The sequence below is a fragment of the Cottoperca gobio genome, chromosome 14 (assembly GCF_900634415.1).
Source record: "Cottoperca gobio chromosome 14, fCotGob3.1, whole genome shotgun sequence".
In the NCBI taxonomy this organism is placed as follows: domain Eukaryota; kingdom Metazoa; phylum Chordata; class Actinopteri; order Perciformes; family Bovichtidae; genus Cottoperca; species Cottoperca gobio.
The window spans coordinates 16,574,472-16,716,595 of NC_041368.1; the positions used below are offsets into that span (position 1 = coordinate 16,574,472).

Sequence of the window (142,124 nt, forward strand, 5' to 3'; positions counted from 1 at the left end):
TTCCAGTTTGATTGATTTAGTTCCAACAACATTCCCAGTATGACATTTCATGGTTAAGTAAATACCATCTGGGAGCACTAAGCCATGGTTTACTGCTTTATTTTAAAGGCCAATATCCAAAGAAATTTCTATAGGAACCACATATTTTATTACAGGGAATATGGATAGAATAGTTAAAGAGAAAAATCTAAACTTGTTTGAAATTGAGGGACTTTTGCAAAGGCTGTGCTACTCAACAGTGCATCTATGAAGTCACTGTTTTTTTAGTATGACTTACAGAAGGAGATATTGCACTTTAGGACTACAGCTAATGATTCTTATTATTATTTTGCCATCCTGTGTGTACAATTTGTATGTTCGAAATGTTTCTACTAAATATTTAGCAGATAATAGATAATAGCAATAATAATAATAATAATAATAATAATAATAATAATAGCAATAATAATAATAATAATAATAATAATAATAATAATAATAATAATAGCAATAATAATAATAATAATACATATTAGTCTATTAATTGTTTGGTCTATAAAATGTCACAAAATACAGAATAATTCCCATTACAATTTCCTAAAGCCCAAAGTTACATACTCAAATGTCTGGTTTCATCTGAACAACAGTTCTAAAGCTAGTCCCAGTTTGTACCTCGTGTATTAGCATACATTCAGGTCACAAAGGTAAGCGTCGGTGTCTCTAAGAGATAATTAACCAGATAAAAACCCTCTGCGTGACACTGACACTTAGTATTTTCTGAAGCCTCAAAGACTCTTCTAGCCAGTTAATTATCTTTGACTCGGGACTCCAGTGTACGCTATTCAAATCCCAAAGATATTCAGTGTACAATTATATAAAACAGAGAGAGAATCTGTGTCTCTTTTACTAGAAAAAATGACTCAAACGATTGGTTAATTATAAAAATAGCTGTCGATGAATCAGTTCATTATTTCAGCCCTATTTGCTCTCTTTGTGAATCAAGTCAATGTCAAGGCTGATTTCTAAATGCTGTGGTGAAGCGTGTTGCCTTGAGTTGAAAGGATGTGACAGAAAGATCCTAAACGAACGATGCTACTGAAAACATACTGCATGGTATACGGCACCACAAATACATTTTTTATTGCATGTAGTCTGGTCCATAGAGAATGTCACAAATGTGTTGCATTACAAGGACAGGCTATTACACATCAAAGGGAGTAACATTTCAAGCTGATGCCTAATTTGAAAACATGGAATTTCAAATAACACTCGAGGCAGATGTAACAAAGGCGGCTGTTCAGTCGTGAGCAGCACATGCCATGTTTTTGACTGGCAAGAAATCAATTTTAGGGTTGAAGAAAAAGCCTCATACCAACAATAGAGCCAATAGTTTGACAGTGAGTAAGGTTTGCTATCAAAGTTATTTATATGTAGAGTGAAATATGCACTTTTTAAAGATGAATACTTACAGACTGAAGGAACACACATAAACATGATGAAATGGAAATTAGTGCTTAACTAGATGGAGATGTCACTGTATATCACGAAAAGACAGAGTAGTACCACAGACGCTGTAAAGTGGGTCACACTTTACTACTGCTTTTCCTAATTAAAGAACTTCTTAATCCACTAATAGCATTTAGGTTCACTTCAATAGTCCATTTAATGGACATATCTGCTCAACTGACTCTCCTCAATTACCTCCACAACATTAATGTTTATTTCTGACTGCAGAGGATCCTTGCGTGTTTTTCTCAGTAGCGTGAGAGCTGAGATTTTCCAGCCCATCAGTTCATGATCTAGTGTGAAAGAAGATGTCTTTACATAGCCGGCCAATTATGAATACACGGGATGCATCCTCTGTATTAATGTTGCATAAAGGGATTAGATTTACATCAGATTAGCAAAGAAATAAGGCTGTGATCTTCAGCAGATGGATAGTACTGCCTTTGTAAAGACAAATAACTGTCTGTCACAACTGTCCAGTAAGTTTCACTCTAAGTCAAGTCGTTAGACAGTATACATTTGTTTATTTCTTGCTCAGTTTAAACCAAGTAGAGTAGAGTCCAATGTCTTCTTTCTTTCTATATCTTATGTTTGCCTTGTGTTAATAAAGCTAAATGTTTTCTAATCAGTCTGTACTGTCGTGCTTTATTCTTACAGAACCACACACAAACCGATGGACCTTTGCATTTGACACTTACATTTTTATTCATTCATAAACAGGTGAATTTACATTTAAACTCTCCAGTTTTTAATATGCATTTTACAAACAAGATATAACACGTTAGTTTTTTTAGATTTAAAAGTGCTGGTATGTTTTTGTATGGACAGAGCCAGGCTTTTAGTCTTTTCGCTAAGCGAAGCTAACTGGCTGCTACCCGTTTACCAAGAGATCAAGCTTCTCATCTAACTCTCCGCCACAAAGCTTATGAGCATATTTCCCAAAATGCAGAACTTTTAGTACTGATTTAAAAGTCAGAAATGAATGTTCGTGCTCAGTCTGTGTTAACATATTAGATATATGTGAGTCTGAATGCATTTATGCAGTTAAAGCTTGTAAACACTGGGTGGATGGAGACGCTGTCTGCTTTGTAACCACAAGGTTTAGCTTGAAGTTCTAGTTCACGTCATTAAAAATGCATCTCAGGCCTTTGTGGTACAGTCAGCTCATATTAAGTCCACAATATGCATGACAAATAGGACATTTTCAGCATTTGCAGTTGTAGCTGTTCTCATATCTCTTAAAGACTTCATTTTGCTCGGTCGTTTCCACCGACCGAGTAGCAGACTGCATGATGATGAGCGAAAGAGAAAGAAGCTTTCTAGTTTTTATGTCTGAGTTTAGTGCCAAAGTTTTAGGAGCTGCAGTTGAGCCAAATGTCAAAGGCACAATGTTAAATACGTTCAAAGCAAGCAAGAGAAGCAAAGGTACAAAAGTGTAGATATTGATAATAGATATGAAATGGTGTACTTTTCATGTGCAAATGTAACTAATGTAAATGCAGTGATAATAATCATTTGAATACCTCTTAGAGAAAAACATAATACTGTACAATTTCTTTGGCAAAAAAGGATGAACAATCTAAAACATTCTTTAACAAAACAGACAAAAAAACTAAATAAATTAAAATACTTTTTAAAGGATCGGCAGGAATCATGTCAAACATTTTAGCAAAACCAAATATCATTGGCAACATTGGTACAAAGATCTTCATTAATCACTATGGCTTAGGGCAAAACAGTCCCTGGACCAAACTTAACTCTGCGGCCTCACAGCTGACTTCCTGGTTGCCTGTGATTGGTCAGGAGTCACCATTTCACACATGACGAACAGTTGAGATGATCCTTCGTGGTGCTCGTGTATCCAGACAGGATGAGGGAGCCGGGGTCGCGCTCTACCACCGGGCTCTCCTCGTTGTTAAGGATGTTCCCCACCAAGCAGCGCGCTGCCTCCTCGATGTTTGCGTTTTCCTGAGGGAGAATTAAAAAAAGACACCTGTGAAGAAATCAGTAGTAGTGGCGTTGCTCATGTGCGCTGGTCGGTCCACCACTTTGGTGCAGACAGGAAATATCTCAAGAACAATTAGTTGGATTGTTTCAGATTTCTGTACTGGCATTCATGTTTCCCACAAGATGAACTCACTCGACTTTGTAGATCCTTTAACTTTTCATTTAGCGCCATCAGCATGTCAAATCTCAATTTATCCAATACCAAATCTACTGGCAAACATAATGACATATCCACGAGCGCTGTGTTTTGAGTCTAGTGCTGTCACACAGCCGCCAGCATGAGTGTATGTTCTTGATATAAACTAAGATGTGAAACATTGGTAAGAGCTATCTTCGCAGTTCAAACGAATGAAAGTAGTTTCAAAGGAAGTTTACTAAGTAAAAAAAGATTTAGTTACAGTGGAGAGGTCGAAGGTAAAGAAAAAGAAAACCTTCTTGCTTGCACATTTGATGGCACAGTTTTCAAGTAGTAATACATCAGTAGGCTATTAGCTGTAGGTGGGTGATTTCAACATTTGACTGAGAGAACCATCTACATAAAACACTTTGAAAGGTCTCGCTACTGTGTCATATTAGGAGGATATTAAGCTGGGGAACATAGGACGGTGGGAACATAGATACGCTCTCGCAGATTCTTAGTATACCGTATACTTAGTAGTATACACTATTTGACCAAGACTTTTTACTTTTGTGATAAAACCACTGAAATGTTTATCTGTCATGTTAAAACAAAGTGTAACAGGAGCAACACAACAATATCTAAGCTAGTTAACACGAGCTAACATTAGCCACCATAAGCTAACGGTCATATCGGACCAAGTGAAGCTGAAGCGCCAAAACCTCTAAATGTGTAAGGGTGTGATTAATTACCAGCTGGTATTGTTTACAGCTTGTGAGTCTGTGTGTGCGTCATAATTGCAAAATGTGGCCCTGGAGACACACAACTACCACAGAGGAGGTTTTGAGGTTTTGAGTTCTGTGTGTCTTTTGTGTCTGTCAGATTCAGTCACAGCAATTGGATCAATAGATGAGGTCATCCCACACACACACACACACACACTTTACACTCCTGGCCTGATTTTGGCGTTGCGGCTGGTGTGTTCCTATCGCAAGATGATCTCTAGTTTATTCTTTTCTAAGAGGAATAATGTGTTATTCTTTTCTCCCATTAGTGGCCACATCTGTCCACAGATGTGTAATACTGTCCTTGTCACAGTCAGAATGGAAAATACAGCATGTTCTTTTTTGCCTTTACATTCTGACATTGCACACTGAACTAAAGCCGAGGATGTCGCACACTGTTTGAAACACTACGGTAACTGTCTTGTCTGCTGAGCCTTCATGTTCACTAACTACACTTCTGTCTCTGACTTGCACCCTGGTGTGTAACTCATTAGATAGGCTCTGAACGGGAAGAAAATAGAGAAGGTTAATTCACACCAGACTGCAGACATTCCTCTATTTCTCTCTTGAGAGCATGGTAAATAATGTTTTCTGACTTTCAGTGTTTGCACTAACCTACAGTCATTTTCAGAATCATTTATTTGTATTGTAGTATTGTTAAATATGTAGTTAACCTCACTGTGTAAATTATGTATAGAGACGATGAATGTAATTTGGCCCAAAATTAAGTCTTTAGTCTTTGCCTCGAGTCAAGTCCCTTTACAACTCCTTCCATTTGGGAGTTCATCAAAAAAGGCCTCTAACCTTTTATATTTGCATAGAAATCACTAGTGTATTAAATGGTTAGTGTAAAATGTTACTACCCCCTCAATCTAACTCTAAATGTCACATAAAAAGTCACATATCCAGTGTCGTACCTTTGCAGAGGTCTCGAACCAGCCAACAAAGCCGTTGTCCCTGCAGAAGGAGTCCAGTTTGGGCTGCTGTGAAGCCAGCTGGTCTGACTTATTGGCCAAGAGTACAGCTGGAACTGGCCTCCCATGGTTCAGGGTCACCTTAGGAGAGAGAGAAAGAAAGACAGGTTAGATCACGGTTTTACAGACTGTAATTAAGGCTATTTAAAAGTTTCACTGTAGGAGAATTTGTACCTTGTCTCATCTATCTTTAGGTATGTATATAACAACTCTAACGATACCTTTTACATGGTCACTTTTCTTTTACGTATGATAAATTGTTCTATGAACATATTGATTATAGCCACTTTAAGGTGTCATAATGCTTCAGCTCACAATTACTTTATCTTTCTCAAGCTTTCTTTTTCTCCCTTTTCACACTATTCTGCAACACCATGTCTTCCAGGACAGATTGTCTTAAAGTGTGGGCCATTTTTTCCCATTTGAGTAATTATCGCCCCTCTGTAAGATCGCAGGCTTCTCACTCCGTCTTCGGGTAAACACTTTTGCCTTTGTACGCGGTTGGACGACACGAAATACACAAACTTGTTATATTTGAGCATATTGATATCTTTGCAGACTTTGTCGGAGACAGCTTCCCAATGTTGACGTCTGAAAGGTGTCATGCTCTTCAATTGAAGCTGACATCTTAAGCATTTCCAACATAGTATATTCTGCCTCTACTTTGTGCAAGCGATAGATGTCACTTAACACACATTTTGGGCTTTGCAGCTGCAATTTTGCAAACTACTTTTATAGAGTCCTGGACTGTGGAGCTGTCAATAAACACACACTTGTGCTTCAGACAGCTGTTAAATCCTCTCTTGGCATAATGTCACTTAAATTTGTTCCCACAGTACGTGAAACCCAGGTGACTACAACAAGCAGTAGATATTGAAATACTGCAATGAAGATTTAGGATATATAGACCGAAATGTGGATGACATACATGCCTTAACCTAACTGTAACTTAAGCATACATTGCTGTTTTGTGTGGTTGTGGCCGGCCATGTGCAGGTATAATATGAATTTTCACACGTCTGAAAGTGACAAAATGACAGGTGAGAAAGGCCTCAGTTTGTGCCGACCTTGGAGTCCAGGTCGTCCTTCCACTTCAGCACGGCGTCGAACGTGGAGGCCCTCGTCACGTCAAACACCACCAGCGCTCCCACCGCCTCCCGGTAATAGACACGAGTCATATTCCCATACCGCTCCTGTCCTGGGACGTATGGGACAGCCAATCAGACACACACATATTTATGTAAAGAATCAACTCACAGCACGGTTTATTAGTGATGAATAAAGACGTTTCTGTGTGTATATGTGTGTGTTTATTCTGCAGTAGCCACTATCATGTGACTTTTATTATCAGCATGGGATCACTTGAGTCACAGCCATGCACAAGATCTGCATTCCTCGACCAGGCTTCAAATGACAGGGAGGGACGTGGCATCCAGTGGGCAGACACACACTCTCACTGCGAGTTCACATCACTCAATGCATAAATCTCCATCTTATCAACTTATGTTTGTATATCATTGAGTCATAAACGTAAATTGCTGAATATGCTAAATTGGAAATGTTTTTTGCAGTACTGTGTCCAACTACCTTTTTTTTTAATGTTCAGATTGATTTCAAAAGCTTATTTCCAGAATAAGTTTTAAGAGTCTACATATTTTCACAGGTGCTGAAGGTGAAACAAAAGGTTTTTGTTTCCAAAGATCCTAAAACACATTATTTCCTTCAAAAAACAAATCCTGCAGGGCTATATAGTTTAACAATCACCTGATGCAACAATAAACCTGTAAGCCAGTGTGCACAGTTTGACAGACCTGCTATGTCCCACAGCTGTAGCCGGATCACAGTGTCATTGTCCCACTGCAGCACCTTCAGAGCGAAGTCCACCCCAATGGTGGCTCGGTAGTGCTGGGAGAAGATCTGATGCACGTACCGCTTGATGATGGACGTTTTTCCGACTCCCAAGTCTCCGATGACTAGGACTTTGAACAAAAGCTCCTGCTGCATGGCTGCAGCTCTGCAGGCAGCAACAACAACAAAAAACTCCTTGGAGAATAATAGTAACTTTATGAAGGTGCACAGGTATCGCAACACAAATGTAAAATTGCTATAAAGTCATGTTATCAGACTAGAACATTTCTTTCAGTCCAATACACTAACAAAATATGTTATTATGATCCAATATCATCGAGATGTGCGAAAGAAGTGGTCAAGCTCGCCTGTAACAACTGCAGTCCACCCGTTTAATCACACATGACAGTCTGTATTCCGTTTACTTCGGTCCTGTGAGCAACTCCACCACAGATGTTATTAACTGGTGGTGCGTTCAAGCTATCCTCGTAAAAAATCGGCTTCGTAATTTGTAACGCAGCCGAGTTCAATTTTCTTAGATAGGTCAGCACGTTAACGTAAGTAAAAGTATCAATACAACAGTATACATGTGACTTGGCTGATCATACTGAAGGTATGTGTTGTATGTTAAATGTTCATTTGCAACGTAAGTAAAACATTCCCCTGCTGTAGAAGAATAAAGTTGCATAAAATAGGAAAGTTTGATATTCTTGGGAGGAAAACATCGTAACCATTCAAATGGGCACAATAGTTTCTTATAATGTTTTATAATTGTATGTATGTTTATGTATATAGACGTTAATGTTAGATGTTGTTGTGACTGGGTTAGGGGGTTAGAGTTAGATAAATGATTATGTTCATGTTCGCTCACTTCGTATTTACAGTATTTTTGCTCCTACAGCGTTTGAACGCAGCAGCAGGACCCAGAGTGTTGTTGCTGCGCTGCTCTGCGTGCAGTTACGGTGATGGTGCTGATGAGGGCGAGGAGGAGACGTGTGATGCTGCTGTTGTGTCCTGCTGCCATTTCATCCGCGGATCCTCACGGAAATATCAACCGTCAAATAAAGCAGCAGCTCGGATTATTTATCGGTTTAAACTCTCAACAGGCTGGTTTCATCTTTTTTTTTTTTTTAAAGCTGGTCACATGTTAATGGTGGACAAGAGGCCTGGTAAATATGATACATGTTATTAGTGGGTTATTTCTGTAAAAACAACCACTGCTGCTCTGGAGGATCATTTTTGGAAGACATAATCATCGACATGGGGTTTGCTTTTTGCCGCAACTGAGCTCTTAACTTCAAGGTAAGTCATTCTTTACATATTAGATTAGATTGTTGATCCTGAATGTTAATCATTAATGTAAATAATACTCATACTGGCATTGAGCTCTGTGGGTTGGGCCTCATGATTCAAATAATTTACTCGTATTTTTTTACAAACTTTGCAGGATATGTTATTATGAGCGACACAGAAGGTCTTCTAGGACGCAGTGGCAAATATCTATTAGCAACACGCAGTCCTGTTTATTAGCTATCTCTTCAATAGGCTTATGTTTGGCCATCTTCAAGGCCTCATTGTGTGTTATTGCTGTATAACAACCAACCTGCTATCCACATGGGGGCTGACTACGCCAATGTTTATTGAGTTGAAGAGGAGTGGCCTCCCCCCTCTCCCTAAAATCAGATCACCCAACTGTAAATCACATGGACACCGCTGAGAAGGTTTGAGCCTATTACTCTCCCCTCATGGTGGCAGCCATAATCCAAGAATAATCCATGTGGTCGTCACAGTCTGTGGATGAAATGCAAAAGGAGGGTGTGATTCTGTTGTTGTTTTCACTGTTTGTAGAGGCTAAAAGGTGTGTTGAATTAAAAACTGTTGTTTCATTTACATTTTCTTCCCCATATGATCGCTACTGTTAAGCAGAACTGCAGCCAAAGCCATGTTTTAGATTTCATATATTGTGAAGATCATTTCTGCAGTGGTTTTGTGAGACAGAGCGCACACAATTTGTGTTCTTAGTCTTAAAATATGTTCCAATTTATCCACGTAATTAGTAAATATAGCTCATCAACTTCTGAACACGTTTTAATTTCCGTTCAGTTGTGTCAAAATAATCTTTTAGGTCGTAATATGGATTAGAGCAGAACATTTAAATGGAAATCATTTTGGTAAAAGATTGTTGAAAGAAAGATGTTCTTTGTCGTATGTGATCGTAAATTCAGAGTCTTTGGGTTTTTTGGTCGGACCAAACAGGACATTTGTATTTACGACTGATGAAGTGAATGGTTTTATTTCCCACAGACTTTATTGAGCTGAGACATGGAGACGATATGGCTTTATCAGTTTCGTCTGATCGTCATCGGAGACTCTACGGTGGGAAAGTCTTGTCTGATCCGAAGGTTCACTGAGGGTCGCTTCGCCCAGGTATCAGACCCCACGGTAGGGGTGGACTTCTTCTCCCGCCTGGTGGAGATCGAGCCGGGCAAAAGAATCAAACTACAGATCTGGGACACTGCGGGACAGGAGAGGTTCAGGTAAAGACAGAACTCTTTCTTTCCCAACCGACAACATCATGACATCATGACCTATAAACATCTCAGCTGCTTTTACATGCATTTCTTTAATGTGTGTCGACACCACACTAACATTACATAAAAGCCCTCCATCCTACCCCAACATTGTCCAAACCCTGTTAAATAAAATGAATTCAAACTCCACAGAACATACAGTATCTTAAAGTCTGGTGGTCTTGTATCATTTTCTATGAGCCGGGACAGTTTGTGTTGTTTTGAACTTAAGTCTGTGTGTGTGTCATAATGGTACAATATGTACCTACCTATGTACCTGTAGTGGGTGAAGTGAGTACTTTACCAGGTGTTTATATTTCTGTGTAATATGAGAAGTACAGAACTGTGCAAGAAGCAGCCACGAAACTTTACAGATGTGTTGTTGGGATGAAGATGAGCCTGGTCTACTATGACTTTTTGTATAACATGTATTATCACATAATATACTATGACTTTGGCTTTGGTCGGCAAGCAAAGGATGCATATTTTAGCATTTATCAGAATCATAGATGTGGAGGAGGGTCTGTGCTATGACTTCTTCATGGCATTTTTATGACATACTATACAATGACTGCTTTAATTAAGTTTTCTATGACATACTGTACTAGGAATCTTGTGTTTTTATGACTTTGACATAAAAATATCATAGTATAGTATGCTCCAAATCTCAGTTCCAAACCCATCGGTCCCTACTAAAGACATACATCTTTAAAAACAGGTGCATTTGCTTTCATTCTCAGCACAAACAACAAAGTTAGTGTCACAATCTCTCTATCTATCTCTCCAGGTCCATCACCAGAGCGTACTACCGTAACTCAGTGGGTGGGCTCTTACTGTTCGACATCACAAACCGCCGTTCCTTCACCAACGTCCACAACTGGCTGGAGGAGGCCCAGAGCCACGTCCAGCCGCACAACATCGTCTTCCTGCTGGTCGGGCACAAGTGTGACCTGGAGGCCCAGCGTCAGGTGACTCAGCAGGAGGCAGAGAAGCTGGCGGGGGCCTACGGGATGCGCTATGTGGAAACATCAGCACGAGAATCTATCAATGTGGAGAAGGTGTGGATGAGATTTGACTTTTTTCTTTACAGATACAAATTCAGCTGTGATTATCCTCTAGTGTGTTTAGCTTCATCACCAAACATGCTGCCTTTGAAGCTTAAATTAGTTTATAATCCTTCACGATCTGGTTTTGATTTCTTGCTTCTGTTTCTTAAGGCGTTTGTGGATCTGACGAAGGACATCTTTGAGCTGGTACTGAGCGGAGACATCAAGATCCAGGATGGCTGGGAGGGCGTCAAGAGTGGAATTGTTCCCAACACCGTCCATTCCTCCGAAGAGGTCACCAAGGGCAGCCGGCAATGCTTCTGCTGATTTACCTGGCTGCAGCTTGTTGGGTGTGACAGGTAGTACTCCAGTGGACTCCATCTGCAGGACATCTCTCTCGCGCCTTGGCTGCACTCAGACCACTTTTTTGGGACTCGTAATATTTTCCCTGCTCAGTTACACACTTTACTTCTCTATATATAAGACTTTGATGTATCTTTCGGGTGCCTGTTTGTGGCTCTTCGTTGATGTTCCTAACAGGCATAGAAGCACAAGAAGCACCCTCTCCCTGTTCTGTGTGCATGTGACAGTAATAATCCTTGCAGCTCTCAACACTTCAGCTTTACTGCACTTTTGGCCTTTCCTGATGTGTACAGTTATTCTCCAGTAGCCAGTTATGTTGTCGGCATCTCTTAAAGACTGATACTGTCAGTGTAATGTGTTTATGATCTCATGTTTTATTTAAAACTGAATCAGTAATGCCGAGACTGAGCCACGCCTCTTCCTTTTCATGCTTAATACTCTGAATATTTCCAACCTTGTACAGACGATACTCAGTGAGAGAGACGAGACAGAAAGAGATCCTCGCCGATTGTACCGCACCTCAAATCCAAGTGGCTTAATACATAAAGAGAGCGGAGGGTAATGGAAGTGAACTCAAATCTAACCAAAGTTTGAGACTCAGCTGGACTCTTTGTCATGTTTGTTTGTCTGAAAGAGTTTGCACTGTGAAAATGTCCAATGGTACATTTGCAGTTTGCTGAAACGAAAAAGCTACTGTAGCTGCTCACTGATATAACTTGATCATAGCAAGGACCCAAGTTCATGTTTAGTACTCTGTGTTTACTGGTGAGAACCTTAAAGCCTTTTGTACGGAACCCCAAGGTGTTAAATATTTATTTTATAATGTTAAATATGTCAAATATATAGGTAATTTGTGAAATAACTGAGAAGTGAGGTAATTTAATCATTCTTATTCTCATTTGAACAGTTTTATGGGAGTTAATTCTTCTTTGATTATTGACAGTTTAACCTCAAAGGCCTCTTTTCAACTGGCAGTTTTTATTTCATAATGGCAGTTTATTTAATATCACATATTATTTGATAATTTCTCGTTACACTTTAACATCGTCTAACAGGAGCTAACTGGCTAAATTTGAGAGCAGCTGTTGCGCTTACCTTAAGAGAGGCAGGGGGGCTGTGATTGGTTGAAAGAGAGAACAGTGTCATGAAAAAATTACATTATAAAATTTGACAATTGATAAATATTTACTTTAAAAAATGTCTATTATTAAATAGAAATGAAATTATTCCAATTTTTCAAATTGCTTGATTTATAAATTGAACACAATGTATTAGTGCAATTCTTCATCATAGCTACTTATTTATTTATTAATTGCTTTTTTAAATTCATAATTGAACACTCTGGGGCTCCATACTCTTGGAAAGTGATTTCACGAGTTTGTTTGAATATTCAACATTAACATTAAACATTACAAGACACCTTCAGGTCATAATCTGCTCTCACACTTATACCCACAATCCATTTATAGATTCAATCATATTCATATTTAATCAATGCATGTCTCCATTTTAACTCAAATTTTCCAAAGAAAGAAAATCCTTTTTATTTTTGATATAATGTAAATAGCCAATTCATTCTGAACCTAGAATCTCAGACAGTTAAAGAAGATACAACAATGTATGTGAAACACTAAAAGCATTAGGATTATTTGAACCCCACTACAGTTGTTCAGACTTCAGATCGATGCATTAATATTCACTAATTCTAACAGTTTAGAAATAACGATGAGTGAGTTTATTTATTTTAACCGTGCAGTGGAAGCGTCTCTTTCGAGTGCCTTTTGGAGGAAAGAAGCCTAACTAGCACACACAGTCAACTTCCTATTCATAAATACAACTGTGAGTTTATCTTGTTCAAATCTAAACTGTAAGATGGCGGGAAACATTACATTTTACCAACCTGTAAATAATTTGTTTGAAACCAAACCCTGACAAAGTTGACTGTTCGATGTTGTTGTGACTCTGGGATTATTATAGCACAAGTGTCATCAATAATAAATGCCTGGAGACATTAATAAAGAGTTGCCTTGTGCACAAATTGGAGGTGAGCTGCCCTTTCTATCATAAAACCGACATACTGTTGTGTAACTAGAACAGGAAGTACTTGGTCATGGCCACAATGTTAACGGTGTAATGCTGTGTGCGACCACTAGAGGGCAGCCTCAGTGTGTGGAGAAGGGAATGAAGCTATGACACCATGTTGGGTTTATAAGTGTTAAAGATGTGGCCGACTCCTACTAAAAAAAAAACATTTGAAATGTTTTAATAAGAAACATCAATAGAGAAGAGCTCAAAATACTTCTATCTATCGAGAGAGAGAGAGAGAGAGCATTCCTTAGTCACATTTACACCCCAGAGGGCAGAAGTGATTTTCTTGTAGGTACCACAGTTGCTGAATGTGGACCGGGCAGAGAGGGAGGGAGGAAGGCATGTAAAGGTAGACTGTATGGCTATTTTGTCAAAGGGAGAGGTGGACAGAGGACGGTTGTACCATGCCAAAGGGTTTGTCTTCAACAGCCTGCAGCTCATTCAGAGGAAAAGTCTCAGGCTTTCTTTAAAAATTAAAAAACACAGACCATCTGTTAAGCATGAATTAATTTTATTAAAAAAAAACAAAAAAACATTGAAAATACAGCTCGTTTTTTTTTTTTACATGACAGCCATATGTACAAGATATAAAACAAATAGATCATTACTGTTAATGATAGCATTGAGGAGGGGAGAGGATTGTATTGATTGTTGAAAGGCACAAGGGCTGAGCTTGAAGCGCTCTGTGTGACACGAGTAACAGCCACGTAACCTTTTAATGATATCACCATCTCCGGCAGGACCGGGTTCAGGTCTCCAGTGAAAGTCATCAAATATTTGAATCGCCCCCGAGATGCAGCTGGACTCTTTGTTTTACCAGCCCCAGTGTCTTCCTCAGGCAGAAGGATCGTTATTTAGGCACCAGGTTATTTATTCCCGCTAGAAACACTTGACTGAATCCAAATTTACTGTACCTCTCTTCTTCACCACAAACTTTATGGATGACATGTCAAGTTCTGAACATTGTTTGCGACAGTATCTACAGAAATGCTTCAACATTGCATCTACCAGGACTTGGATTTGTATAATTTGGATTTTTAGCAGCAGTCAGTGTCAAATTAATGCATTAAAGTGTAATTTACAAAAGATATTACCAAATTATACTCACGGTCAAATATAAAGATACAGTTTTAAACATATACTGTACATTCTACAGTAAAGCAATTTACTAGACCAACAAAAAAATACTACAAACAATAAGTTATAGACTCCAGAGGGGTGGGGGTAACAAATAAAAATCATCTTTTAGAGGTCATTTGATTTGGAAAGCAGTTTCCAAAAACATTTTTAATTTGGTGAGAAAGGTGAAGCAAGACATTTGCAACAAAAACTTTTTTTTTTTAAAAAGGGAAATCAAAAAAGATCAGCACGCTAAAAACTGTACATTTAACAATTAAAATACATTAACATCTAAAAAGCAGATTTAATTGATTGAGCGATATGAAAAAAAAGGAACGCTATTCCAAACAAACAATACTATAAACATTTGAATATTAACAGTTCTATCAGTAGAAGTAAGTAAAGTAGCAAAAACAAAATACAGTTGAATACAAATATAAGTGATGGGAAATAAACAGACAAATCTGCAGAGAACAAGTTTCAATTGAAACTAAACAAAAACCTTTGAGTCTTTTCACAAGAAAGTAGAAACAAAAAGGTGAATAAGATATTTTAGTGGTGATGAAACCCCCTTGTTCAGAAACCCCAGCTCCCAGATCAGTCAGATTGTAGTCACGAAAAGAGATTGCTTAACGCAGGGGTGTCAAACGTGCAGGATGACTTTGCAAAGTGTAAAGATTAGTTTGTAGACACACGGATCTGTAAGTTGTAACACACATGTGTAAATGATAAACTGATAATATAATAATACAATATAATATACATTTTCAGAATGTACTTTTTTGCACTAAAACGAAGGGAACGATTTGGAGTCGTGGTTATTTAAAGGTTATTATGCTGTGATGTTACTGGTCCGGCCCACTTGAGATCAAATTGGGCTGCATGTGGCCCCTGAACCTAAATTGAGTTTGACACCCCTGGCTTAATGTGATTAATGACCTTGTTAAGTGCAAATGGTATCAACCTCCCCAGATCTGTGGAAATATCTGGGTACACCGCTGCAAAAACAATATGACAGGTGCAAGTATGTACATTAAATCTGGAATTAGCAAATTAACTCGATGAATCATTTAAAATTCATACAGATATTTACATGACCATGTTGTTTTGAAGACAAATATAATAATAATAAACCAAATATTGGCAAATAAGTGTATGAAAGTATGCTTTGTAATAACAGATGGATGGGGTTTACACTACAGTAAATACCAGAAAGCAGAGCAGAGATTAAATATTAGAACTTCTGCTACGTTCTGGATTTCAAGGTGCTTTAAAAAAATAAAAAAAAGGGTCGAAAATTAGTTTTTCAACTTTATGGCTGTTTAAAAACATTTTAGTTATCTGGTTTAGGTTGAAACAAAAGGCCACAAAAGGCCCGCAAATACCATTTCAACACAGTGTATACGCAAAACAAGCAGGGATACTTTACGATAAGCAACTCATTTCATAGGATTTTAAAAAGGGTGCAGTGTTCAGTTACGGGATGGCTGATCTCTGGGAGCAGGAAGGGGCAATCTGTAAAGTGTGTACTTCAGACTCAGACACTGAATCGTACAGTGTAGGTGACGTCAACGTCGTCTATGTGCTACTGACCTAACCGCACAGAGGCCCTGACTGACACTGTAAACCACACAGCCTCAGTGCTGCCTTGTTTACACACAAACAACAACAACGCTGGTGCAATAAACAAGGACCAATTAACTAGACACATTGACTCTAGTGAAGGCTCTGTGCCTTCGTGGTGGTCTAACTCACTGATCCAAGTGACTTCATGGTCTTAACTCATAGTATTTAGTGATAGCAGTTATTACTCTCCCCTAGTGGCCCGGTGGCTCCACACGCAGCCACAGCGCGCCACTAACGGCGAGGAAGCAAAGACGAAAAACAGTTAAAATGCAACATTCTTCCAGTTAAAGGCTTCGAATAACTGAAATTCACGAGGAGCGCCGCAGTACTCTTTGTTAGTTAGGTCCATTCAAAGCATGTGTTATAGGCGGGTAAATATCTCCCATAGGGCTAAGGCTAAGTACGAATAGACAGATTGAAACAGACACACGGGCCAGAAAGTGGCTCTGTCACAGTGTCACCATCAAATTGAATCAGCCTCCAGGTCAGAGGTAAGATGGTGTGTGTGTGTGTGTGTGGCGTTTCCTTGCCTCTTCCTTTAAACCCAGGGTTACGCTCCAGGCCCCCTACATTGCAGCATTCGGCTGCCAGTTCAACCAGACTGCCGAAATGTGTGTACTTGCTCTGGCAACACTCCCCAGGTCTACGTCGGTGAGCATCAGGGGCTTCCGCCTGCTTCCGCGTCGCTGTCGCCGGGAGCGGCCTTGTAAATCGGGCTCTTGGTCTGCAGCGAGGGCTCGTATTTGCGCGGGGACGCCCTTCTTTTGGCAGCTTCACTGCTGTTCTTAATGCCATAGAAGAAGTAGATGGCGAAACCTGGAGGGGAGGATGGAGGCAACGGGAAGTTACAAAACAGTCTCATCAATGTGCCGCAATAGAAATGATAAAAAAACAATATGTAGTGTTTAAATGTACCGATAAGCATCCAGACAGCGAAGCGACACCATGTACCCCAGTCCAGCTGCATCATGAGGTAGATGTTGACGAAAACACTGAACAGAGGCAACCAGGGAAGCAGAGGGACCTTGAGAGGACAGAGAAATGGAGGATGTGAGAAGTCAGCATGACTATTTTAAAATTGACCTGGTTCTGCTTTGTGCAACACAAAGAGTCTGTTCTCAGGGTTTGATCGTTACCTTGAACGTGAGAGCCTCTTTGCTCTCAGGCTGCCTCCAGATGATGACGACACAGACGCCACAGAGCAGAGTTAAGATGACACAGGCCAGCACGACGGCTGCATGCCCTGCCAGCAGCTCTTTGAGACAGTTTGCCAGGATAACGCACAGTATGACGATAAAACCCGCTGCGGAGAGACAAGTGGGAGACAACGTTGGCGTCAAGATACTAATTATCGTACATTTGTCTTGTTCGCTGTTAAAACAAAACGCATTTATCAGCAGTCGACAACAATCTCCAGATTTAGATTCCTCTCAGACACACTTACAAATAATAGCAGTGGTGGCGTAGACGATGTTCCCAGAGGTCTGCGTTGGAATCTTTCCACTTGGGCAGAAGAGCAGCTTGATGGTGAAAGCCTCGCGAATCGGCTTCTCCTCCGTCTCCATGCCATACTCGTCACCGCTGTCCCCTCCACTCACGGCCACTTTCTCCCCTTCCACCAGCTCCACCAGCTTCTCCGTCTGGCTGGATGAACTCAGTCTGCCTGGCTGGTACCTGAAGAGGGAGAGGAGATAGAAGCCTTCGTAAAATATATGTAAATTCTTCATCTTTCGATCGGTGTAGTCCAATGCCAGTATGAAATTACTTTATCTATACATAGATTGTGATGCAACTATTCTTTTAAACTGGCGTCATTGATACATGGGAATGTCTGGGAGAGAGTATTTAACACATGATAACAACTTAAGACTTTGAGTGTGCTTGTATAGAATATAAACTGTGCTCACCTGAGGATGAGGACACAGATGGCCACTAAAGAGTATGCCAGCAGCGTGCCTATGGACATTAGGTCAACCAGGGCTGCCAGGTCGAACAGGAAGGCCATCAGGGCTGGAAGGAGAAGGAAAAACTTAGAACTACAATAAACGCACGGATACATCGCAGCATCTGTTTCTGCAGACTTTTCTTAACAGTTATTGATCCCTAACAAACTGCCAGTCAGTCGTGCTGCTGGAGCTGAGGCAGCAGGTGACCCAGCGAAGACGGCCCCGCTGGCCCGAAGCAATGAACAAACACAGACACACACAGACACACACACACACAGAAAAAGAAGAAGACAAAAACATGAAAACTACACCAATAGAGGAAGTGAGCTTACCTGCAACAACGCCAGAAGCGATGGTCGCCAGCAGAGGGGTCTTTGTGCGAGTGTTGATCCTGGACAGAACACGGAACAGCAGCCCATCCTCTGCCATGGCGTAGATAACACGGGGCATGGGGAACATAGAGCCTAGGAGACTGAGGGAAGATCACAAGTTAGTATTAAACTTACATGTTAAAAAGCTTTACAGTGTTTTGTAAAAACCAAAGTGGCAAGAATACAATTTCCCTCCGTACCTGGTGGACAGAGCGCAGAGGGAGCCCACGGCCACGATGTATCTGGCAGGCCCCCAGCCGACGTAGCTGAAGGCCTCAGGCAGAGGACTCTGGGAGTCCAGCTGGTAGTACGGCATCATGAGGGTTAGAGCGGCAGACACGCCGAAGTAGGCGAAGAAACAGATCAGCAGCGAGGCGACGATGCCGACAGGTATGGAGCGCATGGGGTTCTTTGCTTCTTCGCCTGAGGACAACAGGGGGGTGAAACAAGAAGAGGATTAGTTGATGACAAGTGTTCACATGAAACCAGGAGGACAGAAGGTTCATGTGAGATGTTATGCTGGTTGATAGTTCCAACTTATTCAAGCTACATGGACATGACCTCGATGGTTTTTACAGTAGTGTTCAAAGATGATGCGGAAAACTCTCAGATGTAATTATGGATGTAATTATTGAATCTAAACTCATTATCCACAGCACGTCACATGTGTGACCATAAGAGTACCAAGTCAACAGGGTCCCATGTCACAGATTTAACACCACTCACTTGTTGTGGCGATGCAGTCAAAGCCCACAAAGGCGTAGAAGCAGGTGGCAGCACCAGACAGGACTCCGGTCAGGCCAAACGGAGCGAAGCCCCCCGCGCCAAAATCCTCCGCAATTCTGAGAGGCAGAAAAACAGAGACGCGTAGTTTAGCAATCAAAGAACAGGTGAAACAGTCAAACTATAAGATTTGCTGTCAAAACATTAAAATACTGACTTCAGAGTCTTAGTGTTGTTGGTGCTGTTGATGTAGCTGATGTAGTCTTCCTCCGTCAGGTTCCAGTTGGCAGAGTCCCCCTTAACGAAGCCAGAGATGATAATGAAGCCCAGAACCACCAGATTGATGCCTGTGAAGATCTTATTCACCAGCGCCGACTCGTTCACACCAAAGGCCAGAAGTCCTGAGGGCAAGAGTACAAAAGACGGATGTAACAGAGAGAAGGAAGATGTCCCACTTCAGAACCGTTAACAACATTTCCTGCCATGTGGGTGGATGTGTTGATGCTTCATAACGTCCAACATAAAGCCAACTATTTCTACTGGCATGGCACACAAGCTGAAATATTAGTGAGCCTGCTCTGCAATGTTTTAAATACAGACTTCAATAACATATATTTATTTTTTTAATGACATTCATCCTGCAATCTCTCCTGCTTATCCTGTGACCCCCCCCCCCCCCCCCCAGAGGAGATCCGGACCCCCTTGCTGGGAAGCCCTGAGAGTAATGACTGTTGATGAGCAGGGCTAACTCACCAGAGAGCAGCAGGACCAGGATGAGAGCGAACAGGTCCGGGTACTCTGCCAGCACATTCCCTGGCACCTTCATCGTCATGGAGGCTTTAAAGAAGCCAGAGATCTTTTGTTCAACCAAGCTGTCAAATGTTGAGCTCCAGGCCCTCGCCACACTGGCCGTACCTAACAGAGAAAACAAAGAAACGTTGATAGGTAAACAACGTACTAACTGAAAACGACTCATCCTTTTCACGGTGCTCTATATTCTTACTTGGTATTTTTAGCACACTGAAAAATTGCATCACTAAAAGGCGCTGCAACAACTGAAACTTTAGAAAGCTCACCTATCACATAGGAGAGGATGAGGTTCCACCCTGTGATGAAGGCCCAGATTTCTCCAACTGTCACGTAGCTGTAAAGGTATGCAGAGCCTGTTTTGGGGACACGGGCGCCAAATTCAGCGTAGCACAGGCCGGCCAACATGGAGGACAGAGCGGCGATGAGGAAGCAGAGGACAATGGCGGGTCCTGCCTTTTCTCGGGCAACCTCGCCAGCGAGGACGTAGACACCGGCACCGAGTGTGGCGCCCACCCCCAAGGCAATGAGGTCCAGGGTGGACAGGCAGCGGGCGAATCTGGTCTCTTCATCAGAGCAGTCTAATGCCCGACGACGCAGCAGCATTTTGCCGAAGGTGGCCAGCTTGTTGGCCATATTTGCTGTGACTGTGTGGGCGCTTAACCAGGCTGTGTGTTTTAAATCTTCCTAGTGTGGGTGTGTGTGTGTGTGTGTGTGATTGACAGAGCTTAAACAGAACACGTGTGACTGGTCTGTGGGTAGAAGTACTTTGAGCAGATGGGTAGGTTAATCAAGTCCTTGCTAATTATTGGTCCTTTAATGTAGCTATGCTATCACTCGAGGGCACAGAACAGAACGAGGAAGTGGCAGGTCAGTAGTTACGGTATTTTGCAGCAGCAGCACCTGTAAGAAAACACAAGAAAACAAGAGCTCAAACTAGGGAACTATTCAGTGACTGCCCAAGCTTACATTTCACACAGCTCTGTGTTTGCCACGGTGACTCAGGATTATAGTATAATATATTTCCAGGAAAGGTGTTCAAACTGCAGGGTAACCCTGAAAAAGAAACAAAGAAACACAGAAACAAAGAAAACACAGAACTGCTCAAAAAATGTCACCTTGACACGTTCTCTCCCCTCCTGGGCTATACAAGATAGCGTGGCAACTTTGTAGCATAAGTGGTCAAGTTTAATTGTGTAGTCTGATATCACACTCACACACACACACTGTGTCTGAGTCAGTGTAGATACATTTCAAGTGAACTCAGGTAGCACCAGTGCCGTTGGAAACTTTCCTGGAATATTCTTCTTCACTTTAGTAAAAAGGAGATAGTCCGTCAGCAGGTTTACAGAGACAATAACCATTATGCCGCAAGAGAACCTGTATAAACACCGGTGATGCAACTTTCAAGCATTCATACCTGCACCTCCTACAGCATACTGTAGTAATATGAGGCACCAATAGATCTCATGAAGACAAAAGTTAACCTAATGCAATCCAGGACTTAATTTTGTCTCAACAAATAAACCTGGCAGAGCATACACACCCATATATAAACACAAGAACACCTAGACTAATTCCTCACCACTCCCTTACTGCGAGAAAGGGCTCTCTACTACCTATGTTATGTTTTTTCAGCAGAGAGAGGCTGATAGGGAGAACCCTGGGAAAACCAGAGACTGTGAAGGATTGATATGTTAGAATTCTGCAAGCTAATATCAACAAGGGAGAGGAGGACAGCGTGAACCAGCTGCACTGGGACAAGGTTGATATAGAGATAAAATATACTGAACTGACCCGTATCCTCGAACAAACAAGAGAGGTTGAAATAATACCCTTATAATTAAATTAGTGCTGTAGTCCTTTAATGACTAAATGTCCTTTGAAATTGAAAAAAGTAAATGTAGGGCTGTCCTCGACAGACATTCTTTGTCCAACAACACTCTTATGATTAGTTGGTTTAATCGACAGATATGTAAAAATGAGATTCTCCTCAAATAAGCATGCAAGAAATACCACTTTAAATCTTTTTAGTTGATCACTTTAAAGATTTGCTCATACGTTTCTTGGATTCAGCATGAAAAAAGAAGAAGAAACTAAAAATCGACTAAAGAAATTTTAGAGTTTTATTTGAACCGTGCTGTATGTAACTATGGACTTTGGTTGAATAATCGTTATTGTCAATGGTTAAAAAAAAGAAATACGTAGACAAAACCATCCTCAACAACGACAACCCATTTTACATCAGGACACACGCACACAGTTCAGAACAGGCCAAGGGCACTGGGCAAAGCTCATCTGACCAGGACAGATGCACTGTTTTTCTGTTTGCCTTTGGAGGCGTCACAAAGACAGGTTTGACGTAAATCACCATTCGAGCGTAACACAAACACACCAACACCTTCCAGGTCAGTTCAAGCAAACAAAAAGTTATGAGGAAATGGGCTATAAAAAGAAAATTCTACTACATTGCTACGGGACATTTAAGAATTTTTGTTTTTATTTTCACTCCAGGCTGCGCGCAGAGAAATGGCGGTGTTAAACAGGTTCCACCTGTGCTACTCTACCTTAATGAAATGTTCCAACAAGATAAGGCGTGCAGCTGCTCCTGCTGAGTGACTCATTAAATGCAAGTGAAAATACAGTTGATAATATACTTCTCATTGTAATGTACGCCTAATTTTATAATGAAAACTTTTTTATAATGAGTGAATAATGTCTTCTGACAGAAAGCAGGACAGGAGCCAAGACTCATCGTGCTGCAGTTGACTTCAAAACTGTGAAGAGCCACAAGTTCAACGTTGAAGCTTTACACATCGAGTGTGTGTGAATGAGTAGGTGTGAATGTCCGTCATTAACAATCCAACATTTGTCTTGGCTCAGTGCTTCAAGCCTCATCTGACCAGCTTACATGTTTTCACATGTTTTTTTTATTGTGGTATGTGATGTCCGAGTTTGATTACTTCCTTCAGTATCACAGGGATACTGTGTCTTTTCCTTTTGGTAAAAGCTATACAGTAATTGCTTGAATTGAAATGTTAAGTGATGATCATCAGTGCTCGAGTGAAAATTAAACGTCAGATTGTTACATGTTATTTGTAGGTAATGCACATGTTGGGACACAAGTCTTTGCAAAGAAATGCTTCTTAAGTCAAGAGCGAGGCCACATTTATCTTATCTGCAAATACTACACCACCTTTACAACTGCTACAACTGACATGACTAACCAGTAACTATTTTTTGCATCATAAAGTAATTCCACTGGCTCCATTTTCATGCTTTATTACACTACGAGACAAAAAAGCAAGTCTAACACCAGTACCTTGAATATTGCTTGAAATGAATGGTATGAGGCAGAGCAGCGTCAAAAGCAACTCTGCACCAAGTCCGAAGCTATTAATGCAGTGATACCCGATTCCTTGGTGCGAGTGCTGAGAAGGCAGACGGACATTTCACTTCACCGGTTAGGCAGCAAAGCGGAGAAGTGAAATACTAGCCTTTTACCTAACCCTAACCCAATTGAGGAACATACCGCAACATGAAGCTGTAACCAGTTTGCTTTTGTCACACTTTAGGGGAGACATTTCAAGAATTCCATTACACACCTACTACTACTACATAGGATTAAAGCTCCCGGTACTTTCAGGCAGTGGTGAAAAGATGGAGCATGACTCAGGTGTAAGAAACGAGAAGGCGTATCAGATGATACTGCAGCTTTTAGGTAAGGCGTGGTTACACATCACAGCAAAAACAAGTGTGACTAGAAAAAAAAAAGAGCTAAGAATCCAAATACAACATGCGTACCTGAGCGTTATTCAAAAACAAACAAGAAGTGATCCGCCAATGTTTTTGGTGACTAGCCACATTGTATTTCTGAGAAATCCTTTGGTTTCCCCCATGTTTCAGATCACACGGTATGTTAGATCATATTAAAAAGGAAGGACAAAGTATTTCAGCTGTAGATGTATGTTATGGTCTAATGTTGGCCTGTTCTTTTTGATAGCACACAGGATACAAGCCCTCACAAAGTTTCAGTACAATGATAATATTCTATTAATACCATAAAAACAACATAACCTATTTATCAAAGCTCTTCTAGTTGTACCATTTCAAAAGAAAATATCCTGCCCAGTACAGTTAAGTGTTGGGAGAAATAAAGACAAACACTGTCAAACAATGAAATACAAACAGCACCGAGAGCACCCAACAATAAACAGTCCCTCTGAAGACTGATGGGAAACTGGTACATGGTGGACATTCTTCCACTCCCCACTTGGTGTGACATTCCAGTAGCATTTTCCCCTCACACACACACACACACACACACACACACCAGGAACTGAGATCTGACAGTGTCAATGTTGTGTCAATAAACATTTATTACTAAAACTACTGTGCCCAGCCGGCTGTGATCTCTTCAGGGGTTCAAACCAACACCGCACACACCTTCACTGAGCAGCAGGACAAAAGTGCAGAAACTGAAACTATGCAAACTGTAAAGCTCGGAGATTTTAAAGTTAATTACATTTGTTTGGAAATGTCTTTGTATTTTCCTTTCCTTTTTATGCCTGCAGACACCTTAAGGTTATAAAAAAAATGCAGACCTCAATTAAGGGTGGTCTCATTAAGCCTCCTCTACCCTCAGTCACGTCAGGTCAGCTAGTTGCTAATCTTTTCCTTGCGGTTTCCACGAGGGTGCCCGTTTGTGTAAGTCGGGCGGATTTACAGTATGCCAGGTTGCACAGAGGTGTGTCTCACGGATGTGCTGCATTTAAGCTCCACTATGTAACAAACCACATACGCCCATATGAAAAGACTAGTGTGCTACCTGCAGCCATTGCAGACTGTTCTTGTTCTTAAAACAAATATTAAGTGTTGACAAGTTGATTTATGTTTCGTTGTATCCTTGTTGACTTTCTTCTGCAACACCACAACCAGAAAATAATGCATTTCTTTAAATGTGACTTAATAAAGACTTGATGTTGGAGGACTACGACATCAACTCGGGCCAACAGTGCTTCGGTTACAACAGTTTCTGGGATAATAGTCCTGTTACTTGACTTAGTATTGCTGCAACTGCTGCCACCTACTCTAAGAGGATTATTTGGAGAAGAAACAAACCTGCTAACCTCATTAAAGCCTGTTGCTGCTCCTCATTCTATTGACACAAACAACGCATGGCTTTGTTTTGACTGCCATCTTTGACTACAACGACATCAACACGGCTTTATGGTTATATAACCAGATGAGTGATGCTATTTCTACTATATCTGAGTAGCGTTGTCAAAAATCTAATTATCCATTGCAAATAAAAAAAAATGATATATAATAATAAATAAATATATATTATTATTATTAATATATATATATATATATATATATATATATATATATATATATATATATATATATATATATATATATATATATATATATATATATATATATATATATATATATATGGTGTATATTCTTCCACTGCCCACTTGGTGTGACATTCCAGTAGTCTATTCCCTAATAATTATTATTATTATTATTATAATATTCCTGGTAACACCACAATTGTACTGTCATTTGTGGGGCCAGCAGCTTAACAAATGGAACAGCATGTTCAGTACCCTGCGGGACACTAACATCCGTTGAAAGGGGCGACTATGACCTTGCGTAACTTTGGAAGGTACACCGTATCATGACTGGCTCTACAGAGCCTGTGAACCATTCTTCGGGTATCACACACAGAAACAATGGCTTTCCAGGTGTTTGAAGTTATGAATAGTATATCTTTTGAGCCAGAAATGTATGTTTGTATGTATAAGATACACTTTAGTTTCATATAAAGGCTGCATGTGTGTGTGTGTGTATGTGTGGCCAGACCGACCACTGAGATTGAACTGAACGACCCTTTAAGTCACCTGGCTGAAAACCAGCACTCCTGCCAAAACCTACTCTGTGCTGTGAGATGGAATGTGACAAACTAAGGAGATGTTCACTTTCCCATGGTCAACGCCAACACCATTAACAAGAACGAAAGTACAAATCTACACCTAATAAGAACGAATAACCTGTCTGCTGGACACCTAAGCATGCCAAGATATGTTACTAAATTACAGTTAAGAAAGATGAAGCCAATTATGCAGAAAAACTTGACAGTGGTGCTCCAAGTAATTTTTTCCTCCAAGTATTTAATTATTATAACATTTCCCAGCTTGTACAAGAATTCTACTCAAAATAAAAAAAACACAAAAACAAATCTCAACACAATATACATGCATTTAACCAAATCTGCCAGTTTGTCAGTCAGAATCTTGACTTGTGGATGCCCAGATGTACCATGAACATATCGGACTCTCAGATCACTTTAAGAAGGTTGTGCACACTCTTCATGTTACACACAGCATTTCTGCTAAACTTCTCTCTGATCCTTTTACTAGACAAATAGTCAGCCATCCCACTCACTAATCCCAAGAGGTCATTATGGTTACAGAAGAATTAGGATTTGAAGATAGCTGATGCAATAGTGTAGCAACATATCACTTGCAGTATGTTCTTACAAATAGTAGGGCTACATATCTTCCTGCTATGTAATAGACGCACTGGTTAGTTGTATTTCAGCCCAGAGAGGTGTGTCTAATATTTAGTCTAATCCCGGTGGTGTAAATATACCTCTCAGTTTAATGCAATATAATTCAACAGCACTAAATGGACCGTGACGTTGGATTAACACCTCTAAAAATAACACACTATTTTAGGGTTTTTGTATTCAATACGATCATATTTTTTGTTTGTCGTGTGTACCTGTTGTACATTCCCATCAGGGTGGACCAATAAAAAAAACAATCTGACATGTTTCAACGTGTTCACGGGGAAATCTAGGGTTGTTACTTGTCAATAATACAGAAATTAACCTTCTATAGAAACAGCAGTGACAGGCTGTGAGAAAAAACCTGACCAATTTAGGAGTTTGTCTTCTGCTGTACTGATCTTGAAAGTACTAAAATGTTAATGAAGCCTAGATATTAAGAAAGTAACCTGGCATGTGGCTACCCGGTAAGTCAAACATCCTCTCACTCCATCAAACCACTACCACGCAGTTTTAGGATCACATTACAGATCCCGACTCTCTACTCATGCGTTCACCACCACACTACACTACTACAATGCATTTCTTAATACCGGAGTGACTATCAATCGGCTGATGCAACCCAAGCATGGCAACACCGTGGACCAACGTGCTAGTTAACATTTCCCGTAAATATGACTCCGTGTTGACGTCAACTCGCAGATGTTGGGCATGAATACATTAGTTTGTATTTAAAATAACCTTACTTACGGGTAGTGTCAACTATACTAGGCGTTGTTCAGCTGTCCTTCTGGCTGATAGTCCATCTGTCAAGGACTGAAACACCAGCTAGCTACGTGGCTTCTTTAGGTTCTCGTGTGGCGCAAATGTTGCCTTCAGAGATGACGGAAACATCGTAAATACCCTATGAATCTGTGTATAATTGTAAACAGTCTTAGTAATTACATTTAACGTTAATTAGTTAATGATGAGTCAGTATTCACAGTTGAATATTCCAACCGGGTCCGTTTTGGGTAAGGTTTGTTTTTATTTGATTGTTAGAAATTCGGCGATTTCGGGAAGTCTTTGAACGCAGCTATATTCATCCCCACGCCTTGGTCGCACGGGTGGGCTAGCCGGCTAGGACCACAACAATGAATGAAAACACCGAGTGATAACACGGAAACGTGTCGAGAATTGCGTTTAGTTTTTTTAAATACACAACGTTTAAACATTTCACCACAACGGCCACTTCGTATTAAATGCCGTGTTGTTACTATGTTGTGTTTTTTCTGACTACATCAGCTGATTCCCCGCTTAACTGACAAATACTGTGAATACTAATTGAACATTTGTGTACAACTTTCGACTACAAACAGTGTCTCAAACATAAAGCACCAAACAAATATGAAGTTAGTTGTGATCTGTAAACATTAGTGCGCCAATACAACTGACAACACACGAGGGAGGATTGCATCAGTCCACTTCTACAGGTAAATTAAACACGAGCGGATACAATATCGTTACAAGACGACTTGGATAACAACTTAAATGTTAAAACTTAAACTTAAATTGTATGATAAAATATGATGAAGGGCATTACCTTGAATATGTTCTGGTTGATAGTGTTGAAAGGCTGTTGCCGTGGTCGCTGATGAAATATCCCGCTCCGTTAAGCGGGTGTGCTTTTGATCAGTCGCGAGGGGCGGGGTGTACACACAAACTGACGCAATTAGGATGTAGGCGGGACTTTTCCCCTCGTGAATGGAAATATAATGATAAGAATATCTTTACATTTCTAATAACAGAGCTCTGGTCAATTTGTGGAGAGCTTGAACAACTTAGAAAAATAAAAGAAGTAGAAGAAGAAGAATAAGTGTTGATACAGACAATAAGCACAGCGAAAACGAGAGAGTGCGCGTGCGTCTCCGTAGTAGGAATGCCCATATATGGAAACCAAGCGTTGGTGCCCTTCCAAGAGCTGCTATGTATAGGCCCTGACTCCCCTCTCTACACACTATATCCGCTGTCGCTTTGTTCCACAGATTAAAAGAAAAGGAGGGAAAACCCAATCTATTTCTTTCATGTTCATTTGCACCCAGTGACCTGGGAATGCTACAATGTCATTTTAATATATTTTACTGAAACATCATCAGCATGCCTGCATATGATGACATTCTGTGACATCATGCATGCAAATTAGGGGGTCCCAGCAACTCGTTTCAAAACAGTCTGATGAAACAGAAACACAATGTGGCATAATTTAAAGGGGTACCTCACAATTCTCTTTTTTGAGTGTGGAGTTGGACATTTTACAGTTGCAAAATAAACTTAATATAAAATAAATCAAACTACAGTATGTAATGGCATCACTGTTTCTTAGCTACCTTAAACATTAGTTGACAAAACAATATCAAAACAAGGTCCATTTTATTCTCAGCATTTGATCGTGGAGTGTAAAGTTGCCAATGTTACAAATTAAAAGTTAAAACTAATAAAGTGTATGAAGTTAGTTTTGTGAACTCCTGTTTCCAAGGTCAATAATTGACTTTCAGTCTCTACTTTCAACACATTTGAGCAAGGGAGTTTATTCTTGACATTAAGAACAGTATAATCCCAACTCAAATGTCTACTTAGTAGCTTTTCTGAGCTTTCAAACGCATCATTGGGCTTCATCAGCAAATGGAGCTGGCTCAAGTTAGTCCACAATGGGGACAATATGGTGTTTATACTTTTTAAAACTCCCCTTAACATACATATTTTCCATTTCACTTCCTCTTAAAAAGCTTTAAGATTGTCAAACTGATTCATTCATAACTTTTAACTTAGAAGTAACTTTTGTTCACATTTTAAACCTGTTAAATACCAAAACCATATAGAGTTTAGGGTTGTGGTTGTGGATTAACTAGTGATGGTCATCGGAGTGTGTTACAAGTCAATGAAATGTCGTTGAAATGTTTGTTTTCAGGAATATGCACATTGTACATTGTGACCCGGCTCTATACTTAAGGAGAGAAACAAACAATAACAAAAAAGCAACGCAAACCAAGCTAACATAATTTAGGAAGATAAAAAGGTACAACAAGAAGCACAAAAAACTACCAATCAGGAGACAATGATCCAATAAAAACAAAGAAATACATGAAAAATAAGAAAATAAATAAACATCTCAAGAAATAATTAGACATCATGAAGTAAATGTGATGGCAATTCTTTAAATGAAATGTTCTAACGATGAACTTTCAGTCTCTATGTTGCCCGACAATGAAATGTGGAAATGAGTTATTGACTGAAATGTGATCACTGTTTTCTGAGAATCTCTTCTATAAAAAACATTGTTTTGGATTTATTGCAAAATCCAGTTAGGATGTGCCATGTTCGCAAAAACAGTTGACCCCGCCTAATTTGGTTGAACAATTTTTATTTTTTAAGAATATGCAGCATGTACATTTGGGCTCCTCTACAACGCAGATGGATGAGATGGGGAATAAAACAGGATTTAGCGTTAAGGTTCTAAATCAAAATGTTATTATGGTGCTTTAGTTTAGCATATTCCTAAATACATTTCCAATACATTAATACCACCAAAAGCTCCAGAAGAAATACGAAATGGACCCAATGGAGAAATTGTTTCTTTTATGTTTTATGCTTTATTTTATTTGCGCACACAAAAGACTGGATAAAATCCAGATAATGAAAGAAATAAAGCGTGTGAGAGGGGACGTCAAGAAGCCACAGGCTTATACAACGGACCCCCCTTATACTTAAGGAGAAAAACAAACAATAACAAAAAAGCAAAGCAAACTAAACTAACATCATTTAGGAAGACTAAAAAGGTACAACAAGAAGCACAAAAAACTACCAATCAGGAGACAATGATCCAATAAAAACAAAGAAATACATGAAAAATAAGAAAATAAATAAACATCTCAAGAAATAATTAGACATCATGAAGTAAATGTGATGGCAATTCTTTAAATGAAATGTTCTAACGATGAACTTTCAGTCTCTATGTTGCCCGACAATGAAATGTGGAAATGAGTTATTGACGGAAATGTGATCACTGTTTTCTGAGAATCTCTTCTATAAAAAACATTGTTTTTGATTTATTGCAAAATCCAGTTAGGATGTGCCATGTTCGCAAAAACAGTTGACCCCGCCTAATTTGGTTGAACAATTTTTATTTTTTAAGAATATGCAGCATGTACATTTGGGCTCCTCTACAACGCAGATGGATGAGATGGGGAATAAAACAGGATTTAGTGTTAAGGTTCTAAATCAAAAGTTATTATGGTGCTTTAGTTTAGCATATTCCTAAATACATTTCCAATACATTAATACCACCAAAAGCTCCAGAAGAAATACGAAATGGACCCAATGGAGAAATTGTTTCTTTTATGTTTTATGCTTTATTTTATTTGCGCACACAAAAGACTGGATAAAATCCAGATAATGAAAGAAATAAAGCGTGTGAGAGGGGACGTCAAGAAGCCACAGGCTTATACAACGGACCCCCCTTATACTTAAGGAGAAAAACAAACAATAACAAAAAAGCAAAGCAAACTAAACTAACATCATTTAGGAAGATAAAAAGGTACAACAAGAAGCACAAAAAACTACCAATCAGGAGACAATGATCCAATAAAAACAAAGAAATACATGAAAAATAAGAAAATAAATAAACATCTCAAGAAATAATTAGACATCATGAAATAAATGTGATGGCAATTCTTTAAATGAAATGTTCTAAGGATGAACTTTCAGTCTCTATTAGTTTTTTCCTGGTATCACCCCACAGTTCGTGCTTATGTTTTGTTATGTTATGTTGTGTTATGTTGTGTTATGTTGTGTTATGTTGTGTTATGTTGTGTTATGTTGTGTTATGTTGTGTTATGTTGGGTTATGTTGTGTTATGTTGTGTTATGTTGTGTTATGTTTTGTTATGTTGTGTTATGTTGTGTTATGTTGGGTTATGTTGTGTTATGTTTTGTTATGTTGTGTTATGTTGTGTTATGTTGTGTTATGTTGGGTTATGTTGTGTTATGTTGTGTTATGTTTTGTTATGTTGTGTTATGTTGTGTTATGTTGTGTTATGTTGGGTTATGTTGTGTTATGTTGTGTTATGTTGCCCGACAATGAAATGTCGAAATGAGTTATTCACGGAAATGTGATCACTGTTTTCTGAAGAATCTCTTCTATAAAAGAAATATATATATATATATATATATTTTTTATTTTTTTTTTTGATTGATTGCAAAATTCAGTGTTGGGGTGCCCTGGGGCAAGCATGTAATGTGGGCCCCTGTTGACCTGCTTGATTTGGTTGAACACTTTTTTGTTTTCAGGAATATGCACCTTGTACATTGTGACCCAGCTCTATACTTAAGGAGAAAAACAAACAATAACAAAAAAGCAAAGCAAGCTATCCATCCATCCATCCATCCATCCATCCATCCATCCATCCATCCATCCATCCATCCATCCATCGTCTACCACTTATCCGGGATCGGGTCGCGGGGGCAGCAGCTCCAGTAAGGAACCCCAATCTTCCCTTCTCCGGGCCACATCCTCCAGCTCCGACTGGGGGATCCTGAGGCGTTCCCAGTGAGGAGATATAATCTCTCCACCGAGTCCTGGGTCTTCCTCGGGGTCTCCTCCCAGCTGGATGTGCCTGGAACACCTCCCTAGGGAGGCGCCCAGGTGGCATCCTTACTAGATGCCCGAACCACCTCAACTGGCTCAACGTAAAGGAGCAGCAGCTCTACTCCGAGTCTCTCACGGATGGCTGAGCTTCTCACCCTATCTCTAAGGGAGACGCCAGCCACCCGTCTGAGAAAACACATTTCGGCCGCAAAGCAAACTAAGCTAACATAATTTAGGAAGACAAAAAGTTACAACAAGAAGCACAAAAAACTACCAATCAGGAGACAATGATCCAATAAAAACAAAGAAATACATGAAAAATAAGAAAATAAATAAACATCTCAAGAAATAATTAGACATCATGAAGTAAATGTGATGGCAATTCTTTAAATGAAATGTTCTAAGGATGAACTTTCAGTCTCTATTAGTTTTTTCCTGGTATCACCCCACAGTTCGTGCTTATGTTTTGTTATGTTGTGTTATGTTGTGTTATGTTGTGTTATGTTGCCCGACAATGAAATGTCGAAATGAGTTATTCACGGAAATGTGATCACTGTTTTCTGATAAATCTCTTTTATAAAAGAAATATATATATATATATACATTTTGATTGATTGCAAAATTCAGTGTTGGGGTGCCCTGGGGCAAGCATGTAATGTGGGCCCCTGTTGACCTGCTTGATTTGGTTGAACACTTTTTTGTTTTCAGGAATATGCACCTTGTACATTGTGACCCGGCTCTATACTTAAGGAGAAAAACAAACAATAACAAAAAAGCAAAGCAAGCTATCCATCCATCCATCCATCCATCCATCCATCCATCCATCCATCCATCCATCCATCCATCCATCGTCTACCGCTTATCCGGGGTCAGGTCGCGGGGGCAGCAGCTCCAGTAAGGAACCCCAATCTTCCCTTCTCCGGGCCACATCCTCCAGCTCCGACTGGGGGATCCTGAGGCGTTCCCAGTGAGGAGATATAATCTCTCCACCGAGTCCTGGGTCTTCCTCGGGGTCTCCTCCCAGCTGGACGTGCCTGGAACACCTCCCTAGGGAGGCGCCCAGGTGGCATCCTTACTAGATGCCCGAACCACCTCAACTGGCTCCTTTCAACGTAAAGGAGCAGCAGCTCTACTCCGAGTCTCTCACGGATGGCTGAGCTTCTCACCCTATCTCTAAGGGAGACGCCAGCCACCCGTCTGAGAAAACACATTTCGGCCGCAAAGCAAACTAAGCTAACATAATTTAGGAAGACAAAAAGTTACAACAAGAAGCACAAAAAACTACCAATCAGGAGACAATGATCCAATAAAAACAAAGAAATACATGAAAAATAAGAAAATAAATAAACATCTCAAGAAATAATTAGACATCATGAAGTAAATGTGATGGCAATTCTTTAAATGAAATGTTCTAACGATGAACTTTCAGTCTCTATGTTGCCCGACAATGAAATGTGGAAATGAGTTATTGACGGAAATGTGATCACTGTTTTCTGAGAATCTCTTCTATAAAAAACATTGTTTTGGATTTATTGCAAAATCCAGTTAGGATGTGGTTACAAAAACAGTTGACCCCGCCTAATTTGGTTGAACAATTTTTATTTTTTAAGAATATGCAGCATGTACATTTGGGCTCCTCTACAACGCAGATGGATGAGATGGGGAATAAAACAGGATTTAGCGTTAAGGTTCTAAATCAAAAGTTATTATGGTGCTTTAGTTTAGCATATTCCTAAATACATTTCCAATACATTAATACCACCAAAAGCTCCAGAAGAAATACGAAATGGACCCAATGGAGAAATTGTTTCTTTTATGTTTTATGCTTTATTTTATTTGCGCACACAAATGACTGGATAAAATCCAGATAATGAAAGAAATAAAGCGTGTGAGAGGGGACGTCAAGAAGCCACAGGCTTATACAACGGACCCCCCTTATACTTAAGGAGAAAAACAAACAATAACAAAAAAGCAAAGCAAACTAAACTAACATCATTTAGGAAGATAAAAAGGTACAACAAGAAGCACAAAAAACTACCAATCAGGAGACAATGATCCAATAAAAACAAAGAAATACATGAAAAATAAGAAAATAAATAAACATCTCAAGAAATAATTAGACATCATGAAGTAAATGTGATGGCAATTCTTTAAATGAAATGTTCTAAGGATGAACTTTCAGTCTCTATTAGTTTTTTCCTGGTATCACCCCACAGTTCGTGCTTATGTTTTGTTATGTTGTGTTAAGTTGTGTTATGTTGCCCGACAATGAAATGTGGAAATGAAATCACTGTTTTCTGAAGAATCTCTTCTATAAAAAACATTGTTTTGGATTTATTGCAAAATCCAGTTAGGATGTGCCATGGTTACAAAAATAGTTGACCCCGCCTAATTTGGTTGAACAATTTTTATTTTTTAAGAATATGCAGCATGTACATTTGGGCTCCTCTACAACGCAGATGGATGAGATGGGGAATAAAACAGGATTTAGCGTTAAGGTTCTAAATCATAAATTTGGTGTTGCATATTTCCAGTGTGTCCAGAATGCAACTGACACACAATAAAAAGGGCCTTTGGGGCCCCTGTACATCTGGAACCCCAGGGCAGTTGCTCACTTTGCCAGGTTTTTAATCCAGCCATGTGAAGCGAACACATCATTTCGACTGTCGCTGAGAGATTAATTTTACTTCACACGGCTGACCACTTGTTGATTTAAAGTCACAGTAGTAAATCTGTCTAGTAGATTTTGTGTTGACAAGACAAAACCCAGAAAGAGAAATGAAGGGCCGCACTGACTTTTGGAATGAAGGAATCTGTGTGTATAAATGTGTGTGCAAGCCGTCCACAGTCACATACACACCAAGCCATTGAAATGCGGTCTTTACTGTTCAGATGTTGTCGGCTATTATGAATTGTTTCCTTTTTATGTATAAAGGTTTGGACTTCTGTGTCTTTGTGGTTTCTTTTCCTGTGAAAGGCTGGATGTATTGTATTTCGTGCCTAGGACTGTAACTAGAGGTAACTTTAAATAAAAATGGAATTGTGAATTGCGTTTTCTCCCTCTCCACCCATCGCTCTCTGTCTGATGGTACCATAGTAGCCACTCGTCTCACCTTTTGTACTTGCCCAGTCACACTGCTTTGGGTTGCTCTTTCAATTTACTTCCACTTTATCAAGCTAACCCAACTGGATGTCTCTGCAAACACAACAAGTGTCATGGCTGCACACTGGGCTCCAGTGTTAGAACTGCTAACAAAACACCTCCTAATCTCTGCCTTGGCCTACTGTGCTCATCCTGTCTGCCACTTTCATTACTCAGGACAAGGCCAGCACTTCAAAGCTCACTAGTTTTGTAGGTCACAGCTCTCTCTGTTGAGAAAGGTCAGGGTCGGTGTGTGTATCCTAGAAAAATAAAAAAATGAATTTACTTCTGCTTGTGTCTGCTCATACGCACACACAAATGACAGGTTTGTGTCATCCGACAAGGATTTTGCAGGTTTCTCACTTTTTATTTCCTGAATCTAGGGGGGATTTTAAGGATGCATAAATAAACCGGACTATTCCCATTTCTTCTTACCGGGAATGTTGTGTAGTTCAGTGCAACACAGGTACTGAACTGTATGAACTGTATGAACTGTTCCTAGTTACTTTTTTTTTTTTTTATTCAACTGCCTCCAATTACAGTCATATCTACTTTGCATCACCTGCAGGTCAAGGTCTACATCATAACATCACTACTCTCGGACGATTTTAATCCACCTGTGTCCAGAATTCCTCTTCCCCTGTTAATCCTTGTATTTCCTGAAGGCGAACTACAACAAGAAAAAGATTAGAGGACTTTAAGATTAATATTATGTGAAACAAAAAGACCCAGTGTTGCTATTGAAGAGCCCCAATTTGTATTTTAATTCCTTCCTGCCACATAAACTGCATTTTTTATTTACTGCACCAGGACTGTGCTCAGGTTAAATCTTTTAGTTTGGAAGATAAGTGTCGATAGTGTCATGCATAAATCTAGTTTATGAACTCTGTAAAAGAGTAATGTTGCTTATGTGTTTCCATTTGTCAAAGACAAAGTTCAGTGAGATGAATAATTGTTGTCAGGTCCTTAAAACCAGGATAATCTGACTTTAATCTTTAATCTTCTCACCTCTAACGCATACTTTATTAGCCTTCCTTTGCCATATAGTGTTATTTTGATGTGTTGCTTATTTTCTTGAGTAGTTAAGGAACTAAGAAATGTTGTATTGAATGCCAGGAAGTAGAGAAAAAGTCATAAAGATTACCCAGACTTGAAGCTGCTGTCTTCACATCAATAATAACTTTATTTATAAAGCACCTTTTGAAACAAAGTGCTATATAAAAAACACAAATAAATAAAATATGTAACATAAGATATAAAATTGCCCGTTTTATCCGACCAACAGTCCAAAAACCCAAAGATATTCCATTTACAATTATATATGACAAAAAATATAAAATCCTCACATTTAAAAACGGCAGAAGTGAGAAATACTTAACTGAAACAAATAGTTCATTAATAATCAATATGCTTTCCAATTAATTGTCTGTTAACCAATCACTTGTTAAAGTTCACATAGAAACACTGCTTTCAGTTGTGTTTGGTTTATTAGGGTGTGCTTTACCATATGCAGAGAAAAACAGATGTGTCACTGTATTAAGGTTTTATTAATGAGAGCTTTGCTGCGGGACATTACAAGTTCCATTGATAAGGTTTAAAATACATGTACATGTTTTTTCAATTTAACACTTATATTATTTTGACATTTTGTAGAGAGGTTTTTTCTGCTGTAAGTCGAGGTGAGGGTTCAAAGAACATTAAAACAAATTAATTAATTAATAATGCTGGGAACGGCCTCACCACAACAGTAATGTTCACGCTCCCTTACTAAGTCCACACTTAAAACCTACGGTTTGGCTGTTTTAAACAGTGTTTAAAATGTAGTAAAATCTTTATGTACAAGTTATAAGATTCATGCAAAGAAAATCTTCCTCCAAAATTTACACTCGAGAGTTTCCAACCTCTTTGTTATATTAGGTCATCTGCCAATCTGCGGCCATTCATCCAGCTCCCGTGACTCTCTCTGATCCGTCTCACTGCTTCTCAGTGTGACGCACTAATCACATACTGAAAGGGTGAGTTTTGCTGATTTTATTTCTCCTCTTTAAAACTGAAAAGACACATGTAGACATGAAACAGCAGGCAGCAGGAAATTTAATTGGTGGACAGAATTAACAAGGAAGTTCCTCATCACCCATAGTGGAACTGCAATGATAACATGTATTAATACACCTCACAATAATATTGATAGAAAGAATAAACCGGCTGAAAATAAGCACATAAGCCTCATTTCAGATCAATAAACCAGATGCTGATTACGCCTTTAAACATGAAATATTGTTCATATAATGAACCTCTTGTCACAGTGCTTAGATATGGTTATTTGCCTAACTTAACATTCCCAATAGCTGATTTGACAACACACAGCCAAACTGTAGGCATGATGATGTAACTAAGACAGCAGAATTAAAACAATTAAACATGAAACAATCCTGTCTAAGAGCATGTTCCACAGATGTACTGACTGGAATGAAATGTCACCGTCTTTTTCATGATGCTACATGTTGCTCGACTTTGGGAGGTTATCATCAAAATCACATCTCCTCTAGCAAAATAAGACATTAATCAAAGCAGGAAATTACCCTTATTTTAAACTGGATCAAATCAATTCAAAAGACATTCAGAAAACATAATAATCAATTGTAAAAAAAAAGAAGAAGAAGAAAAATCTAGCTATGACAAAAGGACATATGGAACATGTTTTCTTTTTCACGGATTACTGAATCAAAAATAATAATAATAATGTACATACTGTATGTGGAATGACTTATTAAAGACACAACATCAAACGATTTATACATTGGATCTCTTAGTTTTGTCCAGGAGCGATAGTTGTGTTTTTCCTACACCGTTGATACTTATCAGTTCTGACATTTCCACCAGCTTTATAATGACGTGCTGTCGAAATAAATGTACATGGGGCAGGTGCAGCAGTCTGTATTGTCTTTGCAACAAGAGAAAGAAAGAGACAAACATGAGAAAAAAATACAGACACATGTTCAAGCTTTAAATGGATTTTGGTCAATGCTGTGAATCTCAGAATCTAGCGATGCACTGACTAATGCAATGGCACAGTATTATGACACTATTCACAGAAGATATCAGTCATCCATGTCTTTAGAAAGTGAATTTAGGGAAATAAAGATGTGAAGCAACAGACTGTGATCAGAGGCATGGAAAAAGACACATATCTTGTAAAGAAAGCGTGCAAGTTTGCCGTGCAGATAATGATTAGTGCGGTTGATAATGACAATGTACCAGGATTAGTTTGAGAGATGTTTCAAAAAGAGCTCCGGCCATGGCTGATGTACAGTACTTATTCCCAGTAAACAATAGTTCACATAACTGGGAAACATCTGCAAGCCAGTTTCGGAGAAACGGCTAATTAACTCTAGTAAACTCATTAACAATTAAAAAACATTCCACTGCAAATTAGATTTTACATCAATTGTTCTCTACATGGCAGATAAAGGGTAACTCAGAACTGGATTGCAGAATGTTCCTCCCTTTGCAACACATCAGGATCACTCCCAACATGTTTGGGGAATAACTGGACGTTTGACTATGTGTGGTAAAGTACCAGATTGTAGTCTTTTAAACCAGAAAAATAAACCTTGTGCCATATTCTGATATCCAAAACATAAGACGATATCTAGCCTCATATCCTGATATCGATATATTGCCCAACCCTTATATGGCATTAGCATTGTTGTACTTAAGATCTGTGAACTATCGCCTTTGGTCTTTGCAGTGCCCATGCAGCCACCTTCAACTTTTAGAAAGCTCTTGGAGAGAGGATCAAATAAAGCAGACTTACTTCATTCATACCTAAAAAGACAACAAAAAACAAAGAGAACAAAACAGGATCAGAACTCTCATTTGCAGTCGGCATGTATCCCTATGGCACAAACTAGTGTCCTATCTAGACATTATTCACATTATATCACAATCATAAATATATGACACTCATCAGGGAAGACTGTATGTATTGAACACAATTTTCATTCCTGAAAATTTTGATTAAGCGCCAAATCTTCACAATACATCCCTACTAGGGAGATTGTTTAAAACATTATCAACATGTCCTGATGTATCGTATAAGAATACGAGAGAGAGACATAGAGAGAGACATAGAGAGAGAGAGAGAGAGAGAGAGAGAGAGAGAGAGAGAGAGAGAGAGAGAGAGAGCAAGAAGAGAGAGACAAGAGAGAGAGAGAGAGAGACAAAGACATAGAGAGAGACATAGAGAGAGAGAAGACAGAGAGAGACAAGACAGAGAGAGAGAGAGAGAAGACATAGAGAGACGAGAGAGACAAAGACAGACAAAGACAGAGACAGAGAGAGAGAGAGCGAGAGAGAGAAGACAGAGAGAGACAAAGACAGAGACAGAGAGAGAGAGAAAAGACAGAGAGAGAGACAGAGATGGACAGAGAGAGACGGAGAAGACAGAGAGGGAAGTGAAAGGCAAGTCTGATCTACTGCCAAGAGTTTAACCCCCACCCACCCCCTCAGTAACCCTAGTGTCGTACTTTTCCAGGAATGTAGTTACGGTCAATGCTTTCATCTTGCAGAAACATGTGAAGACAGCGCTCATTCTGGGCCAAGGGGTGACCTGCAATTCTACAGAAACGTACACAAAGACAGGACAATAGATAAAACTCACTCGTTTTAAATGTTTTTCATGGAGGCTGATAAAAAGCGATTGTGGATTACTGAGTTGAAGCACAAACACAGATTAGGTAAAGCCTTTTGTCGGGCTGGACATTTTTGGCAATGACTGACTACTGAATATGTGAATTTCAGTTTAAGCCAACACCTATTGTGGCTAGAAAACTAGTAGGAAACACAATAACAGGTTTGAGACGAACTTTACAAGATAATCATCCCACAAAATAATTGATTGTACATTTTACATCTAAAAACAGAACATTTATATTTTAGTTGAGGGCTGAACCTGTTGATGAACTGCTCCAGGCCCGATCGCCGCTCCTCAATGAAGGACTCCTCAAAAAGGCCCTCATCTCCGCGGAATGGCAGCTGTCTCTTCAGGGCTTTGCCCGGCAGAGATGGTACTACAATCTGAAGGGGTCAGGGGTCAGCACAAATAACATTTGCATCAATATGTTTGAGCTGCAACAAGGCAATAAACCTATTTAGATTGGCAGTGCAGAGGCATGAACTAATTCAGAGGGGGGACACCACAAAACCTACATTTTCATCAACACAGAAGACAAAACCTACAGTATAATCTGACCTCCTTACTTTAATCTATGAAGGAATTACATGTTCCAACCTGTAACACCAACAGTGTCACTTATCAGATCATATTAACTATTAGTTTGCACCAGCCAGCCTGCTTAAATGATTAGCCTGAAACATAACATTATATAAAAAGCTCACTCACCTTACTGTCTCTTTCCAGCTCATTTTTTAACCACTCAAAGTCACTGTATCTTCTTCTCACACAGGAATCCTTCAGTTTGAAAATGGGAAGGTTTGTCTACAGAGAGAAGAAGAAGAAAAAAAACAGCCTGTGATTTATACTAAATTCATTTTTGACATGAACGCACTGAGTGCTGGAAGCATTGTGGACATGCCTTGAGTGACTAAGGTGTGACAAAAACAAATATCCCATATCAGCATAATTTGGCTAAACTAATGGAACGAAAGTCAACAATTAGACTTGTTTCACATGAGAAAACAGTTAGTTTTCTATGTAAACCTCTACAGTTGCATCTAATGTTGTGTTGTTTGTAATGTTTATTTCCATTATACTGTAGATTTTTTTAATGGGCAACTGATTAATCGTTTAGGTAACAGAATGTAAGGCAATAGTGAGAAATAACAAATTCCCAGAGAATGTGTGGTCTTCAAATGGCTTGTTTTGTCCGACCAAAAGTCCAAAACCCAAAGATGTTAAATTTACATAATTTAAAGAGGGAAAAAAGCTACAAAACCAACTTATGGATTCATTATTTAGATACTAGTTATATCTGAAAAATTAAAATCAATGTGTTTCATAATGTTATTTGAAATATAATGAAAGATGCCCGACATGCAAACCTGTTTCACAGAATGCTTAAAGGTGGTGTTTTAGTGGTTATGGAATAGGTGTTCCCTTTGCATGACTCCCATTATTCACATCCTGTAGACAGAGATTGGGACATGCATTCCCAATGCTTTCCAGTAAAGGTTGCAGTCTTTTAACTAGACTGATCTGGTTGGCAGTTTGTATGCAATTGTAATTTGGATAACCAAGACAATAAAAAATACTTTAAACTAGTTAACCCCACCTCTGATCCAGGAAACTATCACACAGCACCTACATGAATCTACGTTGAAAAGTCAATTATCACGGGCAAACTCTCCTAGGAGAAAGCCACCAAAAATGAGGATTTGTTGTCAAGACAGCATTTACAATTACTTATTATTATTATTATTATTATTATTATTATTATTATTATTAAATTTGCAATGTTGTCATCAGCATCCTGAAAAAGGTTTTCTCTAAACGTATTTTGTAGTGTCAGCACATTTCTGTAACTCTTACAAACTCAACTGCCAATCTAAAAGAGGAACTAGTAACTAATAACAATAACGTCCGTTAAATTAAACTAAAGTGGAGTAACAAACTTTACTGCATGTGATTTCTCCCCTTTTACATTTTCAGCACCGACATTTTCAGCATTCCTTCTTTTAGCTAGGTTAAGTACCGTTAGCGTCTTCTTTCACGTCAAGGTGTAACTTAAACGTTACTCTTTTCATACGTGTGTTTTGTGTTATTTAAACGTTGTCGACAAGCGTACTTGGCGTTAGACATTTAGCTAACGTTAGATGGGAGGACAATGTTGAATTAGTCCTTACTTTCTTGACACTAGCTTAGGTAGCGGTTAGCTCCACTGTGTCTGCTGGGACTCCCTGATTTTTCCCTCTGTCGTAATAACAGCATTACCTTCCAATGAATTTAATGCTAATTAGCTACATAGCAGTTAGTTTAAAAGGCCTTGAAATGTAACCTTAACTCTACCCCAGTCAGTTTGAAATGTCAATCTGGTTTGCTCATGTATGCTGGAAGTCGTGGGTATGTTCAAGAAACTTCTAAATCCCAGCCCTGCTAACTACATCAAGCAGGCTCTGGCAGGCCACTAACAATCCCCGGTCCTTGATTTTGACTGGAGCGCCATCTTGACCTACTCCAGGCGCCTACCGTCAACGTCACAGCCCCGTCCCCGTGTTGACTCCAGCACAGCAGCTAAACATGCTAACTGGCTAGCAACAACACTGTAATTACCAGTTAGCTTAGCAAAAGAAAGCTAACGCTGCAAAAAGGTGTTTTTGGCTTGCTATTTCAACACCTACCCGCATGCGAACTTCGTAATTTGTGTAACGGTTCCGTCCAACTCCAACGATTTGTGGATCATAAACGTCTATTTCCAGAAAATTGCTGGGGGGGCCGTAAGCATCCGTCAGGTCCTGGGGCTTGGAATTCAACCGGCGAGTGTCGGCCACCGAAGGGTCTGTCATTTTGTCGGGTTGTAATTTTTGGAGGACCAACGGTGAATCAAACCAACTAAATGCACAGCAAAATCTTAAATCTCATCTGAAGACATCAATTGGTATACGTTAGCTGATCGATTCAGCTAGGGAAGTAGCTGACTTGTATCTCTCTCTTCTTGCGGGGGCCAGCCGCCCTGCGCCCTACCCTTCTTGAATCTGAAAAATGCGTTGACTCAGTTCCGTAGCCTACTGTGTGGGACACTCTGCACTCCCTCTAATGGACAGTGAGATAACTGGACAGGCCAGATTGAATATTCATCGCAGTTTTGCAATTAATGTCACAGAACTTTACACGTAAAAAGCCATGTATATTTATTAATCAAAAATTGGTCATGACACATAGACCTACACTAAAATATAAGCAGGTTACAAAAGCGTCCAGCCACATTCAACAAGTACATTCAAAGTAAATATATAAATGTATAGGAATATAATACAATGCTATATAAGGTTACATGTGAGAAAACAGGGACGTGCACAGACAATTTGAGGGGCTGTTACTCTAACCTGAAGAAAGGGCAACCACATTGTGTGTGTCACCAATCAGCATGTACAGTACCTGGTGCATGGTGTAAAGTATGGTCCATTTTTTAAAAACTAATTATTTAAGGTTTTATAAAAAATAAAAATAAATCTGTTAAGTGTTCACCTGAGGGAATAAGGAATTGCTTTGCGTATGTCAGTATATTAAAACCATATTGCTAAACTCCATTTAGGCAAGCGAATACAACTTGAGAAGAAATACCTGACTGAAGCAAAAATAAAGAAGTCAGGGATTTTACTATTTTATCATGCAGCAAGTGTCCTGACGAATGCTGATGCTGATATAGGTTCTCGTGCAATCATTTTAGTGGGGCTTTCCCTCCTGCTGCGCTGAAGTTACATTCATTCTGCATTATCATAGTGAAGCTGGGTTTTTAGATTGATAACCGTTTTTAAGAAAAACGTTGAAACAAAACTGACACAATGATGAAGCTCAGTCGTGTGAAATATTTGTCTCATAATAAATTTGATGTTTGAGGAATAACTAATAGGTGCTGACTTTTATTGTTATTAAACTGACAGTCATGCTTAAATCAGGGAAAGTCAGGGATTAGAGGATGTGGACGTTTTAAGTGCCTTTTCTTCTGATATGTAAGGGGTATATTTGTGTTCCTAGTGTTCTGAAATATACAGACCACTGATAGAGAAAGATAAAACTCTGCGCTACAGTAAATGTTGGTACCTAAAAGTGGTACTTTGCCAGAAGCATGTTTTACAGAGTAACAAACTGCATGTCACAAATCACAGTGATGTATAAATGAAGTGGTTCAGGGTTTGTTATAAAATAGGCTAATAGGATTAGGCATTTTAAGGAGATTTATTTTAACCTGTATGCATTATGTTGTTGGTATTCTTAAACATTAATAGCTTTAATTGAATCAATTGATTCTAAGTGCCTCAAGCATATAACTGGTTTCGCCCCTTAAGGGGACGCAAACATAATGTATCCTTTTAGAGGAGATGTGTCAGTAAAAGATCATCTGGATTGTAAAGTTTTTAAAAACCCAACCCTGACTGAGATGCCTCCTAAACAGAAACCGGCTTCTCCTCCTCAGCTGAGACTGTGGAGGTGGAAGAAGTGCAGGGGGTAGACAGGTCCGATTCGTTCACAAGGATGAAGACCGAACAGTCGGTTTGGTCGGTGGTGACGGAGCAGGTGGAGCAGGTGGAGCAGTCAGAGCTGTCAGAGCTGACGTTGTCAGACTGGGAGACGTGGCAGTACTCACGGACAGTGCAGGGACGCTCATTGTAGTTAAAACTCTCTTTCAGGCCCTTTGGGAATTGAAACCAATCCTTTAAAAAAAAAAGAAAAACATGTATGACTTTACTTTACCCTCACCACATTTCTTTCAAAGACAGCAGTAGAGTCGGATCTACAGCTTTATTAGCTGCCAAATGAAAAAGAAATACAAATATTTTGTGTGACGGCGGCACAGAGATCTGGATGCTACTAACCTCGATGTTGTGAAGCTTCGGGGATGGTTTGGGAACCACAGGGATGAAGATGATTCTAACTCTGTATTGGAGGGAGGAACACTCTCAGATGATCATATCAACACCAGCTCATCTGCATTACTTTTGTTACTCGAAGATCTTCAGCACTGTAGTTGTGTGAGCTTGTTTACTTATTCTACTGCTTTTGACTGTGATAAAAAAAAGATACTATTCCATGAATACAAAATAAAATGTATTACCAAATGTGAATTTTATTCCCATCTTCCCTTCCATTTACTGTTGCTTTAAAAGAGCACTTTACACATATCATTATAATTTGTATACAGATTACTCATCCCATGTTGTTTTGAATTATTGAAGAAAACTTTGTTTTCTAGCATGCCACCACAGTGGAAAAAAAAACAAAAATAAAATTCTTGATGAATTGAAGGAAATGGGGGCCGCGTTTAACGACATGAACAGTCTCATGCTTTTGATTAGTTCATTAAGAATTTCCTCTGTTTTTGGATTCTTCGTTCACTGAGGAGGCATGCAAGAAAAACAACGTTTTCTTACAGGGTGAGCAATTTGATATACAAATACATTTTAGGGGTGAAGTATTTCTTTAAACAATGTATATCTTAATAGCATAACACTAACAGCTTTCATTAAGTAAATATTGTTGATAAAAAACATTTTTTTAAACATAACATATGACCTACCTTTCATGGTGTAGCAACATCATGACCAGTAGGATGAGGACGAGAGCACCCACCACATACAGCACTGGAGTCCACACAGACATTGAAGTGTTCATTTGACGAGTGTCTGTGAGGGGAAGAGAGATAGAGATTGTAATTGTCTCATAACCCCGTACCATTACTGCTTTGGTGGAAAAAGTGCTTTGCTTTGTCACATAACCCTGTACTGATTAAAAGAGAAACAAAGTCAGGATTTTACTGTCCTATTGCTCGTACTGGCCCTCATATACTGTAAAATAGATGATTTTTATGGCCTAGGATAACTATTACGGGCTCCTAAATTACTGTTCTGGCTTTGAAAACTCATTTACCAACCTGGCAACAAACAGAGAAGAGTGCACACTTCTACAAGCACTACGTATTATTGTCAAAATGTCAATTCCACATGTTGGAATTACTCAAAAGATCTTTATTCCTTTCATGCCCATCAATCAGAATATGCCAATTCTTTACATTTTATAAGAAATAAGTCAAATCAAAGACAAATCAGGTCAATGTTTTGGAAAAAGGACTTGAGACTTGTTCAGTAGGTAATGTTGCAGTTTCTGGTTGCCAGTAGAAGTAAGTGAGCCCCTGACTCTTTCAGTACAGGCGACTGTGAGTTACTGTAAATAGGCCTTTTTCACAGCAGACATTTTGCAGTTTTACCCGTGCCGTTGTTGGATCTCCAGAACATAGGCTCACTCCAGTTGTTCTCGAATTCGGAGTCTCCACAGATGTAGTCCATTTTGCTCCGCACCTGCAGCTCATACAGGGAACTACTGGAGGGCAAGTTGATACAGTAATTCTGCATCCCAGCACTCACTGGATAAGTCTGCGGACAGTAAGATGGAGTTGAGAAAGGAGATGGGTGCAAACTGAAGAAAGATAATGAAACAAAGAATGCTCCTTCAAACTGCCTACCGCCCACGCCCTGTTGCTGATCCTGTAGCGAACTTCACTCTGCACACAATGAGGATAAATCTGGGTCCAGTTGAGCCACAGGTTAGAGTCGAGTCCATACCGAACAGTTATGTTGGTTGGCGGATATAACTTGACTGGAGACGATACAGACCATTCAATGATACAGAATACACAACACAATTACAAGGTAATAGGGCAGCCATATTAAGCCAATACTTTCAGATGTTTTACTCCCTCATTTACTTTCTTTGTTCTTTTCCTGATTTTATGTAAAAATACTAGCATTTTTTCCTTCATTAATCATTTTACTATTTTGAATAGTGCACCTCACTAAATAAGCATTTACCTTTGTTTTTAAGATCAAGCGTGGTCAGATTACTCTGGTTGCCATGTGTCAGATTGGTGTAAAAATTGTAGAACCTCTTGTTTTGGTCTTCATAGGGCTGGTTACATCCAATGTTTATGTTGTTCTCTTTCAGATAGCTGGGGCACTCTCTGGTTGGTTTGTCACCGTGGAACCTGTAAAGTAATCACTATTTAGACATTCACATACAAAGCAAAGTATGGTGGTAAAGTTCTTCTCTGTAAGAGTTACACATGAGTTAATTTACACATGAGTTAATTCTCTGAAGAGCCAACTTTGAACTGAGTGGAAAGAATAAGAAACATATATCAAGGCACTTACTCCTACTTACATTGAGGTCTCCCAGACCCTAAGGGATCACATGATTAACCACATATGCTATGAGCAATAATAGCCAATCAGAGACAAGGACTCACCCTGCACCTGCAACATGATCTTTTTTTAAGTGATGTACTATACTGCAAAAAAAGTGATTTACTTTAAAATAAATTATAATCAATTTCTTTAATGTCACCAGTAATAATTAACATGTTGAATTAACACCAAAGGAATACATTTATAATATATAAATAGAGATAAAATAATAGGAAACTGGCTGAAATGGATCCAAACAGGCGATGTACATCAGAGAAATCATAGAAGAAGAATTACATTTGAGCATGATCGTGTATGGCAGGGCTTTTCAACTTCATTAGCAAGTGGACCAAATAGGAAAGTCACTGGGGGTTCGTGGGCCACACAATACTTTGTCAATGAATCACTACAAATAACTCTTATAGTAGTGTTAATAGATACTAACACATGAAATGAACTAGTCACGTGCATCACTTTTTTTCACTTTAATTGTGTCACCATAATTCATTGCAGAAAGCAACCAGTCCATTCAAAACAGTAGGAAAGCTGTGGTTACAAGGCTTGACACTTTAAAACCAAGGAGACAGTGAGTTTGCTTCCCAACAGGTCCATGTCCACATTATTTATGATATACATGCCAGCCCGATTGTAGGCAACCTCTTGCGGGCCAGAAAAAAGTTCAGAAGGGCCGTATTCGTTAAATAGGCCTGGTGTATGGAATGTGATTGCACGTCCCGATAAATGCACAAAAAGAAAAAGTGGTACAACATCCTATCAGATGTTCATATCACAAGCAAAAACCTTAGTCCAACATTTCACTCTTTGGAGTTTGATACATTCAGATGACATTACAAAATTAGTTTGAGTTTGTCACTAATTACGAACCAGCCAGAGAAGGTGTAATTGACCTCTGGAGTGCCCTGCTTATTCCAGGAACAGTGAACATATTTCAGATGAACCACCACACAGTCCACAGCTGTTAGAGACACAAGAGAGTTGATCATTAGGGTTACGCTATTAGACCTACACAAATGATAATAGACGAATAGCAGTACACACACACACACACACACACACACACACACACACACACACACACACACACACACACACACACACACACACACACACACACACACACACTCAATGAGGAAATGGCAGCACAACAATGAGACAAGGGGGAATTTACACAAAATGCGCCCAATCAAGGAAGTAAGGCTTTACTATAAACCGACCGTATAATTCAATGTGATCATACAAATGGCTGATTATTTACAATATTAAGGTCTAATCATATTTCAAGGCAGTTGTGCCGTCCTCGACTTTCTAATCATGGTGTTATTTTTAGAAAAGGTTTTCAGAAAATATAGTAAGAATCACTCATCCAGTAAAGACTTTTGTTTCATATGGATTATTAACTACTAGTATAGATAAAGAAACTTCGTCACACCCAAATAGGATAAACGATGTTGTTATTAATCACACCTCACCTCAAAATTTAAAATATAAAATTTAAAATGTTCTTACTGGGTGTTTTTTTGGCAAACACATGTCCTGTCAGACAGAAGAAGAGAAGTAGTCTTGTCGACATCATGGCTCACAGGAACAGGATACTGTCAGCATGCGTGCAAGTCTACTAGTATCGATGTGTCATAAATGTTATTTCGGTGTCTCCTGATAACGGCTATGGGTTTTGGTTCCCGTCAGTGGAAACTTTTGTTTTATTGATTAGGTGAAACCACCCGCTACATTTATTTGGCCATCATTCCCAATAAAAGTATTTTCAACCGTTGCATATCCAGTTTGTTAACTTCCAAAAATAGTGCTTAGTTTAGTAGTGAACAAAGTGTATACCTTCATGCATGGCTACATTAGCAAAGTGGATTTAATCTAATGCTGAAGTAAGTGAACAGCAGAGCCGGACATTTAAATGCATGTTTGTCAGTGCAGAAAATGTAAAGCTCTTGTCATCAAAATGCAAATGCATGCAGTGGCAGTTTGCTAAAAAGGGTTATAGACAATTATAATTGCAATCACAGGACACAGACTCATACTACTAAAAAGTTTATAACTTGTGCAATGTTTAGTTAAGTATTGCACTTTTCCAAGAGCTACAAAGTGTCTCCAATACAAATACGCTCTCCTGACATTAAAGGATCTGTTCTGTACAACTGGCCAAACAAAGGTTATAACATGTGTTACTTAGGAACAATGTTCCTTTAGAGAAACCTGCTTTTCCTCAGACGAGACAAGAACAGTGGAGGTGGAAGAGGTTTGAATGAAGTATTGTAGGCCTATTATAAATAGATAATATAAACTATATATTGTATTAACAAATGTATGTTTTGCTAATGATGATAAAGTCTGAATATTTAAGGTTTTCTTCTCTTTCACAGTAAGCCATTAACCATCTTACCTTTTTAACTAAATAAAGATAAAATAGAGAGAAAGCTACATCATGCTGTTCAGATGTTTGTGGTTGTCATCTGTCAGGTTCGAGTTTTACTTTGGTTTTTCTTTTTTAAATATTTGGACGAGCATGTCATGTGTATGTTGTTAGAATCAAATTAAAATGTGCACAACAAATGTTTTGTAATGAAGTAAAATTGGATACATGTACATATCTCTGTATCACCATTTCGGCCTTTTTAACAAGATGAATTAAAAGCTAAAACATACTTTGTGCATGACAGATGATATGATATGTGATATGTCAGATATGTGTGGCGTGTGTGTGGTGTGCTGTTCGAAAGTTGAGTTTTGTGGGTTTTGTTTCCTGTCAGAGGAAACTGTAGCAAAAATAAAGATTGAGAAGCTATAACTACATCTGAGGTGTGTTGAACAAACACACATGTTTTAAATCCTCTGTATTGAGTAAATCAAGACATACTGACCTATATTTTAATAACCTGTATTACATGCACTGAAATTGAGAGTAATTTATTGTGTAACGATGCAAGAAGACACCTGTTTTGTTGATTCAACTTATCTGACTTAACTTATAAATTGGCATATTTTGGGTGTTTAAGGTGTAGCCATGAAATAAGCGGGCATGTTTACAGCTCGTAAGCTTATCAAAATCAACACAAAATGGTGATCTCAGTCCATTCTGTCAAAATGCGTGCAAAGCTCTTGTATAACCGGAGTGACAATAAACATTGGCTAAATACACAATGCTGAAATGTTACACAAAATCATAACTGCATTGTGAACTGTAGTTTGTGACATGTCCCAGAACACAAATTGGGATCTTTTGACAACCACCAGTATTACCAAAAGAGTTATTATTTAAATAATGTAGTCCAAAAACAAGCTCTCAGCCCCCACATCTGTGAAAAACTTTTAACTTGCCGTTTGATCTGTGACGTCTTAATCGGTAATCTGCTAATCTCAACTCATTTCCAGTGTATCGGACAGGGGCGTTTGTGCATATGTGTGTGCAAATTACTGTGGTTTTATTGTTTTTTTAAATTTATGTAGAAAGCGTAGAGGCAGTTTTGCTCATCTCTGAGTGGCACTGTATCCGTGTAGCCATTTATCAGTTGTGAAAAAATACTAAGTCAAATTAAATACTATAAATTATTCAGAATTATAGACATTCTATAATTTCTTTTTTTTTAAACAAAGAAACCTAAGACTGACACTAACTATGCAATAATTGATAAAGGGAAGTAAATACAGTATATTTACTTTTATTTATTGAACTTGCCAAAGCAAGACAATCAGCAATTAATTATTATTTTAGTTCACCCCTCTCCTTTCCTCCACTCTGTAGGTGTGTGAAGTACAGCAGAGGGGGGCACATTATTATTATTATAAACATTTTTTATTAATTGCTTTATCTACAAACAATTTCGCAACCCCCCTGCAGTACCTCCGCGGACCCCCTGTTGTAATGTTACTGTGTATGACAACCCTAACCTTCAAACACAATGAAGGGGTCGCTGTTTGTCTCAGGACTACCTCTGGTCATAGGCCGACTTTTATTTTGAAGAACCGGAAGTGTCAGTGTTTTGATAACGGCTGCGGAAGAAGCTGTCATTTGGCCGATATTATCTCATCCAAGCAGTAGTTTCTCCTCAAAACCGATACCAATTCAACGACAAATGTAACCGCTTGACAGAGAGACACAATGGGATTTACACCAAGACGCTTTCTAGGTGTTAAACCGTCGAAAGCGCTTCTGTTGTTGCCTTTTATGTTGTCATTCATGCTCGTCGGGAGCCAAGGCGAGAGCAATGCGATGGACAACGTCGCAACTGAGAGGCTGGCTGAGGCAAGCCACCGACAAGACAGTGCCAATCTACTCATATTCATAATGCTCTTAACTCTAACCATTTTAACTATATGGTTGTTCAAACACCGGCGATTTAGGTTCCTGCACGAAACAGGACTTGCCATGATCTACGGTAAGACCGCTAACTTAACTTAGCTTCAATGCTAGCTGGCTATGATGCCGTTAGCTCCTCAAACTTAAACTGTTTATTCTCAGGTTTCAAGGTACATGGGGAGGGGGCGCTCCCTGGGATATGTGATATGTGATATATCACTGTTAGTACGGTGTTTGCTTTCAAAAGGAATATTATTTATCCAGTATGATATGTACTGTCCATATTAAATAGTAGCTGTCAAATTTAACAATATAATGTAAGGTAACATTAGTAACAGATAAGATATTAAACTCATCTCCTTTAAGTAGCCAGACAGCTGCATTCATACTCAGTAAGAAGCAGCTTTGTTGAATAGATGAGGTTTTCTGTTACAGTAAAGCCCAGAATAATTAACTTGGCCCAATTTATGTCTGTGTTTTGTACACCCAAATAATTAAAATAGTATCTCATCTTTTTATTTTCTATTTTAAAGACTATTTTCTTTGTGTTTATTCATCTGTGAAGCACTTCTATTTAAAAAGTGCTGTATACAAATAAAGTATATTATTACTATTTACTTATTTACTGCTTTACCTTCACTCCCTCTCTCCTCTCCTCCTCCCTGCAGGCCTGTTGGTGGGTGTGATCCTGCGTTTTGGAGTCCATGTGCCGCAGAGCCTGAGTGACGAGATCCTCAACTGTGCTGTCAACGCCAGTCCCGCTACTCTGCTGGTCAACGTCAGTGGGCGATTCTACGAGTACACTCTGAAGGGGGAAGTCAGCCGGAGAAAAGGTCACCAAATGCAGGACGATGAGATGCTGAGAAAGGCAAGGGGATGAACAGATGGGAGGAAAACGGCAGACGAATATGTTTTATAGTGTGATGCAAACTATGCTGCAAGATAATTGAAACATGTTTGTAAATTGTGTTAATTATGTTAGTTTGAATACGCAAACAGATACTATGGGTCTGGTTCAACACATGGGGAATTGACTACTTGAAAATAAGTGTATAACCTGTTATAACTTACTACTGTCTTCAGGTGACCTTTGACCCAGAAGTGTTTTTCAACATTTTGCTGCCTCCCATCATCTTCCATGCCGGTTACAGTCTGAAAAGGGTAAGAGGGTTAAAGTACTTATGATACATTTAAATGAAGGAATCAGATTAGTCACAAGAGAGATCTTTAACAAATCTGTTTGCAAACATATTCAACTATTTTTTAATGATTATTGTGACATGTGTCTGTATTGACACAGCTGCCTAACTACTATTACTAGACAGCCTCTGTTTAATAAATCTGTGTCCTTGTCTTTCTCAGAGACATTTCTTCAGAAACATCGGCTCCATCCTGGCCTATGCTTTTATTGGAACAGTTATCTCCTGCTTTGTTATTGGGTAAGTCATTTGTTTATCCCTGAATATATACACTAGGACTGAACAATAATCACATTCTAATCGACATAGCGATGCTGAATGTGTTTCTTCAGCCTCTTTTACAGAAGCTGGGATTTAAAATAATAAAAAAACAATTGTCCAAACTGCTTGGTGAAGTAAAGGGGGTCTTTGAGTTATCTGAATATTTGTACAGTGGTAGAGCCACAGTCAGTGTGCACTTCAGTTTGTGTGACTTGCTAAAATACTGTAGATCAGTAAGATTCATATTTATTTTCACAGCAGGCCTGTTCAAAATGTATTTAGCTTAAGTAATGGTGATTATTTTACATGTTTGCCAGGCTTGAAGTTACAAGCTATAATATTCTACTGTGATTTGAAGGTTTTTACAATAAATAAGATCTGTTTTTAATAAAAAATTCCTCTCATTTCATCATAACACGCACGCCTGGCCTACATGAAAGAGCAGTTTATATGTTAATAATGCAAATAATGCAGAAGGAACTTAAAGAAAATCCCATACTGGTAAAGAAACATACATGTAGATTATTTTCCCATATCGTTCAGCCCTAATATACATTCAGACTCAAATACTTTGTAACAGATTGAAGCTAATTTCACTTGTGCAGTTTGTTGAATGGGCAAGCGGTGCCATTATAACTTGTATAAATCCTTCTTTCTTCCTAGGCTGATCATGTATGGCATTGTGTCCTTCATGAAAGTCGTCGGCCAGCTTGGGGGAGATTTCTTCTTCACCGACTGCCTCCTGTTTGGAGCCATCGTTTCAGCAACAGACCCAGGTAGGTAGTGGCATTTTAGCTTTCAGCACCCACTTATTCAAAGACTGTTCTAAGTATGTACATCACGGAGCAGTGTGACACCTTATCGCTCCTCTTTGTTGTATAGTCTTTATGTTTGAGGCCTTTCTGTCCTCCTGCTGTACAGTATTTGTGTCTTTTACTCTTTAAGTGTTTTTTTCTCCTCTGTGTCTCAGTGACAGTGCTGGCTATCTTCAATGAGCTAAAAGTAGATGTGGACCTGTATGCTTTACTCTTTGGGGAGAGTGTCCTCAATGATGCGGTGGCCATCGTCCTCTCTTCGTAAGCAGCATTTATTAATGAACTCACAGCAACACTATATGTCCACTTCTATTTCATCATAGCAACAGTAGTTTCACATTAAAGGATAGGTTAGCATTTGTGCAAGTCTATCTCAAAACAATATGTACATTTCAGGAGTTATTAGTTGCCTTCCCTCGGTTCATACTGTACTATCTACCTGTCTCCAATAGCAGTGATGGGGGGGGGAAATATCCACAGCCATGTGAGGCTCCAGCAGTCTGAGCTAGAGGGTGTTTTTGGAAAGTGACTTACTTTTTGGTGCAAAATCCTTTCCAGTGTTGTAACTGCAGCTGAGGGGGATAGTAAAACAAAGAGGCAATTCTGTACTAAACTTTGGAAGATACTTATACAGCTTGTTTTGTCTGACTAGCTTCAGTTGAACTTTAAAATGTTTCACAGAATGAGGGATGTGAATTTTAATTCATTATCACTTAAAGTGGCAATAGGCACATTGATTGCACAATGTCATGACTGTAGAATAATGACATCATCTGCGTTTAGATGTGTTTCCCTATAAGTCTCGCTTCCACTACGCAATTCTGTCTCTGGGAAAATGAACGCTTGATTTACAGCACAAAGCCATATAATATAATATATTTGAATATATTTCTTGCCTTTTTCCTGATGTTCTGAATAAGTCGCTCAATTTGACGCAAGTAGTAGGTTCTGAGGAAAGCGGAAAGTGATCCGGTTGTCAGCGGCGGCACCAATAATACCATTTGGAAACACACAAGTGTTCAAGGCCACTACGGACAGGAGAAATAAATTGGCATTGGCTCGAGCAAGTGTTGCTTTAAGACAGACTTGAAAAAAAATGTGAACCTATCCTTCTAGTTGTGTTAATGACCTGCACTGTAATGAGGCTAACTGTGGCTAATTCATCTTTTTGTGTTGTACATCGCACACGAATGGACACTAATCATACTAACATCAGTCCTTGTCATTTCACTGCTTGCCTTCCTTCACCCACCCGTGTCATTCATCGCCCACCTGTACGTATGTATGCAGTGTTCTCCTCGGCTTGGAGAAGCAGAGTAGGCAGGGGGCTGGGGCTGTGCGCTCCCCAGGAGACGATGGCCAAGTCTGGCCACAGGGGGCGGATCAATGGCTGGGAGAAAACCAGACATTGTCTCTCCGGTGGGTGGGCGGGCTGTTTGCGTGGCTGTGCTGGCAGAGTCATAGCTTTAGAGCCTGATCAACTCAGTCGATGCGATGCAGATCTTTTACTTAGAACGTAGCCTTGAATCACCACCCATTAGGACGAACGCTATCCTCCCCTGTTACCCTTTCATATCCAGTCCTTGTGTCATTTGTCAGTGTTCTCTATGCTCTATAGACCCTGCAAATGACCAGAAAATATAAGTTGTTTTTTGTTCAAGTTTTGGTAATTTGATGCGGAAAAGGTTTATTACTACTGAATATTAGTGCCGTTGCTTTGCTTTGTTGCTCTTGCGGTAATTTGGGCACTACTCCTCCATGAAGGGGCAGCACCTGAGTTGTCTGTTTCTCTACTTATTAAAACTCTTATTGGATATCAACCAAATAGTGTTGACAGATCCAGCAAGATCTAATTACAGTTAAGCATGCGAGTCCCTAACCTCCTCCTTTTTTAAGACTGTAAAACCCAACTCCAGTCCATGTGTGTGAAGTTTATTACATTTTTAATGGGAAACCTCTAAATTCCACAAACAATCAGATTAACACCAGGCTGGTGATATCCAGCCATTGTTGGATTTGGGTTGCTGCAGGTTTGATGCGATGCCTGATTTGATCTTGATATTGTTTTCTTCTTAATGTGAGCATGTAATTAACATTTGACTAGCTCCCCTTTCTGGATTCTTAGTGTCTATTTCCCTTTTCTATGTTAAGGTTTTTATTTTCGTGTATTTTCTCTCTCTGCCCTTCAGCTCCATTGTTGCGTACCAACCTGCAGGAGACAACAGCCACAGCTTTGAGGCCATGGCCATGTTGAAATCCTTCGGCGTCTTCCTGGGCGTCTTCAGTGGATCCTTTGCTCTTGGGGTGGCTACTGGATTCATGACCGCTCTCATATCCTTTCACCTGCAGCGTACCAATACAGTGGGCATCACCAATGGTTGACAGTAGTCCGGACCCGTGAAGCAATTTCTGATAAATGAAAGACAATTAATAATAATCTTCACGGAGAGTTGCTTTCTCTTCACAGTCGCGGCTGTTTTTTGTTTTTTTTGGAAGATTTTGGATTTGGTTTTACTTGAAATGTAAGAGTTTATTGTGCTAGGACTCATTTTATTTATGGTAAAGATAGATTTTGGTTTTCAATATGTTCAAAATTTAAATATTGTTGATATGGAACTGTTGATTTGACTTGTTAGACATAGGGGTACGCTATAGGACGCAATTTAGACATGAGGTTCAGGTTTTTGCTAATTTTAGTAACTGGACCTCCATGGAAATGTTATTGATTACCCCTGCACTACAGGGTTTAAACCAGTTTCCTTCTTACTCATTTAAAGTTTAAGCTGTTTAATCATGATATTGGCAGCTTCAAGTCTTATTTGACTTGGAACTAGACAACTTGTTGTGGCTGTCACAGTGGCCAATATGAGGATTGTCCTGGCACAATAAGATGGAACAGTGCTTATATTTATACAGTTTACACAGCGATGTCTTTCTTACCTCATTTCCATTTATACACTTTGATTCAACTGTGCATGTGCCACCTCTTGTTTTGCTCCTTGATGTTCTGTTTTCGTTACGTGACCAAGTTCACTAAGCTCCGGGACTTCCCCTTGCTGGAGACCGCGCTCTTCTTCCTCATGTCCTGGAGCACCTTCCTGTTGGCCGAGGCCTGCGGGTTCACAGGTACACATGCACACCTGCACACAGCAGCACACCTGCACACAGCAGCACACCTGCACACACCTGCACACAGCAGCGCACCTGCACACAGCAGCGCACCTGCACACAGCAGCGCACATGCACACAGCAGCTCACCTGCACACAGCAGCGCACATGCACACAGCAGCGCACATGCACACAGCAGCGCACCTGCACACAGCAGCGCACATTCACACAGCAGCGCACCTGCACACAGCAGCGCACATGCACACAGCAGCGCACATGCACACAGCAGCGCACCTGCACACAGCAGCGCACCTGCACACAGCAGCGCACATGCACACAGCAGCGCACATGCACACAGCAGCGCACCTGCACACAGCAGCGCACATTCACACAGCAGCGCACCTGCACACAGCAGCGCACATTCACACAGCAGCGCACATTCACACAGCAGCGCACCTGCACACAGCAGCGCACATGCACACAGCAGCGCACATTCACACAGCAGCGCACCTGCACACAGCAGCGCACATGCACACAGCAGCGCACATGCACACAGCAGCGCACCTGCACACAGCAGCGCACCTGCACACAGCAGCGCACATGCACACAGCAGCGCACATGCACACAGCAGCACACCTGCACACAGCAGCACACCTGCACACAGGAGCACACATTCACACAGCAGCACATATGCACACAGCAGCGCACATGCACACAGCAGCACACATGAATCTTTTTTGCTATTCTAGGTTTTCTTCTTGACAATGGCGCAGTAATTAGTACAGTAAGGAAGAATGAATCATCAAATCATCAAACCAACTGAAACACACCCTCAAGCTACATGATGTCGCCACAGTGTGGACGTTGGTTTATCACAATGTGATGAATACATTTAAGTTAATGTGTTCGTCTTTTAAACCAAAATATTAGCCAAGGACGCAACTTTTGTTTACCTGCTCATACAACAACACTTAGTTTTTTCACATTGTAGTTTAGGTTTGTGTCTTTTTAAGAAACTTGTAATACATTTCACCATAGCATTCGCTGTCAGCTGTTTATTTTAATGTTCTTAGACACACATTTCTTCCACAGATCAGGAAATAAATGCTGATTTCAAATGCTTATCGCCCTCCAGTCAAGCACAATTCTGTAAATGTGTTTTGAGTGACACTGAAGTGACTTCTGTGTATGTTTGTTCTTATTCAGGCGTCGTGGCTGTGCTGTTCTGTGGGATCACTCAGGCTCACTACACGTTCAACAATCTCTCCCCTGACTCTCAGGAGAGGACCAAACAGGTGATGTGCAATCACACATCTATCACGTTTACTCACTTTATTCACATATAAATCTTACCTGAATTCTCCTTCTCTGTTTTTAAGTTCTATAATTAGCATTGATTTTATGGCTAAAGAGCATTTTTGAAGTTTTAAGATAAGATAGGATAATCTTTTGTTGGTCCCACAGCGGGAGGGGGGGGGTATGCATTTAAATATCTAAATGACCAATGTACCATTATTAACAAAATGTTATATGACAACCAAAGTGAACGCATACAAAGTTTACAAGACATTGTCCCATGATACCTAATCCTTTTTCATTTGAATTCAAAAATATATATTTGCTCGTCTCTTCCCCATCAGTTGTTTGAGCTGCTGAACTTCCTGGCAGAGAACTTCATCTTCTCCTACATGGGTCTGACTCTCTTCTCCTTCCAGTCACACGTCTTCAACCCGATGTTCATCATCGGAGCCTTTGTATCCTTTACTCTGATCCTGTCGTGCTAATGCTTCCCGCTCGTCCAGAGATGATTGGTTATCATTGGTCGATTGGCTCCCATAAATGTAGTATATGTTTTGATGTTATGGTAGTTAGTATCAGTCTTATTCTCTTATCTATTATAGACTATTGTTGTCCATATAACATGTTCACCCACCTTGAGGCTGCACCTGTCTGCATCAGTTATGGATATTATATACAGTATGTATTTAAATATATATATATTTCTGTGCTTCACGGAGCCCAAGAATAACGGCATCACTTAAAAGACAGATTAGTCAACGATGATGTAGAATTTCCGCGCCGTCATCAACCCACCAGTATTTTCCACGTCTGCTTGCCTTGCTCTATTACTTTGCAGCGTGTTTTGTCCTTGACCTTCCTGCGTTGTGTAGATGGCGGTGTTTGTGGGCAGGGCGGCAAACATCTACCCTTTGTCCTTCCTGCTCAACCTGGGCCGCAAGAACAAGATTAAATCCAACTTTCAGCATGTCATGATGTTTGCAGGTACGGAGCCGAGACAGTGAAGTCTCTTTATATCAACTCTCTCAGGAGTCCCTCTAAGTTTCTCAGGCTTGGACCAAAATGACTAATTCACTTCTCAGCTGGCACCTGGTTCCATTAAAACAATCTGTCAGGGGAACAGAGCAGCCTGTAGAAAAACACATTAGCCTAGTTAATGGTGTGTTTCTTCTAGACCAACAGCAGAGACACAGTAGTTATGAATAACAGCTCCTACGTCAGCTGACATTTACACTTGAAACTGGCTTATAATAGAAATCCCCTACATGTCTCTGCACATCATTGCTTCTATGCCACCAGAACTAAGAACATCAACATTAAGTAAAACATGAGTTAATGATAAATGAAACCCAGCGACGGTGTCTCCCACGCTGTTTCTCACTCTCACGGTGTCTTGTTATCCGTCTCTTGCAGGTCTGCGTGGGGCGATGACCTTTGCTCTTTCAATCCGAGACACGGCGACTTATGCCCGTCAGATGATGTTTTCAACCACCCTCCTGATTGTCTTCTTCACCGTCTGGATCTGTGGAGGGGGCACCATGCCCATGCTGTCCTTCATGAGCATACCGTAAGGCTGTGCATGTGTTTGCATGCCTTTGTCTCAGCGTTTGCGTCATCTCCCTCTATCGAATGTTTTTCTGTCACTGATGCAACCTTTTCTCTTTCAGGGTGGGTGTGGACTCTGATCAAGACAACTCTGTAAGTTATTAGCACAGATTGAACTCTCTTGCATGCATTATCAAGTTGCTATAGTAAAGAAACAGTAACTCATTTATAATGTTCTGCTCAACAGAGTTCAGCGGTGTTGGATGGGTCACAGCGGAGGAACACCAAACATGAGAGCGCCTGGCCCTTCAGGATCTGGTATAACTTTGACCACAAGTATCCTTTGAGCCGATGGATTACACATTTAAGATCCTGTCTTCAGAAGCGTGGAGACTAGATTCAGCTCTGGACACCAGAGGGTGCTCTTTCCAAACAGTGCTTTCTGTACAGGAGGTTTACAGATACTGATGGTTTGGAAGATTGTTGACCAATTAGTGTTGTAAAAACTGTTAATAATCCTTGACCAAAGCTTGTTCTCCAGCTACCTAAAGCCCCTCCTGACCCACAGCGGCCCCCCCCTCACTACTACTATGCCTACTTGTTGTGGACCGCTGGCACGGTGCCTCACCAGCCCACAGGCCTATGAGGTTTGGACACTAAGCATAATGTAATATAATGTAATAAAGTTAAAGTAGCACTTTTTTAAACTACCCAATTAGTATTTCTTGACCGTCTGAAATGTATAGATATAATATTTTAATATTTACCTGTTCCACATTTAAGATGAACACAAACTAACTTTTGAAACTCAACCCTGTTTTCTCTTTCCACTCACCAGAATGAATACCGGCTCCACGACGATGACTCCGACTTCATTCTGAACGATGCAAGCGTGAGCTCCATGTACGCCGACGTCACCGTCAGCACCGACGCATCCGGATCCCGCACCATCAACCGCCCCTCCGGCACCGGGGGAGGCCCGTCCGATGACGGTCTGGATCACGAGCTCGCCTTGGCGGAACACGAGGTGGCGATCAGGGGAACCCGCCTGGTGCTGCCCATGGATGACCCCGTGGATCCCCCGATCACCGTCACCCTGCCCCCGCCGCCCTCCCCGCCCCGCTCCGAACCTCGCAGGCATAGACTGTAACGAGGCTTACACTGTCACGATGCAGTTTGTTGTTTTCAGCTTTAAAAAAAACAACACAAATCATCTCATTAGATTTCACAAGAAAATAACATCTGATAGTTGATTTGTTTGGATATTTAAATTGAAACCACAAACTGCTTATACAGAACGGGGCGCCATGTTGATGGAACCACCTCTCTAACGTGGTTTTAAAATAGGCTCAGCTTTGTGACAAACTTGAGGCGCGCATGATTTAAGTCTCCATTTAGGTGGATTACTGTAATCTTGAATGTGAATGCACTACGTGTAAGGTAAAAGGTACTGCAAATCAAGTGCACCTCAAGTCCAAAGGTTACTCAAATGAATGCGAAACGCACATTTAGCCATCATTTTAACAGGCAAAACAAAAATGGTAGTATTTGCTCCTACGTTTGTACTACTGTGGGAATATGCCAGTGCTGTTATCTATGCTCTATAAAACTCCCTCTGGCTTTATGGAGCGACCCCTAAACGTTTCATCCTCTTTTCTCTGTGCTGAAGTTGCTCCTGACAACAGGCCCTGCAATTGTCTAGCTTCCTTCAAGTATTTGTACGACGACCTACAGCATCCTTTAGCGCATGGCCCTCTTTGCTCTGGTACCACTTACTAACATTCAGTGATGTTAAAGAGCATTTTACACGACAGCCACAGTACCAATTGTACTTCTCCATCCACAGGCTCGTAAGTGTATCCAGTATGTTTGCCTCCTGCTCAATGTTCATTAGTGGAGAAGGTTCAAAGAGGATTTGTGAATGGCCAAGGTGGGAGCAACGAGACAAAGATAGGACATCTGCGATGGAAGCAGTTTGAGGAGTTTTGAATTTTAAAAGAAACAAATCCCTCCAACTGCTTCCTCAACAGGAGTGTCTCTGAGATGTTACATTTTAGCACTGCCCGCGTCTTCTCTTCTTGATCAGTCTTTTCACTTAGTCACGTGTTTATTTATTCAAAACGATTGATTTATTTTGTTTATTTATTCTTTATTTATTGTTTTGTGGGGTGACATTAATGATTATCTTGCCCTGTTCAGGGCTGCTGGGTGGTGAAAGGATGTCGTCATGCACGTGTCCTAACAAAGTACTACACAAGGTACCGTGTACGGCAGGGAGGTCACGAGGGAGGCGGATATTCCATTGAGGAGTTCGATCATCACAAAGTGTGCATGTTAAAATATCTCCTTCCTGTTCTGTAGCAGATCATTCTACTTTTGGAAACTAGAGCGTGTGTGTGTGTGTGTGTGTGTGTGTGTGGCGGATGTCAGAATGAAATTGTCCAAATTACTGACGTGGTTATTAGGGCTAATGTCTCTTTCTGGGGTTTCCTGTCATCTGGTTTAATCTTAAAAAAAAGAAAAAGTAACTGCCGTGTCTTGATGACTCCGAGGGCTGGCTGAACTGTTTTGACTTAAAGTGCCTATTCTGAAATTCAATTACTTAATGTAGATTTGTATATATTTTGATTTGCTAATGTGCAGTAAGATTATCTTTCTTGTTTTTTATATGACACAAAACTATTTGACTGATGTTAAATATTGTATTACCAGTATAATTAGGCCATTAGGTGACTGTCTGTGTGTGGTGGAGATCACAAAAGATTGCAAACTAAGACATTGTACTTGTAGAAAACTAATCACTAATGTTTTCTTTTTGGAAATTGTCTACTTTATCAAAAAGTACATGTGGCTTTTAAAAATGAAACTATTGGGTACTGAATTTGAATGCAACAAGAACCTGGCAACCTCTTTTCTGATTTTTATTTGCCAGTAAGGTCAAAGAAAAGATACGACAGGAGGATACTACCGACTTCTTACTGCTGCAGCGTTAGTCTGTCCGTTCCTTGTTTGGTAACCAACATCCTATACTCTGTTCCCACCTCAGTGACAGATGTTTTGCACTGAGGCATCTCCTTAGTTAACCCTTGTTTGCTCTGTTTTCTGCTGGGTGATTTTTTTTTTGACCATGGTAGAATTTATTCCTGGTAAAAATCCCATTTTTGCAAATGTTCAAATGTTTGTTTTAACTTGTGTCAAGCTGCACAACTTGTCTTTTTGATCTTCAAGCGTTATTCTTAATATGCGGTTTGAGTTTGTGCATAATCATCCAGAGATGTGGACGGATGAATTTAAATGTTTTCTCTTTCAGCACGGTACCTTTTTTGATTTTCATTTGTTGTTTAAATGTAATTGAACCATAAAAAAAAAATCATACTATGTTTATATGGGAATTTTGAAGAAGCAGTGGTAATCGTACAATAGCAACCGCACCTGAAACTGAAAATCTGAACATGTTTATGTTTCTACTGTTTGTAGAAACAGTTGTATTTGTGAAAAGTACACCTGCAATAGGTCTATATGTGAAACTCATGTTGAGAGGAAAATAATCTCAGATGTAATAGATTGTTCCCTGTGTGTTCCTGAAGTTTTAACATCGTCTGTCAGACATCTTGCAAGTGTACTAGAAGAAAATTAAAAACAATCTTGGACAAGACTCGTCTTTGCTCTTTCACATTATTCAGTAACCTGTATTGTTCTATATCATTGGGCTATATGAAGCTTAACGATCCTCCATCATTATTTCATCCAAATTACTTCAAACCATTTTTCTTATTATACTATATTTAGTCTTTGGGATTATGTGTCTACTGTTTTTTCTATATATTTCAATATATTTGAGGTGAAAAACAGTAATCCCATGTGCCCAAAGATAAGAAAATGGATGTGTCTTAAAAACTACAAAGAGCAAAATCAAGTATTTGGTATCAACTCACAAGTTGAATAATACAGATATGCACACATATGCATCATATGGAAGATATGTCATTTAATAAACACTGTTAGCCCCCGCTCAAACATGATTTCTACTACCAATTGACAAAAGTGATTTTTTTATGTGATCTAATGTCAAGGTTGGTGTACAGTATGTCCGTACCAGATTTCAAATCAGATAAAATGTTGTGGCACTTTTCCTTATGCTAAATAGAGTCTCAGGGCACAAATTGGTTAAATATGTACTGGTAACACTATTATTATTATTATTATACTACGCGTTTGTCAAAAAATCTGGTGTCACTGAAGGTCACATTTACTTTTATTTTGAAGAAAAATTCACTCCCGCTTCTTTCGGAACGTCGCAATTACCCTTTTATTTTGAAGGTACAACATCCTACTTCCAGTCTGAGCGCGGGGTTGTTTGAGTCCAGCTTGACGCAGCCGCAGATGGTAGTAGTTAAAAACGTGTGAGGGTCTCGTTGAAGCGGAGTTCCACTGCTTCCACACAGTTCACAGAGCACCGCTCATCCACGCCGCAGTCATCACCCTGAACCCGGTAAGATGGCTGATGAGCACCGCTGTTTATTTACTGTACACAGTCTAACCAAACCTCCTTCTTCAGAAACTTGTTTTTAGAGAAACCAGTTACTGCAGGGCTGTTTTGTAGTTTGCACTTGCAGTTATATGACGTTTGATGAAAACTCACGAGCCGCACTTTTATCTCCTATTAGCCCACTGTAAATAATTTGACCATTGATTTTAATGGCCGAACAACTTTACAGTATGTCCCACTGACACATGTACACTTAGTAGCATGCAGCTCTCTTCCTCTCACACACGTCTTATGATTTAATACACATTTCACTTGCAAAGCAGCATTTTGATATCCGGAGAGGAAACAAGTCTTGTCTGGGGCGTTGGCTGTCTGTCTGTCTATGTAAGTGTGTGTGTGTGTGTGTGTGTGTGTGAGCTACAGTTACATGCTGACTTGAGGAAGCCTGGGCTGGTCCTGAAATCTGTTTCCAGTTAGGAAGTCTCCTTTTTTTCTCTTAGTGATGGAACTGCTGAGGCTAAAGAAATGCATCACAGAGGTCAATTAAAATTCCTGTACTGCCATTTTTCATTGGTGTGTGTGTGTGTGTGTGTGTTTATAACCATGTAAGTGATGCTTAAGACATTAGTGTTGGCTCTTCCAGTTATTTATATTCTGCAGGCGGTTGTGAAGTAAATTCAGGATCCATATGTGCGACTGAACTCGTTCTCCCTTACACACAGGGTGTAACAGATCACATATGGCAGGTTGTGTGAATGTAACCCTCTGTAACACACATATAGGGAGAAAACTCAAGACATTTTCTTCCAGTAAGGTTACATAAGGAAACATCATGTCACAGATGTTGCAACTTAAGTAAACTTTCTCAATATAGGCTACTAAATGTTGCTGATCTCTACAGTGAGTAAACCAAGAACCATATGTGTGACTAACCTTTCTCTGCCCCACACACACACACACACACACACACACACACACACACACACACACACACACACACACACACACACACACACACACACACACACACACACACACACACACAGAAAGCCATAGGGAGTCTTCACTCTGATTCGAAGCCGGTGCCTGCATGTTAAAGAAATTACCATGAGCTCAATCCCATAAAATACATCACAGGCTCATAAAACTTTATGCAATTTGTCTGACTTCATGTCAGAGTAACTCCCTGTTTTGTTTTGCCTGTTGTGACTTTAATGGTGTTTGAATACCATTCCCTCTCTATCCTACGCTTTTCTGCACGGACAAGCTGACAAAAAGAAGGTGAAGTTTGATTTAGAAACTTGGCAGTGTGTTATCTTTAACCTGGAGCCATTAAAACCTGTTGTGATGTGTTTGGGTGCACTGATAATAATCAGTGATTGTGAAATAGGCCTTTGTGTTCTGTTTAATGTGACAGGAAAGGGGCAGCAGCTGGTAAATGGTTAAATGTTATAGATATGTTTAGATTTAAAGAAATAGTTTGTTAGCTTAGCTTAGCATAACGATTATAAGCAGTGGCAAACAGCTAGCCTGGCTCTGTCTAAAGGCAACACAAAAATGAGCACCTCTTAAGCTCAACAATTGACTTGTTATATCTCATTTGTTAAATCTGTACAAAAACAAAGTGTAAAAAAGCTTTCTGGAGACTTGTTTGGACTGAGCAAACAAGATATAACATGGTAACTAGTGAGCTTTAGAGCTGGTAGTATGTTTGTTACCTTTGGTCATGCTAGCTGTTTCCTCCCGTTTCCAGTCTTTATGCTAAGCTAAGCTAACAGTCGCCTGGTTGAAGCTTTATGTTTAACGGCATCTTACTATCGGCAAGAAATATTTACCAAAGTTTTCTTTTAAACTTATACACAATAACTGGGTGACATTTTTAAATGAGTGGAGAAACTTAACAAGCAAAGATGTTTCCATACAGGAAAATGATCACATAGTGCATGTTAGGGTCTTCAGTTTATATCTGAACTGCAATTGTCATTGCAAGTAATTGTTGGGGTCTGCACCAAGTTTCTTACAAATTGGAGTTATTGCAGATGTTTTGAGAGACAAGTGAACAAGACCATAAGTAACGGAGGAATGTATGATGTCAGTTTGTAAAGAGGACAGAGAGACTTTTACTAAATGAGTAAGGAGGGGCTCACTGGCAGGTAGACGATTTATATTTACAAATGGAAACCAACAGTTGGGAGTGAAGAAAGAGGGAATATAGAAAGATGAATAAAGTGAACTGCATATAGTTGTGTTTCCTTCGTCTGACTTAATTACATTTGTAGGTAGACTTAGTGGAAAGAGTGTCCTTATAACAAAGTATGTAAAAACAATAAGTGAATATCTTAATAATTATGTTTTATCCCTTCACTTGAGTTAAAGAGACTTGTAAAAATATGCCTTGAAGTTTAAATTGGTGGCCCAACATCGTATTAAGAAACTTGATGATTTTTGGTTTTTCCTTTTAATTTGGCACCCATCTGTGAGCTCATTCAGCCTCGTGGTTTAACAGTTAAATTCATGGTAAATGATCTAATGTTTGGTCCCCTGAAGGGACATTTATATATATATATATATATATATATATATATATATATATATATATATATTATTTTTAGACAGATATCGTCATGTTTGGCATCTGTTTATGAATGGTTCTGTTAAAGTAAGGCTTTGGTGTGGTCATTCATGTTAGGGTTAGAAACTGGTTGGAGATTTATGAAGGGAGATCTTGGAAACAAACGAGCCTTCAAGAAAGAACCAAGGACTTAAATGTCCCATTACATGATCTGAGCACACACACACACACACACACACACACACGATGTCATAGATATTCATGGAAATGTAAATTGGTCATACGTTGCTGCTGCTGCTGCTGCTGATGAACGTTTCTCGTCAGCTGCTCTGTTCTGAAAAACATCTCAGTTACAGAACGAGAGGAGAGAACAGAAGGAGTTTGTAACTGCGATGAAGAGAAATGGAGAGAGAGAGAGAGAGAACAGACAAAGCGAGGTTGGTTGAACAAGAGTTAACCAGCAGCTTCTGGTAAAACCATCATGTCTGTCCCGTTGTAGTGGGACACGCTGCGTTTCTTGGACCTCGCTCTACGCGACTCAGATCTGTTGTATCGGCTTTATTCCACCGCCTGGAATGTGCCTCACCGGAGCCAAAGAAAGCAAAGATCTGTCTTTGTAGTCTGATGTGGAGTGCAAATGTTTAGCTGAACTTGCATCTCAGTTTCAAATACTAATATAGTGTATTTATTTTTGAGATGGTATGACGGGAACCAGGGGTGGGAACGCTGTGAGTGTGATGCTGCTGCAGTTGGGCCATGATTCTGGAAATACAGTGATCAAAGGTATAATATGTAGTTGTGTCGACACACTGTTTGAGGGCAGCTTCTCCCTCGCAGGTCTTTGTAATGCAATGCATTCGGAAAATGAATCGTTGAAGTCATTTCACAAGATTCACAGGTCCGAGTTTGATATTCGCTACGATCTATGTTAAGAAATGGAAAATCTTTCGGTTTTGGACTGTTGGAGGGACAAGAAGACGTCACCCTGAACTCTAATGAGAATTAGCCTCATAAAGAAACATAAATGACATTGAAATGTTATTAATTTATCATCTATATCATCTGCTCTTTGTGAGACTAAAACAAACAATTTGATACAAATACACAGCTAATGTTTTTGGTAGAAGCAACAGGATATCCAAACACAATCATTCATTAAAGATTATTAATAAATTACAACCACAACACTTTAGACTTGCACAATTTAAAGGTCATTCCTTTCCCAACCACCAAAACGTGACATTTAAACAATGAGTGACCCCTTTATTAGCACAGAGATGTGAAGTGTAATGTGATGATGTGATGTGATGAAGAGAAAACAAGTTGAAGAGACGTGTGTTAACGCATTAACAGCTCAGCTGTGGATTGCAGCTCAGGATGAAGATGCCTTTTAAGATGAATATTTGGTACATTCAGAGTTCCAACCCTTAATCTATTTTTAAACCACCAGGAAAGTCCCATTAGGAGGAATTTTCTCCCAGCTGCCACACAAGTCAATGATTAAAGAGTCAGAGGGCTTTCAAACGCCAAGTCTGCATTGAAGTAGAGGTCACACCTGCAGAGTGTAAGTAACAGAAGTTCAGAAAGGGTTTATGGTGCGTTAGGCATTAATGAGATGTTAACGTCAACACAGTTAATAGCAAGTACATAAGAGAATTGTGTGTGTGTGTGTGTGTGTGTGTGTGTGGCTGAATTGTGCCTACTTCAGACTTCCTGTTTCTCAGTTTTCCGCTACATTCTTCAGCGATAAGGTCATGCCAACACTCACACATGTGTGTATGGGTACCAGCAGACAGTCTAAAAAATACACACCATTTTATTTTAGTCTGTCTGCTCATGTTTCCCCCCCGGCTGTTTTCCTTTCTCTCTCTGTTACTTTATTTTTTACTTCTTTGTCTCCCCCCCCATGTGTTTTAAAATGCGTGTGTGATTTTCCTCTCGTCCACATGGCATGATGTCATCTTTATTTTTACGCCACAGACCTCCAACCGCTGCTCTAATTGTTACAGTGAGGTGGCTGAAACTTTAACAGAGGTGGGAGAGGAAACACAGAAGAATTCCAAACTAAATCACTTGTGGTTTTAAAACCTTTTAAATTAAGTGGCTGCAGACTTCATGACTCTATACACACACACACACACACAAACACACACACACACAAACACACACTATAGTTTATTTGAGTCCCACATAAACTGTAATGCATCTCTGTGACTGAAAATAGTATTTTTTATGAAACGAATGCATTTTCTTACTGCTGTGTGAGTTGATTTGTTGACAATAGGACTAGACACCGTCTTGCGATTGGATCACGCCAGCTGATTTTCAAACTCAACCTTTATTTCGATCTCAACTACACATCTGTAAAGTTTTGCAGCCATCGCAGTAACAAGATCTGTCCACAGACAAATATGATCACCTGGCAAATTACTCAAACAGCTTTTGTGCGTCCAGGAGCACATCTTGTTATGATGACACACACAGACTCATAGCTGGTAATACCACCAGTCTTATCCATAACCACTACATGGCGTACCTCAACCCTTACTTGAACCAAAGAAACTACAAAATGATCACTTGTATATCATTCACTCTCCGCCAATCACTCCACGGTGATCAGAAATCAGAAAAGTCTTGATGAATTGAAGTAGATGGAGGTACTACTTTCCAAACACACACACGATCACGTTCACCGTGGAGGCAGGCGAGAAAAACAAGAATTCACGGTAACGCAGGGAAGGTAATCGATAAACAAGCATTCCTTTAACTACATGATGTAACGGTTTACCAGGTGGGACGATGAGATGAATACACACACAGACTTTGTGGCTGCAGCGCTGCCTTCCAACTCCGACTGCGTAACAAGCCTTCATTTTTACAATGATCTGTTTCCATAGCGATCAAACAGAGAGTTTTGCATTGGCAGCTCGTATACAAGAAAATGATGCACGAGCGCTGTCGTGCCATGACACAGCGAGAATATTTATTGTAGGGGAAACGAGGTAAAGACATGCAGCGGTCTGTCCCTAGAGCCGTCTGACGTCAGTGAAACCGGATTTATTTTCTGTGTGGATGCTGGCTGGCTTCCTGTCGGCCATTGTTTGCCTCTCATCAGATAATTCTTCACGATGCTGGTAGCCAAGCTTTGTTATTGTGTGCTCCACAGCCTTGGAGCTGCACGGTACTTCATGCAGCTGCGGACGACACGCACGCCATCTCGACCAAGTTTGCCATTACAGTAAAAAAAGAAAAGAAGAGAGACGGACATAAAACGATACATTCTTATTTGTTTAAGGAGAAGCAGGAAGTGAAATAGAAGATAACAGGTAAGAGCTAGACCTTGCCTGCCGTCCTCCAGTGAAGATGGATGAGTAGCCGCTCCCAGTCAACAAATAATCCGCCCGCTGGTTTTTCCATTAATAAGTAATGAATTCGCCGGTCACTGAAAGAAAGATGTATGTCCACTCGACTCCACATGATGTCAGTTTACAGCTTTATTATCCGTTGAGGAGACAAGAGCACAAAAGAAGTTATTTATTCAACTTTATTAACAGCAGCCACTTATCTCTGTCGGACTCTAACAACATCACTTACGTGGACTTTAAATCTTACTGTATGTTGTCAGCCGCTGGAATTCATTTGTAATAAATGTGCAAATTCTACGTTACGGAAAAATACAATTCTGGCGTTAACGGTTGAATTATATAACCATCAAATGGTTAAAAATACATTTATTGCTCATCAGTAGATGAAGAATGAAGTGTTTTTACCCAGATGTTTTGTTTTTTTTGCGATGACACGGTTTCAGAGCAATTCGCACCAAATAAGGTCATGTGGTGACGAGTAAGGATCAGCATGTGCCTCGGCTGATAGTAAGTGCAGAGGCAAATGGGAGGGAAACAACTGAGTCACACTAATAGTGCCGCGGTAATTCAACAACACAGCGTTTATCTACAGAATGGGATGCAAATGTGTTTAGGCATGGCTCTAGGAATGACGATGTCAGCCTGACACTTCCACCCAGACTAAAATATCTCTACGAGAGGTTTGTGTGACATGTTGTACAGACATTTATGGTCCTCAGCATGAAGCCCGCTCACTTCGGTGATCCTGACGTTTCCTCCATTTGTTGTTTTGAGTGAAATGTGTCATCAACTGCTCGATGGATTGACACACATTCTTGTCCCCCTCAGGCTTAATTGTTCTAATTTGAATTTTTCCACTGATTTTTAATTTAGCTCCATCATCTCGTCAAGAATGTGTCCAATACTTTGATTCATGACCAAATAACTAACGACATTCGTTACCTTTAACTGATGGGTGTCCTTCATTTGCTAATTAGCAAATGTTAGCGTGCAGGTGAACATGTTCAACATTATTTCTGCTCAGTACCGGCATGTTAGCGTTGCCCTTTGTTAGCATGCTGACATTGGCAGTGCAGCCGCACAGAGCCGCCAGCATGTCTTGGCTTAGTCTTGGCATAACTGATTTGTCTGTTGTTTTAAAACCCGGATACATTTCCAGTATTTCCTTTTGAATGATACTACTGAACTGGGAAAAGAGCTCCTAAGACGTTGAATATTGGCACAACAGACGGCATGTTGTATGAGAGCTGAAGGTCATGACTTGCGGCCCACCAGCCTCCCACATCTTTACTGAAACCAAACTTATTTTGAACCTAAAACCTTTACATAACGATATAAGAAAAACACAAAGATCATGTTACAAGACCTACTACTGCTGTCCACCTGTGACTGATAAAGACCACCATGATGTCACCATATTTGCCTCTGTTGCGTCTCCCACTCACTATTGACAAACCCATATCTGTCAGCCGGATTTTTGCAGAGAGTTGAAGGAAAGTCACAAGAAAAGGGAGGACTTGAGTGTTTGTGAGCGCAGCCTAAACTCGTGGTAACATCGGTCCTGTGCCAAAACCAGAACTTCCTCATGAATGTGTGCTGACATGCCGCTCCAACCAGGAGGTGAACGCTATAGTTTGTGGGTTTGTTGGTCTCCAAGGGAGTGGTCCGTGTAAGAAGTGTGTGTGTGCGTGCGTGTGCGTGTGTGCGCATGCATGCATGTAGGTTCTGTCAAAGAGTTGTCAACGTCCCAGATCTCACCACATTTGTCATACCAGACATTCCTACATGTGTTCACCTTACTGTGCGGACACACACACACACACACACACACACACACACACACACACACACACACACACACACGGCTCTCTCACAGCAGTTTAGGAGAATTCCTTGCGGTCAGCCAGCATGAACTTGATGTGGGAAATAACCGAGTGCACAGACTTCAGCCGTGTCTTCCTCCACATTTCTGTGCGTTTGTGTATCCGCGATTTTGCCATCCGTTTTATTTACCATCTGAAATCCCAACCCTGTAATCACAGCTCTTTTGGGGATCAACGTGGTGATTTTGGTTCTATGTTTAGGAAGTTTATGAGTGTTGTATTTTAGGGAGGGCGGTTTTTGGATGTGTTGTGTGAGAAATCAGTTACATAAGGATGCTGAAGACATAGTCGTAATCAAATAATCAGAAGCACAACACAGTTTTGGAACTTCATTTAACCTGAAGTTAGACGGCAATGAGAAGTTTTCAGACAAAAGCTAGAATATTAAAAGTGTGAGTGTGATGTTCATTATATTATGGAAACATTAATACTGCATGTTAATGTAGGAGTTTGTTAAGATGGAGCTAATTTAACAACTTCATATACTGTTGGGTTGTTGAATTCATAACAATGCAACACATTTGATTAACTTATCATTTGTTTCTAACGATGAAATAAAGTAAAATCTACAATATGTCCCCGATATGTAGTGGGTAGAAGTATAAAGTAGCATAAAGCATAAAGACATCGTCACATTACAGGATTCAAACCTCTTTTGTTGGTCATTTCTCTGCCTCTAAAAGTCATTGAGCTTTATTGTCCAAGTAATCAGTCGGATGAAGTTTTTATTCTTTTTTCTTATCAGGCAGAGATAAGATGTATGAGTGAGGAGTAACATATCACACACACACACACACACAGTAAATAAGACGTGAATGCTATGCACAAATGCAAACACACAGATATGTACATCTGGCTGTAATTGTTTCACACAATATTTAAGTGGCACTGTTCTTGTGTCAGAGTAGGGAATAAAAATGCATCTCATTAGCAGAATGCAGCAGTAAGTATCAAAGCGTTTGTTTCATTTGAGACCTTTTGTCTCCCTCTTCAGCCCCAATAAGTGCAACAACAGCGCCCCCATGTGGTGCTTTTAGAGAACCTTCCATTGGAATACTTAGTTGAGAGAAAGATGTCAAACCTTTGAGTTTAGTTGAACAAAACAAGCACAAACAATCTTTACGATGACCTTTATAATGAGCAGGACTTTACCTTTCCTCTCTTCTCGGTGTGTTGTAGTTGTGAGTCTCCCTCGGAGTGACGATGGCAGAGAGCTCGAACTGTTTCTACTGTCGGGAGGACCTCGGGGGGAAGAGGTTCGTCCGCAACGAGGGCCGGCCGGTGTGCGTCCGCTGCCACACCAAGTTCTGCGCCAACTCCTGCGCCGAGTGCCATCGACCCATCCCTGTGGAGTCAAAGGTGTGTGTGTGTGTTATGAGTTTATGTATCTATTTCTCATCAGGTCTGTCCAGTGTGAACCCTTTATTTCCCCCTCCAATCAAACTTCCTTTCTCCATCAGGAACTCAGCCATAAGGGCCGGTACTGGCATGAGGAGTGTTTCCGTTGCACAAAGTGTTACAAGCCTCTGGCCAAGGAGCCCTTCAGCACTAAAGATGACCGCATCATGTGCGGGAAGTGCTGCTCCAGAGAGGATGCTCCACGCTGCCATGGCTGCTACAAAGCCATACTGGCTGGTGAGACCCACGACCTGCAGAAAAGCACACAAAAAAAAAAAGTTTATTGTGCAATATTTAATAATCCTGTACTTCCTCACGACCTGCAGTTGCATTAACGCTTCTCTGATCTTCTGCAGGTACGGAGAGTGTGGAGTACAAAGGGAACTCGTGGCACGATGAATGTTTCACCTGTTTCAACTGTAAACGACCAATAGGATCGCTGAGTTTCCTCTCCAAAGGAAGTGACGTTTACTGCAGCCCCTGCCATGACAAGAAGTTCGCCAAACACTGCGTCTGCTGCAAAAAGGTTATTATTTCTTTCAAACAGGAAACAGAACTTCATCAACATAACAAACAACAATATATTCACCATTCATACATTGATCTCTTCTCTTCCATCTGTCTCCAGGCCATCACCTCTGGAGGAGTGAACTACCAGGACCAGCCGTGGCACAGCCACTGTTTTGTGTGCAGCTCCTGCTCAAAGCCCCTGGCAGGGACGAGCTTCACCAACCACCAGGACCAGGTCTTCTGTGTGGACTGCTACAAGAGCTCCGTGGCAAAGAAATGCAGTGGCTGCCAAAACCCCATCACAGGTTGCTTTATATTTAAACTTAAAATGATGTTACATTAAATGTAGACAGAACTAGCATTAGCGCCTCGTGGTTGTGCGTCTCCGCAAACCAGTAAAGTTGCAGTTTACATCCATGTCTGTCCAAAATGTCATCACTGGGCGTCATAGGGACCTTGACCTTTGACCTTTGACCACCACAATCTAATTAATTCATCCTCGAGTCCAAGTGGAGCTTTGTGCCAAATGTAAAGAACTTCCCTTCCAGGTGTTCCTGAGATATGGCGTTGAATGGTGCAGATGGACGGAGGGACAACCCCAAAACTTATGTCGCTGGCGCGGAGGCATGATACAATTCAAAGGTTGGAATAAACTCTTAACTGCGCTCTCCTCTCCTCTCAGGTTTTGGTAAAGGAGTGAACGTGGTGAACTATGAGGGCAGCTCCTGGCACGAATACTGCTTCAACTGTAAGAGATGCTCCCTCAGTCTGTCCAACAAGCGTTTCGTAGCCAACGGGAAAGACATCCTCTGCGCCGACTGTAGCAACAAGTAGAGATGGAGATGCTTGGTCTTTGTCTTAACAGTTATATATATTCATCATGGGGTTTTTCTTTATTTTTACATAAAGGTCAGAGTCTGTCATTTCAATATTCTGTTTATTATTAAAAGTGAGTTTTTGGCGAATTACACAGGAAGTGATGGAAACGTTGGGACAGAAATGTGATTTGTGTCCCAACGTTGAAACATACAAACATACGCTGCGATGAGTGATGGTCGAGATCACTTTGTGCTAAAAGCCCTCAAACAATAAATAGTATGTATCCAAGTCATAACACATCAAATATCATAAGATACAAAAATAAATAAAAACAATGTATAAACAAAGTTTAGTTATTTCTCAAAAGTATTCGGAACAAACACAATCAGCCACCTGCAGCATTAATACATGAGGCTTTATGCGACAGGTCATAAGAAACTTTCTTTAACACCGTGTATGCTAACGTGTTAGCATAAAGCTAAAGGGTACCGTGCATTTTCTCATCTTCTTTAAGCGCAACAATAACTGCTTATGTTAATGATTTTTTAAAGTCTACTTGTTTTTTCTATTTTTAAAATGTGATATTTTCCTATGATTTCTTTTTTTTTTAATAATCAAAATGATATATATATTTGTAATTGCTCATTTCCAAGGGATTGCTATGCTTATTGTATGTTTTTGAGTAAATAAACTTTTATGCACTTTTCTTAACCTCCCTTCAAGAAAGAGGAAATTTAAATATGAAATTGGAATATATTCAAAGTGTGTGCCTTGATGCGTCGCTAACGTGAAATAAACTTTCTACAAAACTGAGCGTTACATTTGTTTTTATTGATTTTATAAAGGGTCCACATACAACGCACTTATGTGTCTGTATTAACATTATATGTAGACAACGTAGGTGTCATTTAGATAAAGGACCTTTTATATGAAGCTGTCCCTTGTATTCCGATCTATAAGAAGAAAACAAACAGCTGATCCATCTCAACACGTCAGGACACATTGGACTGTTCAGACCAAGAAACCCTCCTGACTCGCTCCGCACTTATCGAGTGGTTCAGCATCTTCTGTGATGCTTGTGCTGTACACACACACACACACACACACACACACACACACACACACACACACACACACACACACACACACACACACACACACACACACACACACACACACACACACACACACACACACACACACACACACACACCAAGGATCAACAAAGCCTTTGGAGAGATGCAGCATCACAGACGTTCAACCCTGATGATCTCAGTGGCTCAGGAATCAGTGGTCCAGCAGTGGAAAGAGTTACGTTTCATTAGGCGGTGGGGGTGAGTGGGTACGTTTGTGAAAATGGGAACTCAATTGGTTAAAACATATTTCCCTGTAAAAAAGGAAGTGCAGCAACATGCTTTTTGTTAGTGTGTGTGTGTGTGTGAATATAATGTGTTCTTTCTTTCATTTAAATGTAAAGCACATTGAGTTTCTTGTTAACGTTGCTTTGCATTCGTCTAAAAGCCCGTTGACAGAAAATAATAATGGTTTTACTATAAATTCAAAAGATTGATGCATTTCTTAACGTCACCTGCAGACAGTGAACATAACACACGGAAACATATCGACAGGCACCACTGGGTTTTTTTTATGTGAACTTTATAAAGTGATTTAACTTTATACAACCCTCCAACCTTATCTCTCTCTCACCTGCACACAGGTACATACGTGCACATCATTACACAAGTGGACCAATCACAGCAACAACACACCGGCCCCCGCTCCACACTCACTCATACTGTCCTTGTTTGCAGAGACAGGTTTGTTCTTCATCTTATGCTGCGTCCACTTTGAAGAGGTTTAAGAGTCTGGGACAGGATTTACCTTTAGAGATCTCCTTTGCTTTTAGGGTTACTTTTTATTTACGCAGGTAAGAACGTCTTCGATTCTTTCAAGGCTTGAAATAAAAGTTGATACTTGATTTAATATTAGAGAATATTGTGATAAATATCAGTTTATTTCTTTCTTTTTTTATGTTTATTGTACAACTTGCTCTATTCCAGTAATAGGATGCATTCAGCTTTTAATAACTAAAACCTTCTGTTTCAGATTTGCGATGACTTTTCTTAAGATATTCCTGAATGTGTTGACTCTGTCTCTGCTGAGCAGTCCTGCCACTACGAAGCGAGGTAGGTCAATGTTTTAAATGGATATGGTTTAATATTTGTTTATCTTTTAGATTACAACCGGAGCGCTTCTGTGAGAAAGTCACCGTGCTGATTGTAAACATGTCAAGAATATCTAAAGCAAACACAGTATACAGTTAAACACTATACGGCTACGACCTTCCATGTAGCGTCTCTCTACGCTGTGTTAGTAGAGTCACTTATGGGAAGTTATCAAAAGTCCAACATTTGTTGTTTCCTGTTTTATCATTGTATAATAAATATCTTTATATTGTGTATATAGTTCATATGGTGAGACAAAACAAGCAATTGGAAGTAGAGCTGCAACAATGAGCGTATTAGTAAGTAGATAATCGATTAACTGCAATGTTTCATGCAAGAATTGCAGAAAATGGCGTCTCAAATATGGAGATGTCCTTCTTTCTTCATATCATATTAAACTGTATATATTCAGGTTTTGGACTGACAAAAAAAAGACATTCAAAGATACTTATTGGACAAAACTGGGGACATTTCTCACTATTTTCTGACATTTGATAGAACAAATGATAAATAACTTAATTGTGAACAAAAATCAGCAAATTAATCGATGATGACAATAATCAGATATCAGTGGAGAATTTAGGCTTTTTTATTTATTTCCTGATATTTTATAATCCAAATGAGTAATTCATTAATCATTAAAGCAACCAAATGAGGTAATTGTTTATAAAAATGTTTGTTAGTTGCAGCGTTTCCCTACATACCGACATATTCACTTTAAAACTTCAGGGTTCAGGTATAACATTGTCAAACTCACAATGGACTGTTTACAAAGTAATGATCAAAATAAATGCAGGCGAAGCGCAGATATCGTCCTTTTCATTCCACACATTCTTCTTCCTTATTAAAGGCCCTGTCACACATATCCGTAAGACAGAAACGTACGCAGGCGCATACGAATATTTGTCAGAGTCCAAATACGTCCAACTTTTCATCGGATCAGAAAAGTGAACATATACAGATACGCATGTCTAACCTATTGATAGAGCATCACTTACTTATACAAAATGTATCAGACGAATGCCCAACGGATGCATAACGTATACAAAAATATGGTGTATACAAAATATGGGCAACACGCTGGTGTACGTAGATATAAGGTAAGGTATAAGTAGTATTCGTTAAGAGGTCACTGTGTTACGCTGGGGTGCGTTGTTGAACGCTGATGTTTTGAGCACGTTCAAAATTACCGGACGTACCCGACGTGTGCTTCATAAGATATGCAGACGTTACGTGACGTTAGACATACGTGAATACGGAATATGTACGTGAATATTTACCTACGTGAATACTTACCTACGTAAATACTTACGTGAATATTTACCTACGTAAATACAGTACATGAATACTTACCTACGTGACTACGTTAGAGGTACGTTAGATATAGGCTACGTCGGCTGACGGTGAATCCTACAGCCTATTTATGTTAAGATGATGCCTGATGACGGAGTAACTTATTAAACGTGTTTCTACAGTACAGCTAGCGTTCAGCATGTTAGCCGTTCTCCAGCGTCAGCATGACGTGAACCAGATGGCACTTTTCCAGCTCCGTTGTCCAGACGCTCTGATACGTTTTAAATAAGTAAGTGATACGCTATCAATGTTTGACATACGTATAATAATTAGTTATGCATTTGTTATGTATACATCAGCTACAACACCGCTGTGGAAAAGTTGGCCGTATTTGGACATTTTGAGCTACTTTTCATATACGGCGGCATGTTTCTGCCATACGGAGCTGTGTGACAGGGCCTTAAAAACTGGCACCTACAACACCCACAATGCAACACCAATTGCCAACAGTTGAGTCGGAGAAAGACAAAAGCAGCTTCAGAGATAAAACACTAAAAACAGCTGCTCTACAGATCTACTCCCATGTGCTGCGTGTTAATGATTTACTGGAAATGATGCGTTTCTCTGTCAGTCTCTCGGCTCAGTCTCTGGGGGGAGGTTGCTGACTTCCCCTTCGGGTGCAGCCACTGGAAACTAAAGCCTTGGGTCTCCATCCCCGCCCTGCAGGAGCTCACCGTCTGCTTCACCCTGAACTTCAAGGTATTGATGATAAACAGCGGTAGTAAATCCCAAATCTAAATTACATTGCTATAACTTTCAGGGACACAATTAAGGAGACTGCACGGTTTAAGACTTTTTGAATGATGTATAATTCTTTCATCAACCACACCTAGACCATAGAGGCCTCCTCATCATGGACCGCCTTCATGTACAGCCATCCTGACGCTCACACTGAGCTGGGCCTAGGGGGGGAGGGGCCTTGTTTAGTGGTCTGGCTGTTTGGAACGAAGTGGACTACGTGTGAGATCAACCTTCGTCCGTCACAGTGGTACTCGCTGTGCCTGACCTGGACACACACTAAAGACAGACCGGCCTTATACGTCGATGGCAAACTGGTGAACATCACGGCAGGTGGGTTAAGTATTAGGCTGTATCCGATACCGCATCAGATACCTTCTTCCCCCCTCTTAACTAAGCTGTTAACAGTACATCTTTATGGATGCACTACATTTAACCTAGCTACTGTATCTAAAAAAACATCATGCTCAAACTGTGAAATAAATATTCCACTTCCCTAAAGCAAGAAACACACAGCCCACAACATGACTCAGTTATGCAACACTGCTGCTTCTTTTTATTTAAACTTTTAGCAGCATGTTTGATACGTCAGCATCGATCTAACACGTGAATTAAAGTGCAACTTGGTGCAAAAGATAAAATCAGAGTGTTTATATTACAAATTATAATTCCAGTGTAAAATACAGGATATCTTAAAACATGTCTACTGAGGCAACAAGATGTTTTCAAGAAAGCAAGCAAAGAGAGAGATGCGGCAGTCGAAGCTAGCTACGTGCTGAGTGAGATGATTGCTAAGGCGGGAAAGCCATTCAAAGACGGCGAGTTCATCAAAAAGTGCACGTTACCGGCTGCAAGTCTGTCCGGAGCAACATCAGCCTTTCAGCCAACACAGTGGCAGAGCGCATTTCTGACCTGTCGGGTAACACATACGATCAACTGCGTGAGCGCCATCAATGACAGGGAGGAGAAATGGACTGGTGGGAGATGAGGGTGTGGAGGAGGCCATTGCTCTGCACTGTATTATCCATCAGCAGGCCCTTTGCAGCAAATGCCTGAAGTTTGACAATGTAATGTCTGTTGTTGTGAAATGCATCAACCATATCAGATCCAGGGGCTTAAAGCACCGCCAGTTCCGCGCCTTTTTGGAGGAGTCAGCATATGAGGATGTGCTCTACTTCACCGAGGTACGTTGGCTCAGCAGGGGAAACGTCTTGAAGAGGTTCTTTGAGTTGAGAGCCGAAGTGAAAGCCTTCATGGAGAAGGATGGGATGGGCTGTTCCTGTGCTAAGTGATCCCACATGGCTCATGGACTGAGCTTTTCTTGTTGACATCACACAGGTGCTGAATGTACTGAACAAGACACACAGAGCCAATTTTCTAATGTTTGCTGACCCCTTCTCCTTCGATGTGCAAGATGCCCCTCCTGTGCTTCAAATGGAGCTCATTGACCTGCAGTGCGATTCTGAACTCAAAGCCAAGTTCAGGGAGGTGAGTGGAACAGCAGACAAGCTTGGACAATCTTTGAGAGAATTGCCCCCCCACCTTCCCTGAGCTTTCCAGGATGTTCAAGCGGACCATGTGCCTTTTTGGGAGCACATATCTGTGTGAAAAGCTCTTCTCCACCATGAACTTTAATAAGTCAAAGTACAGGTCCAAACTTACTGATGAGCATCTTCAAGCCATACTGAGGGTCTCAATGGCTCCCTCCCTCAAGCCAAATGTGGCTCAGCTGTGGAAGAGGAAGCGCTGCCAGGTCTCTGGCAGCAAGGAGTAGGTCAGAGAAGCATATGTTCTGAAGAAACGTTCATGTTCTGTTATTACTAAAGATTGAGAAGATTGGATCAGTTGTACTTTTTCTGTGGAATACTTGATGCGGCCCAGCCTCACCCAGACTCTACCTCCAGCGGCCCCCCCAGGTAAATTGAGTTTGAAACCCCTGGTTTAGGCCGACTTTTTTCCCCCCTCCGATATCCGATCCATGTATATATATACCCACACCGAGTGTCGGATCAGCGCATCGCTAGTTCCAAGTGTTGGGACTCTGGAGGGCTAGGTGCCGTATTCAAAACGCAATCGACATTAAAATAAATAAAAATAAAGAACAGCAATCTTATCTTATTTTGTGTTTTAACATCTTAGGACCTGACTTTACAACGAGGCTTTATATTCCTGGTGATGCTGTTACCATCTTTGTTTTCTACGTTATACGATCGTGTGAAGCTTTTGTGTTTTGGTCTGACAAAGTCTTCCTCGTTAGTCGTTAGTGGTTAGTATTTGTATTGGGTCTTGATCTTTCAGGTTGCATCTGTGATGATATTTCCGTGGATTTGACCGTCCTTTGTGTCATACTACCATGTTTTCTTATCTCCTCGCACACAATGTAGATCCAACTCCCTCCATTTCCCCCTCGTGCTGCAAACTGTCTCCCAATGGGACGCTTACTCTGGGCGCAACACACAGTCTGGTCAACGGGAATATTACATTTCCCGCTCCGGTGGGCAAATTATCTCTGTTTCGGCTATGGGGGCGAGAACGCAGCAAACAGGAAGTGACACTACTGAATTGTACAGAGGGGGACGTGGTGAAGTGGGAGAGAGACAACTGGGACGCTCCGATCACTGGTCTGCTCCCTGATTGCAGCCTGCAGTGCGGTGAGACAACGCAAAACATCCTTTGCATTAACTGTAATATGTTTTCTGACTTATTTCTACTAAAGTCAAACGCTTTGTTTAAAATGTGATCAGCCCTGCAATAACCTCGGTAGCCTGCAAGTCGCAACACGTTGGAGATTTTCTCCCTTGGCTGCTTCAGTCGGTGATTCACGTTCATGCAGTAAATGGTCTGTCAGCTTCATCAAGCGTTTTACAGCTTTTTCCAACCTCAGCGGTCGCCTCTGTGGCTGCCTTTGGTTTACTGTGTGTCTTCAGCCCCCAGATTAAATATTGACCCCCCTGTCTCTCTGTCAGTTAAATAAATATAGAAGCCTTTCTGTGATCAATAACACTAAAATCAGAAGCATTAATCATACAGCTCTCATAGGTCGTTATTTTCACAAGGCAAAAGCTGCAACCGGCTGTAAAACTTTAAAACTAAAGTCAACACTTGTTTACAAAACAGGGAGGAAATTGCGATCAGTTAAAAAAGAAAAATGTTTTTCATCAATTAAATTTCATCAATTTTTTGCAACATATTAACTTCTCTTCATTTTCATCTTGTAAGAGTGTTTATTAAGTTCTAAAAGAGATTAATGTTACAGCTACATTACCATTAAGTGAGGGGGAAAATATAATCTACTGACTGAAGATTTAAAAACATCTGACTACAGAGGTTCAGATTAGGAAATTCCCAGTTGATACTAACAGTGAAGGGAAGAAGTGGTTCTGCAGCACAATAGTTTCAGTACAAACATTACATGTATTCCCCCTGTGAGTTCTGCTTTTACAGTCGAGCACCGAGTTTTGTTTCGTCAAAACAAGAAATGAACATGCATTCAGGATTTACTCTAGATAAGATAAAACAATGCTAAGAATACTAAACCATGCTTTAAATTGATTGTGCACATGGTTCCCTTGTGTTTTAATGGACTTTCACCTTTTACTTAATAGTTTTATATTCCCTTTGGCTGATTGGCAGAATGGTCCGTTTTCGAAGTGAGGCTGACGTTTCTCATCATCCGCTCGGATGGGAACAACACCGAGCTCTACACGGCCAGAGACATCGCACATACCTGGGTAAAAAAGAACAACAAATGTACAACAACAAACAAAAAAACCCACAAATATTGCCAATTAAATTGTAAAAAGTGACCTGGAAATATTCCAGCTGTTACACTGGGAACACTGTTAATCGGGTTGGGTTACATGCGTTACTTTGTGCGGGTGTTATTTTGACTTCAGTGGATCTCAGAGGTAACTGCTCTCTGCTGTTTGTTGTTCCTGCAGCTCAGAAAGGAACTGCCCACCAGCTTTTTTTTAAACCGAGTGTCTGCGTTTGAAGTAAGCAGGTATGAAAACAAGAGGGTTGACTCGATGTATTCTGCAATGAAATACCTATAAATGTCATTTTCTGTCACATCAATTAAACCCTATTTTATAGCTTATGACGGAGAGGGGGAACCGATGGGCCATGAGTTCACTGAGTGTCTTTGATCTCTTACGCAGAGCCAGTAAAGAAGACAGCCTTTTAAAAACATCACATGAGGACAAGATGGTAAGCAAAGCAAATTACGGCCTGACCGATGAGGAACAAGAAATTAAAGCAAAAAAAATAATAATCTCTACAAATCCAATACAACACAGGCTCTAAAGCCATTGTAAGGATTATCTCTGTGGCTAAAATATATATTGTTAGTGTAACTTTAAAATCTTTGTGTCTTTTATTCTGCAGGTGCGGTCTCCCTCTTCTAACAGGTAACATGGTTTTACAGTTTTCTAAATGTCGTATGATCTGATCGTGGCTATAGGGTGCACGATCAACTCAGAGCTCAAATGATGTTCCTGTCATTATAAAACATATCTATATGCAAACGTATAATTGTAAACATGTTGTTTATTAACATTGTCAAAAACACACACACACACACACACACACACACACACACACACACACACACACACACACACACACACACACACACACACACACACACACACACACACACACACACACACACACACACACACACACACACACACACACACACCCTCTTTGGTTGAACTGATCATGACTCATGTCCACACAAAAGGCCTGAACAAATAGATATTTCTTTACTTAAGGGATTATAAAAACACTCTATGTCTCTCTGTCATGTGAGGTTTCACTGCCTGGTTCACGTCAGCGTCATCCCCAGATTGGATGTGGCTAAAGTGCAACATGAGATGGACACGGACCTAAATAACAGCTACTGTCACCCCAGTGGTCAGCTGTATTTGGAGGCTGATCTGGACAGCATACACACCACACCTATTGGTAGGAAATAGTTCTCACCATGCTCGTGTGTGTGTGTGTGTGTGTGTGTGTGTGTGTGTTTGCATTCTGGTTTACAATAATCTTTCCCCCGTTTCTAGAAAGGTTCTCCGCTGTTACCACCGGTCCTCCTGTGGTGACAGATCTGTCTCCAGTCACAACCACCACATTTAAAACAACAGCATCCATCACCAGCATCGGCCCGCGTGTCTCTACCGCTGCGGCCACAGCCACTAGCTTCACTACAGCAACCTCTGCAAACATCTCTGGTCAGCCTGATCATTTACCGCCACAGTTTTGCGTGGATTATTAGATTATTTTATTCGAGCCGTACTCTACTAGAGGCCTAATTGTTCATTTTGTTTGGGTTTCTTTGTCTGCAGAGCTGTATTTTGAGGTTAAGGTGAATGTTTCCATAACAGGAGACGGTCACCCAGGACAGATTATTTCCACCTGGGTATGTCTGACAGAGTAGAATAGCTCTTCAGGTTTTAGGAATACAACACAGATTGGGTTTTAAATGCGGCCTCTGACTCTCCACAGCTCAACTCCAGTCTACCCGATGACCTGATGATGGTGCTTGACCTCCAGTTGCTCCCCAAAGCTCGAAGGTACAGTGTGTGAGATGCAGCTGCCACAGCGTCAGCTCACCATCTTATTTCTAGAAATATCACACCGTCGGGATTTCAACATGAACAAGTTCATTTAGTGACCGATTTCACTTCCAGACATCGTCCTGACCCGCAGTCAAACGTCCCCGTGTCTGACGAAGTGAGTAAACATAAAGACGCTCTGAATATATGAAATGTATTTTTTACTTTGGGGTGCTCACAGGTTCCAGTATGTATGCTAAGCTAAGCTAAGCTAAGCTAAGCTAAGCTAAGCTAAGCTACTCAACTTCCGCTTCTAATCTGAAATCTAAAACATTTAAATACTCAGGCTGGAATGTATTTAACTGATATGCAAATCTTTAAAGTGCTTTAACTCTTGTATGTTCGGTCTTAAACTGACACTTTTGTCCATCCAGTTTTAAAGCTGTGACAATATGTGTATTGTTTTCCAGGTGTTCGGGGCACCGAGCTACGAGGTATGGATCCTGATGCTCGAAGACTCACAATAAAGCGACATATAAACAGTGCCAGAGCTTACTTTCTCACACTGCGTCCTCGTGTCTGGTTCCATTTAGCTTTTTTAATGAATTTGAACCATTTTGGGAAAACTAAAGTTAAAGTAATATTAACAGGAACTCATTCAGAGATGTTCACAAGCTATTAATAACCTTCACTGTCTGCAGAGAGAGCTGTGTTTTCCAAGTTCGGGTCATGATGTCGCCGTCAGACACACAGGAAATGGAAGAGCAGATACGATTCCTACTGCTGACGCCTTATAACAACGGGTCCATCTCCATAGCAACCAAGGACATACGGATAAGCCGCATATGTGAGTAAGGCTTAAGTGCCAGTAAAACATTTATAAACGGAATAAATATTATTTTAAACTGATATTAAATTCTATAAAATAAATAAAAAGTGTAGCTTCTCTTCGTCTTTAAGTGATAACTAGGTGCAACGCAGAAACCCGGCAGACGAGGAAAGGCCTGTTTGAGTGGCCCGACACTTCAGGAGGAAAAAATGCAACTCGGCCGTGCCCAAAAAACCCTCTACGCTACGCCACCCGACACTGGTCAGCACTCACTTTGTTTATTTTTCATACCTAGCCATTACTAGTAATCTACCTGACTGGGATGTCTTTGGTAAGTAAGATTATTTATTAAAATGTTACTCCTCAAATGTGAAAAAAATAACTTGTTTTTGCAACTGCAAGTAATAACACTTGCTTCTTACCTGAGAAAGCTTACCAAATTAATAAATACACATTAAATACGCTGTTAATTGACCTTTTCTGATGTTTACAGCTGAAATCCTTTTATGTGTTTAAAGCCGGCAGCCTCTTTATTTTTTGTCAACACCTGCATGTTGATTGCATCCTGTCGTCGCTGCTCACTTTTGACACTTATCGCTGAACTCATGACCTGCGGACAATTCATCATGCAGTCACACTGAGAAAAGAGTAAATGTATTAAGCTGGTTGACTGTCAGCATGAATTTCACACATGAATAAATGCAGGCGTATTTCGGTATCGATTACATCCGTTGGTATATATTTGTATATGGCCGTCACTGTGTTCAGAACTCTTTCTGTGTGTTGACTCAGTGTCACAATGTGTATTAATGAGCCGTAGGAGGCAGAGCTGAGATTAATAGATAGTTAATAGTTAATAGATTGGTAATTCCCAAGATCGACAACCTCCCAGCTGTCTCAAATCTGTCTAGAAAGGATGCATTATCTGCAGGAGTAAGACTTTGCCAAGCATAGATAGCGAAAACGTACCAGACGAATGTTAAGTAGCTATATGTTTTTTTTAAAAGCCCTCTCCCCACCTGTTTGTCTGACAGTAAACTGTGCCTCAGAACCCAGTGGTTGACCTCAGACCTGGAAGACTGTCCTCTGGTGGTGGAAACCATCCCGGATCTGGATCATGTCTATGTCACCGCAGGTCGGTGTCACAGCGACTCATTTTTTGCACTTATTCTGAAAAAGACAATATTTCTACGAAGCTGTTTTCATGGCTAATGAAAAACTATATTCCAACAATTTTCTCGTTTACACGCAGCCGCCAAAACAGGATTCCTTCAGCATTCTCCATCAGTGGTGGACTTGTTCGACCACCTTTTTGAAATTGTCGATATTTGCTCCTAAATGCTCCTAAAACCCAAATAATATCAACATATGTCCTAATCAGAAAATGCTACATCGATAAGAGCGTCTGCTAAATTACCTGTAATGTAATGTAATATTGTCATATTCACAATAAGAGTGGAATATTAGTGTGCATAGTCAATGTTTGATTCCAGTTTGCACATTTAAACCCTCACAATAACAAATCACTATGATGAAGTTGTATCATTTCTCTGCAGACAACGCACTGGACGTGGTGGAGATGATCGAGAGTTTATTGAGCAACCACTCCACACTCAACTACCCGGAACTGGTCACAGTCCTCAACAAGCTGGAGGACGTCGTCGACCTCTGCAGGGTCACACCACAACTGGGCCAAGCTCTAATCAACATCATCTCTGACATACTGGAATCTGACAGCAACCTGGTGCCTTTCACGAACACGTAAGGATGGAAGACTGAAGGAATCTTCTTAACTTTTCAGTTCGACGTCTGTTCACCCCTCCTCTCTCTTCCCCTCCAGCATCCTTAATATCACAGAGTCGGTGGGAGACAGGATGGTGGCCTACGAGGGCAGCTCCACCCTGGTGGCTCCTGCCATTGCTATCTCAGTGGTGGATGTAGTTCCTGGACAGTTTAGCAGCTTGACTTTCGGAGTGTCATCCGACCGAGCAGGCACAAAGCCTGAGGTTAGTAAAGTAACAACATCGACCAACAAGGGTCTGGGTATCGCCACTGATTTCCCAATTTCATACGATTTCTGATTCACTGTCGAATAAGGGATATTTCACTTACAATACCAATATGCTTGGTATATGAAAGAGATCGTCAGAGAACTAACGTCCCTCTAACCTGGTACATTATTGAAAATATGAATGTTAACATTACGAATTGAGCCCAAAGCAGGAACTTTAATGTATAAATCGCGAACGAGATTAGATGAAGAAAAAACAAGTTGTCAAATGCCACGCACAAGCTTTGATGCCCGCATGGTTACCACCGCGAGAAAATGGTAATGGCCGGGAACATCGAATCATTCAAATGAAGACCGATTTGAATGGGAAAATCTTTTTTTAAACCTAGCCCTAGTCCTCGATCACTTTGACTGTTACTTCTTAATTAAAAGCAGGCTGAGTCTGAGCGTAAAAGAAAAAGAAGAAATGTCTTTTTGTGTTTTAGATATTCATCAACAAGTATCCCTTCAACGGCACAGTGGCTTTCATCTCCCTGCCGTCTGTCCTGCAGCACAGCTTCCCAGAGAATAGCTCCAACCGGAGCCCACCAAGGGTTAAGTTTCAGTTCTACGGCATCCCCATGCTCTTCAAGGTGATATTTTTGTACGAATATCTTCAGGAAAAACATGCGTTTGAAACCCTCAGTGTTTTAATAATACCGGGTGTTCACTGTTATAGTTACAAAAGCCAACCTGCACATACATTGTGTTATTATTTTCCAGAGCGGCCAAAACGAGCGGATCCTCAACACCTTTGTGGTGTCAGCCAGTGTGACCAATGCCAGCTTTCCAATCAAAGACCTGGATGAAGATGTCATAGTCACGCTCCACCATCTTACACCCAACACGGTACGATCGACCGTCCTTTAGAAAACACGTGTCACTGCTGAACGATATAAATCTGTAACAGAGTCTCCTCTGCTCACACTGCTGTCACTATAATGAAGGAAGGAGTTTAATTAACAGACGCATTTCATTTCCATCTCTCTTCAAAGCTTCAGAAGGACGTGCAGTGTGTGTACTGGAACTTCAATAAAAACAGTAGGTCCGCATTTACATGATCACTACTCTTGCTGGATGAACTGTGTCATACTAAATGTGTCCTCACCTAGATGGACACGGAGGCTGGGATGATTACGGCTGCAGGAAACACAACAGCAGCTCTGAGTACACAACGTGCCTGTGTGATCATCTCACACACTTTGGAGTTCTTTTGGTATGTATTCTATTATCATTGTTTTTCTGGAAAGCCAGCTTGGGCCCTCAGCGGGCCGGCAGCACGTTTAAAAAGGTTTTAGTCATATTTACCAGCAGCAGTTGGAGGCAAGGGGAAGTGGTTCAACTCAGATTTTACCAGCAGAGGGTGCTCGCAGCACAATACTAATTAACTACTGTCAAGTTAGTTTTGACCCATATTCATTATTTTCGATTAGATCAAGACATTGTGGGATATGCTTCTTGTTCTCTGGCGCTTTTACAAAAGACACATTGCTTTGAAATGAAGCACAAATTGGAAAAGACTTATTAAATAATGAGGCTTGTGCAATGACACATTTGCATTGAACATATCCCAAAACTGCAAACATTTCAGGGTTATATCTCCTATTGTTCCCCAAATTGACACATATTTGAATTCTGCCACTAATGTACACACTCTAGTGCTTTTAGTAAGCTGGTAATGGTCGTGCTAGTTTGCACTTGGCAGTAGGGGCAGGAGCACTTACTGTTATTACTGTACAATCTGTGTGTGTGAGTTATTTGCGGCGCATAAATACACGCGTGCTTACGGATCTGTGTTGTGTGCGTTTGTGTCTAGGATGTCTCCAGGACTCCGCTGGACCCGGCTAATGAGCAGATCCTGACCATCATCACTTATGTTGGTTGTGGAGTCTCATCGGTTTTCTTGGGAGTCACTGTTCTCACTTATACAGCTTTCGAGTGAGACTCCGACCTGAGTTGTTATTGTTTTCAGCTTGGTCTGTCTGTCAGCAGGATTACGGGAGAAACCCGATGAAGGAGCATGTGAATGCACCATTGGCCTTGGAGGAGGTCTCCAGTCTCCAAGTTGCCATTTTAGTTTGATCATTTTTTCCCCATTTGTGATACACTGACTGTTTACATGCAGACTGGGCATATGTCAACACTAGAGCTGCCTTCACATGATTTGCTCGCCACGAGGTCGGGAGCAGAGCACAGTGCAGACGGAACAGCAGCCTGAGCTCCGCGCCGCTATACCTCATTTAAAAAGTGGCTACGTAAAATACGGCTGTTATCTCATTGGTTGCCGTCTGAAAGATCAGTGGTCACTGAGGTCAAAGTTGAAATAAATTGAACTTTGAGCGCAGCGCTCGGTGGCAATTTCGACACCAGTTGGGCGGAACCGCTCTTCCCCCCCCCCACAGGAAATCAAGGGTGGAGCCAGCGCAGACCGAGTTTACCACTGATCGTGTGAAGGCAGATACGTTTGACCTTGACGGGTCATTTAAGAAAGTATGACAATGTAAACACCTGAATATTTATGCTCTCTGTGTCTTACCATTCGTTTTCCTCCCCCATGTATTATCTCCACCTCAGAAAGCTTCGTCGAGACTACCCCTCTCAGATCCTCATCAACCTGTCGCTGGCGCTGCTGGGCTTGAATCTGGTGTTTCTGGTCAACTCCTGGCTGTCCTCCTGGAGTCTATACGGCCTCTGCGTGGCTGTAGCATCCACAATGCATTACTTCCTCCTTGCGTCATTCACCTGGATGGGTTTAGAGGCCATTAACATGTACTTTGCGCTCGTCAAAGTCTTCAACGTCTACGTGCCCTCTTATATCCTCAAATTCTGTGCTCTGGGATGGGGTGAGCCGTGTGTTCGTCTGACAGAACAGCGTCACACTTTAACACTTCGTTATGTTTTTAACGAACCTCATCTCAATAACTATAACCCTGTATTTCAATTATGCCTCCAGGGATTCCTCTGGTTATCTGCATCCTGGTGCTTATCGTGAACAGAGAGGCCTACGGCAGTCACCTTTCCTTAAATGTTCAGCAAGGCTTAGAGCCATTGGACAACTCTGTCAACTTGTGAGTTTCGGCCTTATCTTATATTATTTCCATGTCTAGAGGCGTGATTCAAACACAAGGGTTTCAATCAGCAGCGACACAGACAGCATTTTAAAATCTTGTGTTAAGCTAACTTGGTTTTTCAATAAGTAAGAAAGAGTATATATTATATATATACACATGTACATACTGTTCAAAAGTAGTTGCAAAGTCATTCCTCCTTGTGTCGATCCCTGTTCTCACTAAACCCTCGTCCCCTCAGCTGTTGGATCCAGGACGATGTGACGTATTACGTGTCTGTGGTTGCCTATGCTGCGCTGGTCTTTCTCTTCAACATTTCGGTAAATAGTTTGAAATCATCTTATGAAAGCTTGTACAGGAGTTCAGACTGCTAAAACACTGGCTTATTCCCACATTTAGCTGGTTAACATTTTATTCTAATTACCTTTCCAACTTTCACAGAAAGACTCTCAGTATAGACGTAGATGTTACCTGACAATATGCAACATATCCTCCTTCAAATCTCCATTTTGAGGGCACTTGCACCTGTAATTTAAACTACTCTAAGCCTTCTTTTGAATCTCCTTTTAGGTTTTTGTGGTGGTTCTGATCCAGATTCGCCACATGCGAGTCAACAGCCCGGCTGGGACCCGCAGCGGACTCATGCATGAACTGAGGGGAGTTGCCAGTCTCACCTTGTTACTAGGACTAACATGGACTGTTGGCTTCCTCAGCGTGGGACCAGCCAAAGTAGTTATGCTGTATCTTTTCGCTGGACTCAACACCCTGCAAGGTTGTCGTTTTTTTGTTGTTGTTGCACAGAATTCATTACTGAAAGCCGGGCTGTATAATATATATGTAAATACGTAAGCATAGAGCGAATGTGCTTCATGTAAGGACCACTTGTACGAGAACAGGTGTGTTGTTAAGTGGCATGCACAAGTGATATACTAGTTAACAGATTATTGAGTGAAGGTTTGCTAACCACACATGCAGCTTTCCTCAACAAACCACTTCTCGTTCAGTTTAAAAGAAAGAAGGAAATCCAACAGAGGTTGACTGACGCAACTATTTCAACTGCCTTTACCTCGGCTGGCCTTGTGTTGTATTGCTTATCTAAAAGTGGTGCAACAAAAGCCTCCACTTTTTACTTCTGGGGGAAAAATGCCTGCTGAGGGACGAAAGAGACACCAATCAAGATCCAATCCTGTCCCTTCAAAACTCATGATCTTGTCTCACTTTTGTTTATTTCCCAGGACTTTTCATCTTCCTCTTCCACTGTCTGATGAAGGAAAATGTCAGGAAACAGTGGAGGATTCACCTCTGCTTTGGACGCTTCCGACTTGAAGAGTACACCGGTACGACAGCCACACATAGTATTATGTTACTTTTGTGCTAACTTTGAAGATGCATTGTATCGTCACTGTGTTTGTGAGAGTACAGTTGAATTCTGTTACCTGTGTTGGCGTCGTCATGCAGATTATAGCAACTCGGCATCAGTAGGAGTCACGGCCAAACCCAAATCAAATCCTCCAAGAGCACCAGTACCATCGGTGGGCTCCGTCAAGTCCAGCTCCACCGACAGCACATCAGCTTCCTCCGACTCCAGCCAGAGAGACTCGTCCTGCAAGAGACCAAACCTGGGTGAGCAAAGGAAGCACATCATTCCACTGCTATCCCTTTAGCACACTGAAAGGCCCAAGAAAAGTAAAATACAAACTAAAACTTCAACAGTGATACAAAATGGAATACAAAAATAAAAGCTAGTATAAAAAGAAAAGATTTGGAGACATAAACAGCCAAAAGGTTTGGCTTCTATTATATTCCTTAATGAGCTTTTTTTTTTTTTTTTTGACATTAAACTCTTAATGAACTCCTTTTTTCTCCTCTTTTGTGAGACATTTAAGGTTGCAATTAAAAGTTATAATTCACCTTGTTGGGATATGAAATGAAGATCACAGATTTAGTCAGACATCACAGCCTCGGCTGCCAGACTCACAGTGAAGGTCACTGCATACATTAATGAGACCGCACTGACGTTAAATAATTACAAGAAAGCCTTTGTAATGGAGCCTAAAAGGACATCATTGTTTGTTCTTAAAAGGTTTCCTTCACCACCTGACAGCTTAATTTAAGTTTAACCCCTAACTCCCAGGCATATATTCTCAAACCACATGAGAACATTTCTGTTTTTCACACCTCTAAATTGTTCACCGAGGTTTAATTATGTTGCAGGACTTTTTGTGAATTCCCCGGCTCTCCCTCGTGCCCAGAAGATTCCCTCCGGTACGGGAGGGATGAACCAGACACCTGGCTGGAGGAATCACTTGCTTGGCCAGCAGGAACAAAGATAAAAGACAAAAAGGAGCCATGCAGACATGCAAATCATAGAAACTGTCGTGCAATCTTGAAAACTGCAAAAAGCCTCAACATGTATTGTACTTCAATGTAAGCCAGTGATGTGAAATTAATTCCATTGTATTCCAGCGCCATTAGATTATTTTATAATGCAATTCTATTGTCTTTTTGTTTTTGCTAAATACTGTAAAAGAGCCTGTAATTATGAAGACATGAGTAGTTGCATCAGTTCCAAGGAGGAGTTGGTTGCCAAGCAACTGGTGAGCGGAGCCATGGTGACAATGAACCATAGTACCACACAGTTTGTACTCGGAAATAATAAAAAATGTAATTTAAGATGATGCAAGTCTCCCTGTGTTCCTTCTTCACCTCCATTTGTGCCAGAAAAATGTGTATTTGAAGTAAAGAACACATAATTATTCTACATTTGTTCCTTAAATCTCTTCATGAGATGATCATCTTTGAATGAGACTGCCGTCTTGTTCCTGTCAATATGTTTTAAATACATCACTGGTATTGATTGATGTTGAACGGTAGCAGCCTGCAGACGTACCTGGAATCCACGAATCTATTAGTCATTATTTACGTAGATTAGTTTTGCTGGTGTTTTTATGACCAACACTTATCAGCTCTGTAAAGTTTCACAATGTTTCCTTTTGAACTTGTAGACTAATTCATATTTAGTATATTAATAAAACCATAATATGTCTACAAAATGCTGTGTACTGTAAAATGAGCAGTCAGAAAAAAGAGAAAGAAAAATAGATTTGAAATTTAAGACTAAAGAAAATAATATATATTATTGCATATCCTTAATTTCTCACCTACTGCAGTGTGCCAGAGTGAAATGTGATTCAAAGATATGAGATATTATCATATCATGGGATATTAAAATATGGGAACATCTTAAAAAAATAATCTCAAAATGGTAATAAAAACCAGAGAGGACAAAAGAGAAGTTGAAACTTTGAACGCTAAACTTTGCATCACATCGATTTGACCCCAAACACACTGGACCTGCTTTGGATGAAATAAATATGAGTAAGATCTGTTTAAAATCATACAAACAGTGAATGACAAATGAAAAAATGATTCTCTATTCATGACGCCCTCTCCATAACAGCGCCGTTTGAATTATTTGGATGGTACATCAACAAAAAATACTTTGTTGTTAACCAGAACACAATGTGGCTACACGTGTGGTAATGGGTGCTAATGCAGCCCAATTCTACTCGACAGCAAAAAAAGAAATAGCCTATAAACTGTGTTTTTCCACCCACAACTCATTCAACGGACTACTTCACTGTGGTGCAAAACAGTAGGCTCTCATTTATTTTTTTCTCAAACACCTACACAAACTGAAAACAACAATATTATACATAAAACAAAACTATAATTTCTGTTAAAAAGGTAATAAATGAAGTGCACAGTAAAGCGCAGCAAACAAAATCTCAAGAGGAACTTAAACTTCTACATGGCCTGCTACTCATGTGAGAGCACTTTCAAGTGCTAAAGCAGTCCACCAGCATTTTTGAATTCCAAGGACCTGCATGGTTGGTCAGAAACTGTTGCTTGACCAGATCTTTGACTGCCTGGTAGACGACGGATTCCACCTATAAAACAAAACATTTTACAACATCATGCATCACGTCGGTCTAAAAACGGCAATGAAGCAAAGTTACAAATCACTCACATTCACCATAACCACACTTGATAGTTTTACAGTACCGGCGTTCTCGCATTGAGCACCGAGTACGTAATCATCTATTGCTGACACGCACCTTGACGCTGTGGTAGGTGGGAAGATCCAGCAGATAGCTATGCCCACCCAGATGTGCAACTCTGAGGAAATAACTGTAGAGGGCTCTCTTGCAAAGTCTGCTTGAGAAGCCAGGCCCACTCACAGATGGGGAACTGGGAAATAAGAAAGTGCACAATAACCAATGAATGCTTCCCTGCATTATAGATTAGTGGATTTCAAATATACTTATACCGAAAATTAAAGGAAAAATCGTTACTTACGTCAACATTTCTCACCAACATGCAACAATGCTTGTTAAAATGCATTTCCAACCTCAACCAATAGAACGTCTGCTTAAATTCTATGTTGTTCAACGTACATCCATCGTACTTGAGATACAGACATGATTTGAGGGTATAATGTATCCAGCTACAATGTATAATATGATTACATCCAAAAAGCTGGAATATGTTATTTGTGCTACAAGCATGTCAAGCCTTCTTGTCTACCAAAGACTTGTTTTAAAGTGCGTGTAACACACACACTCCCTCATTAATGAGTCATAATGAAGCTCGACAGTTAATTAGCAGCAGTGAGGGGTTGATGGTGTTTCAAATAACCACTCGTAAGACCAAATATTGTAGATGTGTGTTCATGCGCTGCATTAAGTGACTTATTCATAACAAAGTTTTCCACCACCAACACTATTTTGGAGGATGTAGCCTCCGCTTCAGGGAGCTGTGCTCAACATAAAAAAAAGTGTTTGGCAAGACAATTCTTCTGTGCTGTTACAGCAGAAATCTTAAGAGCGGTCAGGCTGAGTGAGAGAAGACAGGGTTTCCCACAGGCAGCATTTAACACTGCTGCTAAGCAATTTCCTGGGAGAAACCTAGGAGTGGATCTCAGGGGGCCAGTGGTGAGATCCAAGCTTCGTCAATAAAGACAACATTTTGAGTATGACAGCATTGGTAGAAGCTGATATAACCAGATGGCTGTGCAGGAGGACCGATATCAAATCATTTTAAATGGAATACTTCACCTACAAAATTACCATTAGCATTCTTCGCAGACCCCACTTTCTTACATTTATTAAGACTTTTCTGTTTTTTGATTATTTGTTCAGGTATGCAGGAAAAAGTAATGTTATCAACTTTAATTGAAAAATGTATCTTATTAACATGAATACTGTGTAATATATGTTTTAACTCTCCTATAATGGGAACAGCATTGCACTCAGTGGGAGCAGTGATGCTGTGGACTGAAGGATGCTGCAGGTCAGGAGTAAGTTTGGTGGTTGAGATACGAAGAACATCACAGAGATGACTGTCGCTCATTTTGGTTCTCAACCTGCTTTTGTTCAGAGTTAACAGAAAATGTTTGCTCACATATGTTGAGCCGAACAGACTCATCATTCTTCGTCTCAGAGGAAACTTTCCCAAGCTCCGGTAGAAGTCGGGGAGGGAGAGAAGCTGATGTTGATTCTTCAGGGAATTATCGTATATAATTATTATTATTATATAAGTTCTAGTTGCAGACTCTCTTAAACTTCTTCTGCATTCATCAGGAAGGGAGTCGAGAACAGCTCGATTTCTTTCTCAATGATAGAACAATCTTGGAAGCGCTGACTGAATGCTGTGATGAGAGACGTGATCACAGACACATATTTCCCCTTGTTATCAGAAAGCAACATTGAAGTTACGTAGTTGTGTCTCAAAGAGACGGAGCTTCACACAGAATGCTTTCATGTGTGCAGTCGGCTCTTGTTCAGTGTTGAGATGACCAGTAAGATCAACTAAACAGGTCTGCCAAACATGGAGGGTCACTCAGCTCATGAAGAGGTCGCTCCTTCTCTTTCAAAAACAGATTGATTTCTGATCTCAGGGAATAAAACCGCTGCAGCACGGAGCCGCGACTCAGCCAGCGCACATCAGAACGGTGGAGTGCGTCCACATTCAGCATCGACATCAGACAGGAAAGCTTGAAATTCTCTGTGGTTAAGTCCTCGTGCTTGACTTATGTTGTGCCCTTTAGACTCGTGAGACCAAGCAGCTCTTCCGTAACGCAAAAGTTATCGTCAACTCCCCGCAAAGAAAATTAACAGCTGTGCGGCGTCTGTCACATCTGTGCTCTCATCACATGCATCAAGAACATTAACAGATGTTGTATTGAGGAACATTACGATGCGTTAAAGCTCTATTCAGTAAAAATGAGTATTGGGCGAAGGTAAATTGGAACATTATCATGATGTGTTCAAATATTTTTTGTGAGAAACTTGAATAAATACAGTTTAAAAAGGAATTATGATCTTTTTAACTTCCTGAGAAAAAGACAGTAGGAAAACAGTAACACAGGAGTGCATGTTGAAGTACATGGGCATGTGGAATGTGGCATTTTATTGGTATTGGTATCGACTAAATCTCTGGTATTATGACTCCACTAATTACACACATATTCCACATATAATGTATTCTTCTAGGCAGATTTGGGTGCAAGCCAAAGCCTTTAGGAAACAATTAATTGCTTCTGTGACGAAAAACCATAAAAGAAGCGAGGAACAATTGGCATGCTACTTTTACATTACTAAATGTAAGAAGTCTCATACGACTGGAGCAGCGTCTCCTTTCCTTATCACACTGCATTCAGTCTTTATCAGTACAGTAAGTGTTATTGCCATCCTTTCAATCCCTCTTCACCTCCCCCTGCACACTTCATTCTTTCCCTTAAATGTATTATCTTCTATTTCAGGGTGCCTATTTTTCTTTGCCTATTTATAGTTTGTTTGGAAATGTTCTGCAGTGCTCATCCTAACATCCTAAAACTATGGTGTCGCCCAAAACTAATAGTTCAGGCTGCAAGACCCAAGCTGAAATACGCAGCGAAACTGCGAGCGCCAAGCAGGGTCTCAAATCTATTTTTGGCTGTAATCTCTGCTCAAGGACAAAACAGCCTCCAGTGAGAGCCATGTTTGTGTCACACCAGCTACTGGACATCAGCAGTTGTCTGCAGCTCTAATACCAAAAGATGGCAGGAGCCCCAGGCATCACTGAGACTGTCAAACAAGCACATCAGGCGCTCTATCCCTGGATGTGGCTGCAGTGAAATTGAGGTAAGCTTCAGTCAGGTCAAGACTCACTGCAAGAGGAGTACAGCACATCATACTTGTCCCACATTTCTAATGCAGGCACAAGTTACCATTTCACATTAACTTCTTTCTTTTTTTTTACAATTTGTGAAATTTGTGTGCAAAAAAGACAATTTGCAGAAGATTGATTTCTTGTACATGCAGATGCATCTTACCCATCTATGATGAGGCCTTTTTCACAGTCCAGAACTTCAACATCTTTGTCTCCGAGACACCAGTTGACGCCGAGATGGTCATGCCACGGGGAGGTCACAGCAGGCCCGACGTAGTCGCCATAGAGAAAGAAGATGTCGTGTTTTTTGTAGGATGGCGGCAGACTGCCCTCCCATCCATCACGCAGTCGCATGTTGGTGGTATCCGACACTACCTCATTCAAGAGCTTCTGGGGCCCTAAATAATCACAACAAGCTCAGAATTTGCTCTGAAATCTTTCAGGAATTTACCAACACACTGGTAAAAGAAATGTAACATTAAATACTGAAAACTAACTTGATAAATAATCATAAATAAAGACAATAATAATAATACATTTTATTTGTAAAGCGAGTCTATTGCTGACTGCAATCTCAGGTTTATTTGCAGCCATCCTGAGAGATCCACCTCGTAACGCACAAGCACTCAACAGGCAGGCCACGAACGTCCACGGTCTCGGTTTCAGAACCGTTACACCCCTAGCTTACAGATATGAGAACCAATCTTCGTATATAACTCTTAGTAAAAAAAAAAAAGAGCAAATAAGCGTATTTCCTAAAATATAGAATAATTGCTTGAAGGATATTTACCTAGCACCATGCTGGTGATGTAGAGCGGCTGGATGAAGTGGCTCAGTAATGCTCCCTGCACCCCAGTAACAGTCCAGCGGCACAACTTGTCACTACCAGACATGCAGCAGACTTTGGCACCCAAGAGACTCGGGTCAAGGTAGGCTACAGGGACCAGCAGGTCCTTGGCATGATACTGCAGCTTCATCGTGGTCATTACATCATTCATATCAGGGCCTCTAAACATTTAGATAGGGATAACACATTTACTCATACTCATTCTACAGAAATGTAAACCATATTAAAACGTACGCACTCTAAAAGGTTTAGTAACTAAATAAAATGTTTATTATATAGAACATAAAGAAGTAAAACATAAATTAACTAAACAAATATTCAAGTCAAATATATTGTTTTGGAATGAAATCCTTAATGTCTATCATCCCAAGTATTTCACACACACACACACACACACACACACACACGAATAACAGTACTTGAAGTAGAAGTTCTTCGCTGCTCCTTCAGGACACTGATTGGTGTAGAGATGCAGACTGGTCTTGGGTTTGAGCTGAAGCTGGTGGCCGTCTGCACTACCCTTGAAAACACAGTTCTCCTTGGCCTTTGGATCAGCATCAAAGAAGAGCAGAAGCTGTTTGTACAGAAACCTGAAAACAAGCCAGAAAACACTATTCTCACTTTGAGAAACACCGGCACTTTCAATGCACCAGAAGCAAATTAGCAAATTTGTACCTTTTGAGAGCCCGTCTGGCGATGATGATGGCGTGGCAGTCATGGACCATCGTCCCATTGTAGCAAAGCCACTTGCTGCAGCTTAAACGGCCAGCTCCCAACGCCACCACCTTGTAATGCTCACATGGACGATCCGCTGTATCCAGCACTTCTGTAGGAAAATTACACTTTTTTTTTCCTTTGACATGCAGAATGATGTGTGAAGTGCATTTAACTACGAGGCGAAGAAAAGATGACACGTTTAACAATACATGCTTAAAAGCCTCGATAGAATATAAGACAAGTTAGCAAGAGTGAAATAACATTCATAAACCATCCTCATCGGTCTACAATCCAACCATAGCTTGTGACTGAAAGGATTCATAGGTCATAATCAATCAGACAAAACAGCTCTCCAGCATTAAAATGTCAAAATTGCGGTTGGCACTTGCAAGCATGCAGGGGAGGACAAACTAAGCATATGGACATGAACAGAAATGTACTATCATCTATAATACTGTAAGTTATAGATGATAGTACATTTATTATACGTAGCTGGATACTTTATTTCAATACAGCCAATGAAATCTTACATAAAAGCAGTAACGTCAGTGTTCTATCATAGGCAGAGTAAATAAAAATACAGATTTTTTACTAACATACTTTAGGTGCTTACCTCTTATCAAGACAAATGCTGCCATGTGGCTCTTGCAGCCATGGAAATCAGGACACATCTTCAGGAGGCTGTCAAACTTCTCACTACTTATTGCTGCCATGTGATTCTTGTGCCAGTCAGTTCTCCAAACTGGGAGAAAGACAAAAATAAAACAAAAGACAGCTTTGCAACCAGGGATCAAAATGTATTTTGATGCAGTGCTTGCATTGAACATTTATACTATGTCACTCAGTGTACTGGTTAGTTGATGACTAAAGATTTGTGACCTTTTACTTACGTCGCTCAGGCTTCACACTTAGATGACAGTAAAGCAGAACAGAACTGCAATGCCTTACAAGCTGCTACAAAATACAGCAACAGAATTTAAATGTTTTCGTGTCACTTCCTGACATTACCGCTGTCCATGTGTTGCCTTGCTTTCTGCTTCAACTTGTATTTTTTCCTGACCCAGAATGAAGCATACAGTCATATACTAATAGTTACTAAACATCTAGTTACAGAAAATCTAAATCTTGTCAAAGAGTCAACCAAATGCATATTTTCCTTGAGTTTTATCTCCCAGATTGATATTTCATCATTCCTGGAGGCCTTTGAATCACAAGCCTCATCTGCTCATAAATAAGTGATTTGTTTTGAATTTGTCAGGTAGGCCCTTGCAACCTTTTTCGTGTTGTGTTCTCCTAAAGCCAATCAAATAAAACAGTCTCGAGTGTCTGCCTGTGTTTAGTGGAGTGAATGAAGAATGCAGTGCAGCATTCGTTTTGCAGACACTTAAGTCCAAAACATCTAATAAAAAATAAAAAATGTATTAATCAGTAGTGCTAGCATGAGGTGTTGAGGTCTGAAAAGATGATTTTCAGTCCTGTGTTGGAAGATGTGTAGGAAGTCTTCTGTCCTGATTTAGTCGACAGTTAATTCCACAACTGTGCGACCAGGACAAAGAAGAGCCTTGACCAAAATAAGTGTGCAGAAATCCAATAGTCCAGAGGACAAAAACATTCGAATTCACTGCCCTGTAGGCTACAGTCACCAGACACAATAACTTTGATAAAAGCTGCAACAGGGAGCCAGACTAGAATTAGATATTGATTGCTGACATCACACAGTGGGACAGCGAATGCAACACCTTCAGTCTGTGTGCTGGAGGTCTTGTCTGGATTCTTCAGGTACTTGATCTGGTCTGGGATGATCTCTTCATCCGAGAGAATACTTCCAGCGGGTGACATACCAAGAAGAGAGAGGGCAGCATGTTCATCATCCAAGTCCTGAGAGAAACAAAAGTATTCTGGTAAAAAATAGGGACTGTGGTTTTTCTTCTCATCAACAGAAAACATATAGTTGTTGAGACATCGTCAGCCAATGCAAACAGTCTGAAATAATGACGCAAGAAGGACAATGTAAATGTGAGATTAACTTTGAGTGTATTCCTGTTCACAGCTGTTAACTATCACAGATATTGAGATTTAATTTTTTTGAAATATGGCTTAATACTGTTATTTATTCGTATTATTTCAGGTTGTATGTGAAAGACACATTCAACATAAACAGAAAATTGCATTTAAGGTTTCAAATAAGGCTTTAACCTCGCAGGAAATTGGCTACTGGAGGCTGAATGTGACAGATGCTGGTTGCATCTTTTCTTTTGGAATCAAATAACTCAGGTAAAAGCCTGAACAATAATTCCACACATTTGACATATGGTCTCTGCTTTGCAATGGCACCCAAGTAATGGAAAGAAATGACATTTATTATTCAGTCTTTTCATTTGTTTACCTCATCTCCCAATAGGATGTCGTCAGAATCAAGTATATCGTTGAGTTTTGGGATAAAAGCCCTCCCAATTGTGGGTCCGTCACCTCCTACAGAAAGTAAAGCCTCTTCTACTCGGCCGTGGTCTCCGGAAGCAGGTAGATCTTTCCTAAGATGGTAACATAAGATTTTACTTTGTAAACTGAGCAGCTAATCCTTTTAAATGTCTGGATGAACATTTGCACATCCCAAAATATCACAACAGTAGCTAAACGGTTAAATAATATAAAATTAAACATGGCTGCTAATGTGTTTTTGATTTTCCTCACCACTATTTTCAATCAATAGCTGTATCAGTTATTTACACATGTTGGCTGTGTTGAAAGGAGGGTGAGATTCAAGAGTATCATTTCAAGGGATTAGGGATATTTTGATCTTTAATTCAAAGTAGAGTTTTGATTGAAGAAGAAAAAAATGGATGATGATTTAGGCAACACAGGTTCAGAGTAGATTAAAACCAAGTACATGTCACAACTAAATGAGGCAGTGTGTTGTTTACTGCAACTATGAGTACGCTCATTATTGAGCTTCAGTAGCTGACAGTGTGTGTGTGTGTGTGTGTCCAATTTGGGACTGGACACTCATCACCTGCCTGATCTGAAACCTCAGTAACAAGCGACCACAACAAAACTAAACTAAATCGCTGTTGAAATGTTTAAAAACCATAGATGCTGGAGAAGCCTTCTTAAGGGCCTAAAAAATTATTATTATTATTTTTTTTGAATGGCCCTACAACTTTCATTTTGTTTTAGTTGTTGTTGCCTTTCAGTAATGTGCAATACACCCTTTGAATCAATACAGCAAAACAACAAGAAAGTAAAGTGGCAAGTACACAATTAAATATAATAAAATAGAGAAACAGTAGTACAAGTACAGAGTCGTTGATAACAAATTGTTAAAGTGAATATTGCACATGGCAGTGATAATTGCATATACATTTGATCACAAACAAATGAAGCTTTTCCTTGTCTAGTGTAAATCCAAACACTGCGACCCTTTTCATTACCTCAGGCCAGTGGCGTCGCTGTAAACAGGCACATCATCAGTCAGCAGGATCCGAGGACGGCGAGGGTGCAAGCTTTGGTTAAAGTGTGGCTGAGACTGAAAACTAGCAGCACGTCTTCTTTGACTGTATTTAAGTATTCGATCCGCCATGTTTGTGAAGCAGCCTGCAGAAAAATTAAGATAATGTGAGCTAAAAAGAGAATCGAAAAGACAGATTTGACTTATGGTTAAATTAATAAAATTAATGATTAAAGCTTTATTGTTAACGTTAACGTACCCCCCCCCCCCCCCCCCTCTTGCCAATTATTTTTGGGGTCCAGGTTTTCAATCATGACAATGCAACACACTCAGTTAGCTTAGCTAGCGACGAAGCTAATGTTAGCTTGTGTTGCAAAGTGACACAGTTAGCTGAGTTAAATGCTTTGACAACGACAGTTATGAACAACTGTACAATTTTAAGACAAATATGTGAAACAAAAAGTTTAACATCAACTAATTTCTTTCGTTTTCGCCTCTCCAAACTTTGAAGTAATGTTTGCTAACGTTACAGGTTTTAGCTAGTTTTAGCTAGCTTTACGTGGTTCTGCTTCAACAGCCAACGTTTCCAGTCTGAGAAAAACAAACGCTTAACGTCGAGCTTGTATGAAGGTAAAACATGTTTTACTTCCAAAGAAATTATGGCCACAAAACGTAAAGTTTACCTCCAATCTGCAGGAACTCCTCGAAACAGAGAGATGAGTTTAGTCGCGGTTGTGTCCACCTGTCACGCAGATCTGTCGCCGCGTGGAGAGGACGTGTTAGGGAGGCGAAACTGGCAACCTTGGAGGCAAGTTAAGGACGCAATAGAAAGTATGTTTTGATTTATGTTATGGTACTGCAATTTGTTTAAATTGCGTGTTCATTAGATAATATAATGAGACTTTTTTCCGAAATGTTCCATTTTCCATACATTAAAATGTCCATTACTGAGCCTAAACACAGTGGTGGTAACTAAGTACATTATGCTACTTTATAAGCTACTTGTACTCCAGAGGGAAATGCTATACTTTAGTTACCTGTTACTTTGCACTGCAAATGTAGATTATTATGCAAATTATAAATCAACAAATCCCAATATGTTATTAGAAGTTAAGATACTCGGCTACTCTAATTAATATTAATGATTCAAATTCAAACCAATTTAAATCAGCTCCCCATTTACCTACTGCAAAATTAAACTGATACACACACTCACAACTTAAGTAAAATGACTAAATACTTCTTCCACCACAACATCTCATTCCTAAACCATAATAATCATAATAAATATGCTGCTAGAACAGCCTCCACTCTTTTTGGAGCCTGGTCGGGCGCTGATGTCGGTTTCTCCATGTGTTTACTTTAGCTAAAAGAGAATATGGTCCTCTAAGGGTTGAGAAAATCTCTTTATGAAGCCCTGTAAAAACCTAGTTTTGTCATCAAGAAAAGGCATCTCATTCCTTCTTATTATTTTTGAAAATTAAGCGCTGTGCCACTATTTTACATACCATTGTACACAACTATTTTAATGGTGTCACTTTAAATGTTCCACATACATCATAGTTGTAATTGGTTGCCAATTAGTGGAATGGCATATAAATTAGTCAAATATATGGATGCAACTGAGGCATCAACTCTAAATACACATGATGAAATCAGAAATGATCAGGGGGATGTCCGCGAGTGTCAGTTACATAGTTGAGTAAATAGCATGGTTTCAAATCTCTATTTACACTGAGATCTATTTGGATGTCACCATTTCGGTGGAATTTAGATTGAATGTGGGAAATGGGAGGAAATGAAAGAGCGGGTCAGCCATGTTTTATGTATGGACGCAGTAAATAAGCAAATAGGTACAGAATGGTTTGGTGATTTCTATGAATTTTCAATCTGTAGCTCTGCACACATACATACACACTCATTCATACCAATATAAACACCAGAAGCACTCACGGAAAAGCTCCCACGATAAAATGAGTTTGCAGTTGTAAAATTAAATCCCTCACACACACACTTTACTAAGCCGCCTATAAGTGTGTGGCAGTATTTGCAGTAGAGAAATGTTCCCCTGATCATTGTGCAACTGAAGACTGAACTGTATTTCCCTTCCCTTCACCTCAAGAGAAAGCCTTCATATCATTCTCTCCTGAGCCAAATGAGGCTTTCTTATGAGCGTATGTGTGTGCATATGTCGCAGTGTGTGTGTTTCACATGAGACTTTGAAATGTTAAGTCACTCCCATCTCAAGAGTGCCTGCTGAGGTGCAATGAAAAGACTATCCCATGTGTCACCTTCATGTTAAATACCACATATTCCCTCCCTGGCTCCCCTCTCTTTGTCTCTTTCTATTCCCCTTTCTCTTCCTATCTATATCTTCTTTCACACCCACACACTTGCTCACAGGCTGAGAGATTTCCTTGTTTATTTTTTGAGTGGGGGGTAAAAAAAAAACATGAAGCAGTGATGTTATACAGAAAACCGTAGAGCTATTAGTTTTTTTGGTTTTGCTCAGGGACAGTGTTTCCCAAATACATTGTCACAGCTTTTGTGTTGGAATATAGACAAACAAAACTGTGAAATATTAAGCCCGTTGACAATTTTTCTAAACATATGTCATTGTGTGCATGTGTGTAAAAGTGTGATTGGATGTGTGTGTCTGTGTGAAAAACAAACACATTTGACGAGCATTGATATTGATGCTCTACTGTCAGGGATAATACGCCAATGTATTAATTTATGTTAATTAGCATTGGCACTACATTTTCCCTCTGCGCTTAACAATGATTTTCCCACTGATTTTCACCATGTGTAGCTGCTGCAGTATGTTTCATATTGTGTTTGCTTACTGTGGTTATACATAAAACGGTCAGTAGCCAACAAAATACCTGATGTAAATGCTAATACTATGTTAATTTAGCAACATTAGCATAACATATATTGAATGCAAATATAAGAGGAGCTTGACGCAGTAAATAACTGAAAGTATTTTTTCCTAATCTTTGAACAAATATTATCAATATTGGTCCTTTGTACCCATCAATATTTTATTATTTGACTTTTGTGAATATTGGCATATTTGATATTATTTGCCTTATTTATATTGTGACATTTTATGGATTTGTTTTTATGCTTTATAATATTCTTTTCTTAACCTTATGTTTTCTCAAGGTGTTCCACTCACCAATTGACATTTGTGACCTACAATGATTGTTTACCAAGCATCATGTACGTGTATGGCACTCGATGAAGATTCATTATTTATACTGAAACGTAAACAGTGTATATATACCAGCAGTAAGCGAGACAACATGCAGGATTATTTCCCGGTTTAATCCAAATTTTAATCATTTATGGCACAAGTTACAGCACAGACAGGTCTGAAAATCATGAGCGGTGAACATTTTAAAAGCATTTTAGAGATTTTCACTTTATTGCTTTTCATAAGAAGTTAATTCTGCCTCACTAACTTCTCTGCAATGCATCATGAGCGGCTGCATCTGATTCAGTCCACTCTGCTGCGACTAGCAGGGTGACATCAGACTTTGTGATTGTGGACTCCAAAAAATAAAACTTTGACATACATAAACCTTTCATTCTCATCTAACTGTATCAGACTTTCTGGTGAATAAAATATGAATTTTTGGAAATCTGAAACTGATTTCCAACTGGGTCACTGCCTCCATGCACAACTGAACAGGGATAATTGGACATTCATATTTTTTTCCCTAAATGCATTTGACAGGCCTTTCCCAAGGCTCACCACTAGAGGGTAAAAGTCCTTCACTCTCTCAGTTTATTTCTGATACTCACACATGACCTACAAATCAGCAGCATCAGGCAGAGAGAGAGAGAGAGAGAGAGAGAGAGAGAGAGAGAGAGGAGAGGAGAGAGAGAGAGAGAGAGAGAGAGAGAGAGAGAGAGAGAGAGAGAGAGAGAGAGAGAGAGAGAGAAGGGGTTGGGATCTAGTACTGCTTTCCCAAAATGTTAATTTTCTCTTTACACTAGCCTCCAATTTTCCTTCTTCTTCTTAGTGTCAGTAACTGTTGTCATTGATTTACAATTCATGGATCTCCAGAATGCATGTCTGCTTCTGAAAACCACACAACCTGACATCCACTCGAGTAATAATAATAAAAAATGCATTAGAAATTAGAAATGTGTCTGACATAGCTAAAACTCTACTAGGTGGATTATACATGTGATTTTTACATTACATTTTGTACAGATATTTTTGCTTCCCAGACACATCTTGATTACTTTAGTGATCATATAACTCTCAGGATGAATAGTAGATACTATAGTTATCACTCAACTTTTCATATAGCATCATAATCAATGTCCAATACTTGTGACCAAATAATACTGACCTTAAAAGCCAATGACAATCCAATCAGCCTCAGCTGTACTTTAGGTTCAGTGCTTATCATCAAGTGTCAGCATGCTAACACGCTAAATTAAGAGGACGATGATAGGAAACATTTGACTTCCCATTAGCATTAGCGTGTTAGCCTTTGTCACTGTGCATGTTAGCATGCTGTCACTAGCATTCTGTTCAAAGCCTCACAGAGCTGCCAGCATGCCGGTAGACACCGAGTCTTGTCAAAATACATTCATATGGAACTGTGAACTATATTAAGTTATTTTCATAATTTGACATCCTCATTCCAGATTGTATTGTCACGCTTTACTAAATGGCAAATGTCTGTAAAGGCTGAAAGGTGAACAAGGTTTGTGTCTGTCACAGATCTCTTAGCAGTGGTATTTTAATTTCCTATAACGGCTCCATCTTTGGGTTAAAAAGATTAAATTCACGTCGGATATGAAAGGTTATCAGTAGCCTAAAGCAATGCTGCACCTCTGACAAGTATAGGCTACATAAGATGGCAACATGTGTGATAAAGACCTATCAGATGAAAGGATTGCGTGTGGTTTTGTGACTGTGCATAGAAAACTAGACAGGTGGTAGTGTGCACACTCGACACAACACCTGTGTTCTCTTTTAATCTCTGGAAAAGCAGTGGATTGTAGGGAGACACAGATCAAGCTCTTTCACCAGAGCATGAAGAAAGAGACTGGTGTTGATTCTGTTTTTTGATGTGCTGCCATCCAACTGTGCCGGGCAGAATCTCAAAAAGGAGGTGGCCAGTGATATTACAATGCACACAGTGGTCCTAATATGAGCTTCACTAGAAGCAGAACGAGATCATTGGCACACACTGGGCTGGCCTCTAAATCTTATCAGGGAGGAAGGAGACAGCAAAAATTGATTATGCACTAATTTTCAGTTTTCTCTCTTTAGCAGACAGAAACTGAAGGGTTGAGAGTTTACGAGGAGCTGTATGTGCTTTTTATAGAGTCGATGCTCAGTGCTTCTTTTTTCTTTATCTCCTATACAGTCTCCCCCTGACTCTCTGTAGCTGCTGCTTCATGCATCTTTAAAAGATGAGAGGGAGGCTCCACTTTCTCACGCCATGTATGACGAGGAGGGAGGCAACACGAGACAGATGAAGGAGAAACAGTAGGTGCCTAACCCACATACCGTAAAGACACACTCTACTACAGTATGTTCATATAAAACGTAATCATCCTTTGTCTCTGTTTTTTTTTTATTCCTTCTGTGTCGTGAGGTATTCCCCAAATCCTCCCCTTCCTCTGCATTTCGTGCCGCTCTCGGTAAATCTCATCAGGATAATTATTTGCGCACAGGCATCCAAGGCACGAGCATCTGGCTCTCCTTCTGTTGACCTCCCCCTTCCTCCCCCTCATTTTTTTTTTTTTTTTTACTTTTCCATCCTCCTCTCCTATCCTCTCCTCTCGAACACACCTTTCACTTCTTTACCCATCCTTTTCATCCTTCTCCTCCAACTCCTCTCCTTATGCTCACACCATTTCTTTGTTAACTGGAGCATCTCTCCCGTTTATTAGCCACTTCACAGTCTTTGCAAATTGCAAACATATTCTGTATACATGCAAAAGGGAGAGGAACTGGTGCAAAGGGAAAGGGGGGGGGGGGTTGATGAAACAAAGTGGAGATGACGGCCAAAAAAGAACAGATTTAAAGAGAACATTATAGAAAATAGGACTTAAAGAATAAAACAAAGGTGGATAATATGCATATTAGGGGTGTCGCAATAACCGTGATGTTTAAAAAATGAAATATTGATATTGTGTTAATAATCTACATATGATAGTATTGTGTAGATACTTGGCAAATTACATACAACACACACGTTAAATAAAGTTGAAGAATAATTTCACTGATACTGATTGTCTATACATATCACAATAATACCTTCTTATCTCCAAAATGTTTCTGCAGAATCTATGACAGACATGCTTTTTTCTTTATGACAAAACAGATGGAAGTTTTTAAAGGGCTTCATAAAGAGATACAGATATTTAGCCAACCCTTAGAGGACCATATTCTCTTTTAGCTAAAGTAAACACACGGAAAAGTGGAGTTATGAGGTTTACATACAACAGAAAGGATGTCCTCTGCTGCGAGACTCTCTTTAAATGCATTAATGGAATCGATATTGCAGCAGAGGTGTGCATATACCTATCACAGGATCACAATACTTTCCACAAAGCATATGGTCAACACATGCTGACCTTGTATTATCACATTTAAGATGATAGATGCGTCTGTGTAGGTAGGACCAACACATTACTGACCAGAGGCCCTGCCAGGAATCCAGGAATCAAATTAAAGGGGGAAGTGACTCCCACTTATGAAACCATCTTGGCCTGAGACAGAAACCAGCCCACTCTGTTGCCATCTCAACCCATCTAAAGGAAAGTACCACGGTGATCTGTCTACACTCCCTAAGAAACAACAAATAATGCGACACCTAAGACAATAGATACCGTGTTAATCACCTGTGTTCCCTGTTGCCAGTTCAAGCTGATTCTTGCTGTTTTAAGATCTGTTGACAGTGCAGACAGCCAGATAAGTAAACGTCAACATGGCTCTCACGCTGGCAGGCTGGCAAAATGACAACAGAGATTTGATGACGATTTTTTAAAAGGCATGTTTTGGACGTAAATCTGTGTGCTCACAGATTATACCCTGAGAGTGTACCTTGCCTGTTTTTAGCCTGGCTAGCAGAAGGGCTCTATGGTAATGTCGATCTGTTTGTCGGTCCACTACTTTGGCTGTTGGTTGTTAATGTAATGACTTTGGAGATCCACTTCATTTTACTCTAGTGCCGCAATGAGTTGGACATTGGTGCTTCTGACTTAAATACCAAGATGGATTACCATGGAACTTGGGAGACATTCAGGATGAACTGTAATCATTCCCAGACTTAAACATCAGCATGTTAGCATTGCCATTTTGAGCTAAGTTAGCATGGTACTGTTAACATTTGGTACAGCCTTACAGAGCAGCTAACATAGCTCTTAGTCTTGTTTTCTATCCCATCAAACCTATGTCCTCATATCTTTGAAGCCATATAACTGCTGTATATTCCAGGCATGTCCTGAAGCATCACTGTCTTCACCTTCCCTACGTGCTATATGTCCTTGTTACACCCATTGCATCTGTTTGAACATTTCTCTGGCACATGCTGTGCTATAAATAGCAAAATGGCATCTGCAATGAATTTGGTGCTTTGAAACTACTGCAAGATACTATGGAGGGCTTTGATGTACCTTTATGATCTTCTCTGTAGTCAAGGTGGATGGCCTTCACAACCTTTCTATCTAACCAGAACAAGACTTATTAAATGATAGAGTAGTGCAGAATATACATTAGTCCCAGTTTTCTCAAATGTGAGGATTTGCTGTTTTTCTCTGTTTGTATTATTGTTAAATTAATATTTCTGGATTTTGGTCCATTTGTAAAAGAAAACAAGCAATTTGAAGACTGTAATGGGTATTTCTTTTACTATTATAAAAAAAAACATTCATTGATAATGAAAACAATCATTTATTTGTACAGATACTTCATATTACATGTCTACAGTATATGATGCGTGACAGGATAGCACTCTGGATAGCATTGACTAAAGAGGGTGTCTCATCACTGAGACTGATCTTTGTCTCACACAAAGACATTACGATCACAAGACAAAAGAGAGGAAGGGAAAGAGAGAAATATGAGACTTAGTTAATAGAAGGCACAGCTAATCAAACATCTAATTATATGCCCATAAAATTAATAGAATGGAAGATAACATTACAGAATGGGGGGAATCTTTCACGCATATGCAGAACAGACTCACATTACACTCTGGGTAAAATGTGGGGGGATGGGAACACGTTCTCATAGCCACAGCAGGGGATATGCAGTATGCATATTCAGGAATGCGTACAGTATGGCATACAGTACGCATATGGAGGCTTTTCAAGGGCATGCACTGCACAGAGAGCTATTGTCAAATACAAGCATATTTGGTGATTTTAAAATGAGTATAAAACAGTGGAAATTTGAATGTGATCCGTTCGAAACAAAAGCTGCTTTATATAGGGCTTTCTGGATTTATATAGTGCACAAAAGAGCAGTCGGTGGAAGCAAGACATAGAGGCAGGGGCATCTATAAGACATTTTCCTGGCTCAGACATCAATTAAACATCAGTGGCCAGCGGGGCAACACTCGGACTGCACTGAACCTTTACTAGATGAATCCCAGCAAAAGATTCTCATATTCAACAAAGACTTAATGTCCAAAAATAGGGCTGTGTCGATTAAACATGAATGAACACAGGATTGTTTGATGAGTTGTGTGTGTGTGTGTGTGTGTGTGTGTGTGTGTGTGTGTGTGTGTGTGTGTGTGTGTGTGTGTGTGTGTGTGTGTGTGTGTGTGTGTGTGTGTGTGCGCACACGCACTGGGTCTTTCCCCTGAGCGGTTCTGTTCAGTTCCTCTCCAAGGTGACGCCGGTTACCATGGCAGCAACATCAGCCCTCTAAATCTCTCCCTCTTCCTCTTCCTACCCTCGGTCTTTCTCTCTCTTTCTCCACTCCCATCTTTCGGTCTCTCCCTCTTTTCTCCCTTTTTTTCTGCCTCTCTTCCTCTCTCCTCTCCCTCTCTCTCTGCCGCCTCCATCACACAGCACAGTAAGCAGGCCACCAGCCTTCATTTACATGACACAGTTGGTCCTTGGCCAGACTCTCTCGTCTCTGGCAGCAAGATATATGGAAATTATGGAGATTTTACACATATCACCACAATGCTATCCCACAATTATTCCATAAATACACGCGTAGATTCCCTTATTGGTCTTCCCTCCGATCTTAATTTGACTTTTTTGTTCTCACTTTGTTCCCCTGCTTTGTCGTGTTACAAGGAGACACTTTGTTAAATATCCACATCCATCTATAAATAGATTGAATTGCACTGTGTATTGAATTTGATTATCAGAACGTATTTGATGCTTTTATTTTATCAAAATTTCTGTTTGCGCGGATCATCTTCATTAGTAGTGACACCAGCATTTATATGCAGCACCAAACACACAGTATTTCCAATGCAGCCTTTTTAAACTGTGCTTGAATTCCCCATTCGGTGAGGTTTTTGCTCTGGGCCCCTTTTAAAAAAAAATATTTTCTCAGTGATCTTCATCATTCATCAGTCTATTCATCTTCTAGTTTCCATTTAGTTTGAACAATGAAACAACATGTGTCAGAATGAAAACAAAAAGAACAGAGCAGTGTAATGTAGGCGAGTGATTTCCATTCCCAGTAGAAATCAATACAATGAGATCTAACATCTTGGGAATGTGTGCGCAAGAGTGTACTCCATGTGCGTGTATGCAGTATGCATGTGAATATATGCACCTGCATATCTAATCAAATATGTGGACTTTTTAACGTTTGTGTCTGCATACTTGCATGTGTGTGTGTGTGTGTGTGTGCGTGTGTATGTATATGTGCGCACGCACTTAAAACAGAGAGCCACAGCCAGAGCAGTAATCAATACTGACTGTAAATGATGGCTATAATGGGACCATGCCTGTGGTGGGTCATTGCAGAAGTGATGTGGCCAAAGCCTGTGTGTGTGTGTGTGTGTGGAGTGGATATAGTTCTGGTATTTGATCCTCTGTGTGTGTGTGTGTGTGTGTGTGTGTGTGTGTGTGTGTGTGTGTGTGTGTGTGTGTGTGTGTGTGTGTGTGTGTCCTTCAGTGCAGGGCAAACAGAGAGGGTGTGGTTGGTGGGCAGACAGGGTCCCAGTCTCAGTCCTGGGTGTACGATAACAGTAATTCAATTGAGTTGGCGAGCCCTGGCCTGTGGGATTCACTGCTTGAGGGTGAGTGTGTGTGTGTGTGTGTGTGTGTTAGTCGTCATTAGGAAACCTGATCCTCCCGGCTCTCTCCTCAGGTCTGAATAAATAAGTGATCAAGGTCTGTACCACTGTGTGTGTGTGTGTGTGTTTATGTTTGTATGCCTTTGTGTTTTCTTTTTGCTTGCATCCTATTCCCTTCCCTTTGTCCTTTCCTCTTTCCTTGCCTCTTTCTATCTCTATTTATTCTCCTTACTGTCTTTTTGTCATGTTTATAGGCCTGTTTATTTATATTTGTGCATGTCTAATTCATTAAAACTGTAATATCTGTTTGTGTTCTTCTGTTCTTACATTGTCTTCTTCCTTCTCAGCTTTTTTTACTTTTGCTAATCACTGTAAATCTTCTATAGTTCTCAAGTTTCTTTCATTTTCAAATAAATACAATAAAATATATTTCTATCTAGCTACACAGATGTAATTGGTCCAGGTTTTGAAACACATTAGTCTGAGAGATGTCTGCCTCCACCCCAACACAATAGAGATGAGTACTGTTAGTTTGGTTTGCGGCGCTTAGGAACAAGGAAAGGAACATGAACAGTTTTCATTTCTTTTGTATTGTTTTTTTGTTGTTGTAATTTAGGTAAACTGACCCTTTATCTGTAGTTCACCTAAATGAAAGCCTCATAAAAGAAATGTCCTCTCTTCTTTATCATCCTTGTTTCAATCCCCTGCTCAACTCCTCCATGCCTCTTTCCTCCACTCCGCTGAGCTGGTCCTTGGCAGCTGACTGTCCTCTGCGGGCCAAGGGCAAACAAATGGCAGCCTCCCTCATCAACAGCACGATGCTCTGACACACACACACACACATGCATAAGCATGGCTGGACGTAGCCCGATCTCCCACCCATGAGCAAAAAGAGGCACACACAGTCCTGTGGATGCAGTACGCCTGCACATATACCAGCATGGACAAAAGCGCATATGAACAATCCATTCATGTGTATGGCCGACTCGTGGCCACACACAGAGAGACGGAAATACTGTATGGACACAAACATGCACTCCACTGCCCAACCCTGTGGCTTTATATTAGTGTAATCCTTGGTTTAATATGAATCCAGACCCAATCTCTACCTATTTTCCCAAAGGAGATGCGACTATGGCCTGGTTTTACTGAAACAACGTCATTTAGCCTACTCAAACACACATGCGAACACACAGATTCAGGGTGGGATCAGGCTGTATTCATGCCAACAAGTCCCAGATTGGGCGCTCATGGTGACAATGTAATGAGTGGAGAGCAATATGTTGTCTGCCTTCCTGCCTCCCTATTTTCTTTCTGCCTCCTTGAGTGTCAGGATCCCTTTTTCCTTCTTTCTCTGCCCTTGGAGCTTCTGACAAACTCCCACTGTGCCCACTTATGTGTCTCCCTCTACTGTCACATAGCTTCTATCTGACATGTCGCGAGTCTGTGAAGCCTACTTATCACAAAAATCTGTTCCTACTGCAATACAACATGTCAAACCAATGTGAAAGCCATCCTTTGAGTGTGCCATGTATTTGTATTCGCCGGTTCAGAGTTTGTATACTGATCAAATATGTCACTTTGCCTCTGGCCCAATTTCAAAGCTAAAGATGTGTTTTGAAACAGGGTGGAATCCAATTAAATTCGCTCATTCACTCTCATTATGAACTCAACTGTCACAGAAAAGTAATAGGATTATGATAAAATCCTAATTTTCTAACTTTGTCTGGAACACCTGATTCATTGTAAAATACTCGGCTAACAAGGCGCTGTGCATAATAACATTTTGAACTTCAAACAATGACAAATTAGGGCCTGATTCAATTAATGATGAGTTTTAGTCTCTGTTAGACCGTATGACTTTATTCTTATGTCGACATCTGGCTCTATTATTTAGCTGTACCGTTTTTAAAACCTTTTGCTAAATTGGGACGTGAAACAACACATCCTAATTATCCAACACTCATAGCGGTGCATTCTTTAGCTACAGTTCAAACTAAATGACTCATTTCACACTGAAGTTAGCCTATAAATATTCATCGCTTTCACCTTAGTTTAGCGTGTAAGCAGCTAACATGTGCAGGTGTTAAACCAAAGTATTGGATAAAGGAACATTTTTACCTGAGGATGGCGCTACAAGTATAAGTCAGGGGTTCACCAAAGTCATACGGATGCATTTTCCAGGAACCACGACCGTCTTTACGTCATCCATCCAAAAGATATTTCAATCTGGACTAAAGTTGTGGACTCACTGTCAGACTGACTGACATCGCCATCCCTTCCATAACACTATGTACATTTCAGGTATATGAATAAGATGCCTTCTGCCTTCAGTTGAATTGCTCTCACACAGTATTTTGAGAGCGATTGTGACTCTGAAGAAAAACGTCAATCTTTATTCCAGTATTCATAATAAATGTGCAGCGATCAACTGAGGTGAACCGGGAGGACATCAAAGGTTTACACATGGGACACTTTCAATATGCAAATATTGTGAGGAAACTGTATTTGCATGATAATAGTATCTGTTGCTCATGTAGTACGGCCTCATATTCCCTCTACACCCATGCAGAGCAATCACTGGAGCTAATGACTCTCATGAGATGGCTGCCATATTGTTGCAGATCCTCCATCTTGTCGCAGCCAATGTTGTGGGTTGACGGCATGATTTGGGTATTCTCCATATGTGATGAATGTAGTAAAATGGTTGAACAATCACTGTTTTCTCTTGCTCAGTGGTCCAGATTGTGCATTCTGTACCTCAGGCTATGCATTTTTGTTTCCCAATGCTCCTACTGCCAATAAATATGTGTTTTTGTTTTTGTTCAACATGTAGTTTATCGTTGTGATTGTGAGTTAATATCTCAGGCATTCAGCTTTACCGCTCTTTCTGCACCACATTTATCACTTTTGCATCTGGCCTTGTCTGACGTATTATTTGTCCGAGTTATTTTAGAAGTGGTGATTCACTGACCCCGGCCTTCATATCCTCCCCTGTAATTTGTCATTTCCAGTTACTCCAAAGTTAAAGCAAGAATAAATAAATTTCCTTTCATTTTTCAATCAATTATTAATGATCTCATTATCACATTACATTACAGTATTGAAACATTACAGACAGGTTACTATAAATAGAATTTCTGAACTTTTTAATAATAACGCCTACACTCCTGGATGAAAATGTATCTTCCACTCTACTTCCAAACTGCTCCCTTTCGCCCACCATTTAATTGAGCTATTCTTCATTGTAATTACTGTGACACAATGGCCTTGTGGTGGTCTCTTCCAGTGTTTCATTACTTGAAATCAATGGGGCTTGAGTGACAGATTTAGCCCTGAGACGTCTTTGTCAGTTGTGTTTGTAATTATCGTATTAAATAATAACACATTTTAATCTACACGTCACGTGTGTGGTATTGAATCTCTTAATGTGTCAACTCTACGAATGCTTTGACTTTCTATTTATTAAAGCACCTACTATAATTACTGTTAGACTGTCACACTATTTTATTCCGTTGAAATGAATGTATGAGTCAAAAGAGTCTCAATGGAGGAGATGTGTTTAGGAAGAAAATGGTGATATACTGTACGTCTAAAGCATCGACATCTATTGAGGAGTTTGGTATCTTTGTGACTGCAGCATTTTATTTCCCTGTTGTTGCATCACTAGAACAAAAACCTCAGTCGGTGTGAATAAAAAACATTTTTTATGAAGACTTTGGACAGAAAAATTGCACTTTTTGAAATATTTTAGCGCTCGAGCCACAATATCTCGAACTACCATGTCAACTATTGATGCATTGCCATGTAATTGCGTACAAACATTCATGGTCCTAATACATCTTAATGAATCCTAATGACTTTGGTGATCCCCCGACTTTTCCAATAGTGCTGCCATGAGGTTCACATTTATGGTTAAATGTGAGTAAAATGTTTGATGGATTGCCATGAAATTTGTCACAGACATTCATTTCCCCCTCAGGGTGAATTGTAATAACTTTTATCCTCACCTGACTTCTCGTTTAACACCATCATCGAAAAACTAAATTTTAATTTCTGCAATACTTAACCAAATGCCACATTCTCATCATCCTCAGTGCTTAGCACTAATTCATTGCAACAAACTAAGATCGTTAAATTGAACATTGTAGGTCTACCTGCTAAACATCAGCATTCTAGCATTGTAATTGTGAGCGTGTTTGCATGCTGATGTTGCTCACTGTGTCTAGAGAATTGTGTGTGTGTGTGTGTGTGTATATATATATACACTTGATTCTATAGAATTGTGTGTATATATATATATATATATATATATATATATATATATATATATATATACACACTGATTCTATAGAATTGTGTATCTATTTACAATACTATAAAACAACCTGCATGGTTAAAGAGCCTCTTGCTCAAAGCTGAATGTATCATGCACACTCGCTCATTCACTCACTATTACAGACCTTCATCATCAGCACAAGAACAACAAGGTTAAAGCAGACACACCTTCCTCCACCCACCCCTGTCTCATACCCCCCCCCCCCTCTCCCCTTCTCTCTCTCTCTCTCTCTCTCTCTCTCTCTCTCTCACTCTGTTTCATAAATCTGTCAATTGTGGCTTTCACACGGAGGCAGATTATTGCTTTCCAACTAATACCATACATTTCATGTTCAAGTATGAAAAAGGGATTTAAGGACAGAAATCTAATCTACTGTAGTGTGCTATGATGAAATATCAGTGTAATATCTACCGAGAAGCTTGGGAAACCAGTCCCAGATATGATGGAGAATTTCTAATCCTATTTTGTCCTCTACCATCCTATTCTACACCCTCTTTTCTCTTTGTCCTTCCTTTTCTTCCCCTCATTTCCACTGCATAATCCAGAACATCCGAGCAGATTGTGTCTGCATGCAGGAAGACTGCAGTGGCAGGTGTAATCTGAGAGCTCTCTCATCTGCAGATCTCCCTCTGCAGCCTCGCTGATGCTATTTATGGCACACATGCACATGCGGCAGCGTGGCTGAGAATAAGGCAGGGATTGGGAGAGCCTTACGGGGGAGGAGGGGAAGGGTGAGAAGTGCAGGGCTGCCTTCAATGGAAAGCACTGGGCTATAATCTGCCAGCACACTGCTGTTAATGCTTGAATTTGGTCGGGTTGAGGCTGTGTTGGACTGAGCTGATTTGAGTTGATCGTTGGACATGCTGGGCTGGATTTGCACACACTAGATTAGATCATTTGAATCAGGTTGAAAGCGCTCAGGCTGTAGTCTTTAAAAGTAGTCCAAACAGTGTCAGACAACATTCCTCTGCACCACCAGTAGTGCTGTCTACTGCCTAGCATGCCATATTATATTCACAGCTCCAGCCAGCCATGCATGTGTCTTCACCAACCCTGGAATGGGAACAGCACTATCAGCACTTTGTCTCCACTCAGTTGTCGGGGTGTGTGTGTGTGTGTGTGTGTGTGTGTGTGTGTGTGTGTGTGTGTGTGTGTGTGTTCGGGGGGGTTGATTGTGGGTCGACATGTTAACAAAACACCGTGCATCCCCCTCTCTCTGCTCCTCTATCTTCGTCTCCACTCCTCTGCTGCCGTGCTAGTGAGTTTGTTTGTGTCCAGCCAGCAGTCCTGAGAGTGAAAAGCTTCATCAGCTGAATTACTGGAAGTTAGCTGTCTCAATCAATTAAGTCCTGCTGGCTAGGACGCATGGCTAGAGAGCTGTAGTTCCCTTACATCACATTTTCTATCCTGCCATTTTGTCGTCCTTCATTTAGCCTCATCTCCTTACTTCTAGCTTTTCTCCCCTTGCTACACTCTCTACCCTCTACCCGGTGCTAAAATGCTAATCCACATACATATGGAGCAAATTACATTATCCATACAGAGCACACGTCAGCCTTAACTCACTCCTCCAGTTATTTCAAGGACAAGCCCTAGGTAGATTTCCTTTTACTCATCTATACACACTATAAGACTTAATGTTAAAAGGGTGGAGAGAGGAAGGAGCAGAGGGAGAAGAAGGCAAGGGGGACGCGGAGACCCTGAGGTCCCGAGATAAGCAGTGATCCCTTTCTTTCATTCTTCACATCCTCTATAAATCCTCAGAGGATCCCCATAAGGGCTGTGTCATCCACACTATCACACTGACGCACACAAACACACACGCAATCCTGCAGCTACACCCTGTCATGTGGTCAGCGTGATCCTAAACCGTGTGCTGCCTCCTGACTTAAGGCCTTTCCCATACAATGTAGAGAAATGCACTGGGTTTTAATAAAACTGACAACATAAGTAGTAGAAGCTATAGAGTAGCTTGGAGGTTATTTCAATATTAGGTTAGCTTTTGTTTTTAAATCAAGCACACAGCTTTGTGCAGGTGTGAGGTTTGACCTATTTTTCATAAACTCAGCTTCAAATCAGCATTATTGTTGTTTTTCCATTGCATCGCCCAGGGTGCAAAGCATTGAGGTAAAGGGAGGTGAATGTTTTGTGTTACAGACACCAACAGTTCAGTCAGGAAGTCAGTCAACTCAAACTAAATAGATTATTACATGAATGTAGAATATGTACATTATTGATATAATTCATTTATAGTTATAGTTTTAATAATGAAGGTTTCCATTTCTAATAGCAGATGCTTTAGTGGATGCAGATTTGTCTTGGGATATGGAAAAGTAAATCCTAGGAACACATTTCATTGTGTGAGAAAGAGTGATGAAATGCTGAGCGCTTTGCAGAGTTACAGAAGCTGTGTGAAACAGAAACCGCCCGGACGTGACCTCATGACTTTGGCTCTCTATAGATAAAGCGGATGCAAAATGTGCTAAATTGAAATACACGTCAGAAAAGGATCCGTTTTTTCAACATTATCCCTGATAGATACGATCTTATTGGGTCTGGGACACCTCAGATATTTGATGTCCTACATTAATAAACTGGGACTTTTTGTTCCTTTTCATTTGAAACGTTTAATCATGTTGATTCAAATGGTTACACCTCGGTAATCCACCATTCTTCTTCATTATGCCTCCTTTCACAAACACGACTAAATATAGCAGCATTTCACGACGTCACCCTGCAGTCACAACTGTGTTACCGTATGTTCCCTAATAATTAGCATTTTAGGCTTGTTTGAGTGAAATCTTCAGTATTTCTGCAGTATGCTGCGATGCCTTGGTCCCTATGTTTTAACAAGGTTGTCGCCCCAGGCTGGTATAGAGTGGAGATAAAACATTATGACTTGTGGCTGGTTTAGAAGGACAATAACGAGCTTGTCAAATAGTGTTTGCAGATGGTCATCTGGCTTGTTTCCAACGCTGCACTTATTATTAGCTGTCATTGCAATGAGGTAAGTTGACTTTGACTTGAGAGTAAGTAGAAGTTGGTCATGAGATCAGTGTCACATGAATCCCGGGCCAACAAAGAGTAGATGTGTGTGTGCAAAACTCTCGTCAAAAGTTTAATCAGAGTGATATTATGTGTATCTTTTCTGTGTATTTATGAGCCATATGTTCCTGTTTACAGTTCTGTATATGTGTTAGGTTTACAGCACTGTACAGTATGTGTGTGTGTATCATATGTGTGAATCAGATGTCCTCAAGCCTGTAACACTGCAGATGTGCCCCAGAGAGAGAGAGAGAGAGAGAGAGCGAGAGAGAGAGAGAGAGAGAGAGAGAGAGAGAGAGAGAGAGAGAGAGAGAGAGAGAGAGAGAGAGAGAGCGAGAGAGAGAGAGAGAGAGAGAGAGAGAGCGAGAGAGCGAGAGAGAGAGAGCGAGAGAGAGAGAGAGAGAGAGAGAGAGAGAGAGAGAGAGAGAGAGAGAGAGGGGGGGGGGGGGTCACATGGATAATGTCACATGGGCTCACCATGTGCTTCTGCTTGAGGCCTGGTGAACTGGCTTCACACAACAATCATCTCAGTGTGTGTGTGTGTGTGTGTGTGTGTGTGTGTGTGTGTGTGTGTGTGTGTGGTAGCAGTACTGTAAGTGTGCTTCAGTGTGTCTTGTTTGTGTGCTGTTTGCTTGACAAGAAGGGTTGATTGTGTGAAAGCGTAATTTTCCTCTGAAATTCATGTGGAGGTTCTTGATAATCTCAGAAAAAGAATTATGTATTGAATACTAATACAAAATCCATAGACTGAAGTGAAAATCTGTATAAAATCAGCTGAAAAAATGACCCAATCTGACAGATGTGGAACTATAATTAGAGAGAGCTTTAGTGTTGTCTCTGACCATGTCATTTCGCTTGCAGCTCAAAACTGGTGTAAGTCCCCAACTTCAAATTCCTTGGGGTACACATCATCAAGGACATGTCATGGATTACTAATACCCCCTAAATAACACGGGTAAAGCCCAGCAGTTGCTGATCAACTTCCTTTAGTGCACGACTGAAAGCGTTATCACACGCTGTAGTACTGCGTGGTAAGCAGGCTGCAACAAGGACGACCAGAAAGCACCACAGCAAGTTATCCCAGTGGTGTCATCGGGGTTATCTTAGCTTGGACTCGGAGTTATATAAGAGAAAGCGTGTGTAATAAACCGACAGGGATGGGAGAAAAAAACCCCCGGTATAATTCACAGAATCCAAAATTCGATTTAAAAATGTTTTTTAGTGATTATACAACAACAAAGCGGCAACTCACAGCACTCAAACGGTTGAATTATTTTGTAGTTCCTCTTCAAAGATTTTAAGCATTTGGGCGCATTTAAAATCTAATTCCTTCCTGATCCTCAACAATCGAAGGTCTAAGAATAGTGGGTTTCGTCTGCTGTACAGATGCTAAGGGCCTTGGAGAGTATTGTTTTTTTGCATGAGGCTCTATATAACTAAAATGTACTTGACTTGACTTGATCAGACCTGCTCAAGAAATCACTGAGACACATGTTATAATCACACACACTCATCAAAAGAAAGCACCCTAACACCCATCTATTGATATTTCAGGTGATATAAGCCTGAACGATTTTGAGGTGTTCTTCTAACCTCAGTCTTTCTTTAGCAGAATGGCAGTTATGTCCCTTTTGCACTCAACACTTGTAAGTCTGTTTCTGTCTGAAGTTTAAATGGGTTTGAAAAAGCATCAGATAATGATTTTCTTTGGATAGAATAGAGGAATCTTGAACTCTTCACACCTCTTTATATTTCTTAGGATCACATTGCCCTTCTGCCCGTTCCTCTGTCCGTCTATCTGCGGCTGTATCTCTTTGCTCTCGTCCGAGTCCAACTGCAATGTCCAGAGAGAAGTGAGAGAGAGAGAGGAAAGAATGGCTGCAGAGAGATGAGAGAGGTGGGCAGACAGTCAGAGGCCAAGAGGGACAGGGAACAAGAGGAGGAGGCAAGTGAAAGGAGAGGAGGGAAGGTCACAGGTGTCTCAAAAGGATGCTGCTGTAAAAAAAAACCCCATCTCTGAGTCACAGTATGTAGTCTAAGGTAAGAGCTGAGAGAGGGACAGAAAGAGGTCGATCGATAGAATAATACACAGAGGCTTGGACTTGTAAAAGGTATATAGTAAATTAGTCCACCTTACTCTTACCTTACCTTATTCTAAATGACATGTTGTTAGGTATCTTGGCTCAGCAGCTATATGTATGTTTACCTCTACCAGGGGTAGGAGTGGCCGCAGCAGCTTTTCCATAGACATTGCATTGCATCTCGCCATCAAGCTGCACTTCGCCGTTTACAATACACACACAAATCGTTTAAATTATTTCTCACTTTCATTAACATTGTGAGATAGGGCTTTTGGCCTTGGCGGAGGTCTGCGATCTACGAGTGCCCTTCTAGTTTTATATAAATGTGTGCGGTTGATCCACTAGTTTTACTTCTTAAACCTGTGTTCATTTATTTCTTTGTCATTTCTGGGCAGCACAACAAGCCGTACACACAAGACATTATTACCTTTTAAGTTGATCTGGTGAACCTCCAGTATTCACACGCGCAACAAACACAGAGCAACATGTGTGCACGTGTCTGTGTGTGCCTTTGTTGTTTCCCTTAGCTGCTCTGTGGCATCCTAATGGGGCAGGAATAACAACAGGAGATCATAAACAGCAGCTGTGCCCGGTCAGACCACACAGTGCAATCTACCAGCATGCTCATCTTATAAAAACCACTCTAAGGTGACAGAGTGCAGCAGAGAAAGACACACAAAGTGATGAAAGCTACAGGAGTTTTTTATTTATTATACATGCATTTTACTGAATGTTGATCCACACTGGAGCTCCGTATCGATGCGGCAATGTTTGTCATTCCGGACTGAAATATGTCAACAAACATTGAGTGGATTGTCATGAAATTTGGTTTAAATATACATGATCACATGATGAATCCTAATGATTTTGGACGTCGGACTTTTCCTGTTCCACCACCTACCAGCAGGTCAAGTTTTCACCTGTCCTGTGAAATATTTGAACATATACTGGATGGTTCGCTCTACATTTCGGTCCACGGCCTGATGAGGAGTCCTGATTACTTTTTTCTTCCATCTAGTTCCACCAACAGATTGACATTTTGTTTCATAGTGAACTCTCTCAACAACTATAGGATGGATTTCGATGAAATGTAACGCATTTGTGCTCCCTTCAGGGGGAATTGTAATAACTTTGGAGCTTCCCTGACTTACAGTAGCAGCAGCATTAAAAACATTATCATTCAACTGAACGCACTGCAGCCAGACAGAGCTGCTACTGACGTAGTTTTGTTATGATACAGTAGATTTCATATGTTTTAATGCAGTAAAATAGCTCTTTTCTGTTGGGTTCTATCAGTGTTGTAGTGCTGCTGTTATTGGTTTAGTCTGACGGCAGAATGATTTTACAAGGCTGTCAATTTTCTATATTTTTCTTATTGTCAACAAATCCCAAGAAAGGGACGAAACCAAACATTGGCGGCGGCACTCAGCCCTAAGCACTTTGTTTGCTGAAGAGATAAATCTTTCCAAACAAATCACAAATACATACTTTCATTTTTCATAAGCTGCGGCTCTATAGCCAAATTTCCCCACCTTTGGCGGCCACAGTTTTCATCCTAGGAGGCTGACATTTAGCATGGAGGTCAAGTGTCTGTGAGGTTGTGTGAGTGTGAATGTATGAAAGTGTGGATGCATGCGTGTACATGGTCAAAACTATAGCAGATTTGCACTTGTTTTAAAATAGAGTTAATAAATTGCACGAAGGGCACTGTTGTTTTTATCAAATACGCTTGATAAGAACTATTTCCAGCCGTGGATTCGGTGCACTAGTGAACATTTACAGCAGCAGGACGATGTATGTAGTTTGTCTCATAATAAACCACAGTGGTAACAATACCTGTAAGCAGGATACATTTTTGGTTAGTTATCACCAGACTTACCCTCTGTGTCAGTCTTTGGTCTGATTCCTGCCTTTAGAGCACTTTTCAGTGGCATGTCTTACTGTCTTACTGTTTTGCAGGTTTACAGAATGCATAATATTGTATTTTCTTAATTGTTTTTTAATCTGCCTTCAAAACTGGCAAATTTCTTTACACAGCCCATGGGAGGAATCGGAAGAGATGATAAAAACTAGCCTCATCACCCTCCTGGTACTGGCAATATAACTTCTGGCACAGGCAGCATAGATGTGTTCAGTATTTGTTTTTAAACTTTAAGCATTTTTCTTAATAAGCCTGGCTGAAAACAACAGTATCACTGAGGACTCCTTACTTTTTTATCAAAGAGAGCGACAGAAAGAAAAGAAGCAGCGATCGAGGGTCAGAATAAAGAGAGGAAGATGAGGGGTTGGGAGAGTAAATGGAAAGCAAAGAAACTGAAGATTCTGCAGATAAGATGGGATTAACTGTCCAAACCAGGCTGTCATCATCTACACAGATCAGGACATGCAGCATTAGCGTTCGTTGCTACGACGACGGTAACCAGAGATACCAGTGTTAGTGTTCAATCACACGGTGAGGTCACCCATTGTCCCGGGGAATCAGATCACCCATTACAGCCAGCTCCTCTGTGATCCGGTGCATCTATACAGTACATCAAACTGGGCAACCAAAAGCAACCCACACTTTCTCAATGCTTTTATAGTCTCACAAGAGAAGTGAGGAAAAGCATCCCTCCGGACTGACATGCGTGTCATTTTAGTGTGGGTTTTTAAAAGATTTCAAAGTAAAGTAATTTTTATTTGTTCCATATCTGGTTTTGTTTATGTGGCTACAGGAAACACAAGTAAAAAGTTGGTGGTTTGACACCAACACGACCCCTGTTCCCAAACAACTTCTCAAAACCGATTGGAGGGAAATGTATTTTCTCCTGGATTACTCATAAAACACTTGGTAAATTAAACAAAAGCAACAGAACTGCTTGATTTAAGTTTAGTAAAATAAAACAGGTATGTTTGTTAAGTTATTGCTGTTGACTTGTGGTTTAAGATGGTACTTTGTAAGTTTGTGAAAGTCCTGTGTTTGTTTGACCCATCCATCTGACCCAACCTCTTCCCTACACGGACTTACGCAGACTTTGATTAGAAACGTCAAAATCAAATGTAATCCGGGAACAAAAGACAAATAAAACACAAATCCAAACACACTTATACATACATACACATTATAACAGTAACATGACCGGTTGATCCCGGCTCTGTGAAGGAGAACTGATTTAATTAGCGTCGCTATATAAATAGCAGTGGATGTTTGTCTGTTTGACTGCTGTACAAGAACGTCTTGTTTTGCTCAAGTTCAGGCTTCATCCTATACAATATTTTATAAAACTAGTCAGATTTGACTAAAATATAGTATCAGATGTCAATCTAACAGCGCAGCACATTTTAACTATCGGAGCGGACAGGAAGTTAAAAGCACTTCCTTGTTGCTGGAAGGCATTTAAGGTCAATAAAGGACAATGTGACATCTTTGTATTGCATGTAAAAGCACAAACACCATAAGAAGACTGTAGCAGTGTTATTTAAGAGCAGCAGAGACCCCCAGTTGTTCCAGCAGACAACCTAAATATTCAATTACATTACCTAAATACATAGTGATCTATAAATCCCGTGGGGTTTCAGTGTTGAATGGAGTTAACAAAATGGCTGAGCCACTGCTAGGTGAGATTAGGAAACGAAAGCCTAATGCCAGCAGGGAAGGTGTGTGCCGGGTCCACTGCAGTCTTTGTTCCGTTTGTCCCTTTTCAGCTCACAGGGAAATTAAAGGTGGCTTTATAATACCCTATTAGAGCAAAGGAAAATAGATCCAATCAGTGGCGGCTGATGGTGACAAAGAGGTGTGTCAGGCAGCACAGCAGTGTCCCAAATATCCACACGGGTTAAGTACAGGCGTTGTTATTAAAGGAAGTTGTGCGTTGACACCAGGGTCAGGACGAGTGCCTGGGAATTTATTTCCCCTTTTACCTGGAAAGTAAATGAAAGAAGTGTGACATCAACGGTGATACATTAGAGCTACCTTATTTGCATTCCAGCCTGGCTGTATTTTTTTTTGTTTCACGTGTGACTAAGAAATATGTCCTCTTTGAATCACTTTAGGTGGTTTCTGGAGTCAGTGAGAGCATACGTGTTGGTTGGTCTTACCATGTTAAATAAAAAGGTTTTTGAGTATAAACTGAGAGATAAAACGCCCCCAAAAGACATCGTTGGCACCATGCAGAGATGGAAGATGGACTGCTTTGGGGCAGACTAGAGAAGTGAGGGAAATGGCACCATCCTCTTCTCTGAGGCCTGGTAGTGTAAGAGATTGTATATTATAGTTTAAAGGAATAGTTCAAGGCTATGCACTTTCTGTCTGAGAGTGAGATGTAACTTACTCTCAAAACAAAAGCATTTCTTCGCATTTCTGTTTACGTAAGGGAAAAAACACGAGACACGTTGGGCCTCATGCAGCAACATTCTCTTAAATCTCTCATATATTTTCTTTAAATTCAACTCCAGATGCACCAAACGTTCTTTACCTTCTTATCATCTCTTACCCAGGTGTGCCGAATGATGAAACCCACTTGATCACAAATTAGAGGGGCATGGTCGACTGTTTCTTTTTGGCATAGTTAACGCCCCATTAAAACCATATAGGGGAACATATTGTGCCGTGTGCAAATACTCTGGCACATGCCCAAGAATTGGAGAGATGCCAGCAAAAAAAAGGTTGTAAGAAGAAGAACTTCAGCAGAGCTACGTTAGCTGTTTCCATCCGCCTCTAGTCCTAATGCTAAGCTAACGTTCTCACTCTTGAAAAGAAAGCAAATAATCACACTCCCACAGAAATGTTGAACTATTCCTTTAAAAATAAACAAATCACTGATATGAATATATTATTATATATTCGTTGTAATATATAGTTTTCCCTCCCTAAAAATCTAACCACCCTTTCTCTCCTTTTCCTCTCCACTCATCACCAGATGTGAACCATCACATGGCCCATCTGTCTAATGCACCTCATATCTCCAACAGTGCCATCTCCCCAACAAAGTCCAAGCTGTCTCTCTCACTCACTCACTCACTCACACACACACACACACACACACACACACACACACACACACACACACACACACACACACACACACACACACACACACACACACACACAATTGGATACTGATTACCTCCTGACTATCTACTGTATCTTAGCTATCTTACAGTCAGCTGCTTCAGGCTACGTCTGCCTCTATCACTACATTTCCATTCATCAGTATGATGTTTTACAGTGATAGAGAACCATGTAACAATGTGTACGTGTCAAAGAGCAGTACAGTGGGTTTTCATACTTACAGGGTTTTCCACCTAGATGATGTTTTTACTGTGAAGCTGACTTCATTATTTATTTATATGCTAAATTCAACCCCAGATTAGGACTGACCTACTTATCTTTTCGGATAGCAAAGCTTGGCATTTCCCCTCACTATCTTTCTTCAAGCAGACAAATGTTTCTGCAACTCCTCCCTCCATCCCTCTCCTCTCCTCCATCGTCCTCTTTTCCCTTCCTTGATATGCAGGCTGTCACACAGTCACTTCTGTTGCTATGGCGAGGCTATGGGTGCGAAAATGGAGGACTGCAGTTTCAAGACCATCACAGTAGACAGAAAAGGCGAAAGAGCTGGGATAATGGCGGTGATGAACAGGAGGAGAGATACAAAAGCAAAATGGGGCAGGATAAGCCTGAGCCAGCGAGGTGAAGAATACATCGGGAAGAGGAAGACAGGTGAAAGAAAACAGGTCAGGGTGCAAAAAGGAGGAAGGTGTGTGGAACAAGTCTGCGACTTGTGAAGGTTGAAGTGGAAAGAATCTGTCTTCCTCTCCTGAATATCTGTGAATAGAAACGGAATGAGTCGCGCTGACAAGAGGCCATGGAGAAAAGTGTTCAACCCCACTGAGTGTGAGGGTGTGTCAACATCAATGTGAATAAAGGGCGATGCAGAAAATGACCATTAATTCTCAACAAACCATCCTTGGATGATTTAAGCTAAAATCCCACAGTTTAAACAACGTACAATATACATCCATAAACGCATGCTGAATAAGAAGGAAGTGGGGAGTGTCACATGTACTGGTCCTGCTACTCTTCATGAGTCATGAGTCATCAAGTTTGTCTCTACGGACTGTGCGGCCTCAGAAATAACCTCCACGTCAGTCCCTCATGTTGTCATGGTAATCTCATCATCTAATTTTTGCTACCCATGGCAGTCGGTGGCTTCAGGACACCAAAAAAAACAAAAAACAAAGAAAAAGAGAGAGTGAGGGAAAGATAAGAGCGGGTGTGACAGAAAAATGCACGTTTGAGACAAAGATAGTGAGTATTCAAACAGTCATATGTAAACTGCTACACTGCAGGAAAACTAAATCCAAGTGTCAAATTGTTAGAGCGAAATTCAGTGGAATGAAGAATAAGAGAGAGTGCCTGCATGGGTAACTCAGCCCTGATACTGGAGTGCCGCACTGCCTCTGAAACAAAATGGCATCCCTTCTAGGAGTGACGATGCAGTTTCCCTTTCGTTCAGGGATTACTGAAGAGCTTCCTCGATAATCAGGCTGGATGTATACTGACAGGGCAGTTCTCTCTCTATTACTGTCCTCTTCCTCCCATTGTTTCTGCCTGCAGGTGTGTGTGTGTGTGTGTGTGTGTGTGTGTGTGTGTGTGTGTGTGTGTGTGTGTGTGTGTGTGTGTGTGTGTGTGTGTGTGTGTGTGTGTATAAACATTTTGTGTGTGTGTGTGTGTGTGTGTGTGTGTGTATATATACATTTTGTGCAAGTGTGTGTGTGGTCATCTAAGAAGGCCCTATAGGAGGATGTTGTCACACAGACCAGGCAGAAAAGTCCCAGAAGCCCTAACTAGACCATAGACTCCACACGCACACGCACACACACACGCACACAAACATACATAAACAAATGGATATGAATTGGAGTGGAACAGCAAAGTCACATATGTTTTACGGGTGCCATGCCACCCTCCCCAGAAGATGATAAAATGGAGAGGCAGAGAAAGGGATGAGAAGGGGAATATTTCTTCATAAATGATGAGTGCTCCTTGACCCCAATTATAACAGCAGGATCAGGTGATTATCATTTTGAAAATGAAAAGGCAAGAGCCAGACATCTACTCTGCTGTGTTGCAGGGTTGCAGGCAGAGAGGAATATTAACTGACTGAATAGTAATCGACACTTCTATACAGATGCAACGGCAGTATGTCTTTCTCAAGTGACCTTATGCATAGCACTTGACTTGTCACTGGACTGTCTTTGATTGGCAGCGAAGCTCCAATGAATGCCCAGAATTACAGTAAATATGGGATTTCAATGAAAATAGCAACAATCACAAAAAGGTCACCTGATATCCACACCTTCAGTTTCCCCCCAAAAAACAAAAAGATCCCTTTTCAGAAAGAGTTATTATTTCAAATCCAGATAATAGGTTAAAATATGACTGTGTCTAAGTGTAGGGACTTCTAGAAGCTGTAGTGACCATTACACTAACGTACTATATTATGCTAGCTAAATATTAGATTTAACAAACAACATGATGTACAAGTAATGGTGTGTCCTAAGGAGGATGCACGAGGAAAGGCCATGGGGACATTCAAATCAAAAGGGATTTTCTTATCACAGCAAGAGCATGAATTTCATGGAAATTTGCACATTAGATTTTTATATCTGCTTCATAGAAAAGTAAATACCGCAGTGACTGTGGCACCAAGGTCAGGGGGTCACCAAAAGCTATAAGCCTCATCAAATGAAAGGGTGACTAACAACATCAATTACTGTACTGTAACATATATTCATACTTCTGACATTTAATTACCTCTAAAATGGAAGAAGCTCAAACCTAATGAGAACGTTGCTGAGTAAATATGCTAAATTATCAGTTTAGATCACAATCTGCTGGCCTGCTGATCATCCCTTCATCCTGCCAACCCTTCCCCCAAACATGCATGCAGATAAACTGCTGCCTTATGACCTTTGTTCCACTAAATGCTCTTTACAGATTACAGATCAGGGTGTTGCTTTTTTGCTTTTGGTTTGGAAAGCACCTACCTTTAAGCTAAATATGGCTTTGAGTTCACACTTTCTTATCTTTCTATATGTGCAACATCGCACTGGATTTAAATTGGTGTTTTTTTTCACTGAGAGTTCACGGAGTTCAAGAGCAGCTTTAACATCTGAAGTGTGATAACAAATTAATGTGCTAACCGTACATCTGGTAATAAGAGGGCAGGGATACTAATAATTAAATGAAAAAATGTTTTCCTACATTTTATGAAGGTTTTCATCTTTTGCGTTGTTTGAGCAAGATTTTTACTGTCCCATAGCAAAGAAATGGCCAATTTCCTAATGACTCGGTGACTGTAATCACTTTTGGGACTTTCCAGACAGGCAGCCAAGACGTCTATTAGAATCACAATATAAGTCTACAGCCATGCTAGCAGCTCTGTGATGCTGTGCTTTGAGATAAAAGTGAACGTCAGCATGCACACGCTGACAGCGGCTATGCTAGCATGCTCATGTCTAGCTGGTAATATTAACCACATTTGTCATCTTAGTTGCCAATGTATTTCATGGCAATGCATTTCAGCCTGAACCTTCTGATTGCGCTAGAGGAAAAGTCAAAAATCACCAAAGTCATCATAATACATCATTATGAGAACCATGAATATTTGTTACGTGGCAATCTATCTAATAGTTGTTAAGATATTTTACATTGCCATCCCTAGAGCCGCTCGACAGCGTGACTGCAAACATAAAGTGGGTTAGTTTGGTACCATTTACATTTGCAAAGAGGCAAACAAAAGAACATCCAACATCCACCTGGATATCAGACGGACATTGATAGTTAAGGTAAGAACATAGTGCCAATTCTTAACAGGAGTTATCTCATGACACCTTTTGTATAGAGCAGGTCCAGGCTGATACAACTCTCATACATTGCCTCCTCATGGCTCTATTCAACCTGTTTTTTTAAAGAAGCTTGTTGAATGGTTTCTTCATTGTTTCGTCATCCCCAGCAGGAACGTTGAGTGATGCTCTTCTTGCAGGAGAAGTCATCATTTCAAAAGAGTAGCAGACTTTATAGTGCTAATATATATTTCTTTACAGCGACAGAGAGCAGGCAGGAGAAGCAAACACAAGCCAACAGGTAATGTTTGTTTGCATCATTGGCTCCAACAAAGGATGGTGCCTCTTAAGCAAGAACTCTGTCAATTGCATTTAATGGTGTTACGAAGAGAATGAAACCTGAGCAAACTGTGTTTACCATAAGCTTTGTATGCCAGAGTTTGTGTAAGTTACTAATTCTTGACTCTGTAGGTAATGGTGGTCTAGAAGTTAGGCGACCTATTAGTCCATCTATTTGTACTAAAATATCTCAACAACGATAAAATGCATTGCCATCAAATTGTGTACAGACATTCGTTTTCCCCAGAGGATGAATCATGCTGACTTTGGTGATCCCCTGACTTTCCATACAGCGCCATAATCACGTCAACATTTGAGTTTTTACCAAAAACCTACCAACCTAATGACATTTCCATTAGCCTCAGCTGTAGCTTACTTTGTGTTTAGTGCTTATTAGCAAATGTTAGCATGCTAGACTAAGATTATGAACATGGTAAACATTATACCTGCTAAACATCAGCATTTTAGCTTTCTGCTAGCATAGCTTTTCTACCATGCTTATCAATATTGAGTAAGCATAATACGCCACCTCTGCAATGTCCATGCTAACACTCTGTTTACTGAATTGATTTCCTCTTGAAAAATATCGACACAGCTCACATTCTGTTTTCTAAATTTACACCAGAGAAACAAAAGGTTCTAGTTAATTTCCTTTTCACGTGCATCTGTGTCAGCGTGTGTGTCTGTGTGTCTGTGTGTGTGTATCGGTGGTGGTTAAATGGCTGCCTACAACTTGGCATAACTCTGTTTAGCCCTTGCTATGCATCTCAATGACTGCAGGCACACTGCAGAATGAGTGAAACACTATCAACACTGGGAGAGCATTGAGACTCATCATTGGCTCTGGGTTTGAGTTTCTGAATGCTAAGTGTGTGTGTGTGTGTGTGTGTGTGTGTGTGTGTGTGTGTGTGTGTGTGTGTGTGTGTGTGTGTGTGTGTGTGTGAGATAAATATTGTTTTGCTTATCTTTCTGAATCACCTCAAATGAAAAATGGACTTTTAATGCACAGTGTTTAACCAGGTCAGAGGACACTGGAACAGACTGACTGACATAAAGGCAAAGATACTGTGTTACTGTGACCTCTGTGTTATTCTGCGCCTGTGTTTTCTTCCTTCTGGTGACCCGCATGCCCAGAGTCATTATGGATAATTATCTGTGTGAAAAAATGACATGATGACTCACACAGCTTATTATAGACCGAGGTATGACAATAAGCAGCATGGACAGCGAATGTATCCGTGTGTGTCTGTAGGTCAGTGAGTGAGAGAGTGAATCCATGCATGTGTGAGAGGGCAAACGTTTTCTCTGTAGTTTATGCATGACTTGGGTATGTTTATGCCATGACTGTTCCACTGTGCTCTGCAAACTCGTACACCCTGTACACTCAGAATAATGTATAACCCTTCATGCATTCTCAACTGAGAGACGTCAGCCCACGTTGCGTCTGTTTGGATTGCAGATCATGCAGATCAGCCATCCTGTGTAGCATTGTTTGTCACTGAAAAACCTTTTAGGACTTTAATAGTATACTTTTTGAAACTCCAAGGCAATCAATTTTCAATAAATTTGAAGCTGCACTAGGCAAGATATGAGTGCACACACACCATCTCCTTATCGTTCAAAATATAAAGAGGGGCTGCAGTAAAATAGATTTGGTTTACCAAAAATGAAAACAGATGTGTTGGTTCACTCGTTCACCTTAAGCATGTAACTTTTAAATCTGACATCACTTTGCATGATTCCTGAGATATCGAAATGCAACTTATTTCAAACTGTAAACTCTTGCTGCATTTTAGAAACACTAACACGTAACTGATATAGTCATCGTTATAAGTTCTTCTAGTAGAATCTCCACTCATATTGCTGCACACACAACATCCTCATGCTACTCTCATTTTGTAGTATGAAGCCCTGCTACGCATCGCTCCAGTAGTGCTGAATTCAAAGGCACATTCTCTTCACCCTGGGTACATCTTATCAAAATCCTTTAAAAATAATCAGTCAGTAGACATTTCCAGAATATAACAGCCTCGTTGTCATCCACCGTCATTACTGTGGCTCTATGAATACTAGCTCACAGTTATTGTGTTCCAATTATCAGTTGACATCCAGACACATGGATGTATTGCAAAAAGTGTTTTTTTGCCCCCCCCATTCACTCCAGTGAAAGTTGCTCATCCGGTACAAGCGGCAAACAAGTTTAGTCTGCGCACTTTCCCTGAACTCACAGATCCAACCCACAAACTTTGGATGTTAAGCTCATTCTAGGCTCGAGAAAAAAATGTGAAAATAGAAAAAGAAATTCTGTTAACATGTTTACAGAGAGGCATTTTAACTAATATGCCTGTCTAAATAAAGGCTTTTTCAGATGGACTGTCTTCTGTCTCTTTTATATCGCTCCATTATATACACCAGTCAGTCGCAAACTTTGCCCTTTGTGGTCTGAAGCTTTCTCTTTCGTGACAAATGTGTATAACAAACCTGCTATTTTAACTGTGGGCACTATGCCAATTCCCTGCACCGTCCAGGGCTGTTCTGGGTGCACGGTGAGACCATATGCTACAGAAATGTGGACAGCTCTCTTTGACCATGTAGTCATTGCTTACCAAATTCTTAAAATCTCAAGAGATAATCAAGCCAGAGTGCGAGTGAGGGATTCAAATCACTGTCACAAAAGGAAGAACACAGACCTAACAGAGACTAACAAGTGACTTAAACATGCCAACCTTAATGATCCGCAAAGCATGAGAATCAAAATACAAATGAATGATGAGTAAAGCAGCCGGCGTGATTCAGTTGAATATAGAATAGAGGTGAAGACAAGCTGAGTACTGCTTGGTTGTCATTGAAGTGGCCGTGGTTGACTTGGCAACCAATTCTCTGTGGGGCTGTTGGGACAGAAACAGCCTGATCATTATTAAGATTTTTAACTCATGCATCTATTTGTCTTAACGTTAACATGCATTAGGACTGTGCTTGTGTGTTTGAGTGTGTGATCTGCAAAGGGTTGTAGTCACAAAATGATCATTTTCTAACTAAGGATTGCTGCATACGTCAAAAACTACAATTCATGCACAGTCTAAAAAAGATTGTTCAGTGCAGTTCAGCACATCAGAAATTATATTTATGATGCTGGTCATGTACTTGAACTTACAGCAATGATTCTGCAAGTCATGTTGAGTTGAGCGTTTCTGTGTGAGAGGGTTTGCTGCATGCTATCGTCATCATTCAGTGGGTGCTTGTTGTTTCGGTGAAAGCCTGAAGGACATTGTAGCATGACAGCAATGCAGCTATCCATTTTAGTTTCCTTGCCTCCTCCTCCTCCACCTCCACCACTCCTCCTCTATCTCCCCCGCCTGCTAATCATCTGTGTTTCTCTCTTCCCATCCTCCTCAACACTGTCATCCTCCTCCTCTTACTCTCTCTCTCTCTCCCTTGACTCATCATCCTTGTCCTCCCTTCCTATCGTCCTTCTCCTTTTGTTTGAGATACAGGACCCTGGGGACCAAGGCTGCAGTAAAACAAGTCTGATGGATCCAATATGTCCTGATGAAAGTCCTTGACCAAAATTTCAACAATATAACAGAAAAACACTATTAAGCTGAAGTTGAGCAGAGAAATTAGGATCTTCTTTTACTTAAAATTTGATTTGGTCCGTGTCAGTATTCTGTCAAAGCTCAATCACACTCTTAATTTGAAAAAAGAATGCCAAGCTTGCAGCTGTGGCAGGTGTGTGCGTGTGTGTGCGTGTGTGTACATGTGGGGGTGGTATGGGTGGACCTCTCTGATGTCAGGGAGTGAGTGTGATGAGGCTTGTGTCTGTGAGGTTGTAAATGTTTGATGGGGTTTGATCCTACCATCTGTCCACTACTGCTGTCTTAGAGGAAGAGAGAAACACAGACAGACTGGGTTACATTAGAGAGCACGAACACAGACATTGGTACAATGAAAAAGATCAAAATGTTAGCATGTTATCGCGTAAGCGGCATTACAGAGGACTGAACACTCGTTTAAATGATGATTAAATCAAGATTTAGTATAGTAGGATATAGGGAGTGTTTGCATGACAATTATATCATTTTGTATTGTATGGACCATATGTGTACAGCACTTTGGTAAAGTGCTATATAAACAGCAGTAGCAGAGTAAATGCCCAAATGCACCTATTACACTCTCCATTTACACCATTATCATGCACATGAACATTTGATTTAGTTGCAGCAGCTCACCTCTGTAAACTATACAGAGCTACAGAGCCAAACATTAGCATGTTAGCTAACATTTCATATTTAGCATTTAATACTTTAGGGAATATCATTACTTTCGCAGGTATTTAGCCAAATATTGAGCAAATAAAAATTTGACCTAAAACAAAAATAGGGAGTCTGCACACTGTAATGCTCCGACTAAATAATATGCCATAAAGAGAAAATGTACTATTTATTTGGAGCTTTACTGTGCACACTTCCTTTGTGCCCTGTCAAATATTTGTCAATTTGTCTTGCACCTGGCTATTGTTTTGCCTAGTTAAGCGCTCACTTGTTCCCTCTTCTGAATTAAAAAAGTCTACAATTTTGACCTGATGGTGGCGTTATATGGAAAGTCAGGGCATCGCCAAAGGTATTACAATAATTCCTGTGGAGAAACAGTAGCCGTTTGTATTCTTGTCCTATAACTCTCTCTGAAACTTATTTTCTGTTCACCAAACTCTCTTCAGTTTATGACAATCCATCCAGAAGTTGTTGAGAGAGCCATAAAAAATAAAGCATATGCTAAAAGTCTTTTATGGATTTTGTGATTTATTGATTGTTGGGTGCTATGACATTTGTGTGTGTGGAGAGTGTATATGGCATGTTCATGATTAATGTGTGTTTACACGGTGCACATGCTACTATGAATGTATGATTAACATATATGCATGCATGCACACAAAATGCTTTTTTGTTTGCATGCATGCAGAGCGTCCACGACCCAGGATCCATGATAAGCCCCCTCCCCACCCTCAACAGTCACATTGCTATGTGTATCCCATGACCCCAGAGGATGGTGACTGACTGATCTCCCTGCCAGTGCGATTTTTACAGATTGATCATCTATGTGTTATACTCCAATCAATGGCTCTAACTACCAATGGGCCAGATTGTGAACTCTGCAAACTGAGGTCAATAAACACAACAGATCCTGGGGGGCCCTGAGGGTTTAGGGTGGGGGGGGATCAATCCCTTTACTAAAGGGCCCCTTTTGCACTGTCGTTCATTGGAAAGGTCACAAAGACTTTCTGCTTGATAATAATGCTAACGCAGCTCGTACTGCAATCATCGCCCGTCCAGACATCAAATAGGATTAATGACCCTGTAAACTCCTGTGACCTCCTGTGCCTCTGTGACCTTCCCTTTACAGTAGCCCTTCATCAGATCTGTTTGAAACACGAACGGTTTCGAACGTTATCATCACATTGAAAAGCTGTTATCAGTTGTTAACACTACCATTCTATTGGTTCAGACGGGGCAAAATGGGCAAACTTCACCTACCCGCACGTTGCGAAAGTGAAACTTAGCGATCGTGTGTATGAGTCTTTGTTTCACACAAGACACAAACAGCGGTCTCCTGGGTGACAGTCCTTAGTTTATTGACCCATCCATACACCCCGCCCTTTTCCATACGCAGACTGTGTCGTTCTTTATACTACGGAACATGACTTCCTTCTTTGCTCCCGTCATAATCATGACCACTAGAAGTTGAAGTCTTGTATTCGTATCAGATATCAACCATTGGAATAGATGATAATGACTTTCAGGAACTTCTAGTAGGTAGAGCAGGCCCCTTTTAACCCATATCTATGAAGCAGACAACCATTGATCACACCCATCCAATGATCTGAGCAAGTCCTGCTATATTGTCTGAGATCAGCATTATGATTGCAGATTAAGAAATCATGGCGTGTATCATGTTGTGTAACTTTGCAACCAGAAAAGCATAAGTGAGTACTTCCCTTTTGGTGCAAGCTTAGGATAAAGTTATACATCAGTAATTGAATTGTGGTTAACATTTTTGATTAGTTTGATTTATCGAACCAAGTTTGAGAAAAAGTTGAGGTAAAAGAGAACGAGGCTTCACATCATGACTGAGGGAGTTAACCTCTGTAAGCTTACGGTCTAAGGGACCACAGTGAGGACCGAAACATCTGGAGGAGTAATTAAGAAAGAACAATCTGGCTCTCAAAATATAAATCTATGACAGGGAGGAATCACTTATTCCTTCCAAGGCTCCCAACTCCCACTGATTCCTAATATAGAAGACCATGCCAAATGAACCTGATAAAACCCATCACATGAATATTTCTCAGCAGGCTTGCAAGAACCACATTGTGCTTTTGTGAATTTTCAGCAACATAAAGGTAATGCATTGTATAAATGGATGATAAAATTAAAATGTCCTCATGCCACAGGAGACATTAGGGCAGTTTGCTTTATTGAATAGAACAAATAGGTAAGTAAGTAAGTAAAATATAACAATATTAAGCATGTCACTTTTTCATTCAAGGATGATGAAATCAATCAATCATCTTTCAAAAATGCAATATCGGAAATGCACTATTCACTTTTTTGCTGAGAGTTGGATGAGAAGATCAATATCGCTGTCATGCTTCTAAGGTGAATGAAGGGACCAGTAACTTCCTTGAGTCCTATCCAAGAAACAGTCCAACTTACTGCACATTCACAGTGAGAACATCAACAACACAATCATTAAAACATTAGCATATCCTCCAAAAATACCCAAATCCTCGAAAGAAACCTTTTATGGTAACTTTTGAAAGAAGACGTTTTAGAGCATGTCAACATTTCAAAGTCTCTAAACTGCCGCGATACCAAAAATGTCAAATCTTTTAAACTGCACAAATGGGAAGACCATCAGCATTAAGCATGAAGAATGTCAAGATTTGAATTAACAAATGGTATGGTATGCTTTTAAATTATGTTTGGACAAATTAAAATGCAGAAACAATTACAATAAAAATATGTTTCCATTAAACACACACTGCTAAATAAACTCAAGTGGCCCAGATACTTGGTGCACACAAAACATACCCAATTAATGTCCACAAGTGATGACTTTGATAGATCAAAGCAATGCCAAGTGAAATGGTTGCACTTTGTGATATGAGGTTCCGCCTTTAGGAACTTTTACCAAAAAATATAATTGAATAATTCTCAGTTCACAGTCGAACAAACGGAGATTTGGGGGATTACAGAGTTGCTGGAGGGAGTAACATGTAGTCATGTCTGGAAACCTTTGGCTGGTAGTCCCACTGTGAACATCATTCAGACTGGCTTTCACTACATCTGCCGACTGACACGCACATCACAGAACATGACAGTATCCTTGGAGGTACAGCTGTGTCGACTGATAAGAGACACTTGGAGCTCCACCTTGCAAAAAGTGATCTGGAAATAACATAAGCCTAACCATTTTTTCCTGTCCCCCCCTCCCGACCACAGACACACACACACACACACACTAGCCTGATGTCTTGATAAACAAACTAGCGTTGTTCAAACACACACACACACGTATATATCAGAAACTTTCAGGGCTTTAAGAAGGACTTTTCATTATTGATGAGGCCACATGCTCTGTACCTTTATTGGGGCAGGGGGGGGGGGGGGGGGCTCAGGTCTGCTTGACTCAGCATTCCTCTTTCCATTGCTCTTTTTCTTTTAGCCTCTGTCAGCACTGTGTGTGTGTGTGTGTGTGTGTGTGTGTGTGTGTGTGTGTGTGTGTGTGTGTGTGTGTGTGTGTGTGTGTACAGACACAGGAAAGAGAAAACAAGAGAAAGACAAACACAGACAATGAACCCCAATGTAGAAAGCCAGACCTTATAAGAGGTGCAGCCCAAGTCGGTGTACAACTAGCAGGTCAGCGGACAACAAACAGACTTTGGTATCCTATTTTGTAGGTCAACAACAATTTCCAGGTACTTGAATGGAAATGAAATGTTATGGTGGCAAACATCAGGTTTTGGGATAGCTGCTCAGAACTGAAGGAAAGCAGAGATACCAATTTGTCCACAAGTGTCCATACATGACATGTTTTCAGTATGAAAAGTAGCTGCAATCATTGACAAACAAGTTGGCTCGCAGCTGAGTGGCACATTTCTGAGAACTACATTATCTCCTGCTTGGCGAAAAAAACAAACAGAAGTTAAAATGCAAAATGGCTGCAAGTCAACTAACGCTGGCAGTTAGATTTAAATACAATCCAATATTAATACTAATAGATTTGGGCGAGCCAAGAAAAATGAGCTACACACTTATTTGTGAAACGCTACTAATATTTAACATTAAACGAATATCTAAGTTAGGCTTCATTTCCATTTATCTGGAATACAAGTCACAATTCATCATCTATTTATTTTAGGATGCTAACATTAGCTAAATAGCAGTTAACAAAAAGTACAACTGAGGTTCATTACTTTTGCAGGTATTTGGTTATAAATCAAAGTATTAGACACATTTTGACTAGATAATGATGCAGGATGTCAGGTGATCAAAACATTATTACAATTCATATTACACTCCTGAGGGAGACATGAATGTGTTTACCAAAGTTTGTGGAAATCCATCAAACAGCTGTTGAGTGGTGGACAAACCGACCGACCAACAGGCCGACCTCGCCATCTATAATGATACAAATCATTTTAATAAAAACTAAGGAAATCACTAACTGTAACAGATCTGGATGACGCACATTGAGGAGACATGGTTACACCATAATATCATATATTCTGGATTATATCAAAATTTCAACTCTTCCTGAGAAAATGACTCGTTGAGCTTGACTTGATCTGTGACTTGAGCATCATAGGATTACAAAAAATACAGTTGAAGATGATCAAAATGGTGGATTTTTGCTTGAAGCTGGCCACCACATTCATCCAGCGTCTGTTGTCCTGGCTGCTTTCAGCCTGTCACCCAGCCAGACTCATCAACCATGGAGGAATGCCCAGAAGGTAAATGAAACCACTCCTTTAGCGGCACAGTTCCTCAATTGATTTCACACACATCTGTGCACATTCTTTAATTACACACACACACACACACACACACACACACACACACACACACACACACACACACACACACACACAGAAATCTTTGACAGATCAATACTTGTTTCCAAATGTTTTTCTTCTGTTGATATATAAGAAAAATAAAGATGCAAATAGATAAACGTAAGCAGAATCAGAATCCTTTTTATGTGTCACCAACAGTGAATGAATGAACAAGTAGCCCAAATTTGACATTGCCATGGCAACAACAAATTCACACATTGCAGACAGCTACGTATAGAACAAGAATCACTAAAGATACAGCGGTGTAGTGAAAGATATAAAGATAGACACACACTATTATACTTTTTTTTCCTGTACATTGTTGACCTAATTTCCCCAATCAATATAACTCAGTTGGTTTACTGTTCAGTGCCAGTTCTTTGTGGAACCTTTTGGCATTAATGTGCACAATTCACATCTGATACTCGTGACCACCACAAGGGCAAAAATGGGTCATTCACCAGTACTAATCTTCTATGCCAGTTATACTAATTATGGTAATTTTGCCAATTTTCTCGCCGAAGTTGGTGCCTCTCCAAATAAAATGTTTGCAGTTCATACATTTTTAGGCACATTTAAAAAGAAAAACGTATACATCACCTGTCATATTTCCTTTATTGTCCTGAGAAGTTACACCATGATCAGAGGCAACTAAAAAAATGAGTCAAACTGCAGATTTTTCTTTTTTTCTACAGTGCAAGAAGTTGAATTTGGAAATATGTGTTAACTCACATAACTACATATTTGCTCAATCTGGTAGCGTACCCGAAGACACACACACACACACACACACACACACACACACACCCCCAGCTGCTGCTCTGTTGTAATTTATTATCCCTTCTCTACCCAGCGGAGTCGTGAAATCAGCCTGACCTTTGCGACACACACACACACACACACACACACACACACACACACACACACACACACACACACACACACACACACACACACACACACACACACATTCTGTCCATGTTTCTTTTTCAAACATCCCGGCCTCTCCCCTGTAGAAACCTCTTTGGCTTAGTTAGTATACAGTCCCCAGGGATATCACAACAGGGCAAAATACAGCACACAGATGAAGGATGTGAAAGGTCTCAGGCTATCAGAAAAAAAAAAAACACTGAGGAGATGAGTTGCTTGTAGTATAAAAAAAGGACACAAAAGGTTTTTAATTTATATTTTAAATTAAGTCAATGACTTATGAATGATTGAATAAGACATGACTGCAAATATTGGGAAACTGACTGAGGCTCTTCCACATCCATTAAGTATTCTTTGTGTGTGAAGATTATAAATAATAGTGTTCCAAATGAATGCAACAATATCGTCCTGGTTTAAAACCAAAACTAGGTCAT

At 40.3% G+C, this 142,124-nt stretch overlaps 9 protein-coding genes across 12 annotated transcripts; 4 read left to right on the top strand and 5 right to left on the bottom strand.

Moving 5' to 3' along the window:
• Positions 1–2,182: 2,182 nt before the first annotated feature.
• Positions 2,183–7,646, bottom strand: rab38c (RAB38c, member of RAS oncogene family). The gene is made up of 4 exons (XM_029448890.1): positions 7,181–7,646; positions 6,437–6,567; positions 5,313–5,450; positions 2,183–3,453 (listed from the first exon to the last, which is right to left on the bottom strand). Exons 1-4 carry the CDS (start codon positions 7,371–7,373, stop codon positions 3,292–3,294), a joined length of 624 nt encoding a protein of 207 aa, XP_029304750.1. The 5' UTR covers positions 7,374–7,646; the 3' UTR covers positions 2,183–3,291.
• Positions 7,647–8,178: 532 nt separating this feature from the next.
• Positions 8,179–11,598, top strand: LOC115019364 (ras-related protein Rab-39B-like). The gene is made up of 4 exons (XM_029448889.1): positions 8,179–8,519; positions 9,522–9,754; positions 10,575–10,845; positions 11,005–11,598. The coding sequence occupies exons 2-4, from the start codon at positions 9,540–9,542 to the stop codon at positions 11,158–11,160; spliced, it is 642 nt and encodes a 213-aa protein (XP_029304749.1). The 5' UTR covers positions 8,179–8,519; positions 9,522–9,539; the 3' UTR covers positions 11,161–11,598.
• Positions 11,599–13,778: 2,180 nt separating this feature from the next.
• On the bottom strand, positions 13,779–28,159 carry slc7a3a (solute carrier family 7 member 3a). Of its 2 annotated transcripts, XM_029448886.1 has the most exons (12): positions 28,039–28,159; positions 20,146–20,779; positions 19,823–19,984; positions 19,287–19,470; positions 19,073–19,188; positions 18,547–18,769; positions 18,308–18,447; positions 17,937–18,039; positions 17,474–17,703; positions 17,166–17,332; positions 16,945–17,053; positions 16,688–16,845 (listed from the first exon to the last, which is right to left on the bottom strand). In XM_029448886.1, the coding sequence occupies exons 2-12, from the start codon at positions 20,510–20,512 to the stop codon at positions 16,688–16,690; spliced, it is 1,959 nt and encodes a 652-aa protein (XP_029304746.1). In that variant the 5' UTR covers positions 20,513–20,779; positions 28,039–28,159. The 2 variants fall into 2 exon arrangements, with proteins under 2 accessions (XP_029304748.1, XP_029304746.1); XM_029448888.1 differs by lacking the exon at positions 28,039–28,159 and having other exon boundaries at positions 13,779–16,845; positions 20,146–20,512.
• Positions 28,160–37,236: 9,077 nt separating this feature from the next.
• snx12 (sorting nexin 12) lies at positions 37,237–42,997 on the bottom strand. 2 transcript variants are annotated; one of them, XM_029447720.1, is made up of 6 exons: positions 42,580–42,989; positions 40,625–40,720; positions 40,175–40,299; positions 39,750–39,840; positions 39,038–39,048; positions 37,237–38,164 (listed from the first exon to the last, which is right to left on the bottom strand). In XM_029447720.1, exons 1-5 carry the CDS (start codon positions 42,742–42,744, stop codon positions 39,043–39,045), a joined length of 483 nt encoding a protein of 160 aa, XP_029303580.1. In that variant the 5' UTR covers positions 42,745–42,989; the 3' UTR covers positions 37,237–38,164; positions 39,038–39,042. The 2 variants fall into 2 exon arrangements, with proteins under 2 accessions (XP_029303580.1, XP_029303579.1); XM_029447719.1 differs by lacking the exons at positions 37,237–38,164; positions 39,038–39,048 and having other exon boundaries at positions 39,738–39,840; positions 42,580–42,997.
• A 75-nt stretch (positions 42,998–43,072) lies between these two features.
• On the bottom strand, positions 43,073–48,776 carry LOC115018623 (cytokine receptor common subunit gamma-like). Its single transcript, XM_029447718.1, has 8 exons — positions 48,664–48,776; positions 48,022–48,112; positions 46,765–46,937; positions 46,419–46,552; positions 46,164–46,329; positions 45,477–45,582; positions 44,776–44,836; positions 43,073–44,613 (listed from the first exon to the last, which is right to left on the bottom strand). Exons 1-8 carry the CDS (start codon positions 48,728–48,730, stop codon positions 44,347–44,349), a joined length of 1,065 nt encoding a protein of 354 aa, XP_029303578.1. The 5' UTR covers positions 48,731–48,776; the 3' UTR covers positions 43,073–44,346.
• A 2,492-nt stretch (positions 48,777–51,268) lies between these two features.
• Positions 51,269–63,348, top strand: LOC115018651 (sodium/hydrogen exchanger 6-like). Its single transcript, XM_029447765.1, has 16 exons — positions 51,269–51,545; positions 52,135–52,334; positions 52,550–52,627; positions 52,829–52,905; positions 53,590–53,702; positions 53,897–54,002; positions 55,931–56,072; positions 56,762–56,867; positions 58,056–58,144; positions 58,490–58,603; positions 59,021–59,132; positions 59,562–59,715; positions 59,816–59,846; positions 59,941–60,029; positions 60,235–60,340; positions 60,532–63,348. Exons 1-16 carry the CDS (start codon positions 51,269–51,271, stop codon positions 60,841–60,843), a joined length of 2,106 nt encoding a protein of 701 aa, XP_029303625.1. The 3' UTR covers positions 60,844–63,348.
• A 729-nt stretch (positions 63,349–64,077) lies between these two features.
• LOC115018652 (four and a half LIM domains protein 1-like) lies at positions 64,078–75,528 on the top strand. Of its 2 annotated transcripts, none has more exons than XM_029447767.1 (6): positions 64,078–64,185; positions 73,182–73,361; positions 73,463–73,637; positions 73,757–73,926; positions 74,029–74,215; positions 74,593–75,528. In XM_029447767.1, exons 2-6 carry the CDS (start codon positions 73,206–73,208, stop codon positions 74,742–74,744), a joined length of 840 nt encoding a protein of 279 aa, XP_029303627.1. In that variant the 5' UTR covers positions 64,078–64,185; positions 73,182–73,205; the 3' UTR covers positions 74,745–75,528. The 2 variants fall into 2 exon arrangements, with proteins under 2 accessions (XP_029303627.1, XP_029303628.1); XM_029447768.1 differs by lacking the exon at positions 64,078–64,185 and adding an exon at positions 69,861–70,080.
• A 9,795-nt stretch (positions 75,529–85,323) lies between these two features.
• adgrg4b (adhesion G protein-coupled receptor G4b) lies at positions 85,324–93,195 on the top strand. The gene is made up of 17 exons (XM_029448475.1): positions 85,324–85,450; positions 85,564–85,693; positions 86,467–86,567; positions 86,989–87,193; positions 87,273–87,438; positions 87,929–88,075; positions 88,206–88,331; positions 88,478–88,523; positions 88,595–88,698; positions 89,299–89,420; positions 90,057–90,325; positions 90,436–90,550; positions 90,792–90,870; positions 91,121–91,322; positions 91,786–91,887; positions 92,009–92,173; positions 92,765–93,195. The coding sequence occupies exons 1-17, from the start codon at positions 85,333–85,335 to the stop codon at positions 92,881–92,883; spliced, it is 2,316 nt and encodes a 771-aa protein (XP_029304335.1). The 5' UTR covers positions 85,324–85,332; the 3' UTR covers positions 92,884–93,195.
• Positions 93,196–94,191: 996 nt separating this feature from the next.
• adad2 (adenosine deaminase domain containing 2) lies at positions 94,192–104,298 on the bottom strand. The gene is made up of 12 exons (XM_029448474.1): positions 104,280–104,298; positions 103,455–103,572; positions 102,755–102,917; positions 101,713–101,857; positions 101,066–101,204; positions 99,940–100,068; positions 99,285–99,435; positions 99,029–99,199; positions 98,553–98,770; positions 97,926–98,160; positions 94,669–94,801; positions 94,192–94,500 (listed from the first exon to the last, which is right to left on the bottom strand). The coding sequence occupies exons 1-12, from the start codon at positions 104,280–104,282 to the stop codon at positions 94,390–94,392; spliced, it is 1,716 nt and encodes a 571-aa protein (XP_029304334.1). The 5' UTR covers positions 104,283–104,298; the 3' UTR covers positions 94,192–94,389.
• Positions 104,299–142,124: the final 37,826 nt, after the last annotated feature.

What these genes read in the sequence shown, in the direction of transcription:
- adgrg4b (XM_029448475.1), top strand. Translation starts at nt 85,333, where the DNA reads ATGATGTCGCCGTCAGACACACAGGAAATGGAAGAGCAGATACGATTC. An exon ending in TCTTTCTCTTCAACATTTCG is followed by an intron (nt 90,871 to 91,120) that starts GTAAATAGTTTG and finishes ATCTCCTTTTAG; the next exon opens with GTTTTTGTGGTGGTTCTGAT. An exon ending in CTGCAAGAGACCAAACCTGG is followed by an intron (nt 92,174 to 92,764) that starts GTGAGCAAAGGA and finishes ATTATGTTGCAG; the next exon opens with GACTTTTTGTGAATTCCCCG.
- snx12 (XM_029447719.1), bottom strand. Translation starts at nt 42,744, where the DNA reads ATGACAGACCCTTCGGTGGCCGACACTCGCCGGTTGAATTCCAAGCCC. An exon ending in ATTACGAAGTTCGCATGCGG is followed by an intron (nt 40,721 to 42,579) that starts GTAGGTGTTGAA and finishes TTCTCTCTGTAG; the next exon opens with ACAAACCTTCCCATTTTCAA. An exon ending in AGCTGGAAAGAGACAGTAAG is followed by an intron (nt 40,300 to 40,624) that starts GTGAGTGAGCTT and finishes TGACCCCTTCAG; the next exon opens with ATTGTAGTACCATCTCTGCC.
- LOC115018652 (XM_029447767.1), top strand. Translation starts at nt 73,206, where the DNA reads ATGGCAGAGAGCTCGAACTGTTTCTACTGTCGGGAGGACCTCGGGGGG. An exon ending in CCATCCCTGTGGAGTCAAAG is followed by an intron (nt 73,362 to 73,462) that starts GTGTGTGTGTGT and finishes TTTCTCCATCAG; the next exon opens with GAACTCAGCCATAAGGGCCG. An exon ending in CTGCCAAAACCCCATCACAG is followed by an intron (nt 74,216 to 74,592) that starts GTTGCTTTATAT and finishes CTCTCCTCTCAG; the next exon opens with GTTTTGGTAAAGGAGTGAAC.
- rab38c (XM_029448890.1), bottom strand. Translation starts at nt 7,373, where the DNA reads ATGCAGCAGGAGCTTTTGTTCAAAGTCCTAGTCATCGGAGACTTGGGA. An exon ending in AGGACGACCTGGACTCCAAG is followed by an intron (nt 5,451 to 6,436) that starts GTCGGCACAAAC and finishes CTCTCTCCTAAG; the next exon opens with GTGACCCTGAACCATGGGAG. An exon ending in GGTTCGAGACCTCTGCAAAG is followed by an intron (nt 3,454 to 5,312) that starts GTACGACACTGG and finishes ATTCTCCCTCAG; the next exon opens with GAAAACGCAAACATCGAGGA.
- adad2 (XM_029448474.1), bottom strand. An exon ending in GCGAAGAACTTCTACTTCAA is followed by an intron (nt 98,771 to 99,028) that starts GTACTGTTATTC and finishes CTAAATGTTTAG; the next exon opens with AGGCCCTGATATGAATGATG. An exon ending in CCACCTACCACAGCGTCAAG is followed by an intron (nt 94,501 to 94,668) that starts GTGCGTGTCAGC and finishes TTTGTTTTATAG; the next exon opens with GTGGAATCCGTCGTCTACCA.
- LOC115018651 (XM_029447765.1), top strand. Translation starts at nt 51,269, where the DNA reads ATGGGATTTACACCAAGACGCTTTCTAGGTGTTAAACCGTCGAAAGCG. An exon ending in GCATGTCATGATGTTTGCAG is followed by an intron (nt 59,133 to 59,561) that starts GTACGGAGCCGA and finishes CGTCTCTTGCAG; the next exon opens with GTCTGCGTGGGGCGATGACC. An exon ending in CCAGCCCACAGGCCTATGAG is followed by an intron (nt 60,341 to 60,531) that starts GTTTGGACACTA and finishes TCCACTCACCAG; the next exon opens with AATGAATACCGGCTCCACGA.
- slc7a3a (XM_029448888.1), bottom strand. Translation starts at nt 20,512, where the DNA reads ATGGCCAACAAGCTGGCCACCTTCGGCAAAATGCTGCTGCGTCGTCGG. An exon ending in CGCCACCACTGCTATTATTT is followed by an intron (nt 17,333 to 17,473) that starts GTAAGTGTGTCT and finishes GTCTCTCCGCAG; the next exon opens with CGGGTTTTATCGTCATACTG. An exon ending in CGCTGTCTGGATGCTTATCG is followed by an intron (nt 16,846 to 16,944) that starts GTACATTTAAAC and finishes CCTCCCCTCCAG; the next exon opens with GTTTCGCCATCTACTTCTTC.
- LOC115019364 (XM_029448889.1), top strand. Translation starts at nt 9,540, where the DNA reads ATGGAGACGATATGGCTTTATCAGTTTCGTCTGATCGTCATCGGAGAC. An exon ending in GCGGGACAGGAGAGGTTCAG is followed by an intron (nt 9,755 to 10,574) that starts GTAAAGACAGAA and finishes CTATCTCTCCAG; the next exon opens with GTCCATCACCAGAGCGTACT. An exon ending in AATCTATCAATGTGGAGAAG is followed by an intron (nt 10,846 to 11,004) that starts GTGTGGATGAGA and finishes CTGTTTCTTAAG; the next exon opens with GCGTTTGTGGATCTGACGAA.
- LOC115018623 (XM_029447718.1), bottom strand. Translation starts at nt 48,730, where the DNA reads ATGATGTCGACAAGACTACTTCTCTTCTTCTGTCTGACAGGACATGTG. An exon ending in GAGATCCAACAACGGCACGG is followed by an intron (nt 45,583 to 46,163) that starts GTAAAACTGCAA and finishes TTCCCCTCACAG; the next exon opens with ACACTCGTCAAATGAACACT. An exon ending in ATGTTGCTACACCATGAAAG is followed by an intron (nt 44,837 to 45,476) that starts GTAGGTCATATG and finishes CCTCCAATACAG; the next exon opens with AGTTAGAATCATCTTCATCC.